Source organism: Pelophylax lessonae (assembly GCF_965119305.1).
Source record: "Pelophylax lessonae genome assembly, chromosome: 1".
NCBI classification, from domain to species: Eukaryota; Metazoa; Chordata; class Amphibia; order Anura; family Ranidae; genus Pelophylax; species Pelophylax lessonae.
In genome coordinates this window covers 366,621,915-366,738,667 of record NC_138768.1, presented here as the reverse complement: position 1 = coordinate 366,738,667, position 116,753 = coordinate 366,621,915, and the positions used below count along the sequence as shown (strand labels likewise).

Here is a 116,753-nt window from a genome sequence, read left to right as displayed (position 1 = left end):
GCAATACCTTGTATACCTATATCATATGCATATATGCAAATTTTGTGTTCCTGTTCATATGCACCCTCTCAAATGTGATCTTAAATGTGATCTTGTTACGGTTATTCCATGTTGAAGATGACTATGGTTTAATTTCTTGTATTTTGTAAAGTTTCAATAAAAATCTATTGAAAGTAAAAGTCCAAAATGGGCCCAATTAGCTATTTTCTCTCCCCAGTGTTATGTAACTCATTAGTGTTACAAGGTCTCACATGTGAATGGGGAGCAGGTGTGTTAAATTTGGTGTTATCGCTCCCATACTGGTCACTGGAACTTCAACATGGCACCTCATGGCAAAGAACTATCTAAGGATCTGTAAAAAAGAACTGTTGCTCTACATAAAGATGGCCTAGGCTATAAGAAGATTGCCAAGACCCTGAAACTGAACTGCAGCACGGTGGCCAAGACCATACAGTGGTTTTCCAGGACAGGTTCCACACAGAACAGTCTTTACCATGGTCAATCAAAGAAGATGAGTGCACATACTCAGCATCATATCCAGTGCTTGTTTTTGGGAAACAGAGTGCTGCCAGTATTGCTGCAGAGGTTGAAGGGGTGGGGGGGTCAGCCTGTCAGTGCTCAGACCATACGCCGCACACTGCATCAAATTGGTCTGCATGGCTGTCGTCCCAGAAGGAAGCCTCTTCTAAAGCACTAGAAAGCTCGCAAACAGTTTGCTGAAGACAAGCGGACTAAGGACATGGATTACTGGAACCATGTCCTGTGGTCTGATGAGACCAAGATAAACGTATTTGGTTCGGATGGTGTCAAGCGTGTGTGACGGGAACCAGGTGAGGAGTACAAAGACAAGTGTGTCTTGCTTACAGTCAAGCATGGTGGTGGTAGTGTCATGGTCTGGGGCTGCATGAGTGCTGCCGACACTGGGGAGCTACAGTTCATTGAGGAAACCATGAATGCCAACATGTACTGTGCCATACTGAAGCAAAGCAAGATCCCATTCCATCGGAGACTGGGCCGCAGGGCAGTATTCCAACATGATAACGACCCCAAACACACCTCCAAGACAACCACTGCCTTGCTAAAGAAGCTTAGGGTAAAGGTGATGGACTGGTCAAGCATGTCTCCAGACCTAAACCAGGGCCGGCCCTACTATGGGTCCCGGTGGGACCACGGGTCCCAGGCGGCACTTAGAGAGGGGCGGCCCCCGGCCGCCTCTTCTCTTCTTCCCCTATCGAAAAAAAAAAAAAAGGTCCGCGGCTGGCCCGACATGCACACTGCGCATGCGCCGCCGCCGCCACTAGGCAAAGCCCGTAAACGTTCGGCTATTTCCGGAAATAGCCAAACATGTATTAGCTTTCCCGAGCGGCGGCGGCGCATGCGCAGTGTGCATGTCAGGCCGGCCGCGGCGCCATTTTTAAATCCTAAGGCGCCCTTTAGGAACAGGTAAGTGAGACTGCACACTACCTGCCATTATACGGGGCTGCAGGCATACTACAGAAGATGCAGTGCTGCGGGCATGGTACATACCCACAGCACTGCATCTCTTGTAGTATGCCCACAGCCCCGCATTCTCTTGTACCATGTCTGTCTCCTGCACCATGCCCGCAGACCCTGCATTCTCATGCATCATGCCCGCAGACCCTGCATTCTCATGCACCATGCCCGCAGACCCTGCATTCTCATGCACCTTCACCACAGCCCTGCATTCTCATGCACCATGCCCGCAGACCCTGCATTCTCATGCACCATGCCCACAGCCCTGCATTCTCCTGTACCATGCCCGCAGACCCTGCATTCTCCTGCACCATGCCCGCAGACCCTGCATTCTCCTGTACCATGCCCGCAGCCCTGCATTCTCCTGTACCATGCCCGCAGACCCTGCATTCTCCTGTACCATGCCCGCAGACCCTGCATTCTCGTGCACCATGCCCGCAGACCCTGCATTCTCATGCACCATGCCCGCAGACCCTGCATTCTCATGCACCATGCCCACAGACCCTGCATTCTCATGCACCATGCCCACAGCCCTGCATTCTCCTGTACCATGCCCGCAGACCCTGCATTCTCCTGCACCATGCCCGCAGACCCTGCATTCTCCTGTACCATGCCCGCAGCCCTGCATTCTCCTGTACCATGCCCGCAGCCCTGCATTCTCCTGTGCCATGCCCGCAGACCCTGCATTCTCCTGTACCATGCCCGCAGAACCTGCATTCTCCTGTATTATGCCCGCAGCCCTGCATTCTCATGTATCATGTCCGCAGCCCCGCATTCTCCTGCACCATGCCCGCAGACCCGCATTCTCCTGTACCATGCCCGCAGCCCCTCATTCTCCTTTACCATGCCCACAGCCCCGCATTCTCCTGTACCATGCCCGCAGCCTTGCATTCTCCTGTACCAGGCCCGCAGCCCCGCATTCTCCTGTACCATGCCTGCAGCCCCGCATTCTTCTGTACCATGCCCGCAGCCCCGCATTCTTCTGTACCATGCCCGCAGCCCCGCATTCTTCTGTACCATGCCCGCAGCCCCGCATTCTCCTGTACCATGCTTACAGCCCTGCATTCTTCTGTACCATGCCCGCAGCACTGCATTCTCCTGTACCATGCCTACAGCCCTGCATTCTTCTGTACCATGCCCAAAGCACTGCATTCTCCTGTACCATGTCCGCCACTCTGCGTTCTTCTGTACCATGCCCACAGCCCTGCATTCTCCTGTACCATGTCCGCCAACCTGCGTTCTTCTGTACCATGCCCGCAGCCCTGCAGAGCACTGTGGCACTATAGACGGTAGAAAGCCTGGTGCGCTCATCTGCCCAGTGTCTACTGCTCTGTCCAACTCCTGCTGTCACTCCGTACACACTCACACCCCTCTGACTGCTTTCATAGTCCTATAGAATGTGGGGGCCTCTTGGAGGGCGTGAATTTTTTTCTTTTTGGGGGGGGGGGGGGCAGCATTTCATTCTCGGACCCAGGCAGCACAATGTCTTGGGCCAGCCCTGACCTAAACCCTATTGAGCAACTGTCGGGCATCCTCAAACGGGAGGTGGAGTAGCGCAAGGTCTCTGACCAGCAACGTGTGGTCATGATGGAGGAGTGGAAGAGGACCCCAGTGGCAACCTGTGAAGCTTTTTTGAACTCCATGCCCAAGAGGGTTAAGGCAGTGATGGAAAATAATGATGGCCACACAAAATATGGACACTTTGGGTCCAATTTAGACATTTTCACTTAGGGGTGTACTCACTTTTGTTGCCAACGGTTTAGACAGTAATGGCTGTGTGTTGAGTTATTTTGAGGGGACAGCAAATTTACACTGTTATACAAGCTGTATACTCACTACTTTACATTGTAGCAAAGTGTAATTTCTTCAGTGTTGTCACATGAAAAGATATAATAAAATATTTACAAAAATGTGAGGGGTGTACTCACTTTTGTGAGATACTGTATATATGTCTATGTGTTCTTGCAGTTACCTGCATTTATCTAGTACAGAAGCACAGTAGCTAAGTGGTTAGCACTAAGGTTGTCAGTTAAAATTACAACCACTGCACTACCTGCCTGGCGTTTGCATGTTCTTCCTTTGCCCGTGTGGGTCTCCTCCCACATTCCAAAGACAAGAATGTAGGTTAATTGGCTACTGTCTAAATTGGCCTTAATATATGTGAGTTAGCCCTCATTCACATTGGAGCAACTTGTCATGGAATTGCTGGCAATTGCGCTGTTCAGATCGTGTGCAATGCCGACTTTGCGGTGCCGCATCGATTTGAAAAAGTAGTTCCTGCACTACTTTTGGCAATTTGGGGAGCGACTGGCATAGACATCTGTGCATGAAGCAGCACAGATGTCTTCCAAGTCACACCCAAAGTCACACTGACATGCGACTTTGAAATCGTGCGATTTCAGATGAACTTGTTCAATTTTCAAAGCACTGTGTAGCTGTTTGTTGTTGTCTAGCTTTTTTCTAGCAGTCTAATTTGCACTGACTGCAGTGTTAAAAATGTTAATAAACAAACATTAACATGTTCAGTAAGTGCCGGTTCACACTAGGTCGCTCCAACTTAGGGAGCGACCTGTGAAGTCGCGTGCAGCGCGACTTCGGCGCGACTTGCACGGACTTCATAAAAGGAATGTCAATGCAAGTCGCCTCCAGGTCACCCCGAAGTAGTACAGGACCCTTTTTCTAACTCGGAGTGCCTTGTGTTGCTCCTATTAGAACCGGCCCTGTACTACTCAATGACCGCGACGGTGCACGACTTGCCAGGCTGACCAAGTCGCCTGACAAGTCGTATTAGTGTGAACCACCACTAACAGATTTGTGTAGAAAATTGTGTTTATTTTGCAAAACTTTAAATGTTCAAAGTATCGGCCCATATCGGCCGATACCAGTATGCAATGGCCAAAGTATCGGTATCGGCAACAAAAAACCGATATTGGCCGATCACATATATATATATATATATATATAAAGCGCTGCATACCTTTGATGGCACTATATAATTACCTGCAATAAATAATGGTGTGAATGAGCCCCAAGGCTTGGTTCACACTGATGTGATGCGGGAACCAGCGTGATTCCTGTGCAGGTTCCCGCATCGCATCAGACTCAGCAGAAATCAGCAGGCAGTTCACACTGCTCTCTCTGAACAGCTGCAGGTGGCAATGTAAAGTTAATGACACCCCCCCCCCCCCCAAATGGGTTTGCAGATCATACTATGAACTGTGGAATTGGACAGGAATTGGATTGCATGGGTCTGAACACCCATGTGATCCAATTCCAGTGTGGACCAAAAACAGGGTCCTGCAGCATTTTGGTCCAAATACAATGCGAATTCAGCCCTACAAACTGTATGGCTGAATTAAGATCGCACAGACACCGCATGGGATCTGCACAGCAGTGCTGTGCGAGTCACATGCAATGTCTGACATCCCAATAGTGTGAACCCACCTTAAAATAGAACTACAGTCAAAACTTTTTGTTTTCATTTTGGATAGAGCAAGGGAGGATTATAACCCCTGTCTTATTTTTTTTCACTATCTGTGTCCCAATCCAAAAAAAAAAAAAATCCAAAAATTTGGGTTTTCCCCAGAAAAGTAATAGAGGGGAAATCTTCCAATGGGGACACTAGTTCTGGTGACCTGGGGGTCCCCAAGTAATCCCCTTAATTGGCGGAGATTTCCCTTCACTTCCTGTCCTATAGCCAAACAGGAAGTGGGAGGAAATCCTCGCAAATTAAGGGGCTTCCTTGGGGACCCCCAGGTCACCAGAACTAGTGTCCCCATTGGAAGATTTCCGCTCTATTACTTTTCTGGGGACAACCCAAATTTTGGGATTTTTTTTTTTACCTTCACGTTCAATGATAACGGTAAACAGGACAAATAGAGAGGATGTATCTCCTTAACGGGGGGCACAGACTGCAATAAAAACTGACAGGGAGTCTAATCCCTCTCCAGTCTCTCACTCTATTCAAAACTAAAAAAAAAAAGTTTTGCCTTTAGTTAAACTTTAACCACTTGCTGACCGCTCACTGAGCTGGTACTGCGGCAAAGTGGCTCGTTATCATCCAGCGACGTAGACCGGAGGCTCGCTTCTGCTGTATTCAGACACAGCGGGAGTCGGGCCAGGGGGGGGAGAGGCGGTGATCACCGCTGATCTTCCCCGATCGTCCGGGATCGAGTTTGGAAATCCGCCCACTTGTGTAAACAAATCGGGCGGATCACAGATTACAGGATTCAGCATAGCTGAACCTGCGATCTGTGTCTGTGTCACACAATCCCCTCCCCCCACACACGTCAGTAAGCATGAGGCATACATGTAACCCCTTGGTCACCAATAAAGTTAACCCCTTCTCTGCCAGTGTCATTATTACAGTAACAGTGCATATTTATAGCACTGATTACTGTAGTAATGTCACTGGTACCCCCAAAAGTGTAAAAAATGTCAGTTAGGGGTCCGATCTGTCCGCCGCAATGTCGCAGTCCGGCAAAAAAAATCGCAGATCGCTGCCATTACTAGTAAAAAAATAAACAATAAAAATGACAAATCTTTCCCGTAGTTAGTAAACGTGATAACTTTTGCGCAAACCAATCAAAATACGCTTATTGTGATTTTTTATTTTACCAAAAATATGTAGCAGAAAAAAATTTGGCCTAAAATGTTAAAAAAATTAGATTTTTAATTTTTTTTTGGGAATGTTATATATCAGAATGTAAAAAATATAGTTTTTTTTTTTTTTTCAAAAGTGTCGGTCTTTTTTTCAAAAATTAAAAATCGCACAGGTGATCAAATACCACCAAAAGAAAGCTCTATTTGTGGGGGAAAAAAAGGACATAAATTTAATTTGGATACAGCGTTGCATGACCACGCAATAGTCCGTTAAAGTAACGCAGTGCCGAATCGCAAAATATAGCATGGTCAGGAATGGGGTAAAATCTTCCGGTCTTAAAGCGGTTAAAAATACGCTCATTGAGGATTTTTTTGTCAAAGACATGTAGCTAAATACATTTTGGCCTAAATATATGACAAAAATTGAATATATTGGATATTTTTTAACTGTCAAAGTAGAAAATGTCAATTTTTTCGCCAAATTTTCGATCTATTTTTATTAATATCGCAAAAAAATGAAAAGCGCAGAGGTGATCAAATACCACCAAAAGAAAGCTCTGTTTGTGGGGAAAACAGGACGTAAATTTTGTTTTGGTACGGTGTTGCATGACCGCGCAATTGTCAGTTAAAGTTGCGCAGTGCCCAGTTGCAAAAAGTGGCCTGGACGTTAAGCAGGAAAATCCTCCGGTGGTAAAATAGGTAAACTGGTTTAAAGCCAACTGGCTCATAAAACACTGACCATTATCTTGGTTCATTTATATCACTTCTACTTTATGTTTATATAAATGTTTTAGCTGTTTGTTTTTATTATGCCTATAACTACAGCTACGTATTATTACTATAAATCCGCTACATCATTCTTATAATTTTTTCAGGCTGCAGTTGTTTGTACCGTACTAAACTCCCTTCCATAAGAAAATGCCAGAAAGTTTCTGTGATGGAAATGATCTGCTGTTGGTTTTGCATTATTGCTTGAAACAGCTCATCGCCTGCCAACCAATCCCAGCAATTTCAGAGGTATGCGCTGTTGCTAGGTGTGGTTTTGTTAACTTCTTTATAAAAGCCAAGAGCTTGAGTCTGCAGTCTTCCACTTCCCAGCTTGTAAGCCATCAGTCACTGAAACTACCATAAGGTGGGTTTTAGGTTTACTACTTGTACTTTCTATTAACTCATTATACTCTGTGCAAAAGAAAGCTGCAGACACACCTGGGCTTATTCAATGACACAGAGCAAGGAACAAAGTGCAGTTACTTCTAATAAGAAATCAGATTGGACTTGGATCAACTAAACTCAGATTGATTGGTCTGTGACTGTGTTGTACTTTTGTCTTGTGTTTTTTTTTTTTTTTGAACATTGCATTATTTCTTGGTGCAAGGACAGAATATTTTGTGTTCGATGTCTAGTTATAGGGTGTGAGCCTTTTGTTGTAGCAGCATGTAGTTGTCTTTTCAACATATTCGTTTTGTGTATAATGGAGCACTGGAAACCGACAAATAACATGTGGTGGTGTGTCTCAGCTTAACATACTAAAGGATTTTTCTTCTTTTCCAATGAAACATTAAACAGACTTTGAGATCGCCTGCCAAGTTTCTGTTAACCCTGTACTTGCTACATTGTTGGCAGTATAATCCCATACTGTGTATGTGTGTCTCATAAAAAAAAAAAATAAGTAAATACATTATTATTTATTATATTTTAATTATTTTTTTGAGACATACATATTTGAACTATATATATATATATATATATATATATATATATATATATATATATATATATTAGTGTGTGCATGTGTTCATTGCAGGAATGTTAGTTTGCAATGTTTGGTGGGATGTTGATAAACAATTACACTTTGTTTTGTCATTCATGAGACTATGAAGTCAAGGATTATCTTCACCATATGGATTTTATGTCCGCTAAGAAATGTCTACAACAGGGGTGTGTGGGTTTTTTTTTTCCTGTAGCCTTATTCTTCCGAGATCTGTAGGCGGTGGCGCAGGGTGTGTCGTCGCACTTACTGCCTGGGGCGGCAGATGACACATGCCTTTTTCATCATTTTAAATTGACCCTTTTTCATGTATGTTCATTTGTTCTCCAGAAACACTAACCACTTTTACCTGCGCTTTCTAAGATGATGAAAGCTGACCTTTTTACTTCCCTGTAAAACTGTCGGCTTTAGTGTGATTTGTAGTTAGTGGAATCCCTTTTGTACCTGTATATGGTGTGAGCATACATTATTTCCTATTCTGTTTTGAAAACCTGGTTGCCAAAAAAAAAACTTATTTGAGGGAAAAAAAAATGCATCTATTTTTGCAGGCAAACAAATGTGCATTTTATCATTTTTATTTTTTGGGAGCCTGGAAAGCATTGCACCCATGATCAGCAGATAGTGGGTACTAATGTAGGGTTCTTGCAGACTGGGAGTAAGGCTGGCCATACACTATACAATTTTCTTCAATTTCCTTTAGATTTACCTTAAACTATGTAGTGCAAGGGCCAGCCTGATTCCATACAAATTGAAAGTGTTTAGGTTTGACCCTATATTACATGGTTTTGGTAAATCTAAAAGAAAGTTGAACAAGAAAATTGTATAGTGTATGGCCAGCCTAAGCTGTATGGCCAAGCGGTTACACATTAACCGGAAGCGTCAATTAACTACCACAGCCTCATAGCAGTTCATTGAGAACTATAAGCCGACAGCCGCAAAGGCTGCCAGACCCTGTCGTTTTCTTTTCACAGAAGTGTAAGTGATGTGAGCGGAGCCCCACTCGACCACGCAGGGCAAAAGGGCAGCTGCCCAGGGCCCTGTCAATCTTTAGGGGCCCAAAGCAGAGCTGCCCCTTAAGCCGCAAATCGGGAGCCCCATCGGCGCTGACCGCTGCATCTAGACAGCCACTTTATGTGCATAGAAGCTGGCATCCGGCCGGGCCTGGCATCGGCGCCCTGGCACTGTGCTGAATAAATCATTGCTCTCTAGCAAGGAGCGAGGAGTTGGCGGGCCCGTGAGCTCCACTGACGCTCTGGCCCCGCCCCTGTCCATGAATGGTGTGTGGCGGGGGGCCTTGAGGTAGGGAGTAGCCAGGACTGCACAGTGGAGCCGATAGCCGTATGCTCCTGTCACGCAGCGTCGCAGCCACTGATCAGAGCGGAGCTCGACCGGACCAGGTAGGTCTTTCTCCTCCCTAGGCTCCCAGGCTCCCCAATACATGAACTGGAAACCTTTTGAGATTTTCCACCAGTTTCACAGATACAAAGTATGGGGGGGGGGGGGTAATGCACATGACAGCATTTAATCCAGTTAGTAAATCCTGACCATTCTAGGCTGCAGTGGCGGCCGGTGCGTTAGGGGCGCCGCCCCCCCATCCACACGTCCGGCCCCCTAATCTACATGCGGGGCGTCGAACGCATGGAGTTCAATGGGGTTTTTTTCTTTTTTAATCCCCTGATTAGAGCCAGAGGCTCTAATAGGCTTCAGAGCAGTGTGCCCCGAACCCACCCATTGTGACAATAGCGATTCGCTATTGCTTCCTGATTGGCCGAAAGGCAAACCCCATGCCATTGGCCGAGGAGGAGACGCGGGGACAGAAGAGAAGTTGCCGCTACAGGTAAGTGCACTGGTCTCGGGGGGGGGGGGGGGTGGGGCTTGGCACGCTGTGCATTGAAAGGGGGGCGCGCTGTGGTCACTGTGCATTGAAGGCCCCTTTCACACTTTTGTGACCTCAAAGTCACGCAATTTTTTTACAGCTTTTTGCCGCAAAGCAATGCCTATTACATTTTTCTGTTTGCGCCCCAAAAAAAAATTGAGCACCAGCCGCCACTGCCAGGCTGTGTCCAGAAGGATTTATTTGAGAGCACGCTGCATGACTCTGGGCCACCACCAGACCAGACACTGCTTGATGGGCCTACTTTAGACCTGATTCACATGTATGCAGGTTGGGGGCCTACATTTTCAAAGGCACAGCATCCTATTCATTTGAATTAGCTGTAGTTGCTTTCCCGCTGAAAAAAGGTGCATGCAGCATTTTAAAATTTCAGCGGCATCATGCGACTTACCTGCAGTTCTTCACTGGCAATTTTGCTGCATTTTTAGATATGTGGGCCATGTATTTAAAAACACAGCGCATTTGCGATAACTGTGTCATGCAAACACACTGTTTTTAAATGCATGGCCCACTAAAAGTTAAGTTGGCGAGTACTGTCACAGATCTAGCTAAGGACTTGACTTGCTTGCGGACTAGTTCTTTGTTTAATATATATATATATATATATATATATATATATATATATATATATATATATATATATATATATATATATATATATATATATATATATATATATATATATATATATATATATTTATATTAATAAAAAAATTCTATGGGTTTGTTTTTTGAGATTTTGGGGTGGAGAGCTAAATTGCATGGGGGGCCCAAAAAGAGGTTTTTAAATATACCATTGAACTTTTTTGTTGTATCCATTTGACAAGTGCTGGCCATCCAGCCAGAGAGCTCTTGTGAGCTGATAACTTTCTGTGCACTCTGAAAGTTACCAGTTAGCCTGGTTCCCGAATACCTCTGGACTACAAACTCCTCCCCCTTGTTGTGGAAGAGAGGGGTTATGTAGTCCTAATCCAGTCGTGTTACTGTGACCACACTGATCAATACCGTTGTCATTCTAGGACCAGAAGTGTTACTAAACCCAGGACCCTGTATTCACTATATCTGGTCTCCCACAGTACACAGAACATGGAAATGCAATTATTTTTTTTAAATCTAAACTGCTAAGTTTTATTATCTGCATTGTATAGCAGTCTGATCATCTGGTTAAAGCTTATAGGAGGAGTTTCATTCTCCCCTGATTGTTTTATGAGGCTGCCTGACCCTCTGTTTGGATAGTGCTGATTGGTTCTGTAACTGATCACATGCACCCTCCCAAGAAAAAAAGAGCATGTGCCGAATGTCCCACGGCTCTGAGCTATCAGGAGATGGATTGGGGATTGTGGAAGAAGGGGAGGATCAGAGAAGGCCGGATCAAATGGCCTTTTACACAATGGAGGATTAATCCCATAGGTTCCACAGTGAGTATAACTAGCATGCTTTACTGCATATACACAATATTTTAGACATCATTTTTTTTTTTTTTTTTTTTTTTTTACGGTTGTGGGTTTAGTAACCCTTTTTAATGGCAGAATTGGGTTAAAACAAAGGAGGGAGGGGGGGGGGTGTAAAAAAGTGATGTGGCTACCACTTCTAATGACTAGTAAGCAGCAACACTGTTGAATATTATTCTTGGGTTAAGATATGCTTTAATAATCAAGGTAGATACTTAGAATTTTTAAAGGGCTCCAGCCTTTTGTCATATGGTAATATTTGTTCTAGAATTTGTCCCTCAAACCAGGGAACATAAGCCTTCCTCTAAGGACATTAATATGAAGCGTCAGGTGCGAAAATTAAAAATCAGCAGCTACAAAAACTGTAGCTGACTATGAAACAGATACTCCCCTGTCAAAGGATCAAGCGCTGTCCTGTCCACACGTTTTTTTTTTCTTTTTTTTTTTACTGGGTCTATGGTCCCCAGCACTGGCATATTTCCTAAATTTGCAGCTTCACAGCTGGCTGCTCACTGTGCATGCGAAAACCATGCTGCGCTTGTGAATGGTCCATTTTTGGACCTGTGATGTCTCAAGGCTGCAGGGGGGACGAACATGTCAAAACTAGGTACCCACTCCACCTAAAAAAAACATCCAAATGAGACTTTCTGGGAATATATATTAAATGCACATATATTTGCAGGAAATGGATGTGCATTCATTTATTTTTTTACCCAAAGAGCTTGGAAAGTGTTGTACCCCTGATCAGGGGTGCATGGCCAGGCTCCTGTAGACAAGCCTTGTACCTGCATAAGGGTTGACTATTTACAAGCATATCAGTGACCTCGCAGTCCATTCAGAACTACAATCTGTCAGCCACAATGGCTGATGGTAGTTGTAGTTCGTGTGTTCACAGAAAACTGTATGAATGATGTGGCCGTGTGGGCAGAGCCCCATGCATTGTCTCTATTTTCCAGTAGCGAGAGTAGGCGTAAGGAGAAGCTCCCCTGCTCACTGTCATGGGGGGGGGGGGGGGAGGAAAAAGGCTGCAGCTGCTGTCATGGGGGGGGGGGGGAGGCTGCAGCTGCTGGAACATACTCTGTTCCACCCTAGAGGTGGGTGTAACATATGTTAAAGGTGAAGACCATAAGGATTCCAGCAACCATGGGGATTCAACTAGCAGGGCAGCCAGCTGGAGAAAATGAATGCAAAGTAAAAAAGTTGGGAGCCATGCAATTGGTAGTAATAGTGCAGTTGTAGAAAGTTCCCCATTTTCTCTTTTCCTTTTTTTGACAGGAGTGGTAAGACCTCAAAGTTCAGAAAATTTGGAAATTCAAGAGCTACTTCCAGGGAAAACCACATGTTAAAATGATCAATGAGATTTGCATAAAATTTCAGCTGCCTATAGATCTGATTTTTGTGTAATGTGCAGTTATGTAAAGTAATCTTTATGTATGTGTTTTATTGAACTGCCTAACTTCAGATATTGCCCCGAGAGCATGTTTCTGTCAACTATTATAACTGCCATATACTCCCTCAATATTAGGTTTTCTAAGAAAATGTAGTTTACTGTTCTGTTTAATTGGCTCTGCTTCATTGTTGGACAACTCAAATTACACTGCTCTAAAAAATTAAAGGGAACACTTTGAAAACACATCAGATCTCAATGAGGTAAAATATAATTCTGGATATCTATACTGAGATGGACTAGATAATGTGTTAGGAATGAAAGGATACTACATTGTTTGATTTTAAAAATTATGAATCTAGAGGGCTAAATTCAGACCCCCCATAAATCAAAGTGAAAAAAATGATGCAGCAGACTAGTCCATTTTGCTGAAATTTCATTGCAGCAACTCAATGTTACTCATTAGCTTATATGGCCCCCCACGTGCTTGTACACGTCTGGGCATGCTCCTCATAAGACTGAGACAGAGCTGGACCAGGGCATCACTGAGCTCCTGAACACAGAGGTGCAACCTGGTGTCGCTGAATTGACTGAAACCTAATGTCCCAGAGGCGTTCTATTGGATTTAAGTCAAGGGGGTGTGGGGGCCCATCAATGGTATCCATTCCTTCATCCTCCAGGAACTGGTTGCATACACTCGCCACAGGAGGCTGGGCATTGTCATGCACCAGGAGGAACCCAAGACCCACTGCACCAGCATAGGGTCTGACAATAAGTCCAAGGATTTCATCTGCTACTGAATGGCAGGTGCCATGGTCTAGCCTGTAAAGGTCTGTGAGTTCCTCCATGGATATGCCTCCCCGGGCCATCACTGACACACCACCAAACTGGTCATGCTGAATGATGTTATAGGCAGCATAATGTTCTCCAGACTTTCAGGTCTGTGACGTGCTCAAGGTGAACCTGCTCTCATCTCTGAAAAACACAATAAGGACCTGCCAATTCTGGTGTTCAATGGCAAATGCCAATCAAGCTCCACGGTGCGAGGCCTTGAGCACAGGGCCCACTAGAGGACATCGGGCCCTCAGGCTAGCTTCAGGAAGTCTGTTTCTGATGGTTTTGATCAGACAGTCACAAGTGGCCTTTTGGAGGTAATTTTGTAGATGCTCTGGCAGTGCTCATCCTGTTCCTCATTACACAAATGAGCAGATACCGGTCCTGCTGATGGGTTAAGGGCCTTCTCTGGCCCTGTCCAGCTCTCCTAGAGTAACTGCCTGTCTCCTGGATTCTCCTCAATGTTCTTGAGACACTGCTGGGAGACTCTGAAAACCTGGCAATGGCACGTTTCGATGTGCCATCCTGAAGGAGTTGGACTGCCTGTGCAACCTCTATAGGGTCCAGGTGTCGCCTCATGCTACCAGTAGTGACACTGACCCTAGCCAAATGCAAAACAAGTCAAACAGTCAGAAAAGATGAGTAGAGTACTTTAGTGACCTCCACCTGTAAAACCATTCCTGTTTTGAAGGTTGCCTCATTGTTGCCCATCTAGTGCACCTGTTTCATTAACACCCCCCTCTACTTAACCAGATCAATATCCCAAGAGTTAAATGACTTGATGCTATACTCTGAAAAGTGTTCCTTTCATTTTTCTTTTGAGCAGTGTATAATGCATCACTTTCAGCACTCAAATTGCTATTCCATACCTCCTAAATTGAATTTACATGGGTTAACCAAAACCCACCCCCCCCCCTCCTTTTTCTCTTCCATTTTGCTTATTTGCTAGTCCAACCGCCATCCATTCAGTATTTTTATTGTATGCCACTAGACCCAGCACTGCTAGGGGAAGACCTGGCCATGTGAGGGACAGACGCCTATTTGAAGGAAGCATCAATATAGCAGAAATTTTTTTTTTCATGAGATTTGTACGATTTGCCTTGGACTCCTCTCTCTTCTGTCCTGGTGTCAGGGTTGACGTGAGCAATTCCACCCCCCCCCCCCCCTGTTGATTCACTGACAAAACTGCTTCAGCTACGTTTTTAGCTGGAGCTGGAAATAATTGTTCTTTTGCTGTGCAGACACACCCAATTCGGAGTTTAAAAGGTTTCTTTTTTTTTTTTTTTTTTTTTTTTTTTTTAATCTGACTTGGAGCAACTGTATACTGATTCTTTGATCAGTAAAGATTAATAACTAGTAAATTGATCTGTGGACTTTCTCCCCTGTTTAACCTCTGCATATCCCTACATTTCTTAAACAGGAATTAGTGGTTGTACAGTCTCATGGTTTTTAAAAACCTGTGTGCAGCAGCCCCCCCTAATACTTGAGCCTCCTTGCGATCCAGTGGTGTGCACACGAGCAGTGGCTTACACCCCCCCTCTCATTGGCTGAGACTGACAGTAGCACTAGCTATTGCAATCGCAGCCAGTAATCCAATATAGGCAGAACAAGGACAGGGCCAAGCTGCACTGTGTGAATGGACACAGAAGTGCCTCGGGAGCAAGCCTGCTCGGGTGCACCCATAGCAAGCTTCTTGCTATGGGGGCACTTGGCAGGAGGGAGAGTCCAAGAGTGTAAGCGGGGGACCCAAAGATCAGGGCATTTCTGTGCAGAGCAGGCAAGTATTACCGTTTTAAAAAAAAAAAAAAAAAAATCTGCCCTTAATATCGCTTTAAAGAGGTTGTAAACTTCAGACATAAAATATGAACAAAGCATATCCCTCTAGTGTGTAATTTTCTCAATCTAGAGTACGAAGTGTCATTTCTGTCTTGCCCTATGAATCCCTTTTGACAAGTGTTCCTGACACTGAGAAAAAAGGTGATGGGAGGGACCTCCATTTTGACAGCCAATGCCACCAGGGCTCACACTCCCTACCGGATAACCCGATCTCTCGATCAATGAGATCAAATGCGCTCTAGCTAAACTACAGCCATTCATCAATAACTGCGCCTCCACTCACTATGGCTCCACAATATCGCATAAGGATCCACATATACAGCATATCATATATGAAAGAAGGGACAAAAACTTGGCGGGCAGACAGTCAAAAAAATAAAATTAGGCTGTAGCACTTGCAGGAAGCCAAGATGGTGCCAATATTGATTTAGGGCTGGAATTCAGCTAAAGTGCATTTGATTGGGGTCATATTATCCAGTAAGTAGTATGTGAGCGCAGGTGGCATTGGCACTCAAGAGCACCTAAAACTAGAGGCCAATCGGCTAAGCTTTTAAGTTTTAGCTGTTAAGTGTGGGCAGTTTTGGGACTTTAAATGAGACACAAGCCAGGTAAGGCTCTGCGTCTCCAAGCCTGTGATGGAAATTAAGGGAAAGAGATTGGGACTTTAGATGAGGTGCGTGAGAACCGGCCCTAAGTAAACCATACTCACCAACCAATCTGCTAACAAACCAAATCAACCTGTCTATAGTTATAGGTTAAAAACGGGGGTTTAGTTAACACACATTTGCAAATGCATGTGTAAGCTGCAAGGCCCCTTCATGGCACCCTGTATTACTTGCAGTCCTAACACTACTAATTTATAGGTGTCTCCACAGTGGGAGCACATGCTAGCTAATGGATAGATGAGGGACAGATGGGAATGGAGGTAGCCCAAGCCTCCCCCAACCTGACCCCTGCTAAAGTCCCAATCTCTTTTCCTTTATCGGCTAAGCTTTAACCACTTGTGGACCAGAAGGTTTTACCCCCCTTAATGAGCAGGCTATTTTTTGCAATGCGGCACTGCGTTACTTTAACTGCAATGCTGTATCCAAATAAAATTTTTTTTTTTTTTTTTTTTTTTTTTCCCCCCCCCCCCCCCCCACAGAGATTTAACTTTCTGCTATAACATTCCCAATAAAAAATACATTTTGAAATAAAGTTTTTTTTATCATTTAAGGCAGATTTGTATTCTGCTATATATTTTTGGTGAAAAAAAATCCCAATAAGTGTAATATTGATTGGTTTGCACAAGTGATCACGTCTACAACCTGTGGGACTGCGACATTGTGGCCAGATTGGACCCCTGACACGTTTGGGGGGGGGGAACCAGTGACATTACTATTAGTAATCAGTGCTAAAAATATGCACGGTTACTGTAATGACACTGGCAGGGAAGGGGTTGAACCAGGGGTGATCAAAGGATTAAATGTCTCTAGGGGGTGCTTTCCAACGGGGGGGGGGGGGCGCAGGGGGCTTGCTGCAGTACCACAGACCTGTAGTCATAACTGACAGAACAGCGGTCTGCGTGTTTACAACTGTCTCAATTGGGAGCGATCATGGGTGCCTGGTGGCAATTGCAATCACTGGACGAACTGATTGACTCCCCCTGTGGCCAAACCGCGCTAGCGCACACCCCCACTAGCGGTCCCACGAAGCATGAGACAGAGCTGACCTTAGGGTGACCACTTTTCCAAACTGCCATTCAGGGACACCCCCCCCCCCCCCCGACAACTCCCCCGCCCAAAAAAAAAGATGATTTTTTATATTTTTTTTGCCAATTAGTTAAAAAACAGGTTGAGGCATATACTGCTCCACAGACCAGGAAATGCCTCACTGCCTATAATAGGCAGTGTGCAGTGCTGGCTTTCCCCCACCTTCCCCAACGGCCAGGCCCCCTGACAGTCCAGTTACCCGTGTTTACCTCCCTGGCTGTCTCTCAGAACGGGCACTCTCCCAGTACGCAATTACCGTAAACGTATCATCTAATGACCGGTTTACGCCACGCATAGTGCGCATCTGCACGTTGTAGAATACAGCTGGACGTACTAACCTCATACTACTGCTCCCTGGCAACGCGCGAATGGAGAGGAAAGAAGTTGTGGACCAATGAGTGGCGCTGCTCCGGCAGAGCAATCGGTGCCGGAGCCAATAGGAGAGAGTGGCCGGATCAGCTGTCAAGTTAGGTTGCAGAGAAGAGCAAGCAGTGGCGCAGTTAATGATACGCCTAGCGCTAAGCATCGCGGGAATTGTAGTACGTGGGTTTACGTGATTGAAGTTTCCTCAGACTGATTGAAAGGAGAAGGCAGCTTACATTGTAAGCGGCACGTGTTCTCACGGTCGGCGGACATTCCGGGACACTGCATTGTCCCGGAATGAGGGTGACCGGGACCCGGGACAGACTCTCCAAATGCGGGACTGTCCTGGGCGATCCGGGACACGTGGTCACCCTAGCTGACCTGCTGCAGTAAAACGACTGCGGCTGGTCGGCAAGTGGTTTAAGATTTATTGTAGCTCAAAGGGAAGGAAGCAACAGGAATGACACTGTGTGAAGGAAACAGATAATGGAGAGGTGATAGGGCAAATGCTGCTGCCAGGAAGATACAAGGATACTTGCTTCTCTTACCTACCGTATGATCTCCCTCTCTTCCTGACAGCCTGTGAACTTAAAGTGGAGTTCCACCCATTTTCGGAACTTTAGATCTATGTAATCCCCTTTTTAAAACGGCTTTTACCAATGGAAACTTTTTTTGCTAGTAAATACCTTAATTTCTCTAGCGCTCGTTGACAGACGTAGTCCTCGGTGATACACCACCTTCGGGTTATGTTGCCTCCACAGGAGCAGGACTAGACAGGAAATTAAAAAGCTCTGGCCACACCCTAGGGGCAGTCCCAGAGGGTATATCCTCTCTCTCTGCCTCAGCAAATCAGTTATTTCTCTTACGTCCTCCGACAGTCGCCGCCTCTTCATATTCGTCACATATGGGGTATTAGACTTTGCTCCGAAGGAGTAGCTAGGCAACAGAATATGTTAACAATAAAGCTTTAACATATCCCACCCTCAAGGGGTGGTCCCCTCAGTCAATACCCTCCTACTTCCTGCAACCATATCTAAGTTTTAATGTCTAGCTTGTCAGGAGTGGCTGGCTCTCTCTGTGCTGGGACTTTTTGTCCCAGACTCTTTCTTCTTTTTGATATTTTGTTTGAGTTTTCTCTCTACCTTTACTTAGCTGTTATTTTTGTCAGCATTAGTTAGTTCTTCGGACGAAGAGGATCATGCGGACTGGGTCTCGGGCTGATCCCCCTGGTCGCAGGTCGTGGGTCAGTGGCTTCCCAGTCTGCCATCGAGCGTTCAGCCAGGTAACGCTCCTGGCACAGTGAACGACCCATCCCTGTTCGGTGCAGGGATGATTGGTGAGGTGGCTACCTCACCGGACGCTGTGCGGTTTCTGAACCGCCATTGTGTGCGTCTTGAATTGCGACTCTCCCTGCCTCATGTGCAGCGGCTTGTTCGCCTGTGCGGGTTCCCCACGCCATGTGAGGTAAGTGTATCTATGTGGGGACCTGTCTGTCTGGGGGGGGTCTCAGTCTGGGACTGTGTAACCTGCCTTTAATCACACTGCTTGTCTCCCTATCTCTCGGCTGCATGCTGTGGGCTGCAAGGGGGGGGGGAGCTGTATGACACTGAGTATGTCAGGCTGGGCAGTGTGAGGAGCTGTGTGCTGTGGGGCATGTTTTTAATGGCATGTTGGGGCATATACAGCGATCGCTGCGGCGATCTAACATGTATCCATATAATGGGATAATATTGTGTGTGATTTTATGCACTGTGGAGCGGCGATTTCGGCGCCAAACGACGCCATTTTACCGGCGCCCGCTCCGGCCGCATGGTTTACATGCACGGCGGCCATTTTCTTGTAGCCTCCATAGGCTTACATAGAGCGCCCTGGCAGCATCACTTCCTCTCTCCTGGAAGCACCGATCGAGGCAGCAGCAGCAGCGGAGTCTCCTCAGGTTTTATCCTTCTATTCCTGTGTTCCATTGCCTGTATTCAGTCTGTATATTCCCTGTGGGGGTCTCATTGTGCCTGAGTGTGGTGCGGTGGGCTGCGCTTGCCGCGCTTGCTGTAAGGGGGCAGTTAACCCTTGGTTGTCTGGCATACAGGGGCAATGGATTCTCAGGAGGGCAAGTTTCCCACAGTATTGGTGGAAAGCCAGGGGACCGCTGTTTCCCCCCCAGGGGGGGATTTAGCCACTATTGTGGCTGGCCTTGCTGCACAGGTGCAAATGCTGGTGGCTGCTCAATCTACTAAACGGCCCAGAGTTGCTCTGTCCTCTGATTCTGAGGGTGAAGGTGATGGGGCTGTTCTGGCGGGGACCCCCCTATCGGGGTCCCGCTCCTCTCTTGATCTAGTGGGGTCTGAGGTAGAGGCTGAAGTTGAGGGGGTTGATAATTCTCCCCCTGGCTCGCCTGAAGAGCTTGCAATCATGGATGAGTTGATTGCTTCCATTAAGCAGACGCTACGTTTGCAGGACGAGGTGTGTCCCCCAGCTGCCTTGGCGGCTTATGGGACGCAGAGAAAACGCAGGACGCCGCAGGTTTTTCCCTGCAATGCTGATTTTCAGCGCGCTGTTAAGGACCAATGGCGCGATTTGCGCAAGCCTTTTGCGGTACCAAGTAAATTTAATCTGCGTTATCCTTTCTCGCCTGCCACTGATGAACGGTGGTGTGTGCCTCCGCCAGTGGATCATGCTATTGCGGTTTTGAACAAAGCCACTGCGATCCCTGCAGAGGGATCCCCTGTTTTCCGTGATGCCACGGATAGGAGACTGGAGTCTCTTGCCCGTCATACTTATTCTGTTACGGGTTCTATGCTTAAGGCTCTGTTTGCTTCTCTCATGGCGGCCCAGGCGATCGCAAGTTGGACGCAGATGCTTAGGCGCGTCCTAGTGGCCGATTCGGCCTCGGCGGCGACCCTGGATATGGTGGATCAGATCCACCAGGGTGTCATGTATCTGTGTGATGCGGACCTGGACCTGATTCCGTTGGCCGCGCGTGTGCACAGCGTGGCGGTGTTGTCTCGCCGCCTGGTTTGGTTGAAATGTTGGTCGGTGGACCAATCTTCACGTAAAACCTTAGCCAATCTGCCTTATGATGGGTCTCGCCTTTTTGGGGAGTCCCTGGATGTGTTGATTAAGGGGATTACCGGGGGTAAGAGCACTCTCTTGCCCCATTTCCCCAAGGCTAAGGGGGCTTCTGGGAAGAAGCATGCTCATTTTCGGCCCCCTCAGGGGTCCTTTCGTGCCTTTCGGCCGCACTACAAGGGCAAACCGTTCAAGGGCCAAGGCTCTCAGAAGAAGCCCTGGTCTGGGAAACAGAAGTCCGGTCAATCCGGACCTGCGGCCCATAACAGTTCGGCCTGAAGGGGCGCCCTCACCCAGTTTTGGGGTGGGGGGATGCTTGCTCGGTTTTCTTCAGCCCTGGTTGGCCCGTGTGAGGGACAGATGGGTTCTGGAAATCGTTCGATCTGGTTACAAGATCGAGTTTCTCTCTCGGCCGGAGAGCAGATTTTTTCCCTCAAATCTTCAACTGTCTCCAGAGCGCCTGCGGGATCTGCACCTGGCGGTGCGGGACCTGAGGGCTCAGGGAGTGGTGGTTCCGGTGCCTCATCGGGACAGATTTCGGGGGTTTTATTCCAATCTGTTCACCGTGCCCAGGAAGGAGGGCAAGGTTCGTCCGATTCTGGACTTGAAAGCTCTGAACCGCTCTGTGCGAGTTCGCAAGTTCCGCATGGAATCCCTGCGCTCGGTGGTGGCTGCCCTGGTTCCGGGGGAATTCATGGCCTCCATCGATTTGAAGGATGCGTACCTTCACATCCCCATATTCGAGGGTCATCAGAAGTACCTTCGATTTGCCATTGCGGAGGATCACTACCAGTTTGTGGCGTTGCCCTTTGGGCTCGCCTCGGCTCCGCGGGTCTTCACCAAGGTGCTTGCACCGGTTCTGGCATTATTGAGAGCCCAGGGCATTTCTGTCCTGGGGTATCTGGACGACATTCTGGTTCGGTCTGCGACCAGACAGGGTCTGGAGAAGGACCTGTTTGTCACAATGCAAACTCTGCAGGAGTTCGGTTGGACGATAAATGTTCCAAAGTCGACACTGAGTCCGTCGGTTCGTCTCCCCTATCTGGGAATGATACTGGACTCGGTGCAGGCGAAGGTCTTCCTGCCGGAAGACAAACTCAGGACTCTTCAGGAGGAAGTCAGGTCCCACAGGGACGTTCCACACTCGTCTCTGCGGACGGGTATGAGATGTCTGGGATTGATGGTCTCGGCCTTCGAGGCGATTCCTTTCGCGCAGTTTCACACGCGGGGTCTCCAAGCGGAGATCCTGTCCAGGTGGGACGGGCGACCTCAATCTCTGGATCTTCAGATCTCGTTGAGTCATCGCACCAGGGAAAACCTTCTGTGGTGGCTCCAGTCCCCGTTGGTGTCCGGGGGCAAGTCGTTTCGTCCGATCTCGTGGACGATAATCACCACGGATGCCAGCCTGTCGGGCTGGGGTGGTGTTCTGGGCGTTCTGTCCGCCCAGGGGACCTGGTCGGAGGGGGAGTCTTCCCTTCCGATCAACATTCTGGAATTGCGTGCGATAAGGCTCTGTCTTCATCGCTGGACGGACCGGCTGCAGGGCTGCCCGGTTCGGGTGCAGACGGACAATGCCACGGCGGTGGCCTACATCAACCACCAAGGGGGCACCAGGAGTGCCCGAGCGGCTCGAGAAGTGGCCGACATTCTGTCTTGGGCCGAGACTCATGTCCCGGCGATAACGGCGGTTCACATTCCGGGAGTGGAGAACTGGCAGGCGGACTATCTGAGTCGCCAGACCCTGGATCAGGGGGAATGGTCTCTCCACCCGGCTGTCTTCCAGATGTTGTGCGCGAAGTGGGGTCTTCCAGATGTGGACCTGTTCGCGTCTCGCCTTCACTACAAGGTGAAGAGGTTCGTGGCAAGGACGCGCGACCCTCGGGCAGACGCGTCGGACGCGTTAGTGGCCCCGTGGCATCAGTACAGGCTGATGTACGCGTTTCCACCGATTCAGTTGCTGTCCAGGTTCCTTCGCAGGTTGCACTCGGAACGCAGCACGGTGATTCTTGTGGCACCGGACTGGCCTCGCCGGTCCTGGTACGCAGACCTCGTGAATCTGGCGGTCGACGCTCCTTGGCGTCTGCCTCTTCGAGACGATCTACTGTCTCAAGGACCGATTTACCATCCTGCTTTACAGTCGCTGGCTTTGACGGCCTGGCTGTTGAGACCGAGGTCCTGAAGGAGAAGGGTCTCTCTCCAGAGGTCGTTCATACTTTGATCAACGCGAGGAAGTCTTCCTCGGGGAAGGTTTATTACCGTACTTGGAAGGCCTATTTTGCCTGGTGTGAGTCCAGGGGGTTTTCACCCCGCACGTACTTGGTTTCCCGTGTGCTGTCTTTCCTTCAGACGAGTGTCGATCAGCGTTTGGCGCTGGCTACGATTAAGGGTCAGGTGTCGGCGCTGGCCGTTCTGTTTCAACGTCCCGTGGCTTCCAACTCCTTGGTTGGCACTTTTATTCAGGGTGTGCGGCATCTGGTTCCTCCTAGGAGGGATCCTTTGCCCCCTTGGGACTTGAATCTAGTTCTATCTGTGTTACAACGTGCTCCTTTTGAACAGATCAGGGAGATCTCGTTGTCTATGTTGTCCAAAAAGGTCGCCTTTTTGGTGGCGATCACTTCGGCTCGCAGAGTGTCGGAACTGGCGGCTTTGTCCTGCAAGTCTCCGTACCTGGTTGTTCATTTGGATAAGGTGGTCTTGCGACCTAATCCTTCTTTTCTACCGAAACGAGTTTCGGAATTCCATCTTAACGAGGATATTGTTTTGCCTTCGTTGTGCACGAAGCCTAAACATCCGAAGGAGGTGAGATTGCACTCTCTGGATGTTGTTCGGGCGATAAGGGTTTACCTTAAATCGACTGAGTCTTTTCGTAAGACTGACTCCTTGTTTGTTCTTCCAGAGGGTCCTCGGAAGGGCATGGCGGCTTTCGCCTCTACCATTGCCAAATGGATCAGGCAGACCATTGAACAGGCCTATGCCTTGCAGGGGAAGGTTCCCCCTGTGCCTGTGAAGGCGCACTCTACTAGATCACTGAGTACGTCTTGGGCCTGCCGTCATGGGGCTTCTGTAGCCCAGGTGTGTGAGGCGGCGACTTGGTCGACCGTACACACTTTCACAAAATTCTACAAAGTAGATGTTCAGGCATCGGCGGATGCTTCCTTTGGCCGCAAGGTTCTTAGTGCGGCTGTTCCATAGGGTCCCTTGTTGGGGACTCCTGGCTGTTGGGATAGTTTTTTGTATCCCCTGGTTTTTTTGTCTTTTCCTGGGTTGTTGCTCCTGTTGAGCACTTATTTTTGCTGTTGCCCAGCTGGTTTCCTTCCTTTGGTAAGGTTCCTTTCTTTGATGTGGAGACTGCGTTGCCTTTCGGCGCGGATGCGTTTCCCACCCCTCATGTTTGCACTGCTTTGGGACGTCCCCATATGTGACGAATATGAAGAGGCGGCGACTGTCGGAGGACGTAAGAGAAAACGGAATTTTTGTAAAATCTTACCTGTAAAATTCCTTTCTCTGAGTCCTCCGACAGTCGCCGCCCCCGCCCCTCTTTTGGGGTTTGAATGTATACTCTACTGCTATTCCACTAAAACTGAGATATGGTTGCAGGAAGTAGGAGGGTATTGACTGAGGGGACCACCCCTTGAGGGTGGGATATGTTAAAGCTTTATTGTTAACATATTCTGTTGCCTAGCTACTCCTTCGGAGCAAAGTCTAATACCCCATATGTGACGAATATGAAGAGGCGGCGACTGTCGGAGGACTCAGAGAAAGGAATTTTACAGGTAAGATTTTACAAAAATTCAGTTTTTCTGTCTAGTTAGGAGTAAGGACCTAGATACCTTGCTGGGATCTTAGGTCCTGGCAAGAATTTTTTCTTAAAGGATTTTTTAGACAGCTTTTTTTCTCCAGTGTTCCTGTGAGATCTTCAAGCAAGAAAGCTGAACTGGGCGACGGGCTGGATGTTGAGATCCGGTGGTCACCCCAGTTCAGCCTACGAGCGCGTGCAGGCCATAGCTCCGCGCTGGGTCGGCCGCGACAAAGTCCCATTAAAGGACTGACCCCGCGAGTTAAACGTCTCGCTGAAACGCCAAAGACCATGAGTCACGGCGTCCGTATCGGTCGACAGCCCTCCCGCCCCGGTGGAGAGGGGTACTGTCAGGAGTTGGTGCCCGCCTGGTTCCGGTATGGTGAGTAGTATGTTCCCCCTTTTCCCCTGACGGGTCTTGTGGTGAACGAGGGCCCCTCTCTGTATGGTAAGATAGAGTCCCTCTCTATCCTATAACATGACACAGATCCTCCTACTTTGAGTGTGATTTTATGTGCAAAAAGCCAGGAGGCTTGGTTTGGGAGCTAACAATCTAATTGTATACATGTTAAAAAGATGTAATCTGTGGCATTCTGGGAATCTTACGGTGTTAAGAATAAGCTACCTACCAGTCAGAAGCCACGGACATGTAGACTGCCTTCCTAATCAGATCTCCAGCTATTAGCAGGCCTCCCGAATGGCCATGCGGTCCGCCAGGGCCGGTACCGCCAACCACGCCATATCCCCATGCAGAGAGAGTGTTGTGTGCCCTGCAGCACACCGCTATTCAGTACAGGCCGCCGCCATTTTTTTTGCTGGATCGCACGAGCCGCCATTTTGGCGTAGCCTCGTGTCTCCAGCATGGGGGCGGCCATGTTTGAGGTGATCCAAACACCTCGTGGAGCTTGGGGGAGGCGCCGGAAGGCGTGCAGAGGGGCGGAGCCGCCTCCTTCCTGGGCAGCCAGCCAAAAGACTTCCTGTTTGTCAAGACAGCGCTGTAACCTGTTGCAGTTAAACTCTGAGCATCAAGTGAGCCTGGGGGTCTATCTCTCTCTCTCTCTCTCTCGATCGATAGGGATCCCTAGCAGGTAACACTAAGGGGCTTTTGTGGCGCTGGGGGTCTGAAAAAAAAAAAAAAAAGTTTTTTATTTTTGAATTATATTATCCAGGAAGTGACTGGAATTATCATGGACCCTGCCACACATATTCCCCCACCTGTTTCCCTCGAGGGGGCCACGGGACCCGCCGGTGCACAGAGTATAGAGTCATTTACAGCAATTTTGGAGTCTATGGTGGCTCGGGTGGAGGCGGCCTGTCAGGGACGGGGGTCAAGGAAGCGACCCCCGCCTACCCCTATACTATCTGACACCTCTGACTCTGATTCAGAGATGGTCACTGCAGTTGCAGGTTCCTCTGCAAGGGCTGTTATCCCAGGTAAAGCCCCCTCAGACAGTGAGGAGGACGCTTCTTCTCCTGCTATAATTCAGGAAGAAGCATTGGTGGACGCACTAGTTGTGGCAGTGCAGGAAACCTTAAAACTTGAGGCTTTACCGGCAGAGGCAACTGAAACAGAGATTCCCTTTGGTACTAATAAGCCCATCAAAACGGTGAAGGTTTTTCCTGTACCTAAATGTTTCGGTAATCAGATTAAAGGAGAATGGGAGCATTCTAAACGTACCTTTTACTATTTCCAAGCGTATTGCTAGACGCTATCCGTTTGAGGAATCCATCATTAAGAAATGGACGGTACCACCAGTGGTGGATCCACCTATTTCCAGGCTGAATAAAGCCACGGTTATTCCAGTGGAGGACACTTCGTCCTTTAAGGATCCGGTGGATCGAAAGATGGAAGCAGAGTCCCGCACCATCTTCTCTCTGATAGGGTCAGCATTTAGACCAGTAATTGTTATTGGTCTAGTTTCCCAGACACTTACGGAATGGGCGAAAATGGTACGCCAAGATCTTAGGGGAAAAGATATTCCCCAGTAGACATCTGACTTGATGGAACAGATTATACAAGGGCTACAGTTTATCTGTGACGCAGCCTTGGACACTACTCCCTTATTAGGGCATGCATCTAAGTCAGCGGTGATCCTCAGACGTGTGCTGTGGTTAAAATGCTGGTCAGCTGACCTAGGTTCCAAAAAGACCTTGACTAATCTCCCTTTTCAGGGGAATCGTCTATTTGGGGCCAACCTAGATGAGATCATTAAGGATGCCACTGGGGGCAAGAGCACTTTTTTGCCACAGGCTGCTAAAGCTAAGGGACCTCGCAACAAGCGAGGACCTTTCTTTACCGCCCATAAAGGGCGCCCGGCTGGTACTAGCGGGAAAGGCAAGACTCCTCCAGGAGGGTTCAAGAAGGGCTGGTCGGACAAGCAAAGGACCAACCCAGCCAAACCCGAAGCAAAGGAGTACACAGCCTGAAGGTGCGCCCCCACCCGGTTTCAGGGTGGGGGGACATTTTCACCGGTATTCAGGACATTAGATCGAGCATCAACCACTACTACCGGTGCGATTCTTCCCTTCCAACATTAAGTACTACAGGAAGCGGTAGTTACCGTTCCCTGAATAGATCTTTTCCTTTACCTTTTCCTAAGATTAGTCCCGATACCTCACAGGAATCGGATCTGGTTGACCAGATAGGCCAAGTAGCCTCTAGTCGGGTGACTTCGGTCCCTGAGGTTCAACCAGAAAAGATCACCTTTCCTGATAACTATCAGGTATCTGATAAATGTGTGGGAACAGAAAACGACCAGACTTTCTCGGATGGTCGGGGCCAGATACCTCTAGGGACGCCTGGTTCAGATTCTATCAGCGCCAGTGGTCCTAGAAATTCTAGGCTGGCCTCCTCAAGCCGGCCTGGCCGACTTGGACATGTTAGTCGTAGACGTTCCGTGGGAACTTCGTCTCAGGGAGTGTCTGTGGTCTCAAGGACCAATTTACCATCATGCTTTACAGTCGCTGGGTTTAATGGCCTGGCCATTGAGACCCAAGTACTGAAGGACAGAGGTTTGTCTACTTCAGTCATTCCTACCCTTATTAAAGCAAGGAAAGCGACTTCCAGCAAAGTCTATTATCACACATGGAAGACTTATATTGCGTGGTGCGAATCTTTAGGATTTCCTCCACGTACCTATTCGGTGACTCGAATATTGGCCTTTTTGCAACAAGGGGTTGAGCAGAAGCTAGCCTTGAGCACCATCAAGGGTCAAGTTTCAGCATTAGCAATCTTCTTTCAGAAGCCTTTAGCTACCAAATCCTTGGTGCGGAATTTCATCCAGAGGGTGCGGCACCTGGCTCCTCCAGTCCGCGCGCCCTTACCGCCCTGGGATCTTAATTTGGTTTTGTCGGTTCTACAGAAACCTCCCTTTGAAAACATCAGGGAGATTCCCTTGCTTACTTTATCCCAGAAGGTGGCCTTCTTGGTGGCTATTACTTCTGCTCGCAGGGTGTCAGAACTGGCTGCATTATCATGCCAGTCCCCATACCTAGTGATTCATAGGGATAAGGTAGTACTTCATCCTAAGCCATCTTTTCTTCCTAAGGTGGTTTCAGATTTTCATCTGAATGAAGATATTGTACTACCTTCCTTGTGTCCTCAGCCCAAGCATCATCGGGAACATGCGTTGCATTCCTTAGATGTGGTTCGGGCAATCGGGGTATACCTGAAAGCTACGGAATCTTTCCGTAAGACGGATTCACTTTTTGTGATCACGGATGGCCCCAGAAAGGGTTTGCCTGCATCTGCCGCGACCATTGCCAAATGGATTAGACAAACGGTGGTACAGGCTTATTCTATTAAGGGTCAGAGTCCTCCGTTCCCTGTTAGGGCGCACTCCACTCGAGCGCTCAGTACTTCCTGGGCCTTTCGCCATCAGGCGTCAGTGGTCCAGGTATGTAAGGCGGCCACCTGGTCGTCGGTACATACCTTTACAAAATTCTATAAAATTGATGTGACGGCATCGGCGGATGCCTCATTTGGCCGCAAGGTTTTGCAGGCCGCAATTTGAGGAGACCGGTGGTCTACCTCGAGGGTTTTTTTCTGTTTGAAAAAAAAAAAAAAAATTTTTCTCTTTTTTTTTGTTGAGTCTCATCATTAAGGATGAGCATTGTAAACTTCTAGTTGGCACCGGTTGGACCTTCTAGATTGGGATTTGATTTCATCTTCCCACCCCTCAGTTGTGATACTGCTCTGGGACGTCCCGAAGGTGGTGTATCACCGAGGACTACGTCTGTCAATGAGCGCTAGAGAAAAATGGATTTTTGTAAAATCTTACCGTAAAATCCTTTTCTCTTAGCTCATTGACAGACGTAGTCCCCGCCCCTCTGTTTTTTGAGTTGGGTTAAAATCTCTAAAGACTGCTTTTTCACATAACTGATTTGCTGAGGCAGAGAGAGAGGATATACCCTCTGGGACTGCCCCTAGGGTGTGGCCAGAGCTTTTTAATTTCCTGTCTAGTCCTGCTCCTGTGGAGGCAACATAACCCGAAGGTGGTGTATCACCGAGGACTACGTCTGTCAATGAGCTAAGAGAAAAGGATTTTACGGTAAGATTTTACAAAAATCCATTTTTCTGCTTTATTCCTCCTCTCCTCACTTCCGGGTCCGATCGGCGATGACGTCATTCGGCGATTCACAGTGTGTGCTGGGATGTATTCCATTCCAGAAATCTCGCAGTATTACCCAGGAGCTGATCTGTACTGTGTGTATTCAGGCTGTGACCTGCCCCGCCTCTGCCCCGCTCCGCCTCCTCTCAGTGAGTTGTACTGTATGCATTGTATTCAGGACGTGCTCTCATGCTCTGCCCCGCCTCCTCCTCCTCTGCGGGGCGGAGGCGGGGCAGAGAACGGCCTGAATACCATGCATACAGTACTCACTGAGAGGGGGCAGGCACGGCTCAGTACAGCTCAGCTCCTGGGTAATACTGCGAGATTTCTGGAATGGAATTCATCCCAGCACACACTGCGAATCGCCGAATGACGTCATCGCCGATCAGACCCGGAAGTGAGGAGAGGAGGAATAAAGCAGAAATTAAGGTATTTACTAACAAAAAAAAAGTTCCATTGGTAAAAGCCGTTTTAAAGGGGATTACATACATCTATGTAATCCAACCTATTAAAAATGGGTGGAACTCCGCTTTTAAGCACTGTAAAGCTTTTGTCAGCCTTCCTCTCTAACTGAGCCAAGACTAACCATACTTAATGTAAACGTTTTTAGGTAGGTAAAAGGGAGTTTTTTTTTTTTTGTTTTTTTTTGGGGAGTGTAAAACCAAGGAGGGTTTTCAATAAGGAGATGACTGTTCTGGAATTCAACAAAAAGCAGCCCCCATCAAGAAGAATCTGGAGCAATGGTGAAGGCAATTTACAACACACACTAATTTTGGCCGCAAAATGAATGTGGAAACTGTTATGGATAAAGTTCTGGTTTAGGTTTGATTCTAGCAGGCCTGTAGATTTTATACTGGAAATTAGTTTTTTGGAAGAAGCCTGGGAGGTTGATTTACCAAAACTGGCTAGTGCAAAACTGGTGCAGCTGTGCATGGTAGCCAATCATCTTTAAACTTTAGCTTATTAAGTTTAAACTTTGGCACAAAAAATCCTGAAAGCTGATTGGCTTCTATGCAAAGCTGCACCAGATTTTGCATTCCAGTTTTAGCAAATCTGCCGCAAATCAGTTTCTGCCTGCTAACAGCCACTGCAATATTAAAACATTGGGTGGAGATGGCCTCTTATTTGCAACTTACTAAAAATAGGTTTTTAGCATAACCACAGAAGATCAGGATGAATTTTAGGATAGGTCTGAAACAGTGTGACGTGCTTGGAATGCTCCTGAAATCTTTTCTCTAAACCCATTTAATAACCAAGAATTGTTTATGGTTTGATTACTACCCCTGTGAAGGAGGCTTAAAGATCTTGATCCCAGTGGTGGCTCTCACCTTGAAAATCTCTTGCCCCATGACACCCTGGGTTCAGACACTTCTGACTGTAACAATGCAGATCCCAAACTGACACAGTAAGCAAATATGTATGTTTTACAATTAGACCAATGTAAAGTATTGGCAAATTTCCGTTTTAGTACAATGAAAAGAATTGCGGGTATAGAATATCGCTGAGAACGCAACTTGTAACCTGAATAAGGCATATGACCACAGGTAAGGGAAGGAGAATGACCAGTTTAGGATCTGACTACTCCCTTTTGCCCATGGTGCCACAACCCAAGAATAAACACAAATATTTATAAGTGCTATATAGATTTACAAACTAGAAGACACTGGTCTCTAAAACAGAGCTGTTCTGCCCTAGGTATAAGTATAATTGGGAGGTATTTTTGAGGTATAATTTGACAGGTAACTCTCCTCCCTTAACACATTGAGGCAGGCGCTAGGTTTTTTTTTTAACCTGACACACTAGTCTAACTAGGCAAAGGGGTTATAAACAAGCATACAACAATGTTTCGGCTAGGCTGAGCATAGAATTGCAGAGTAGATGAGGAGTCCTTCCGATTAATGGGAGATGGAGGAAAAATAAGATGGCTACTGGGGGCTGTCTCTCAGACCTCATGCTCTAGTCTACTAGAATGATGGGAAGCTACGGTGGCTTTCAAGCAACAATCAATAATCTATAGAACTAGAAGTATACAAAAGAGCCACTAGATGGCAATATTACAATTTACTTTACAAACCATTAGCGCATTGAACAGTTAACAAAAGAACAGAAGAAGAATTTGCTGAAAGGCGTGACGAGCCATTTCTTGAAGATGTAGTACCCAATGCCCTTGTAGTCAGGGGAATGAAGCAAGAGGAGTCCTTTTGTTGCGGGTGTTCTGTCTTCAGCTAGCTCAAATAAGGGCCCAGCACAGCTCCTGTATGCTACTCTAACATCCAGATTTGAAACAGGATGGTCTCCTTTAAATGGGCTTTAATGAGAGAAGTAAAGGTCTGCATGCAGTGTTTATTGGGGTGCAAATATGGTGAGGTTCTGCCTCTCTCCAATCCGAACCACACCAGGCTTGTAGGAATGGCGAGAAGGTTCTCAAGCAGGCTCCTGCAGATGCAGTGATCAGGAAGAGTGGTAGTTGACTGAACACAGTGATCCAGCCCAATCTGTGTTGTGGATAAGTGGCCCCCTGATTGGCAGATGTGGCTCCACACTCTTGTTGGAGGCTCCACTTGTTGCCTAGGCCACAGCACACTCATTCCTCCCACTGTCCCTGTCACTGCTTCCTGATGAAGGCCAAGGACCCAAGAGTGATCCTGTCCTGCACAGGGGTCTGTGTGGCCTGTGTCAAGATCTTTGCTCAATTCAAGTCTTCAGGATGTGACAACATAGAGTCCAGGCTGAGCACTAGAGGGAACAGCCTCGCTGTAGCAATTGCTGCAGAGTGTCTCCTGATAATGCAGGCAAATTTAGCCAGCTCCTGGCTATACAAAGGACTAGCCCACTCCTAGCGTAGGATGCTAGGCAAATTGCTCACTGCTTCTGTAGTCAGGGAAACGGTGATTGTTTGCTCTCGTCTGTAGGGGTTTTTTTTAAGGTAACTGGGAAAGTGCTAAATAGTCTAGAGCCCTGGAGAGCTGCTGCTTAGTAGTGGCAAGAATGAGAACCTGAATCAAGGAGCTGGCTATGGGACTTCACCTTATGGGATCTGGTCTAGAGAAGGATGGTCTCCTTCCCTGGGGTGTGCCTGGAGAAAGCTGTGCAGCTATCCTGGAGACTTGAGTACTGACTCTAAAGGCCCGTACACACGATAAGCAAATCGGAAGTATAATTTCGTCTGCCACAACGATCTGTCGATTTTCAGATCAATAGTAGGGTGCTTTTGACAGCTGATTACAAATTTTTGTATAACAAAAACTGGATGTGCAGGCTATAAAGATTGTCTGTGAACACAGTACAATTTTCGTTAATTAGTACAGTTTTAGTCCGAAAAAAATGGTAAGAGCAAGACTACACATGCTCAGAAATGAAAGAATACAAGAAGGCAATTCCACACATTAACTTGCTTCTGAAGTTGAATTCTGTCGTACAAGAATTTTCGTATGAAAGTAACCTCTTCGCTTTCAATAGACTAGCATGCAACGAAAATTTGTCCAATAATCTGTGTGTATGGCTTAAGTTGTGATGCCTGGTGACTGTGCTTTCAGGATGTAAGTGCCAGGGGTAGCTTTGGACTCGTATGCTCTTTTGCTGTCTTTGATCCAGTTTGGGACATTCTCTATTCCCTGTTTCTGGGACAATGGTTTTCACATAAAAAAAATTAAGGGAAATCCTCCCAAAAATGACAGGCAGATCGGATAGCCCATGTGAAAGGGGCCCTAAAAGTATCCTGTTTCTATTGCTTCCTTTTGCGTGAAATCCCTGGTGTTCCTGACAGTACCTCTTGATTTCCTATTAAAAACTGACCACGCTAAGCAGGAGAACACAACGTGGTCAGTTCTCTAGCTATGCTGGGAACTCAGCCTGCTCTTCAATGATCAGGCTTGTCCAACGCTCCCGCTGCACAGCTTATCACTGGGAAGCTGTGTGCTGCTCTTATACAGCTGAGAAGAGAGGGAATGTGATCACTTCTAAAAAAAGAAAAAAAAAAAAACACCTTAGAGTACCTTCCCACTCCCCCCCTAAGGTTTGTGTGTTTTTTTGTTTTATCTATACACAAATGTTTTTGCCTTTCATTTAAATTTTAAGCGAAGTGTCAGTTCACACTATGGAGATCCGACTTCGGGGGTGACTAGTGAAGTCGCCGTGCACCGTGACTTGCACGGACTTCACATAATGGAAGTCAATGCAAGTCGCTTCGACTTCGGTCAAAAGAACGGTTCCCATAGCACTGAATGGACCGCGACTTGTCAGGCAGCCAAGTCGCGGTAGTGTGAACCGGGACTAAATGGGTTGTTTTTTTTTTTTTTTTTTTGTTTTTTTTACATGGACTTTATCCAGTTGATCCCGAGATTAGGCTGTTTATGTAAAAAGGCTACCGATAGGGTGGCTTGGAAGCCTAAACAGTTGGGACTTGCTAGCAAGCTACATTTTCACAGAAAGTGTTTGTTTTTACTTTTTGACTTTCTAGAACCCTGGATGTACTCATTTTTGCCATGCGTTTTCTGAGGTTAAAGTGCACTCTGGACAGCCTGAATAGTCCAGCTTTATTTTATATTGCAGATTTTATTGGAGAAACTTAATTTAATTTATATTTTTTCTTTTTATAGGCACTGCATGCAAAATGGCTTTCATGCAACAATTCCTTGCTCAGGCTAATTTTCTAGAAGGTGGAACTGACCCAGTGGCTGTAAGTTAACTTTGGAATTTTGTCATTTAGCTGATTTTAAGTTTGTATTGCAGAGGTACAAGCGATAAGACGTTTCTTTCTGCTGTCTATTACTTATCTTATCCACCACATACATTTTTAAGGATACTAGGTACAATAGAGTTGTAAAAGCTGGTGTGAAGTGGCTCCTTCCAAATACTGTACATTTCTAGTTTATTTACTTTTAGGCTATTGCCCCAGATGAGGCATTTTGAACATATGTTTTCACTCTGCTTGTTTGGGAAACAATGGTCATCCACTGCATGATTCCTAAACTGGAGGCAGCCATTTGCTTGCTTTTATCCAGCCCCTGGGGGCACCATTTTCTTCCACTAAGGCTCCATGTACACGGGACGTTGTAAATGGCCGTTTAGGAGCAGTTGGGCGTTTTTTCAGAAGCCCCTGAACCCACCTACATGTTATCTTATCTGTCCATGTACACAGGGTCGTTTACAGTCATTTGCAGGCAGTTGAGTTCAGGGATGTTTTTTGGAATGCTATTTGCGTTCAAACGTGTGTTTCTCGGCTTTAGAAACGCGGCCGAACGTGACCGAACGCGATGAATGTACGTTCAGCCACGTTATACGTTTTTTTTTCTTCCATTCAAAATCAATGGTTCCCTATGGGAGCCTATTGATTTGAATGGAAGTCGCACCGCAAGTCGGATCAGGATGATCAGACTTGGGGCGCGACTTGCACTGTGAAAATCTTGAGGGGGAACTCCATGCCAAAAATGGGAAACTGCGTGGGGGTCCCCCCCAGGTTCCAAACCAGGCCCTTCGGGTCTGATATGGAATTTGAGGGTAGCCCCACGCTGAAAAATTGGCGTGGGGTCCCCCCAAAATCCATACCAGACCCTTATCCGAGCATGCAGCCCGGTAGGGCAGGTAGGGGGAGGGGACGAGTGAGCGGCCCCACCCCCCCCTGGACCATACCAGCTCACATGCCCTCAACATTGGGGGGGGTGTTGGTGCTTTGGAGCAGGGGAGCTCTGCACCCCCTACCCCAAAGCACCTTGCCCCCATGTTGATGAGGACAAGGGCCTCATCCCCCACAACCCTGGCCGGTGGTTGTGGGGTCTGCGGGCAGGGGGCTCATCGGAATCTGGAAGCCCCCTTTAACAAGGGGCCCCCCAGATCCTGGACCCCCTCCTTATGTGAATGGGTATGGGGTACACTGTACCCCTACCCATTCACCCCATAAAAGGCAGTGTATGTAAAGAACAGGAGACGTTTTGGAAAGTTTTTTTTTTTTTTTTTTTTTTTTTAAATCTTCATTTCATCTGTTCTCTGCTCTGGTCTTCTCCCTCTTCTGGTCTTCTGCTGTTTTGCCCTCTTCATCTTTCTTTCTTCTTTCTTTCTTTCTTCTTTCTTTCTTTCTTTCTTCTTTTTTTTTTTTTTTTTTTTTTTTTCTTCTTTTGCCGGTCTCTGCAGCTTGTTATATAGCCATTGTGGGCGTGGCCCCCAATGACATTATCGGGAGGCCCCACCCCCCTTGTGGCACAGATCTCGTCAGGGGTTAACTGTGGCTAGCCGGTTCTGGTACACAGTGTGGGATGTGCTTTTACTGGGGGAAAGTATTGATCCATGTTCCAGCTTTTCAGGATCAATACCTTCCCTAGTGACAGAACGTCAATCTGCTTTGTTTACATAGGAAGTTTGCCGTTCTGGCCCTCTGCCTTATCGGCGGGTCCCGACGGACATTGAGTCTGCGGTACTCGCAGATCAGCTCGGTAGGTTATACGGTCGGCAAGCGGTTAATGGAGGGCACAGACTGCAATGAAAACTGACCAGTGTTCTAATCCTAATTCCTCTCCACTCAATAAACTAAGTATTGCCTCTAGTTATACTTTAACTAAAGTGACAGGCACCCATCATTCTTTACATCCAAAAGACACCACTCAGAAGATGAACATGCCTGGGACCTTTCCAAGTAAGTGGGTTTAGGACATGAACAAAGTAGTTGGTGAGTTAAAGATCAGTATTTAGTGATACCTATTGGAGTGCTTTTTTTTTTTCAGCATTATACCCGATTTAACATGAGCTGATTCTTCCCACTGATATACCCGATCTGTGTCATTGACTCCATATTGAAGCTTTTGGATCAGCATAACAATCAGGCCTTTTCAGAAGACTAGGTTGGCTCCATATTTCCTTTACTGTAGTACTATAATACTAGAGCAAATGGTATGGTTCTCGAAGGGTCACCACATCTGATACAATCTATGTACAATACACTTTAGATGCACCAAAATTAGGCAATATAAAGGCCTTCCTAAACCCATTTAGATCTGTCAGGTAGACCACCCTTGCACTGCATAGTTTTTGGTAGCTCTAAAGGAGATTATATGATCCGATTGTGAATGTAGGTGGTAAGTCTAAGACTAGACAAAGCTCCAGGTAGATATTAAGTGATTCCAAAGCTTTTTATTTCAGAAATGCTGGATAGCAGAATGGCTTCCTCACTCCTGTAAATATTCATAGTGATGGAAATGCATTTATTATGCTACCATGTGCTTCAAATAAAGTTTGCAGAATGACTTTGGGTGTGGCATCTACCACAGGCATAATCAAGGCTGCTTATCTTGGCAAAGATAATCTTGTATTTTAGCAAGTTTTTGCTTGATTTTTCCAGTGAAATGGGTGTTTGCAGCCAGTGTGATTTGTTGGGAGGCATTTGGCCAAGTTATTAACATTTTGAATAAGGGAAATCCGTTAAAGCTCAACTCCAAAGCTGATCCAAAAGTCAAAAATTAATGCAGCAATGGTACGTTAAAAAACCTGAATTTGATGTGGTACCAGCCTCTTGCAAACCCCACAATACAGCAGCCTTTGAAAGGAAGGGTCAGGACTGGGAGCCGTATAGGTGTGCTACATGAAAACATGTTCAGGTATATGCAAATAGAGCAGAGATGACTTTATTGGTTTGTTGCTTTCACTGTCAGCTAGCAGGTTCTAGGTGGCAACAAAACCACTGCATACTAGAACAGTCATTCACCAGACTGTGCTTTGTGGTAGGGCTGTATCTCATGGCAGGATGGAGGAAAAATGGAAATCCTTTGAAAGGTAAAATTGCTCTCATATTTTCTGTGTATATGGCGGTTTGCTTGGAATTTAGCTAGAAATAATTAGCAGAAACATGGTTCGTGATGACTAAACGGAATACATTTTTGACCAGTATGTGTTTATTTTTTTTTCTAAGGTATTGGTGTGGTAATTTACACTTTCCCCTTTGTGGAGGTGAGAAATAAGGGGTGTGTCACGCACCTGGTAGAGGCCAAGCTGAAGAGGGCTTCCCTTTTCACCTTCTCTCAAATACCCCCTGGAGTTAGTGGCAGGATATAGCTGGATGAGGAGTAACCTAGGTGCCTGCAGCAGGGTATACACACAGTGGGTGGTCAGATGAGTCTGGATACTACTGCTGTGGATGCTTAATCTGGAACTGGTGCAGAATGCTGACATCCAGATGGAGCAAAAACTCAGATGCAAGAATCCAAGCCATAGACAAGATGAGCCAGAGTTGGCAACATCTAGGTAGCAGAGGTACCAATTTGGAAGGTGGGGTCAGGAGCCAAACCGGGTCAATATCCATCAGCAGAAGTAAAAAAAAAGAGGATGACGACACACGTCAAGGTCTGCAGAGGAAATTGGGAGGGGAGCTGCATAAAAAAAAAAATGCATGAGGTTGCAGGTCTAGTGTTTAGTTACAGAAGCTGACAACCACTTGGCAATTAGTTCTGCTGTATTGTAGTCAAATGTTGGACCAGCACATTGACTCATGCAAATGCACGCAAACACACAGCTTTAACTTTACACACTAGGTCATGAGGTGCATTACTTTGGCCATGACCAAACACTCTATACTCCTGACATGGTGTTGATGTAACGCATTATCCTTGGAGGGGGCAAATATCTGGGGTGCCCCTTATTTTAAAAGGGAGCTTCAAGAGTCTGCTATAAAAATGGCATCAGATTTCTTTTAAAAATTCAACTAGATACTTCTCTCAGCCCCCACAGTTAATAAATTTTGTATCCTTTTGACCCTCCCTTAAATTTTGTATCCTTTTGACCCTCCCTTAAATTTTGTATCCTTTTGACCCTCCCTTCTAGATTGTAAGTTCTAATGAGCAGGGCCTTCTGATTCCTCCTGTATTGTAACTGTACAATTGTATGCCCTAATGTTGTAAAGCGCTGTACAAACTGTTGGTGCAATATAAATCCATAATAGTAATCCAGGTATGTAGCATGTGGGAGCTTGGGCAGGCAAACTGACAATTTGGCTGGTTTGAAAATGGCAAACAGGTTCACCTCAACTCTTTAGTGCTTTGACAATCTTGCTATGATCGTCTAGAGCAGAGGTGTCAAACTGGCAGCTCTCCAGCTTTTGGAGAATTACAAGTCCCATCATGCCTCTGCCTGTGGGAGTCATGCTTGTAACTGTCAGCATTGCAATGCCTCATGGAACTTGTAGTTCCGCAACAGCTGGAGGGCAACCAGTTTGACACCTGTGGTCTAGAGTTTAAAAAAAAAAAAAACTATTCAGGCTTAGAGGGACCTAGCATTAAACACTTAATCCATCAACTCCTCTCCACACAGTCATTACCTTTTATTAATCGCTTGTCACACATTCCCCTTTGTATAAAAAAAAGGGGGAAGGAGTGGCAAGTGATTAGAAAAAGGTAATGACTGTGTGGAGAGGAGTTGGTGTTTAATGCCAGGTCCTCTAAGCCTGTATAGGAAGCGATAAAACTTGAAATGTTTTAACACTTAAAAGCGGGGCTCTTCAAACCGTCTTGAACTGTACTCTCTATTAATTTAGATAAGCATGGGGCAAAATGTTGCTATATAAATCCTGAATAATCCTATTTATGAAAGATAACTTTCATGTGATCACAATGCAAGGTCCTCTTACTTTGTAGGTGGAAAATGCTGGACCATCACTACATGCAACATCTGGATTCAATCCTGCAACAGATGCTGCTAATCTTGATAAAGCAATAAAAGCTAAAGGTAAGAAATAAATATTAACAAACATTCTCTATAGCTTTAGTGACCTAGCTAACCTGTAATGGAAGTATGTCACATGTTGTGCATGTAGCAGGTTTTCCAGGCATTGGGCCTGATGTGGGTCTGCCATGGTTACTGGTAACACCTTCAGCCCATTTAAGCTGAATACGCAAGTGTGAGAGTGGAGATAATGACCATTCTGGCATCTTTAGTTTGTTTTTTGTTTATTTGATAATGGGGATGGGAGAAGGGAATGAGTGGGATAATCCTCTGGCTCAACTAGGTACAAATGGGACACTTTGCAGGAAAAAATGCCTTTCAGCACTGCCTTGACGCCGGCTGCATGCTGACCAACGATTGCTTGCGCTTGAAAAAAACACTGACTTGCGGTACTTCTTAAACTTGACTTCTGACACTCCGGTTAGCTCAAAAGTCCCGGACTGCACTGAGACTTGACTCCTGATGCTCTGATTAGCTCAAAAGTCCTTCCTGACTGAGGTAGCCTCTTGAGAGTTGCAGCAGCACAAGCAGTTGCAACACTGTACACTGCACTCTGTACACTTTAGCCTTTCAGGGCCCAACGGCTGGTGCCACTTCTGTACTTCAGGGTCCTCTCTAGGTACCCCATCTACACTTTCTCCTGCACTGGCTAGCTAGCTCCTGGATCCCTCTGACCTTCACCGAGTGGTCCCCTCTCTAGGCAGACCCCTAGGGGCAGTTTGCAATACTCACGAACTGGGAATGCTTTCCTGAAACTGGACAGCTCTGCTGGTCCTCAGCACACCGGATCCTCTCTACAGCTCAGCTCTGTGTCAGCTCAGGCAAGCCGTCTGGGACACCGGATCTGCTGACAGGAGGAGAGACAGCCATACTCTCCCTCCTGGGGCTCTGTTTCCCGCCAAAGACGCTGCGTCGTGCGCTTCCCTCAAACTTGTACCCACTCCCAGAATGCTGTATGGCAGAATCTGCCTTTCTGGGTTAGATACAGGCCTGAGTGCACCATTGGCTGGGTTTCCTACACTGCCCAATGAGAACCCTCTCATGGAGCACAGTGGAGAGACTCCCCAGTCTCAACAGCTACACCTGGGAGACATGACAGCCCAGCTGAAAATCATGGCCCTGCTGTTAGGCAGCCAGGGCCTACTATACTTTACCTAGCACCTACTCTGTAGGGTGTTACATCCAGATCGCTGTATCCTTTAGAAACCCTCAACAGGAATACCCTATCCTCGTCTGCTGAATTTCTGGCACTGAGAGAATTAATGTCTGTCTTCTGTGAAGCTGCAACTGACAGACTCTCCCTCTCTGCCCTCTTCAGTTTTTTTTTTTATTTTTTTTTTTTTTCCATCGGGTACAATACATGTAACACTTTCTCTGAATGGGGGAGCATCAGATGATTCACAAAATTCTCTCGAGTCAGATTGTTAGAGGGCAGGTCCCCGTTGTGATCTTGTTCACTGTAGCTTTTAGAGAAGTCTTGGTGCAATTACCCTCAAAGTGCTACAAGTTCCCCTCCCTCCCTGTGCTGAAGCTTTATTTTTTTTCTATAAACTTCAGCTTTAATATGTAAGGGTCTCTATAACTAGATATAAATGAAGCCCTTGCCTGAAATAAAAAAAAATATAAGTGTTACAATAAATGACTATATAAATACAATGTGCAAATAAACAAGTCAATATTCCATGATTAAAGGTGCATCAGTGCTTCAAAAATCCATAAAGGTGCATAGATGTGCTAAAAATATAAGGTGCTGAGGTGCTTGAAAACCCAGCCAGTGCAGGGTGCTCCACTCCCCTCCTGTGTCCCCACTCACCGTAAATATTGGACCCCATGGCTGTTTCCATCTGGGGTCTGAACAGCCGAATAGTATTATGTATGCCACTAATCCACCTTGCAGATATAGCTCTCTATTGCTCACCAGTTGCAAGATCTTTAAGAGGCTCAAACACAAAAGGGCTGCCATTGTGAAGTATGTAAACCATTTTATTGCACAAAGTAGAACTACTTACAAGATCAAAGACAAATTCCGTCTAAGAAAGGTACAGTTCTTCTGGGAACGCTGTATGCATTCCACGGAGGACAGGAAGTGACCTCAATGGTTTCAGCGTAACTGGAAATGCATCAACGTGTTTTGCCCCACCTTCCAGGGCATCATCAAAGGACGTTACTTCCAGAACGCAAGCTGGTTAAATATATACACCTTGAACCACCCACCAATTACCATTGGCTGTAGGGGATGGACAAGACTCAGCCTACTATAGTGAGAGAGTCGCTGCCTGTTTACAAATAGGACCATAAAATTGTCATCCATAGAAGGATTCTATTTAAAAAAGGCACATATAGATAGAATTAGTCCATAATTATTATATCTTGTGAGAATAAGAATACAAAATAAAGAGAACTAAAGTGTGGAAAAAAATATGAATAAATAAAAATCAAGCAAAAAATAGAAAATCGATAAATTGGGAAAAAAAAAATTAAAATTAAAAAAAGTTTAGCTATTTAAATATGTAAATATACATAGAAAAAGATGGGGGGGGGGGGGGGGGGAGAGAATAAGAATTAAATAAAATTTAAAATACTAACTGAATCCAGAACAATAAAATGTATACTATAAAATCAATGGAACCTCAGACAAATATGCATATATGTACTCCGCATAGGTTAAAAAAAAAAAAAATTGGATAGATGAGTTTTCAAGTACCTTGTATATATTTTTAGCACATCTATGCACCTTTATGGATTTTTGAAGCACTAATGCAACTTTTAATCGTGGAATATTGAATTGTTTGCACATTATTGTATTCATTATATAGTCATTAATTATATATTCATTAATTATCATAACACTTTTATATTTTATTTCAGGCAAGCGCTGTCATGTTTATATTTGAGTCTACGCAGTACGCAGTGAACAGCAGCTGCCCATGAGCTTTTCACTTATTAGCACTTGATAGTTGGTTGCACAACAATTTTTGTATAGGTCAGGTTTATTTATGCAAGCGCTGTTTTACCAAAATCTGGTCTGTCTAGTTACAGGATTATTTAACCCCCTGCATGACAACTGTTAGTTCTGGAAGCATCCAGAGTTTAACAAGGTTCTCTCATGACTCCATTGTCTTGTCTTAAATGAAGACTCCATCCCTTCATCCCAGCTGACACACAAAGCCAGATTTTCATATTTCATAGAACTAGGGAAATTATGTGGTGATGTGTAAGCTGTCTTAACTATTCCTCATTTGACTACATTAGAGCAAGTCTGGGCTAGAACCAACTACTTTACGTACAGTCAAAGCGTGTTTGGCTGTATTTCTCGGAGTGCAGTTCGTTCTGCACTCCTGTGACCTGTTTTCCAGCATCGGTTGACCTCAGTGCTAGGGCAAGATTGCGACAGTCGGGATCCATCTACATGGACCAGAACCTGGCTCAGCTTCTCTGTGAGCCACAGAGCCTGGGCCAGCTGCTCTCACCCCCTCCATAGCCCAGTGCTCCAGTGAGCAGGGGGGGGGGCAGGGGCCTACAACCAAGACTGAGTTACCAGCTTTCTGCTTATGGAATTCTGAGAACTGAGCAAGCAGCGCAGCGGTCTTTGATAAATGTCTTGGATCCTATGGGGGACAGATGTAGCATCAATCTGATGCTGCATTCACCTAGGCAAATATGATTTTGAAAACCAAAAATCGAACTTCTAAATTGGCTTCTACTCACCTTCTAACTTCAATACGAACTACCCTGTGAAATGAAGATGCATATACTTGCCTACTCTCAGAGCACTTTGGTCCGGTCATTTGATCTGCCCAGTGGCCAACTTCAGGGGACAGAGTGCAAAAAATGAATAGAATGCCCAGGCATCCATGTGATCTACAGCCTTACTATGGTGCATACCTTGTCAGCTGTTGCCTCTTACCCTAAGCTTGCTGCTGGGAGAAGATTACTTGATCCTACTGGAGCACCCTAACAGGTAACTGTAGGCATCTTTCTTCTACACAGTGGTTGGTACAGGTGTTAAAGCGGTGGGAGCAGTTTTAGTGTTCCTAAACCCTGGACTCTGCATTCACTAGATCTGGTCTCCCACGGCATACAGAACATGGAAATGCAATTTTAGTAAATATAAAACTGCTAAATACCTTTTTCTCATCAGCAGTCTTGTGACTTCTGTCAGCATTAAAACCTGTCCTACAAGCTTTAACCAGACACTGACCGACATACGAGGCTGCATGACCCCTGGCCCTCTGGACAGATTGGCCCTGTGCTGATCATATGCACCCTCTGGAAAAAAAGAATCTGCACATGCTCACTTTGGTGTGTATATTGCTAGAGTGCCCCTGAAGCTCCGTACTGTCAGGAGATGGGACTGGGCAATGTAGAAGGATCAGAGGGGATCAAACATCCTTTTTACACACTGCAGGATTAACCCTTTATATAGCTACATAGTTAGTGAGGTTGAAAAAAAGACATCAGTCCATCCATTAGTTTCCACAGTGAATGACAAGCCTGCTTTATTGCATATACAAACTGATTTTACTGTTGGTTTAGTAACCCTTTAAGCTGGGCTGTAGCCTGCACTTCTCCTATAATTTGAACTTTGATTATTAGGAGTTATTCTTAGCCAAGCATGGCAATGGACTATAAACTGTGCAAAGGACAAAAACGGAAGGGAATAAAATATCTGAAACCTTTAGGCGGAGTATAGTGTGGCGTGTTGGCTTTTTTTTTTTTATCTTCCAAACTGGTGGACTAACTGATTTCTGCAATCTCATCACCACCAAGGTGGCTGGACAAATCCTCTGCTGTGCTATTGTAGTCTGACATCTGTACTCCTCTAAACTGTCAGAGCAGCAGCAGTAGCTGATTGGAAGTTTTACAGCAGTCTAATGTGAAAGAAGCTGATCTACCAATCATCCTATGTTGGACAGGGTGGGCCACACACAGATCAAAATTTGGCTTTCGATTCATGTGCACCAAGCTTTAGAGGAAGCAGGTTATATCACTAAACATCTATTCTTGCTGCTTTTTTAAATCTGGAGAAGCGAGGGGAAATCCGCTAGAATAGGACAGACTACAATAAACATCTGATGTTCCAGACCGTCCCCACGCTACCCAAAACTTAAAAGTAATATGCCTGAATCTTGGTGCCAACCATTCTGGTCATGTGTATTCATTATCTTTTCTTTTTGCAGAGAAAAACTTATTGAATATTTTCATTTGTTTTTTTTTTTTTTTGTTGCCCCAGGGGTGGATGAAGGCACCATCATTGATATCCTGACTAAAAGAACCACCTGTGAACGCCAGCAAATCAAAGCTGCTTATCAACAACAAACGGGAAAGGTAGCTAGAAGAAACAGGAATCACAATTTCATGGTTCATGATAAAATTACAGAATATTGGATATGACCGGAAAAAAATATCCTCAAGTGACAATTGTCACTAGTACCCCCATAATTGTGTAACACTGTTTATAAACTATTCTATATTAAAGACCTAATCTGGCTCTGGCTTTTTATATTGAGCCTATATGCTGGGTTATAGTTTCGTTGGAGTCTGAAGTTCTCAAATCGGTTGATGGTTGTCGAATATAGTTTATATACCATATGGACTATGGAGACATGGCATCAAATATAGATGGCTGATTGTTCACTATAATATGAACATGTAACATGACTGTAATACTCAAGTAAAAATGGAATATATGAGAGCCAGTGAACGGCAGGAATTTACCGCTTGAAGCTCCTCGCTGCTGCAATGTTTAACACACTAAAGAATAATTCAAGCCAGCTGATGTCGTCCTGAGCTGAGCTAATACTCAAGAGGTCTGGTCATGTTTGATGTAATTTAAAAATGATACAGCTGGTCATCTGTTCTATAATGGGAGTTATAGATGCATTTTGAACATAGGATTGTCAGTGCCATGCTATTGACCTTAACTTCACCTTTTTATTTAAATGGTGTTAACATATTAAATTAAATGTCTTAGAGTTTAGATGATGCGTTGAAAAAAGCACTCTCGAGCCACTTGGAGGAAGTTGTTTTGGCATTGATGAAAACCCCAGCCCAGTATGATGCACATTGCCTGAAGAATGCCGTCAAGGTAAGGAAATTAAACAAATGGAGCCCATTTTACTAATTTATATTAAACATCTTGGCACCACAGCTCAGAATGTATTTGAGAAAATGCATCAAACTTGAATTAAGGCTGTATTGATGATCTACCTAATCCTGCCTTCACCTATATGGTGTCTGTCAACATAGCCTATAAAACCTACAAAAAATCTATCCTGTATAGACGCCGGAAAAAGAAGACGGAAAAAGGAGGCTATTATGTTGCCAGTGGCGGAGGGATACTGTCTGTTTATAAAAATATTTTAAATGTTACTTTATTCACAATGGAAACATTTCTTTAATAAATACACCACCACCAAAAATATCCCGGAAAGGAAAAAATGCCAAACTCTCACGAAAGACCCTAATCACAAAACAAAAATACCGTCCAGGTGCTAGAGATAATGCCACACTGGAGGATTTCCACCGGCAAATATGCCGTATCATAACAATTTATAGTAAATGTTGAATTTCACTGGACCTCTGAATGCTCGAGCTGTGAGAGCAACTGACTGAATAAAGGTTAAGTACTCTGGCTTATTCACTGCGGCAATTGCCTTTTAAATCACAGGATATTCCTGACTATGTGGTCATCCAAAAGGTAAGCAAGACTGCAGTATGTCCCCTTTAAAAGGTTTTTAGTGCTTTTTTTTTTTTTTTTTTTTTCTCCCCCCCCGATTTATGTGAGTTTTGGTCATTTGCACTGATGTGGGTTTGGCATTTTTTCCTGCCTGGGATATTTTTGATGGTTGTGTATTAAAGAAATGTTTCTATTGTGAACAATAAAGTAAATTTAAAATACCTTTTTTACAAACTATCACTCTGCCACTTTTTGTCAACATAATAGCTTCCTTTTTCCTGTTTCTATACAGGATAGATATTTTGTGATTGGAGACATGCATGTAGCATACCAATGTGTTCATGCTGGATGGGCAGTCTAAAGCCTCGTACACACGCACCGATTGTTGGCTGTAAATTTTCGGCCAACGTCCGATCGGCCGATTGTCCGCTTGTTGGTATGATGCTTCAGACAACTGACTGCGACTTTTCGGCCGAACAAAATCTGGTGTGCATGCTATAAAATTTTTGTTGGCCGTCAGCAGAACAGCCGATTGTTCCTCAGTCAGTACAGATTTCGGCAGACAAAAATGTGGTGATCAAGACTTGGCATGCTCAGAGAAGAAAAAACACATGAAAAGTAGACCAGAACATGACGTCACTTCTGCAGTTGGTTGTTGTTGGCCGACAAAATTTGTGTGCAGTCTAGAGCACATTTCAACCAACACAACAACACTGGACAAAAGACGGCCGATCGGTCGGCCAACAATCGGTGTGTGTGTGTGTGTGTGTGTACGAGGCTTAATTCAAATGTTTTGTGAACATCTAACTTGAAAAAATCTGTATTCTTAAAAGTTGCTTACTACTCTGCCTTTTTTAGATGCAAACAAAACTGCATTAAACTCATATTAAATGCATGGCAGAAGCATGCATTATAAACCAGTATGGTGTAAAAGGGCTCTTACAGTATCCATTTCCTTTGTTCTTATGAGCTTTTCACACTTTGTAGACTGCTCCGGAGTGTGTTTTGTGTTTTTTTTTTTTTTTTTTTTTTTTTAATACACATTAAATTTAAACTCCACTTTTTGTTGAGGGGGGGGACCTTCCCCCTCTAGGTGATCTATGTAGATTTATAACAACCTTTATTGCCAATTCCTACACTTCAGGGGGAAAAAAAATCCCTGTTTCAGTGCCTATGTGGGAAAGTGAATCTAATGGGAATGGTTTCATAATTCTCAAGGAGCTTGTGCACCTGCAGAGCACAAATGAGGAAATCTGCTGGGCCTGCATCCCTTTAGACGTGTTCTTATTGGGCGTATCTCCCCAAATATTCTTTTTTGTTCCAGGGGATGCCTGAAATCTGACTTGAATCTTAGTGCAAACTTCTGGGAAAATCAGAGAGCCAATTGCACAAGTAGGAAATTGTTTCTGGGGGGGGGGGGGGGGGGCGTTCAGTACACGTGTTATGTACAGAACACCTCCAGGTTGTAATATTGCATTGCATATTCAGAAAATTACATTATGGGAAAAAAAAGAAAATGACAGTGGCTGCAGATGAAAAGGAAGGATCATTTAATGACATTCAATAACAATATGACTTGTGTCCCAATTGTATACACATTGTATTTTTTTTTTTATTTGCTATTTTTTTTTTTTTTTTTCCCCCCCCATGAAAGGAGTTGCCCTTTAAGGATAGCTAGTGGAAACCTTTGGTTAGTCTTGTTCATCTACTGCAAATCAGTCAGCCCTAAACTTTGTATCTTTTTCAGTTCATGAGTATATGAACAAAAGGTTCAACATTGTTCTCCATTTATAATTTTTTTTTTTTTTCCTTCTCCTTAGGGACTTGGAACAGATGAAAGTACTTTAATTGAAATTCTAGTATCACGGAACAACCAAGAGCTCAGAGAAATTAATAAGGTTTACAAAGAAGGTAGGAGAAGGTATTTTAGTAAACACACTGAATTGCGGAAATTGAGTTTTCTTTTTTTTTTTAAGTACATGCTGTTGCTTTGATCTGTCCGTATGATCTAAAACATTGCAGATCAATTCCATTCAAAGGTGATATGTTTACCTTTTGCATGGCAGGATGCAAACAATCAAATGTAGTCATCTCTCGGGCATTATGGAGGCTCTAGAAGTGAGATGCACACTAGAGCATAGCAGTTGGCAGAACTGGAGTTCAGTTCTGCCAACTGTTATGGCCACAAAGGCAAGATGGTGTGGTCCATACCTGGGAAATCTATAATGTGAGATTTCAGCTGCAAGAAATGGACACCTTTTTCATGGTTTTGTGCAAGGGATTGGTAATGAGTGAGCATCTGAAATTTTGCCAGCCAAAACTCCCAAGCTTTTGCCTGACTTTAATTTTATATTTTCTGGTGTGCATTTTTTCCATTAGAACACATGTTACAAGAATAGTGTGCTTACTATAAAGTACAGGATTTTGGTATCCAATTACCAAGCTAAAGCCTTATGTTGTATTTTAGGATTTATTGATTTTACAAGAAACCTGTGGAATTTGGTATCTAATCTGGATATAATTTGTTTAGGGGAAAAGGCTCCAAACCAAAACTACATTTGCGAAGTTAATTTACAAAAAAGTTCCATGTAAACCACTTGGTGGCAATTTGATTCCTCATTGGCTATCAATCCAAATATAGTCTAGGGCTCATTTGGGGCATTGCTGGACACTTGCATTAGGCATATTTAAAGCACGATTGAACTCTTAGTTAAAATATGCTAAATACATTCTGTGTGTGCGTCAAAGCAAAGGTATGCAAAGCCCTTCAGTTTCTGTAGAAATTAGCCACAGCCAGAGTAATAAAGCCTGTCTCTTTCCAGGATGTGGAAAAAGACCCTTAACCTCTGTGTGGAAGTTTCAGATTCACGGAAGAGGTTAATGCACCTTTTTGGGTCAGATTGACAGCTCTGCAATGTTCCAGTTCTGACACAGCAGGGGCTAGGTTGAACCTCCTGCAGATAGACCAGTGCTTCCAAACAAAGGGTCCTTTCCTGTGGCTGCTTTTTAACCACTTAAGCCCCGGAAGATTTTACCCCCATTCCGACCAGGGGGTATTTTACGACTCGGCACTGCGTGACTTTAACTGACAATTGTGCGGTCATGCAATGTGGTACCCAAACGAAATTTACGTCCTTTTTTTCCCACAAACAGAGCTTTCTTTTGGTGGTATTTGATCACCTCTGCGCTTTTTATTTTTTGCGATATTAATAAAAAAAGAGCGAAAATTTTGCAAAAAAATGACATTTTCAACTTTGTCTTTTAAAAAATATCCAATATACTCAATTTATGTTTTTTATTTTGGCCAAAATATATTTAGCTACATGTCTTTGACAAAAAAAATTCAATGAGCGTATTTTTATTGGTTTGCGCAAAAGTTATAGCGTCTACAAACTATGGTGTAAATACAGAAATTTACGCAGCTTTAATTTTTGACTGCCTATCTCATTTCATGAAGTGCTAAAATGGCAGGGCAGTACAAAACCCCCCCAAACTACCACTTTTTGGAAAGTAGACATCCTAAGGAATGTTCTGAGAGGCATGTTGAGCTCATTGAATATTTCATTTTTTTGTCACAGGTGTTTGAAAAATGACTAAAAATTTTTTTTTTTTTTTACACAAAGTTGTCATTGAAATGATATATTGCTCACACATGCCATGGGTATATGTGTAATTACACCCCAAAATATATTCTGCTGCTTCTCCTGAGTACAGGGATACCACATATGTGGGACTTTTTGGGAGCCTAGCTGTGTACGGGACCACAAAAACAAATCCCCACCATCAGAATTTCAAAGGGCGTACATTTTTCATTGCATTTTCTCACTACCTCTAACGGTTTAGGAGGCCCTGAAATGTCAAGATACCACAAAACCCCCCCAAATGACCCCATTTTGGAAAGTAGACACCCCAAGCTGTTTGCTAAAAGGCATGGTGAGTCCATGGAATATTTTATATTTTACCACAAGTTTTGGGAATATTACTATTTTTTTTTTATTTTTTTTTTTTTACACAACGTTGTCACTAAAAGATAAAATTCTCACACATGACATGGGTATATGTGGAATTACACCCCAAAATACATTCTGCCACTTCTCCTGAGTATGGGGATGCCCCATGTGTGAGACTTTTTGGGAGCCTAGCTGTGTACAGGACCGCGAAAACCAATCAACACTCCCAGGTTTTCTAATGGCGTAAATTGTGCATGTCACCTCTGCACTACCTGTCACAGTTTCGGAGGCCCTAAAATTCCAAGATAGCACAAACCCCCCCCAAATGACCCCATTTTGGAAAGTAGACACCCCAAGCTATTTGCTGAGAGGCATGGTGAGTCCATGGAATATTTTATATTCTGCCACAAGTTCCGGGAAATACATATATATATATATATATATATATATATTTTTTTTTTTTTTTTTTCACAAAGTTGTCAGTAAATGAAATATTGCTCACACATGCCATGGGTATATGTGAAATGACACCCCAAAATACATTCTGCTGCTTCTCCTGAGTACAGGGATACCCCATGTGTGAGACTTTTTTGCAGTCTAGCCGAGTACAGGTCCCCGAAAACCAGTCCCCGCTTTCAGGCTTTCCAAGGGCGTAAATTGTTGATTTCACTCCTGACTACCTATCACAGTTTCGGAGGCCCTAAAATTCCAAGATAGCACAAAACCCCCCCAAATGACCCCATTTTGGAAAGTAGACACCCCAAGCTATTTGCTGAGAGGCATGGTGAGTCCATGGAATATTTTATATTTTGCCACAAGTTCCGGGAAATATATATATATATATATATATATATATATATATATATATATATATATATATATATATATATATATATATATATATATATATATATATATATATATATATATATATATATATATATATATATATATATATATATATATATATATATATATATATATATATATATATATATATATATATATATATATATATATATATATATATATATATATATATATATATATAATTTTTTTTTTTTTTTTTTTTTTTTTTTTTTTTTTTTTACACAAAGTTGTCAGTAAATGATATATTGCTCACACATGCCATGGGTATATGTGAACTGACACCCCAAAATACATTCTGCTGCTTCTCCTGAGTATAGGGATACCCCATGTGTGAGACTTTTTTGCAGTCTAGCCGAGTACAGGACCCCGAAAACCAATCATCGCCTTCAGGCTTTCCAAGGGCGTAAATTGTTGATTTCACTCCTGACTACCTATCACAGTTTTGGAGGCCATGAAATGCCAAGACAGCACAACCCCCCCCCAAATGACCCCTTTTCGGAAAGTAGACACCCTGAGCTATTTGCAGAGAGGCTTGTTGAGTGTTTTGCAGATCTCACTTTTTGTCACAAAGTTTTGGAAATTGAAAAAAGAGGAAAAAAAATGCATTTTCCTGTTTTTTCTTCATTTTCCAAAAAAAATTAGAGCTGCAAAATACTCACCATGCCTCTCAGCAAATAGATTGGAGTGTCTACTTTGCAAAATGGGGTCATTTGGGGGGGGTTTGTGCAATCTTGGCTTTTTATGGACTTCAAAACTGTGATAGGTAGTAAGGAGTGAGATCAACAATTTACGCCCTTAGAAAGCCTAAAGGTGCGCATTGGTTTTCCGGGTCCTGTACGCGGCTAGACTGGCAAAAAGTCTCACACATGGGGTATCATTGTACTCAGGAGAAGCAGCAGAATGTATTTTGGGGTGTCATTTCACATATACCCATGGCCTGTGTGAGCAATATATCATTTACTGACAACTTTGTGTAAAAAAATAAAAAAAAATAAAAAAAATTTTTTTCCTCAACTTGTGGCAAAATATAAACTATTCCATGGACTCACCATACTTCTCAGCCAGTAGCTTGGAGTGTCTACTTTGCAAAATGGGGTCATTTGGGGGGGTTTTGTGCCATCTTGAAATTTCAGGGCCTCTGAAACTGTGACAGGTAGTCAGGGGTAAAATCAGCAATTTACGCCATTAGAAAACCTGAAGATGTGGATTGGTTTTCGGAGGCGCGTACACAGCTAGGCTCCCAAAAAGTCTCACACATGTGGTATCCCTGTACTCAGGAGAAGCAAAAGAATGTATTTTGGGGTGTCATTTCACATATTCCCATGGCATGCATGAGCAATATATCATTTAGTGACAACTTTCTGTAAAAAAACAACAAAAAAAAAAAAATAATAATTTTCCCGAAACTTGTGGCAAAATATAAAATACTCCATGGACTCACCATGCCTCTCAGAAAAAAGCTTTGGGTGTCTACTTTTCAAAAAGGGGTCATTAGGGGGGTGTTTGAACAGTTCCGGCATTTTATACTCAATCTTATCCACACATCACCCACTCTTCTAACCACTTGAAAACCAAGCCTTTTCTGTGCCTTTTTGTTTACATGAAAAAATATTTTTTTTTTACTAGAAAATTACTTTGAACCCCCAAACATTATATATTTTTTTAAAGCAGAGGCCCTATAGAATAAAATGGTGGATGTTGCAAATTTTTTTGTCACACGGTATTTGCGCACAGATTTTCCAAACGCAATTTTTGCGAAAAAAATACATTTTTTTTTAATTTATTGCACAAATACACTATATAATTCCAATTTTTTTGGTAAAATTTAAAAGATGATCTTATGCCGAGTTCATAGACACCTAACATGACATGCTTTAAAAATTGCGCATGCCTGCGCAGCGACAAAAACGTATGTACATTTTTGAAAACCTTTAAAAGTCTCTACAGGTTACCACTTTAGACTTACAGAGGAGGTCTACTGCAAGAATTACTGCACTCGATCTGGCGATCGCGGCGATACCTCACATGCATGCTGCAATTGTGGTTTACATATGACACTAGACCACCGCTTGCGTGCGCCATTGCGCGCAAGCACCGGGGGTAAGGGGGGGGGCTCAATTTTTTTTTTTTTTTTTTTTTTTTTTTTTGCTTTTTTATGTTATTTTGACACCTTTCCTTTAATTTTTTTTTTTTAAATCATTTTTATTGTTATCATAGTGAATTTAAATATCCCCTATGATAGCAATCTGTAGTGACAGGTACTCTTTTTAAAAAATATTGGGGTCTTTTAGACTCTAGATCTCTCCTCTGACCTTAACGCATCTGACCACACCAAAATTGGTGTGATAAAATACTTTCCCAATTTCCCAATGGCCCTGTTTATTTCTGGCGAAACAGAAGTCATAAAATGCTCGTAGCCTCCGGCATCTTAGGCCATAGAGATGATTGGAGCCATTCTCATCTCCAATTAGCTCTATGGTTAGATAATTGAACCACCGGCTGCACTCTCGGGTTAACCGGTGGGACAGGAGAGCCAGAGAAAAACCATGGAAGGCTGCGGAAGGCGGCGGTGGGGGGGGGGGAGGCCCCTCCCACTGCATGTAAAAGCAGTCTAGCGGCCAATTACCTGCTAGAATTGCTTTTACATGTAAGCCGACCGCTGGCTGTAAAAAACGATACCAAGATGATGCCTAAATCTGCAGGCATCATCCTGGTATAACCACTCAAAGTCCAGCAACGTACCAGTACATTGCTGGTCCTTGTTTGGCATATAGGTTTTTTTTTTTTTTCATGCAGCCTGTGGGCTGAACGGAAAAAAAGAGAACCTATCAGAAATCAGCACAGGAATAATGCGTAGTATTACTCATCATTAACCGCCCAAACAACCACCCACTGAATTTAATGATGGGTATACACGACACTATCCACGTATACCAAAATAGGATTTTAACTGCAGTGCTGAAATCAGAAAATCACCACAGCTGCTATCAGCAAAGGTATCCATATATGCTGAGCGCAAACGCTGTTTGTGTCAGAATATATAAAATCAATGCGTGGTAGCCGACGAGGGACCTGCAAGAGAAACGGGTCACAAAAGAATGAAAAAACAAACAAAGGACATTGAAAAAAAGTATAGTAGGAAGGAGTAGAAGGACATATAAAATGACTGACAACAACAGTTTTTGGATTTTCATCATTAACCGCCCAAACAACCACCCACTGAATTTAATGATGGGTATACACGGCGCTATCCACGTATACCAAAATAGGATTTTAACTGCAGTGCTGAAATCAGAAAATCACCACAGCTGCTATCAGCAAAGGTATCCATATATGCTGAGCGCAAACGCTGTTTGTGTCAGAATATATAAAATCAATGCGTGGTAGCCGACGAGGGACCTGCAAGAGAAACGGGTCACAAAAGAATGAAAAAACAAACAAAGGACATTGAAAAAAAGTATAGTAGGAAGGAGTAGAAGGACATATAAAATTACTGACACCACAACAGTTTTTGGATCCTTTTATTTTTCTTTCTAACTGTTCCTTTACTTCTTGATTTGGGAGGGACTGCGATCATCTGCGATCTTCTCTTCCAGCTTGGGTCTCTCAAAATGTCGATGGACATCCAACATCCTTCGAGACCCTGTGTTTATGTGCCCTACACTGTGTCGTGCTGTACCCTACGCTAATAATCCACTAGTGTATGGTAGCGCTCGAAACATTCCCCGATGCAGAGACCAGGTTGGTCAGGACATTTGGGACAATAATAACGGGTGTCACGCCTAAATCCGCGCTTGCTACAGACACGACATCTTCTTTGGGGCCATCTTTGGGTAGGGGTACTCGGGAGGACATGTGAAAAATGCCTCTCATGCAGCCGGCTCACTGCATCTGGAAGGGGAAGTTGGGCAGGCATGCCTCCTGGGTACAGGTAGGCAAGGATGATCTCTTCCTGGAATTCCCGGAAAGATCCAGTTCGTCCTGACGCCCTGTATAGGACAAAGGCGTTCAGCATAGCCAATTGGTATAGGTAAACAGACACTTTTTTGTACCAGCGTCTGGCTTTACGGGCAACTAAATACGGCGCCAAAAGCTGGTCGTTAAGGTCCACCCCTCCCATGTTAAGGTTATATTCGTGGACACAGAGGGGTTTCTCCACAACGCCAGTTGCCGTAGGAATTTGGATCGTCGTGTCTGGGTGAAGGGAGGACAGAACATAAACATCCCGTGTATCCTTCCACTTCACCGCAAGTAATTTGTCCGTTTTCAAGCAGGCTCTCGCCCCCCGACTAAGACGGGAATCTACAAGCCGTTGGGGGAAGCCCCGGCGATTAGGTCGCACGGTGCCACATGCGCCAATTTGTAAATCAAGAAGGTGACTAAATAGTGGCACGCTTGTATAAAAGTTGTCCACGTACAAATGGTACCCCTTTCCGGATAAGGGTGACACCAAGTCCCAAACGATCTTACCGCTGCTCCCTATGTAGTCTGGGCAGTTGGGGGGCTCCACACAGCTATCTTTTCCCTCATAGACCCGGAAACTAACTGTATAGCCTGTGGCCCTGTCACACAATTTATACAGTTTGACCCCGTACTTGGCACGCTTGCTGGGGAGGTACTGTTTCATAGCAAGGCGGCCAGTAAATTTAATCAGGGACTCGTCAACGCAGACAACTTGTTCGGGGGTAAACAAGGCTGCAAACCGCTGATTGAAGTGGTCTATGAGGGGCCGAATTTTGTGGAGCCGATCGTATGCAGGGTCTCCCCGAGGACGACAGAGTTCATTGTCGCTGAAATGCATAAATCGCAGAATTTGCTCGTATCTCGTCCTGGACATAGAGGCAGAGTACATGCGCATATGGTGAACTGGGCTAGTGGACCAATATAGCCGCAATTCACTCTGTTTAGTTATGCCCATGTGGAGGGAAAGGCCCAGAAAGATCTTAAATTCGGAAACCGTTATAGGTTTCCAGCCGAATTGTCTGGCAAGGTGTGAATTTGGGTTGGCGGCGATGACTGTTGTGCATACAAATTTGATTGATCCACAATAGATCTGTAAAGATCTTCCGTGAAGAACAGCTCAAAAAAGTTCAGGGGCGTAAAACCAGCTGTCTCCACGTGGATTCCAGGTTGGGCGGTGAATGGGGGAAGTACTGGCGCTGTAGTATCGGTGGGTTGCCAATTAGGAAATGCCAGCGCATCAGGGAGGGCACTATGGGCTCTACGGGCCTGTCTTCGAATACGCGGTGGCTGCGGGCCACTACTTGTGCTAGCCACCGCACCAGCTTCAACTGCACTTAGGGGACTCGCCACGTCACCAGGTCTTACTGCAGTGCTGGTTGTACTAGGTCCAGGTTGTACTAGGCCGCTGGCGCTTGCCAGGTCGCCAGAAGGATGAGCGGCACTAGTACCCACACTCTGCTCCATACGAGCACCCTGCGATTCCTGCATCACAACAACTTCAGAATGGGGTCGGGTACGCCTGGGTCTAACAGGGACCCATCTGTCGTCGGAGCTATCTGTCAGGGAGCCGCTGCCGTCATCAGGTTCATATACTGACACTAATTCGGTCATTGTAGCTTCCCCTTCGCTATCAGATGACTCGGTCAGCATATAACTGAGAAGCTCTTCATCCCTGTACGAACGTTTGGTCATTTTGGCAACTAAATTTACTCGTACAGTGATGCGACTCACAGGTAATAAAAGCACCTGGTTGTCGAAGACTATTTCAAGCGCTACAAAAAAAACTGCTAATGCTAGCAGGGATCAGGCCTGACTCTGCTAACACAGAGGTTTTGTGTCTTGTGTTTTTTTGCAAGTGACAGTAATCTATTGATTACTACACTTGCCTGGGTGAAAGGGTTAAACGCAGGTGCTGGCCGGAATCAGTACTGATCGTGCAAACACCGTGTTTTGGGAACCCTAAACTATGGGGGCGCTAGTATAGTTCTGATCAGATCAGATATTGATCTGTTCAAACACTATACTAGAAATGGAAGTGTAGGTGCGTGCGTGCGTGCGTGTGTGGCAATCAAGGGGTTACTTCTAAACTATGCGCTGGGGATCTGGGGGGGGTGGCGGGGACCCTAAACCTCCTTTGGGAAAGAAACTAGCTAGCTAGCGCAACCTCAAGTCACAATGACACCAATACAAAATACAGTAAAAACAGTATATTATGTGTGTATTAGTGCTAATGTGACAGAGGGTGTAGGGGTTAACGGGATGTGATCAGGGGGGGATCAGGGGTTTAAATCTTTATTGGAAGGGACTGGCGGGTATCCTAAGGATAAAAGGAACGGTGGCAAGCGCTAAACCTGGTCACGTCACACTTATACGGGTATATAGAAAATGCTATATACTGTATACAGTGTGCGTTGTGGCAGGGGGTGTAGGGGTGATCAGGAGGGGATCAGGGGATTAAATCTTTATTGGGCGGGTGGGGGGGACCCTAAACCTGCTTGGGACACAAACTTAGTCGCCTGCGCTAATTCTGATCACAATGACACTAATACAAAAATACAAAAACACAGTATATTACGTTTGTATTAGTGCTGATGTGACAGAGGGTGTAGGGGTTAACTAGCGGTGATCAGGGGGGGATCAGGTGGGATCAGGGGCTTAAATCTTTATTAGGGGGGGGTGGCGGGTAATTCAAGTGGAAAAAGGGGGGTCGCAAGCGCTAGACCTGACCACAAATCACACTTATACGGGTATATAGCAAAATGCTATATACTGTATACGGTGTGTGTTATGGCAGGGGGTGTAGGGGTGATCAGGGGGGGGTCAGGGGCTTAAATCTTTATTGGGCGGGTGGCGGGGACCCTAAACCTTCTTGGGACAGAAACTTAGTCGCCTGCGCTAATTCTGATCACAATGACACTAATACAAAAATACAATAACACCATATATTGCGTTTGTATTAGTGCTGATGTGACAGAGGGTGTAGGGGTTAACGGCGGTGATCAGGGGGGGTTCAGGGGGGATCAGTGGGTTAAATCTTTATTAGGGGGGGGTGGGGGGTAATTTGAGTGGAAAAGGGGGGGTCGCAAGGGCTACACCTGTTCACAAATCACACTTATACAGGTATATAGGTATATGCTATATGCTGTATATAGTGTGTGTTGTGTCAGGTGCTGTAGGGGTTAATTGGGGGGGCGATCGGGGGTGAAATGTGCCTATCTAACTGTGTGTGGGTGTGCTTGGTGCAGTACTCACAGTAAGATGTGCTCTCCTCTCACGCTGGATCCAAAAAGACCGTTGTGGGGGGAGGGCACATCTCCTCTAAGCCTGTGTTTACATTTCACAGGCTTAGAGGATGATCTGATTGGGCAGGACCGATCAACAGGTCCAGACCAAAAATGATTGGCCTGGACCTGATGACTGATCGGTTCTGAACCCAATCGAGTCATCATCGGCGGCGGGGACGCGCGGGAGCGCGCACAGGGCCGGCAAATTGTGCTGACGTAGGCCTACGTCAGTTTGCCTGGCCGGGGCTGAGTGCCGACGTAGATCGTCGTGCGCCGGTCGTAAAGTGGTTAAAGAAAACAAACTGTAAAAGTCCATTCACAGGCCATTTTGTTGGCATTGCACAAATGAATGGCTTGCCAATGCCCATGACTGAACAAAAGACACATACTGAGTTTTTACCTTTTTTTGTTTTTTTTTTGGCATCCCATTACAATGCAGTGTGTTCTGTAATGCAGCGCATATACACTGGCGGTGTTACTTTAGTGTATTTGGTTGCATTGTAAATGAGCCTTAAGACTTGGCACACTTTTTTTTTTTTTTTTTTTGTGATGCACCGGAATTAATTTAGCTTTAATCAATTGCAACTGATAAAAACAGAGAACAAATATAAAATATTCAAAATACATACATTTAAAACCTAATTTGGCAGAAAATTACATATCCAAGCATATTTGGAAAGATAGACAGTAGTATGGATCACATAGGTCCTACATGTTTCGCTGAGGTATGAATCCTCATAAAGTGGCTTCCTCAGGGACCAGATGTAATCACGTTACTGAGGCTTCCTCAGGGACCAGATGTAATCACGTTACTGATTCTAAATAGTAGAACATAAAATTTATTTATTTATACCTGACCAGTTGGTATTTGTGGCGCTTTGTGTTGGTATGACAAAAAGGGCCTTTGCTCGTCGCATACATGACCATCTTTACTACATTGACACTGGCATAACATACACCCCCATTTGCAAACATGTGGGTCTCAACCAGTTTTGACCCTTACACTATCCAATTTTCAGCATTTGAAACCGTTAGGCGGAATCCTCTTGGTGGCAATTTTAACAATTCCATTCTAAAATGTGAAGCTAAGTAGATTTATCAATTACACAATTTCCTGGTCTGAATATGGCCCTATCTTTCAAGCCTTTTCTGGAATGAGCTGGTCTGTTCCCTTTCTTGCCTCCCGCTTTTTTTTTTTTTTTTTTTTTTTTTTTTTTTTTTTTTTACGCTCAGGTACCATCCATGTATGTATTAATACATGCCCTAGTTTTTAGTCAATTTAATATACCAATTGTAGTTTTTTTTTTTTTTTTTTTTTTTATGTGTTCTAGCAACGTGTGCTGTCCTGCACCATTCCGTGTTGGGTTCAGGATTGCTTTTTTAGTTGTTATAAGATCTGCATACATTTAAGATATCATGATGATTATGACATTCTCCTCCCCCATGGTGCAACTCTCTGCACTAGCCAGCGCGACCTCCTCTGCCAGTGTGCACTCGGGCGCCAAGCTGGGGTTGGGTGAGCAAATCCCTCTGTCTCCCCTTGTTCCCCGAGTCCGCGCCCTTTCTGTGGGCGGATGTATGTATATTCCTCCCAGCATCCGACCGCTGTCCTGTGGTTCACGCTGGTTGTGATATCCAAGATCACGCCTGCACCGGAAGGGACATTTGGAGGCCAGTTTAGGGCCGCGTCCCTTTCGGTGGGATTGGCCTACTTATAGGTCCTGGACATGGCTCCCCCTGCATGCTGGGCCAGGGGACAGTAAGGTCTCGCTTAATGCTGGGCAACATTATTTACAATATTGGTGAGTTATATAGGTTTTGTCGTGGCTTACTGTACCCACCATACCTTATGTTTATCAGATAAGCTTATGGTATGCTAACATTCTGTTGAGGGTACCCTTACATTCACATGCACATTGGCTGGGGCTTCTTCTGTACCTTTTGGATACTAGAGACTCTGCACTTATTTCTTTAGGGGACACGCTACCTTGCGGTTGGTGTGTTTCCTTATGCTCTTTTCTGTTCTCATGCATTACCTCTCTATGCAGCTGCTTTCTTGTGGGGGGGGGGGGGGGGGTTACACTGCCTTGCTGTTGGTAGCTTTGTCTCCTCATGCTTTCTATCACTCTTCTATCAATCACTTCTTATTTCCTTTCACCTCTTGGCTCTTGGTGAGGTTAACTTGTAGGCTACTCAACTGATGTTTGGTCCTCTTATCTGGGTGATGCCAAGCATGCCTGTCTTTTTATAACAAGAGAAACCCCACCACCTTTTGGCTTGAGTGCTATGAAATATTCTAATATAGCTTTTTAAATACAGCATTCACTGATTGGGGGACCAAACAGGATGCCCCATTTTTTTTTCTTCTCCCCCTGTTTATGTCCTTCATTTTGTAGGCTATTTTCTGTCACCCCCATGGATCCATTTGCTCCTCCTGCAGGCTGTAGCCCAGTCCAGTGCCCACCAATTTTGTGGGGGACCCTGGTCTCTGCCAAACTTGTTCTGGCGATTACCGGGTTAGCATCCAGGCTGTGCTTTTTCACCATGGGCCATCGTCCCTTTAAGCAGATGTCATATTTTGTTTGAAACAGTAAGCACATGTGGATTTATATGTAGGAACATGGGTTGCAATATGTGGGGGTCGGATTTATTGTATTCAACAGGTTCTGTGTGTGCATATGACTTTCCTGCACCTTCTGTCTCTATAATAAATGTATTTTATGTTCTACTATTTAGAATCAGTAATGTGATTACATCTATCTGGTCCCTGAGGAAGCCACTGAGGATTCATACCTCGGCAAAACATGTAGGACCTATGTGATCCATACTACTGTCTATCTTTCAAACTATGCTTGGATATGTAATTTTCTGCCAAATTATGTTTTAAATGTATGTATTTGGATTTTGAATAAAATTATTTTTATACTTTTTTACTCGCAACAATTTCACATACTCAACAATTTCACAGACCATATCCTAGCCCTTGAAAATCCCAACTTTTTAGTGAGGTGGAGGTCTGGTATTCTCCCAGCCCTTCTGTCTGGTTGAATGCCAAGATTACCCCTAACTAATTTCATATTTTTTCTCTATCTATATTTTTTCTCTATCTATGACCCAGGGATGTGGCTTTGAATGGTTTGGCAATGTGAGTCAACATTTTCTCTTTTCATGCCTACATGATAAAAACAAATCTTTAACCAGCCATAATTGATCAAGTTGAAAGGCTGTATGAAGTATGCTGCATGATTGCATGGCAAGGAATCCTACACTGGTTTTTAACTGGGGAGCCATTATGAGTTTTAGTAGTACAATTAGGCTTTTACCCCCGCCAATTGCTAAATATTGCAAAATCTTTTCTTGGGTGCCAACTGTCCCTTCCATGACATGGATGATAGATTGGGTAATCTATGGCAACAACCCTCTAAATATCGAAAGGTGTGCAAATGGGTAGAGTAAATTGACTCGCAGGACTAGCTTCTGCATGTTGTGGTATTTAAATTGGGGCACAGCTGGTTGCATCATTAAGGTTTTCTCTTTTCCCATCAGAGTTTAAGAAGGAACTTGCAAAAGATGTCGCTTCTGACACATCTGGAGACTTCCAAAAAGCCCTTCTAGCACTCATTAAGGTATTGAAATCATGCAGATTATGCTAACCAGATTTCATTGCTTTTGTATGTACAAATTAAAAAGGTATGCGGATATTCTATTTGTTTTTTAACACCAATCTGTGCTTTAAGTCAATTACACGTGATCATGATAGGATTGTCATGCAAAATTGATGATTAAAGAGACTTTTGTTCTAGTGTTCCTGATGGAGCCAAAATTGCACTCAACATTCTAGTGAAAGCTCAGACAGTTGTAGGCAGGTGCTGTTAACCTTTCTGCCTGTGGGTGGCTCTGTGCCGTTATGTGGGAAGGAATCCAACCCTTAAGAATTCCATACAGTGCCTCGACTAGAAGTGGTTTGATTGGACACTGAATTTTCGCAACTTCATGGCCATTTTGGTTGAAAGAATTTCTTAAATAAGCAAACGCACGTCAGCTGAGGCACCACCTCAGTGAAGGCCCATGCGAAAACAGAGGTGTTCGGTAGTCCTGATTTTTGCAAAAAAATTGCCCCCCCCCCCTCAAATAATGGGCTTAACTGTACACCGAGGCCAATGGCTTCGCCCACATTTGTGGTCATCAGAGCTGGACAGTTTAATGGAGGTATCAAAATTCTGCATGTGTGGTCTTTTCCACTTTTTCAGATGTGACCCTGTGCTTGCTTTTTATTCAGGCCCTTTGGGGACTTTTTCAGGCCCTTTGGGGACACTGATGCCAACAATGGGACATAACTCCCACCTGCTGACACCATTGAGGGGGCAGAATTCCTTCAAGGACACCAACAATGGTGCCTTTTTGACCATCATATTGGGGCATGATTACTCCCAATGACCTCAACAATGGGGCACTATTCCTTCCACTAATACCAAAGATGAGGCAATGTTTGTTTCCATTGTTGGGACCTTTTCTACTGCTAATGGTCAGTCCGGCACTCAAAGTCTGAAGGACCGTAGACTGGCCCTTTTTTGTTTTACAGGGTTAGGAGACCCCCTGCTATAGGGGAGCTAAGGTCAATTGGGCAGAATGCTTGTAAAAATAACTTGCCAATGGTTTTTCTGCATCCAGTGCAGTGTGAACTTTAATGGAATGATCACAATCTGATTAGAAGTGTAGAAAAAAAAAAGCTGTTAGGTGTTCAAACATATATAGTGATATGCACAGGGGAAAATAGTGTACAGTATATACTGTTTAAGGAAAACTGTTCCTATTGTTTAATACAAGTGGTTCCATGCATTAAATGAAGTTTTAACACTTCCTTTCTAGGGTGAACGCAATGAGAGTGCAGCTGTGAATGATGAGCAGGCTGACAACGATGCCAGGGTAATAAAGTGACCACTGCTTTCTTCTCCGCCTTCGCCTTCTCCTCCTTCTCCTTCTGGCCACTTATGTATATTTAATTTTTAGCATGTACAGTATATCTGATTTGCTGAGGTCTTTTTTAATCTGCAGGCTCTTTATGAAGCAGGAGAAAAACGCAAAGGAACCGATACAAGTGTTTTTACAAACATTCTCACTTCAAGGAGCTTTCCCCAGCTTCACAAAGGTAAAGGCCAAAACTAGAATTCTTTCAGTGAATACACATGGGAGTTGTGATTGTAAGGGTTACCAGTAGATTCTGAAATGCAGGAGGTACAGCTGCCTTGGATGCAACTGTATACAGCAGGGATGGGGGGCTCTGCCATTCTGACTATATGGCTGACAGGAGTAGTGACAACTGCATTAACACTCAGCCAAGGGCTTGCAGTAAAGCCGGGAGGATTTCACCACATGATTTCACCACATGATTCACATACACTGAACAAAACTATAAATGCAACACTTTTGTGTTTGCCCCATTTTTCATGAGCTGAACTCAAAGATCTAAGACCTTTTCTAATGTACACAAAAGGCATATTTCTCTCAAATATTCACAAATCTGTCTAAATTGTCTGTCTACTTAAGCCCCGTACAGTACTGATCGTCGGCCGAACGATCGGCCGTCTTTTGTCCAGGGCTGTCGTGTCTGTTGAAAACTGCAAGACTGCACACGAATTTTGTCGGCCAACAGCCGACTGCAGAAGTGATGTCATGTGATGGTTAACTTTTTTCTTGTGTTTTTTTTCTTTTCTAAGCATGCCCAGTCTTGCTAATCTGCAGTCTGTCGGCAGAAATCTGTACTGACTGGCGAACAATCGGCCGTTCTGGTGCCGGCCAACAAACATTTTAAAGTCTGCACGACAGATTCTGTTTGGCCGAAAATGCGCTGTCGGAAGCATCATACTAACAAGCCTACAATCGGCCGATCGGTCGGCGGCCGAATATTTACGGCCGACAATCGGTACGTGTACGAGGCTTTAGTGAGCACTTCTCTGCCTAGATAATCCATCCACCTCACAGGTGTGGCATATTAAGATTCTGATTAGACAGCATGATTGTTGCACAGATGTGCCTTAGGCTGGCCAAAAAAAAAGGCCACTCTAAAAATGTGCAGTTTTATCACACAGCACAGTGCCACAGATGTTGCAAGTTTTGAGGGAGCGTGCAATTGGCAATGCTGACTGTAGGAATGTCCACGAGAGCTGTTGCCCATGAATTAAATGTTTTCTCTACCATAAGCCATCTCCAAAGGGGTTTCAGTGAATTTGGCAGTAGATCCAATGGGCCTCCACACCACAGACCACATGTAATGACACCAGCCCATGACCTCCACATCCAGCATCTTCACCTCCCAAGATCGTCTGAGAACAGCCACCCGGACAGCTGCTGCAACATTTGGTTTGCATAACCAAAGAATTTCTGAACAAACCGTCAAAGGGAAGCTCATCGGGGTCTGACTACAGTTTGTCGTCGTAACTGACTTGAGTGGGCAAATGCTCATATTTGATGGGGTCTGGCACTTTGTAGAGGTGTTCCCTTCACGGATGAATCATGGTTTTTGTGTACAGGGAAGATGGCAGACTGCTTGTATGGTGTTGTGTGGATGAGTGGTTTGCTGATGTCAACGTTTATGGATGGAGAGCCCATGGTGGTAGTGGTGTTATGGTATGGGCAGGCGTATGTTAAGGACAATGAACACGGGTGCATTTTTATTGATGACATTTTGAATGCACAGAGATACTGTGATGAGATCCTGAGGCCCATTGTTGTGCATTCATCCACAACCATCTTGTGCATAATGCACGGCCCTTGTTGCAAGGATCTGTATACAATTCCTGGAAGCATCCCAGTTCTTGCATGGCCAGCATACTCGCTGAACATGTTACCCATTAAGCATGTTTGGAATGCTCTGGCTCGGCATATGACAGCCTGTTCAGGTCCTGCCAATATCCAGCAACTTCGCACAGCCATCGAAGGAGTGGACCAACATTCCCACAGGTCACAATCAACAACCTGATCAACTCTATGCAAAGGAAATGTGTTGCACTGTGTGAAGCAAATGGGTCACACCAGATACTGACTGGTTTTTGGACCCCCCAATACAGTAAAACTGCAGAGTGGCCTTTTATTGTAGCCAGCCTAAGGCAATAATCATGCTGTCTATTCAGCATCTTGATATGCCACACCTGTGAGGTGGATGGATTATCTTGGCAGAGAAGTGCTCACGAACACAAATTTAGATTTGAAAAGATTTGAGGGAAATCAACCTTTTGTGTAGTTAGTAAGTCTTTATCTTCGAGTTTCGCTCATGAAAAATGGGGGCAAAAACAAGTGTTGCGTTAATTTATTTTTTTTTCAGTGTGTGTATAAAATGCTCACCCAGCCTGCGACCTCTCATAGATTAATATCGGATTTTAATTCACTCCTCTCTGCCACAGGGGTCTCCCACCATGCACAGCCTCAGTTCTTGTGATTTTAATCCACTCCTAAATCCTCCTATTGACAAGTGGCTGACTGCTGGGGGTAGGATTCCCTAAGTTTGCATATAATTGAGAGGGGTGGGCTCAGTTTGTCATCTTTGCCCTGGGTGCTGATTAACCTTCTCTCGGCACTGCTGAAATTACTTTGTGATCAATCTAGATTTTCAGAATTGCATTTCATATACAGATTTAAAGGCTCTCCCTCTATTACGCTATGTATTTTGGAGTAATTGGCAATCTGTGTAAACTAAATAGATTTGCATGGAGAGAGGTATAAAGTGTAAAGCCAGCCACACACAGATCAAAATGTTGGTTCAGAAAGAACCAGCCAAATTTTAATCCATGTATTGGCACTGTGTTTGTATAGAAGTCAATCTACCAATTTACTTCTGTACAACCACCCTATCTTGTTTTTTTTTTCTGCTTGATCAGTGCTGCAGGCTTTAGCCAGAAATGCTGATCAGTGTAGTCTGACCCGCATGGTTTAAAGACTCATCTATGGACTGCTTTGGGCAAATAAAACAGTACAGCCTGTTTATACAGCTAGAAGATGGTTTGTCTGTGTGGTGTGTTTTTTTTTTTTTTTTTTTTTCTTCAAGATCATACTGTATACCCTAGGGCATACAAGATAAATCTAAGGTTGTTCATGGTCTTGGAGTCCTTTTCTGCTGATGTGACTGCCAAGTAGGAATGAGGCTAATGTCATCGTCAAGCTACCAATAATGCACCTCCTTGGCCTTTGCACTTGGGGTCAGATGGCTTAGAATGGCAAATATTGGGGGGGGGGGGGGGGGGCTTGTCGCTCTTCCCATTCTATAAAAAGGCAGGGTTCCCAGAAGCCATATTTACAATGTGCTTAGCCCTGATAGGGAAGGCAAAGGTGCACAATGCCGTTGATTATAATACACAGGAACAGATTAGTGTAGAACTTGTAGGTAATGGTTTCCTAAAGCAGATGTAAACCATTCATTGAATGTACTGTAGGTAGCAAAATACAGCATTTTGGGGAATTTGGAGGGTGGGTGGAGGCAAGAATGTTTTTCCATGTTGAAGTGATATTAAAGGCGACTCATACTTGCCTGCTCAATCCTCTTGAGTACCCTGCTAGTATGTCTGACCCCTCCCTTTCCAGCACTCTCTCTAGCATGCCACTTGCTGACAGTGTGACTCGGCCCTGTTATTTTTGTAAGTGGGTTTGACAGCAGCGGGAGTTGAGAAGCTGCACAAGTGTGGGTTTTTTTTCCCTTCATGCAGAGAATGCATTAGGGTAAAAAGCCTTCAGAACATGAGTGCTGCTGTTTTGTCCTGTCTCATTGATAACCAGTTGAATGGGTTATAGAAAATATACCATTTTCAATCTTATGTGCATGTTTATTTACCAACCTGTCCACATTTCACCTATGCTCAAACACCTGTTCCCAGAGCATTAGGTTCATTTTCTAGCCCCAGGTTCCAGTACAAGTTGTTCTGCAATCCTGTTTCTCCATTTACTGACTTGGCTTGTATCTGAGAATGCTTGTTGTCCACCGCCCTGATGCATTGCTCGTCCATGTTTCTCATGTTGTCAACTGTGCACCATGCTCTGATTCTATTCCTGGTCAACTGCCATCTGCCCAGGTCTGTTTAGGGCTAACACCACCTCCAATGTGCAGATACAATTTATTTTTTTGATTTTGTGATCTGGACTTCATAAACCATTTTTAACCCATTGAAGACTTTACTATCTCTGCTCTCATCTACTATCTCTGCTCTCATCTGCAAGATGTTATCTTTGTAGCGGGTTCAATCACCTCTGCCAGGAAATTGGTGTTTTATGTAAAAGGATTTCCTAAATTTTAAAAGCAGTTATGGTAATAGTAGGAAAATGTGGTGTTTTGGTGCACACTCCCTTACTGCACAGGTAGGCAGCAATATGCTGCAAACAAAGGACAGCTTTGCCTGCTTCAACATCAAGTTTCTGCTGCCATAGTCCTACTGTGGAAATTCTGGTATCTATGGCTGTAGGTTTTTCCTCTGTAGTTATGCCTCCAAAGAGGGATCCAGTCATCATCAGGAAATGAGGCAAAGAGTTTATTTGCACCTCATCCTTGGAGTGAGTCATTTTGGGCTTATTTAGATCTCCCAGATTTTTTCTTTGTATCAGAGGGGTGACACCTCCCACTTTTCTTTTTTTTTTTTTGGTCAAATGTTTATGGTGTTCGGCATTAATGAACATGACCGCTTCCAGCTTTCCATAATTGCAGAGGAAGCAGTGGGTGATGGCACCCACTGCATGTATATCACAGTAGTCACTCGGTCTAATCATTTACAGGACCAGGCAGGGATTGCAGGGTTTTTTCATTCCTTAAATCTTAAATATATGGCCACTTGGCAGGATCTGGCTGTGTTGTGGTGTGTTTTTTTGCGAGTTGGCAAACATCGTGTGTGTGTGTGTGTTCCCCCCACCCCCCCCCCCCATTTTTAAATTTAGCACACTTTGTGCTTGGAACGTAATTTATTGCTGCTAAAATTAGTACTTTGTTTCTAAAGGACTATCATTCTAAAATAGCACTGACCGACTTGCATATTTTTATGGTCTTCTGCTAGAATATAAAAATATATTTGTCTGATGTAATCAATGACAATTGGTGCCAATTCTTAGCTAAAAGTGAAAATGGCCCAGTTGGCACAATTCATTTGACCATAATGCCCTAGTACATGAACGCTATAGAGATGGGCATCAACTCAGAACACCAAACTTTTCCTCTCCAATGTTATGGTATTAAACAGTTTGGAGAGAACTTGGCATTTTTTAAAATTGAAAATTCAGCATGCATCGAAACCTGTTTTGCCCTAGGAATAAAAGGCTGTTCATTTGCTGCATTAAAGTTGGCCTTAAACTATTGGGATAAACTACACATAATAAAATGATTGTGGCCATCTGCATTTATTAAGGTCTTAAGAGCCAGAATATGGGATCACTGCTCCTTGTTGTGATTTTTGGGGTAAAGGATCTAGTCAAGTCAGTTTTCCTTGACCGTTGGTTTCTATGGTATCCCAACACCAATCTAGAATGATTCCTTTGGCATTGGGAAACCTAATATAACGAGAAAAATGGTGCTAACCAAAAAGACCTGCGCAAAGGATATATTTGACAACAGGGACTTCTAAATATATTAGTGAAATAAATAAAATTCTAAATTATAAATTGTAAATTGGTTCCGGGAATTACTTCCACACTGCGAGCTGCAAGCTGAACGTGAAAACGTGAAAAATTGATAGCAAAAGTGAAAATTGCGCTCAGCAATAGATTCTTGAAAAAGTGCTATTAGTGCATCAGTGCATATGTGATAAATCACAAACTGATGGTAAACAAATACAATAGTATATAAATAAATAATGACAATAATTAGGCTAAAAAGTCCTTAAAGTGCTCTGTGCAAACTGTGCAACTCTAAGTCTTCAGCAATCTTGGATTAGATGGGAACCTCCACCACAAACACCTCCACCCAGTGGTCAGATAATATACTCCTTACCAGAATGCGATGACCCCTTAATTACAGGGGGTCAAACACGGCATTTCACTCCACACTGGCTCAAGGTTATCCTCATCGCTGTTACCACCTCAAAGGGATTTATGCCCAATTGCTTTGACAAGGTTCCGGATCTCCGGACATCATAGTACAAAGAAGGATAAAGGAAACTCCAATAGTGCATTACCGTTGGTACTGGGTTTAATAGAAATTATATTGCACTTGCATCATAGCGGTGTTTCAGCGCTTGTAGTATAAAGTATACAGCTGGTCTGGTGGATGGGACGCCGCTCGCGCTCCACGCCTCACCTCATCGGAACTCTACGGTCTCACGCTCCCGACGCACGTTTCGTCAGCCGCGCTGACGTCATCAGGGGGATCCTCCTGATGACGTCAGCGCGGCTGACGAAACGTGCGGGAGCGTGAGACCGTAGAGTTACGGTGAGGTGAAGCGTGGAGCGCGAGCAGCGTCCCATCCACCAGACCAGCTGTATACTTTATACTACAAGCGCTGAAACACCGCTATGATGTAAGTGCAATATAATTTCTATTAAACCCAGTACCAACGGTAATGCACTATTGGAGTTTCCTTTATCTTTCTTTGTACTATGATGTCCGGAGATCCGGAACCTTGTCAAAGCAATTGGGCATAAATCCTTTGAGGTGGTAACAGCGATGAGGATAACCTTGAGCCAGTGTGGAGTGAAATGCCGTGTTTGACCCCCTGTAATTAAGGGGTCATCGCATTCTGGTAAGGAGTATATTATCTGACCACTGGGTGGAGGTGTTTTTGTGGTGGAGGTTCCCATCTAATCCAAGATTGCTGAAGACTAATGCCCCGTACACACGTGCAGATTATCTGAAGACTTTTGTCTGCAGACTTACCAAAACCATATAATGAGGTCAAACCTAAACATTTTCAATTTGTATGCAATCCGGCAGGCCCTTGCACTACATAGAAAAGGTAAATCTGAAGACAAAAGTCTTCAGATAATCTGCACGTGTGTACGGGGCTTTAGAGTTGCACAGTTTGCACAGAGCACTTTAAGGACTTTTTAGCCTAATTATTGTCATTTATATACTATTGTATTTGTTTACCATTAGTTTGTGATTTATCACATATGCACTAATAGCACTTTTTCAAGAATCTATTGCTGAGCGCAATTTTCACTTTTGCTATCAATTGGGAAACCTAAAGCTTGGTATATTAAACCGATGTGCAATGTACTAGGGAGCTGGATCTGTGGCACAGCCTTGTATACCGAGTAAAGGTTTAAGGAATGTTCTGTTGGCTTGTATCATATGGCGTCTGTCCTAAACTACAGTATTACTCATCACTTCAGGTTAAATAGTCGCTTAATATAGAGCTTTTTAGTTGAATGAATGCTGTATATATCATGGAACATTTTTTTTTTCTTTTGGGTGTGGGTTAAACTGAAACCTTGAAGATGTAGTGACTATCACGGGATTGTGATATTGGTGCAGTATCTAGTCTGCAGATCTCGCTCATGTTTCTGTTTTCCTTTAGTTTTCTCCAGGTATCTTGCATACAGCAAAAATGATATGACCAAGGCTATAGATCTTGAGCTGAAGGGAGACATTGAAAGCACTCTAATATCCCTTGGTAAGTGATTTCTATCATGATACAAATGTTATGTATAAATACTGTATGCGCTATGAGCAGACAATAGAAGTAGCACTGTTCGATTTAAACCTATTGGAAACCTGGGTATTTTAGGCAGTATTAAACCCCCAACTAAAAATATAACCTTGTGTCTTGTTGCTGTGCTCAGGCTTGCCATGTATATGTGACACAACCCCACCTTGGTAGCCAGAGTTTGGCGGTTTCTCACCCATGTTTAAGCCTCCTACACAGCGGTTTCAGTTAATGACTGTTTCAATATACATCTGAAATTGATCATGCCGCCTGAGTGGTATAACTGGTTTATCAGACACCTGACTCTAATCCTACAAAAAATAATTATATATATTTAGAATTTTTCAGCATTTCTTCACATCTGCCTAAAACGTTTGCACAGTACTGTGTATGTATATATTCTGTTCTTATGTATATTTTTTTGTTTTAAGTGGTGTTTGGAATTGCACAGATTTTGTGTGCTTTGGATTTAACTGCATCAAAAGTGAACTTAGTCTAATTGCCACTGAGCTCAAAATGACAGTTAATCCAAGACCATAAACCGTTCTGGAAACCTCTGCATACATTGATTGCATGTGTTCATACCAACGAATTTATTTTTTATGGATTTCTAACTATTGAATCATCATTTTGCAGTGAAGGTTGCATCATGCAAACCGGCTTATTTTGCTGAAAGATTCTTCTTGTCAATGAAGGTATGTTTGATCACTGCTGACTAAATACCAAATTAACAAGCCCTGATGTCCTAATGTGCTCCAACCTTAAGTGGCCATCCCCACCTTTTTGTTAGCTTCACAGCACTCGGCACTGAAAAGGTGTAGATCCCATCTTCCATACCTATGGGAAAGTTGAAGTGTCAGCCCAAAACGAAGGTCCTCATTGGAGATTTCAAAACATTGTTTCAGTATGCTTTTTCTGTAATACCATTTTAGTAAATTGTAATTACCTGGTTATCCTGCCACCAGTAGCTTCCGCATTCCCACTGGCGACACTTTGCAGGCTGATCTTCCCTCTGCTGCTGTGTATGCCAGTCTTCTACCCAGACTGAAGGTTGTAATGTCAACAGGTCACCTGATACACCAGGCCAGCCCACAGACCAGGGCCCTGAAGTGGTGAACAAGAGGTCACGTGCCCTGATAAAAGCGAAATATGACGTTATCTGGCTTGTAATAGTTATTTAGGGATGGATTACTTTGTGTTATTCTGCCCAACATGAATGGCGTTGGGGATATGAGTTTACTGAGGCTGTGTAAAGCGTGTTCTGGAAAAACATTGCTGGGGGTTCCTTAAGTTGCTAGTTGTCTGACTTTCTAATTTGACACAACAACTGTACACTTTACTTGTGAAGCCTCTATCCTCACTTGTTTCATTATTGCTCAGGGTTTTAACTTTATGTAAGCCAGGGGACATGACAGCCAGGTGACAAGCATTTTCAGAAGCGGGCAGCCTAGGTTTCTCTGTTCAGGTTTTAGTGCACATTCATGCTGGGTTCACACTTCTGTGAAATTCATTCCGCATCCAATTTGCATGAGTCCTGTGCATCTTCCGATCTGTTTCAGGTCCAAATTTAGCCAAAAATTCGTACCAAAATCAGACCTGAAACTGAACAGGGACACACCAGACCCCCTGCTGTGAGCTGCTCTGCACAGAGGTGTGAACCTAGAAAAAAAATTGTGCAAATTAGATCTGGCTTCAACATACCATTGACATTTCCTTGTGAGGTCAAGCTTCACAGGTGTGCTGGTATGCAGGTTTTTATAAAAAGCTTGCTGGGTTTGGAGTTCCCAGGGGTTATAGAAAAAGTGATAGATAAGGTATTCCTGGTATCAATTTAGGGAGAGGCACTTTAAAAGGATTGTCTAGGCGTTGCCATATTGCTTGGCATATAAAAGGTATCCACTTTGTAAATGTGTTTATGGCATTCTTTAGCGATATTTTTTTAGCGATATTTTTTTTTTTCTCCTTTAATTTTAGGGATCTGGAACCAGGCATAAAGACTTAATTAGGCTTTTGGTATCTCGAAATGAAATTGACCTAAAAGAGATCAAATATCATTATAGGAGGCTGTATGGAAAATCACTGCGCCAGGCTATTAAGGTTGGTATAGGTTTGCTTTCAAGAGTGATTGAAATTATTTTAGGATCCTGTGTGTTTAAATAAAAAAAAAAAAAAAAAAAAAAAAGGCGGGTGCCTAGCTACAAAGTGTCGATCTTGCACTATAACCCTTGATTTGTATATCACGGATTGTGCTTCCTTTTCTGCATACTTCCTGCAACTTCTAGGAATTACTACAGAGGCAATATTACTCCAAGTGTATTTAACTACCAGCTGAAGTTGGAAATAGAAGCGTTGGAAGACTGCTGTATACAGACTTGTCAGTAAGATCTTGGACCGATGGTTAAGCCCTTGTTTAAAATCTTTGGAAGATTTACACATCCTTGATTTTGTCCTCGTACAAAACTAAGCTGAAGCATTTTCTCCAAGAACTTTAAGTAGTAATTACCTTGACAAGCATATGCTGCCATGAAGTGTTCAGCGTCTGCTAAAGAGGATGCCCCTGAGATTTTGCGTTCCCTGCGCAAGGCTTTTGGGCTATTGCATAACTGTAATTCACATATTCTTTGAATTCTGGGTCACCATTTGTATATAAGCTCAGGTTTAGGTCTTGAGTCCATTTTGGGTACCGCATGACTTTTTTTTTTTTTTTTTGTCATGTTTACGCGCATCTGCAGAGAAGCGACATGGCAGCGTGTGGGCAGGGCTCACCGCACCCAGAGGGTGCTTGCTGGTGTCCTCAAAAGGCAGGCTGAGGGGGGTCTAACATAGGGATGATTTTAAGGCCCCACTTCAACTTCAAAGCAAGGCTTCACTACAAGTATACAATTTTCTCCTTGTGATCTGTAGCCTGATTTCTGTACTCTTTACTTGACACCTGCCGAGTCAGGCAACAAATTATCCTCACAATAGGTGGACTTCTGTTGGCCTTTGTGGCCATCAGGATCAGACTCCTCTGATGCTTGGGCCTTGAACATTATGTCCAGAGGCTATAAACTGGAGCTTAAGCTTCTACTTCATAAACAAAGATGGCACACAGGAAGTTAATGCTATCTGGATATGAGTAGTAGGCATGGAATCCTGATATGCAAGGAGATTATTTTGTAAGTCCAAATGGTATTTTATCAACAAGTGAGATTGAAATCCTTAACAGTAGTACAATACCAAGCTCCGGTACAGTAAGATGTAGAGGGCCAATGTCCGGTGGGCAGGATGGAAATTCCACTGTGATGTGCAGCAACCAGGCTGGAACCCGCCAGCGCTCCATGTGACGTCACTGCGACACAAAAGCAGAAGTGCTGGCTTGGCGAGGGATGCCAATCAAACCAGCCTGGAACGCAAAGGGAAGTGCTGCTATGATGCGTTTTGTGTGCATTCGCTTTGACAAGTCATGGGATTGTCTGCAAAAGCAATATTTAAAGCCCGGTGGAGATGGGGGTGGGGAGTGGGCAGAGAAAATTACAAACCGACTCCCCGCCCACATTTTTATGAGATAGATGGATAGATGTATAGCTGTTACCGACAATCTCGTGACTTGACGTGAACTCATCCCGGGAACACTTCCTGTGCATTCCAGGCTGGTTTGATTGACATCCCTCTCTTTTCCGGCGCTTCTGCGTCGCAGTGATTTGACATGGGGTTTCCGACTTGGCTCCCGAGCATCTGCAGCTTCGTGTCAGCGGCTGGTTGCTACACGCCACATGGGACTTTTTCCATCCCCACTGGACTCGGTGGACATTGGCCCTTTATGTACCGACTTTGTAGCTTACTACTTTGAATTATTTTAATCTCACTTGTTAACCATAAAATACCATCTAGACTTCCAATCGACTCCTTACATATCTTGAAGATTCCATGTCTAACCATATCCAGATAGTGCTGTCTTAACTTCCTGTCTAGCTTTGTTAGAGTGTACCAATTTTGGCTAATGCATCAGCTTGGTCCTTGGACAGTAAACGGGGTGATTCTCCATAGGGCTTAGTACTTGGGACACCTTGTGCCTCCTCCTTCGAGCATCTTCTTGCTCAGCGGGTATCATGCTTGGCCTTGGCAACAGGAGTTGTAGTATAAACTAGACCATGAGGAATCCAAAAGCCCTCTGTGGCCTCTGGTTCTGCATTCATTTATCCATGTTCATCTCCCATGTTTACGTAGAAAACGCTGGCATTGAATGATTTTAGTGATGTATGCAAGTATGTATATTGGATTATAATATGTAAAACTTTTGTTTGTCTTTGCAATATTAATTGAATTTCACTTAATACACAATCTCTTAAATTTTACAGGAAGAAAAACTGAAAGGAGACTATGAAACCATTATGCTGAGCCTTTGTGGCCCTGATGTCTAGAAAGCATTTCAGGTTCCAAAATCCGTAGAAGACTGCAGTAGATTGTTACACTGGTTAGCTGGAAGTACTGCATTTTTATATTTACTATGGAATAGGATTTCAATGACCAAAAAAAAAATGCAAATCACTATAAGCCTAAATCATGTATGTAATAAAATGGTTTTGTGTATATAGTGTCCCATTTCTCTGCACATTTTTTTTTTTTTTATACTTTCATTCAATCAGTTGGGTAAGGGTGTAATACACTAAATACATACTAGACCAGGGTACTTTATGAAATAGGCAATGTCTGCCTCTCAGATAAGTTCCCAATGACCCCATTGTTCCAGCTATCTGTAAGGGGGTAATTCTTCCCAATGATAAGGGTAAGGAGCAATCTTCCCACTGTCACACTAATGTGTCATCATGAGTTGTAGATTTTATTTTTTTTTTTTTTTTTTAGCAGGGGTTCCCTGAGACCAGAAATTTTATTTTAAGGGTTTCTCAGAGTTGAAAAGGTTGAGAGGTTGTACTAGATTCTTATTTTCTTTCCCCAGGAAAAAAAACGGAGGGTCTGGTATGCATTTAAAAGGAACCTACATTAAAAGACCCCCCTCATATTGCAATCCTTTTAAAGGCATGTAGTATAGCTGGCCAGGGAACCATACAAGACTTCTCTGGCAAATGTTGTTGTAAGCATGTTTAGGACAAGGGCTTCTAACCCCACCACCTCCACATCCTGCCTAATGGACAAAGGGGCATATTGGAATCCAAAAGCCTCCTTTAAAAAAAGTGCCTGAATAGCTCCCTTTTTACCCCATCAGCATAGCACTGATTTAAAGTCCTTCACATCCCACCACCCATGAATGCATGTGTGGTGGAAAAGAGGGTGGTCTTTAATGTCCATAGGATGCCAAGGTTTCCGTGGTGTGCTCCCAACAGTGACCGAGCATCAGTCTTAAGTATTGACAGCATTATGATCATGTGACCACAGGGCCAACTAGTACAGTGGTCAGTCCTTTCCCTGTACCTAAAGAACCAGTTAAAGAAATGCCAGGGTGGGAAGGGGGTTAGGAAAACAAATATTTTAAATCCATTGTCAGTTTGGTTATGAAGCACTGTAGATCTCAATCATGTTGGAATGACTCCATGGACCCGCTGCAACCAAAACTGGGTCGATGTCCTTCCACTGCATTTTTATAAATGTGAATAATTAATTCAGTCTGACAGCTGGTTTGTATAAATGTGAATAATTAATTAAGTCTGACAGCTGGTTTGTATAAATGTGATTAATTCAGTCTGACAGCTGGTTTGTAAACAAAGAGGTGGGGGGCTGATGACCAAATGTGGCCAATGCTCATAATCTGGGCTGCTAACATGGGTGCATTTGTGTGCAGTTCACGCAGCCCCTGAGTGTGTGTGTGGGGGGTGGGGCACTGCACCCATGGTTAAGCCATGTATCAGGTGCTACAGGGGTGCCTGTCATGAAGTACATACCAGGGGTGCACAGATATAATAATGCAGCGCTGGTAGATGATAGCAAAAATAAGTACAAAATAGCCAATGAAGTACTACTAATGAATAATACACAAATTAAAGTGCATCAGAATGTAGTTATATGAATAAAAACATCAATAGTGCATAAAAATGTTGCCTAGAGATGCCTAAATGTTGAGGAGAGAGAGCCTCGCAGTTCGCCTGGCGGTCGGTTCATGGCGAATTTTGCTTGTTTGCTACCCGCCGAATTTGCGAACACATGGCGTTGTTCGCGGTGGCCATATTAGTTTACATTGGGGAGAGCTTTTGACCCATGACACAGCCGTCCGGTGAATGGGACAGCCAATAAAAAATTTCAGCACATGGACATGACCCCTACCCTATAAATAGACCTGAGCTGTCGGCCATTTCACATCCTGCTTTTTGCCAGCGTAAGGAGAGGTCTGCTGTGTTCATGAGGGAGAGATTGCCAGACACACAGCTCTGTGAAGATTCACAAAAGTCCTTTTCAGGGCTAGTATTTTGGTATAGGTCTACTAGTATCTTGTCAGGTTAGGGACAGGTATCCAGTCTGTGCTTTAGGAGCAGTTAGAGATCGGCAGCAGTCACATAAATCGCTCTGTTAATGTTTACAAAAGTGGTTTAAAGGGCTGCAAATTTTTTTGGTATTGCTGTGCAGTGCACTAAAGGGGGGGGGGGGGGGGTGGTAATCCACAGTATAATATACTTTGTAGAAAGCATATTATAGTGGATTAGAAATATAACTCCGTGCTTATGGGTATGTAGTGAAAATAAATATGTAGGCTGCTGCCTCCCTTAGATATAGTCAAAGACTATACGAAAGCGTATGAAAATGGGTGAGGTAATAGGCGCTGTCTACTAAAATAAATATGATGAAGATGATATGTAAAAATATATAGTGTAAATGGTGATGACTTTATGTGTAAAATAATACGTGATAAAAAGCATCACATAATGTAGGAAATGTATAGTATAAATGGTGGTGTGTAACAAGAAATTTATAAAACTATATAAATATTGTATCCAATAATCGATAAAATATTCAATAAAGTGACATTTTGCATAAGGTGCCTGTTAAGTGACCTGTGCACATAAATGATGATAAATATATTAAAGTGACCAGGTGCTAGTAAATGGGCAAATGACTTTTATTCAGTAAACCAAAATTAAAGTGACAGGGTAATGGTCCAAAAAGGTGACTTAAGTGGCTTAAAAATCCAACCAGTGTATAAAGTGACAGGATAATGATCCAAAAAGGTAACTAAAAAGTCCAACAGGTGGATAAAGTGACACAAATCTTCGTGTGAAATATACACACTGATAGTGGCCCTGTGGTGGGTAGTAAGGTGAGGTGCTCCGTGACCCCTATGGTAGGTATCCCACTCACCAGAAATACCCACCCAACACAGGGGTATAGAGTGGGTATAGGAATATGGTTGTTGGTCCCTCAGATGGATCCTGGTTTCTTCTGTTGGTCCTATAGTGGATATACTGGAAGGTCCCTGTAGGGGTTCCGGGGTGTACAGGGGTTCCTAAAAGAGGATGGCCAGGGTCCTGTGGGGTCCATATGTAAAGGGTAGTGGTTACAATGGTCCAGGAAGCAGTCAACCAGTCTCAGCGCGACAAGTAGTATACAGATAGGCCATGTAGGGTAAGAAAAGGGCACATAGTGTGACTCTGTGTAACAAGGAGTTTATTTGGAATATAGATAAATGAGTACTCGCATGAAAGCCGTACAAACAAGCGGTATACAGATCGTTGGAACGCAGTGCGTTCCACGCCAGTGCTGGAACCGGAAGTGATGCTTCCTCTTTTAGGAACCCCTGTACACCCCGGAACCCTACAGGGACCTTCTGGTATATCCACTATAGGACCAACAGAAGGAACCAGAATCCATCTGAGGGACCACCAACCATATTCCTATACCCCTGTGTGGGGTGGGCATTTCTGGTGAGTGGGCTACCTACCATAGGGGTCACGGAGCACCTCACCTTACTACCCACCACGGGGCCACTATCAGTGTGTACTGTATATTTCAGACGAAGATTCATGTCACTTTATCCACCTGTTGGTGACTAAAAAGTCCATTTTGGATCATTATCCTGTCACTTTATCCACTGGTTGGATTTTTAAGCCACTTAGGCTGGCCATGCATGATTCAATTTTCTTACAATTTTCTTGAAATTTACCTTCAAGTATGTAGTACAAAGGCCTGCCTAATTGGATACAAGTGAATGTGTTTAGCTTTTGACCTCACATTATGTGGTTTGTGGTAGATCTAACAGAAAATTGTACAACAAAAGTTGAACATGTATGGCCAGCCTTAGTAAACTTTTTGGACCATTACCCTGTCACTTAGTCACTTTAAATTTGGTTTACTGAGTATAAGTAATTTGCCGATTTACTAGCACTTGGTCACTTTAATATATTATTTATGTGTATTTATCATTTATGTGCACAGGTCACTCAACAGGCACCTTATGCACAATGTCACTTTATTGAATATTTTGATTATTGGATATAATATTTATTTATATAGTTTTGTATATTTCTTGTTACACACCACCATTATTTATACTATATAGTTCTATATTTTACACATTAATTCATCACTATTAACACTATATTTTTTTACATACTATCATCTTCATCATATTTATTTTAGTAGACAGTGCCTATTCCCTCACCCATATTCATATCATAGTGGATTAGTAGTATTATTGTGAACTGTGCAGCATTGTGACAGGTGTGGTGACTGAGCGTTGCTGCAGCAATACTACAAACAGTACTTTTTACAAGTGCATTTGTGTCCTGCAACAATATTGCCTCTTTTGCTGAGTTAGGTCTGATACACACAGTGCCAAACTCACTGGCCAATTTATTGAACAACTGGTGTGATAGACCAGTGGCCCCACAATACCACATATTGAAGTGGGGTGTTATTTAACAGTATAATTTTCTAAGAGTGTATTTTAGTCCTGCAAAAATTTGGCCTCTTGCTGTGTAAACTGTGCTACACACAGTGACAACAGTTACTGGCCAATTATTTGTAGAAGTGGCAGATAGGGAGGAGAGGCAGGCAGAACTTGCATTGCACAAGAGGTACAAAGCAGACTGCAAATGTCAGGAGCGAGCCATCAACCAACTACAGTCACATCTGGCGCTCCCAGGATGCCGGCACATGGCTCTGCAGTGTGGGCTTTTTTTTAATGTGTCCGTTGCCGACAAAAGTGTTGCCATTTGCAGTCAACGCATAAGTCGCGTTAAGCCCAACACTCACCTAGGGACAACCGCCTTAAGAAGGCACCTGAAATCCCATCACCGAGCCCAGTGGGAGCAACATCATCAGAACCCACAAAGCCACACTCCAGGCTCTCACCGTCCAGCCTCTTCTCCTTCTCCTCTCTCCTCACATTTGTCCTCCACTCCACCTTCCATGATGCCGTCGTCACGTTGTTCTGTAAAAAGGCAGGCTTCTGTGGCTCAAATGTTGGAGCATAAAAAAAGGTGTCCGACTACATTGGGTTAATGGCCGATGTGGACTCTGAGGAGTGATGAACCCCTGGACTACTGGGTGGGTAGGCTTGACCTCTGGCTAGAGCTTGCACAATTTGCAATGGAACTGTTGGCTTGCCCCCCGTCCAGTGTCCTGTCCGAAAGGACGTTCAGCGCAGCATGGGGGATCGTGACCGATAAGCGCACTCGCCTAGCTCATGACAGTGTAAACTACCACACATTTATAAAAATTGAGGCATGGATCTCTGAGGAATTCAACATGTGAACAGTAGTAAGGATTAAAGGCTAGCGCTGAGGATTATAATTATACTTATAATTATACTGATACCACTGTATAGTGGGCTGCTGCTGGTATAAAAGGTGATGTACCTTCATAAAGTGTATAGTGCAAAAGTATACCTGCGCTGCTACCAAAACAAACTAATAAATAAATCTCAATAATTATTGTGTATAAATAGTCTGTGTAAAGTGCTAGTGCTCAACTTGAAATACACAATCCTATATCTTAAATACCAATCAATATAAAAATATACATAAATACAAATTTTTTTACGTGAAATAAATAAATGTGAATAAAAATCCTTCAATTAACGACGTGCTGAAATAGTGACAGTCTTTGTGCAAAGTATAAGTCCAAAGTGCTGCGTGCTCATAAAACAAGTGCCGGTGCTCTCTCTACATGGGTAGGTGCTCCCCTCCTGGACCCCTACTCACCAGAAGCCAAATAATACACCGCCTTCAAAAAATATCCTTAGGTGGGACGAGCCTTATTGGACCATCAACTCAATGGCTTTACTGTAGATCACATCATCCAGGTGTTTGCTCAAAAAAAGGAAAGAGATGCTGGCATCGTGAAGTATGTAACTACTTTATTCGATGCACACAATACAAGATACACTTACAATATGGCAAAGGTTCAAACGCCTAAAAGTCATCCCACGGGTTGCCAATCCAAACGACTGTACTTACTCCCCGTGTCCCCGTAACTCGGAAGGTGGATGTATTCCGGCGTAGTGCGTACTCGGACGGACAGCTTGACGCGTTTCGCTCCTCACAGAGCGTTATCAAAAGCTTTTGATAACGCTCTGTGTGAGGAGCGAAACGCGTCAAGCTGTCCGTCCGAGTACGCACTACGCCGGAATACATCCACCTTCCGAGTTACGGGGACACGGGGAGTAAGTACAGTCGTTTGGATTGGCAACCCGTGGGATGACTTTTAGGCGTTTGAACCTTTGCCATATTGTAAGTGTATCTTGTATTGTGTGCATCGAATAAAGTAGTTACATACTTCACGATGCCAGCATCTCTTTCCTTTTTTTGAGCAAACACCTGGATGATGTGATCTACAGTAAAGCCATTGAGTTGATGGTCCAATAAGGCTCGTCCCACCTAAGGATATTTTTTGAAGGCGGTGTATTATTTGGCTTCTGGTGAGTAGGGGTCCAGGAGGGGAGCACCTACCGATGTGAACAGTAGACCATGTTTCATTGAAATTCCTCATGCCAGGCCACAATTATCCGCCAGACCGCCATCCACCCACAGCAATTCCTGATCCTTAGTTTTGCTACATACAGTGGCATAAAAGGCATTTCAGGTCCATTGAATGGCAAATATTTGGAGCCTATACAGGCGGACATTTAATTCTGTATACTGTGTGAATGCCTAATGTACCTCTAGCCATCAAATACTATGTTCTTTGCTGTCAGTTAAACCCAATTTGGCCAAATTTTGGGGCCTATACAGGCCGACACTTCTGTATCCTGTGAATGCCTAATGTACCTCCAGCCATCAAATACTACGTTCTTTGCTGTCAGTTAAACCCATGTGAGCTAATTTTTGGGGCCTATACAGGCGGACACTTCTGTATCCTGTGAATGCCTAATGTACCTCAAGCCATCAAATACTACGTTCTTTGCTGTCAGTTAAACCCATGTGAGCTAATTTTTGGAGCCAATACTGGCCGACACTTCTGTATACTGTGTGAATGCCTAATGTACCTCCAGCCATCAAATACACTACGTTCTTTGCTGTCAGTAAAACCCATATGGGCTCATTTTTGGGGCCTATACAGGCGGACACTTCTGTATCCTGTGAATGCCTAATGTACCTCCAGCCATCAAATACACTGTGTTCTTTGCTGTCAATTAAACCCATGTGAGTTAATTTTTGGGGCCTATACAGGCCAACACTTCTGTATACTGTGTGAATGCCTAATGTACTTCCAGCCATCAAATACTACATTCTTTGCTGTCAGTTAAACCCATGTGAGCAAATTTTTGGAGTCTATACAGGCCGACACTTACTTCTGTATACTGTGTGAATGCCTAATGTACCTCTAGCCATCAAATACACTACGTTCTTAGCTGTCAGTTAAACCTATGTGGGCCAATTTTTGGGGCCTATACAGGCCGACACTTCTTTATCCTGTGAATGGCTAATGTACCTCTAGCCATCAAATACTATGTTCTTAGCTGTCAGGTAAACCCATGTGGGCTAATTTTTAGGGCCTATACTGGCCGACACTTACTTCTGTATCCTGTGAATGCCTAATGTACCTTCAGCCACAGAATACTACGTTCTTGGCTGTCAGGTAAACCCATGTGGGCTAATTTTTGGGGCCAATACTGTCCGACACTTCTGTATCCTGTGAATGCCTAATGTACCTTCAGCCACAGAATACTATGTTTTTAGCTGTCAGGTAAAAGCATGTGGGCTAATTTTTGGGGCCTGGAATGGCTGACACTTCTTTATCCTGCGAATGCCTAACTTTTCAGACTGGAATTGAAAATAAATGGGTCTGTAAAGGTTCCGCCAAATTGTGGAATGGATGCGGACCCATTTTACAGATGTGTGAATGGACCCTATATGTATTAGGCATGTATTTACCGGCTTCTGTTAGTTCTGGCTGATTTATGAAAAAAAAAATATATATTTTTTTTGCTGTAAAAAAAAAAAAATTTAGGGCAACTTTTCCAATTGCGATACTTCTGTTATGACATTGTCCATGTGCTGGGACTATTTGTGAACAGCTAGTACGTCTTTTGTGGCTGCAAATATAACCTAAAGGTTTTTAAAGTTTGCCACCCATTAAAGTCAATGGGACCCGCCGCAAACTTGTGGTTCACTGACTTTTGAGAAAATTTGTGGCTAACGTTCGCGAACCGCCCCGGCCGATGTTCGTCCATCTCTACTTCTGAATTCTTACAACTTGTACAAGTGTCTTTATTTTAATCGAATGCTGTAGGTATTCGTACACCTAATTAAAATGGTTCTGGGGGCGTGTCTGGATGTCGGTCATGCTGGACACACTTTAGGGGAGCTCCTGCCTGCCGGAGTGAAATCCGTAGCCATCCTCACCCACAGACCCCTTATCGACTGGAAAATACCACCATTTGAACACCAACATTGCGGGGATTCGGCCGATACCCTCATCTACCAGATTTCGGCATCCCCGCATTGAGGCCTACTCGAGGCACTGAAGCCTCCACGCTAGCCGCGTCCGGATGCCGCGGGATCAGGAGACCGCCGGCCGGGGCACGGTAGGACACAAACTCACCCCCTTCCAGCCCAGGGCTACTCACCCTACCCACAGGCTCTCTGCCCGGCCGCCTTAACCCGTCCGGATAGCCTGCATCTTTGGGCCTCTTCACCCGGCCCCAGACGCCATCTTCCCTAGGCCGGCCTGTATAACTTCCAGGCACCCACCGCAGCCTTGCTCCGGGGGGTCGATTTGTGAGCGGGGTAGAGCCCCAGTACTACAACAGATACCCTCCCCAGAGGCCCCGGGATCCATCAGACTTTCCTTCAGAGTGCAGAGGCCTCCATCCCTCTCCCTGGCCGCCATATTGCCAAAGTCTCTGGGCCTGCAGGTGGCTCCTATACCCCTTCTGGGGCTTCCCTGCCATCAACAACGGGTCCCCCAGCCCTTTGCCACTCCAGGGGGGCTATCGAGGGACTACTGGCCAGTCGATGCACAGCAGAACAACACCACTCATACCCTACTTGGAGCTGCGGCCTAGCCTAGAAGCCTCTGCACCTACTTACACTGCCTAACAACCAAGCCCACTAGGCAGACAAGGATTGCTAAAAACGTGGCCCTACTGGGCACCTTAATGACCGCACCGTAAGCGACCCCTGCCGCTTCGTGGGACAAACCGCCTCCGTTGTGGGAGCAAAACTCAAGGGTCCAAAATGGCAAAGGTGGGCAGAAGTGCCCCAGCCTCCAGGACACCCGCCAAGCCCTCCAGCACCCAGCTCAGCTGCAACATTCCAGAGCTGTTCCATTCCCAGCTATCAGACCGTGAGGTATCACAGGCCTCATCCCCACGCTTGCCTGGAAGTGAGTCTGACGCAGCCATGGGCAGCGAGGGGACGGCTCTTCCACATCTGCTAGTAGCCCTTCCGAGCCTCCTAGACCTCCAGAGAATAGCACTGGACATCAAAAGCGACATTAAGAATACCTTCATGGCAGCCATCGCTGACCTGAAAGCGGATGTCCAGGCTGTCGCGGCAAGACTTGATGGCGTGGAGCAGACAAAAAAACCTACACTCAGAAGCCATTAGGCAGGTACAACATACCTACGACTCCCAACTCGCCCGCCTGCTTGACATGCAAAGACACCTGGAAGACATAGACAACAGGTGACGGCAACATAACATCCGAGTCCGGGGGATTCCTGAGACTGTGGAGAATGAGGCCATCCAGCCCACACTATGTGCCATATTCAATGACCTCCTCGATAGGCCCCCTGCCTCCCCGGTGGAGATGGAAAGGGCACACAAGGCCCTGCGTCAAAAACCCTGTGACACGGAGCCCCGAAGAGACATTGGCTGTTGCCTGGTCAATTTCCCCTTGAAAGAGGACATTATGGGGAGAGCTAGGGAAAGAGGCCGTATACTCTTCAATGATTCGGAAGTAAAACTTTTGAAGGATCTTTCTCAACGAACTCTTCAGAATAGGAGGGCCCTCCGTCCCTTGCTGGACGTGCTTAGGGTGCATGGGATTACATACCGCTGGAAATTTCCCTTCTCACTGTCCGCCACCTCCAGGGGGCGTACTGCTGTCCTGCGCACACCAGATGACCTTCGGCTTTCTGCGCTGAACTTGATCTCCCCCCGGTGGATCTTCCGGAGTGGTACTTCTTCTACTTTACGGCGGAGCCCTGGAGACTGGTATCGCACTCTCCCTCGCCAAAAGCACAAAGACACCGCTCCAGGCATAGGAAACCAGATCCAGCTTCAACATCCTCCCGCCCTCCACGCAGGGAACTGGACAGGGGGAGCCCTGCTCACTCGCAGGGCCATGCCTAAGACCCCCCGTGAAGTTTGCATGATCCACGGCATTACACAAAGACTCCCCCCAGCCTGCCTCTTGAACCCAAGGTCTACCCCCCCTCCCCTTGTACAACAACCCTCACCCTCCTGTCTCCTACCATGGCAGATCCCTTCGTGTTTTGTCTTCAGTTATCAAAGAAGACCGCTTACTGGTGACATGACAGGGGGGAAGGACTGTAGACTCAGAAGGACCAGTCGACACCTGAATGCCTGCAGACTCGGATACCTGCATCTTGCTTCAACCCTTTTTTTTTATTTCCTTCCCGGCCTTGTCATACAGAACTTTCTCTAAACAGGTCTCTCCGTATCCTGAAGTGCCCTTTGAAGACAAGAATCCCTGAGCCCAGCTGGACACGGCGGGGACTAGCTTCGCAGAAGGAAACTTTGCCTGATCTCGGGGGGGTGGGGTGAGTTGGAGTACGGGGTAATGCCACTCCATGTATTCCTTACATACGGTACACACACTGGGCCTCCGCCTCCTTGGGGCATGCTCCTGCTGGACGTGCCGTGGAGACGCCAACGCCGGCTGTTATTTTTGCATTGGATCTGATGCTTTTGTCCTCCTCTCCCCTCCCCCCCATCACCCCTCTCCTCCCCCCTCTTCTCCCTCCCTGCCCCCTCCCCCTTCTTCTCCCCCTTCCCCCTCCCCCTTCCCCTCTTCCCCTCTCCCCCCCTTCCTCTCTCCCCACTTCCTCTCTTCCCCCTCCCTCTCTCCCCTTCCACCCCTTATCCTCGCTCTCTTCCCTCTTCTTCCCTTCCCCCCTCACCCTCCCTTTCCCTCACCCCTCCTCCCTATCCCGCCCTTCCCATCTTGCCCCCTATCCACGCCCCCCTCCCCCGTTTCTCCCTTCTCCCCTCTCTCCCCGCTTCGTTTTCTTCACGCAGGGGTCTTTGTTGCCACTATGCAAAACTGTTTAGCACTAACTGATGTTGTTTTCTTTCCAACTGGAGCCTCATTTGGGCGGGCCACCCCCGCATAGCGCGATGGCCCTAGGGGGGGGGGGTCATGCAGAACCGTACGCCCTCTACAAGTTAGATCACTTCTAGAGTTTTTTCTGGCCTAGCACATGATCATATGTTGACTGAATGTTAATTTTGCTTGTTATTGCACTATTTGCTGTTCCCCACACCATCCTAGTTAAAACCAAGCCTATTTTCCCACGAACCTGCGGCTGTCACGTTCTACCGGTTCGTTCTCTCATCCCCCCTGTAGCGTTTCTGACACAGAGTGCTGACATTCCAAAAATCCCCCCCCCCCCTCTTGCTTTTCCTTATTTTTTATTTATTTTTTCTACCCTTTCGGTGGTTTAGGAGATCTTATACCACCTCTGGTTGACTTCCCACTCCCTTCTTCCTAATTCTACGGCTGTTGTCTTCTTTCTCCCTGCTTTCTCACACTTACCCCGCTTACCTCCCCTTTCACATCCCTTGAGGGTCACCGCCTGTGCGCCACACAGCGATACATCTCTGTGAGCGGTGCGCGCCCCCCCCCCTCCCTCCCTCCTGCAGCGGTCCTACCTTGCACATTGGGTCTCTAAACCTGGAGACTGTAAATGACCATGCCATGCCGTGGAGTTGCGCTGCGTGTCTCTCAATGCCAAGGGCCTTAATCTGCCCGAGAAGCGTTCGCAGGTCCTGGCGACTCTATCCAAGCACAAAATAAAATAAACAGTGATGCACCAGATGCAAAAATATATAACATATAAAGTGAATCAAAAGCAATAGCCATGCTTAATCGGTGATATGTGCTATACAATCCATAAGAGAGTGTCCATAAAAGTGTCCATCAAATAGGGGGCGTGGCGTACGGCGCAGCGGATGGCAGCATAGCTCCGGAGCTCCGCTCGGCCACCCGGGACTACAGCCTCCAACGACCGGACCGATAGGCACATCCACCGCCAGGTTTCTACCACAGTGCCCCGCTGCCTCCCCTGATGGCTAAGGGGAAGAACAAGACCCACCAGTACCCCAGGATGGACGGTTTTCTCATCTCTGGAGCGGCGGGCCTCTCCCAACATGGCGCCGGCCAGCTCCAGCAGCGTCAGCAGCGTGGTGGGGGATCTCAGAGAGGCGCTTCACCTCAACTCAGGCAAGTGGCAAACCCCGATAGTGGGAACTCATCGGGCTCCTCCACCCCACCGTCTCCCTCAGCACGTAGCCCGGCCAAGCAGAAGCAGCGGAGAGGCTCTCCTCCCCCCGATTTCTCCTCTTTTGAGCAGATGGACAGTATGGCGGCCCCTCCTCCCTCAGCAGCACAGGCTCCTCCAGCCACTGACCCCTTTGCAGCCTTCCCAGTAGGGGATCACCCTATCTCGGCCACGCTCCTAAAGGACATGATGCGCTCCCTCTGGTCATCCCTGCATGCAGATATGGTGCAGGGACTGACCCAGACGAGACATGAGGTACATCAACTAGGGGAAAGGCTGGATATCGTTGAGACATCCATGGACAAGTGTTCACTATCCCTCAACACTCTTGTAGCAGCCCACAATTCTCATACTGAGGACATATCATGGCTCAAGGATAAAGTCGCAGACCTTGAAGACAGGTCGCGACGTAACAACTTGAAGCTGAGAGGGGTGCCTGAAACCGTGCTACCCCAAAACCTAGAGGCTGTGGCTAAGAATCTCTTCACTGCACTAGTGCCCTCCCTGTCAGCATCTGACTTAACAATTGACAGGATACACAGGATCCCTAAGCCCGGCTTCATTGCTAAAGAGCTACCACGTGATGTGCTTCTCAGGGTCCATTTTTTTCATGCGAAGGACCGCATACTCATGGCATCGAGGCAACTCCAGGTTATGCCCGGAGACTACCCCCAGGTGCAAATACTCCCAGACCTGTCCAGGCACACCCTCCAAAAACGCAGAAACTTAGCCACTGTCACGAAGGCCCTCAGGAACCACCACATACCCCACAAGTGGAAGCACCCAGCTCATCTATGTATCACGCATAATGGCTCTACGGTTACTATTTCTACTGTTGAAGAAGGGACGGCCCTCCTGAGACGCTGGGGGATCCTTGCTGATGCTTCTCCATCTGGAGCGATTTCGTCCTCCCCACCACTTATGCCTCTAATGGGAGACTGGCAAATTGCCTCAAGAAAGAGGTCCAACTCTGGCCAGAGGTCCAATGGCGGTGAACGTGTTCCATCGCAACATTCACCACAGTCCCAGGCCTAGGATGTGATATTCACATATGGCCCCTCGTTGTTTGTTGCAAGCGATGCTTGCTTTTGGACTTTTTTTTAAGTTACCTTTACCCTGTTTGGCGCCCTGCGCTACTTTTGCACTACCTATCCTTCCTACCTCTTGTTCTGATGTGCTGACCAATCAAGTCCTTGCTCGCCCTGTGGAACTGTCATGCAACTCTGATCACCTCGTTGGATGTTTGTTGTTTGTTGCTCTCGACCAGTACTATCGGACCCAACTCGCAGATCCACCATGACGATCAAATTCCTGTCCTTAAATGTTAACGGACTGAACCACCCGGTTAAGCGGTACTCCTTGTGGACTGAACTGAACAACAGCCGAGCGGATATTGCGTCCATCCAGGAGACGCACTTTAAGGCCTCCCAGCAACCGAGGTTTTCTCATAAGAACTTCCCTCACATTTTTTTCGCCAGTGCCCCGGAGAAGAAGCGTGGAGTATTGATAGCGATCAAGACAACGGTGGCCTTCTCCCTAAAAGAGACACTCAGCGATCCAGATGGTCGCTACTTAATTCTCAAAGGTGACTTCAATGGCATGCCCATGACTTTGGTAGCGGTGTATGCCCCGAACAGTCACCAATTACGTTTCCTCCGTAGACTGCTCCATCGAATCTCTACGGATCTCTATGGTAACCTAGTATTGTTTGGGGATTTTAACGCTGTGGTTGACCCTGGGCTCGACACTTCGGTGCCTGCCCGAGGCCGACAACTTTCATTACACTCCTTGTTGCACAAGGAGCTGCTGTACGATGTCTGGAGGTGTCAGCATGGTTCGGAACGGGACTACTCCCACTACTCCTCCAGACACCGTTCGTATTCTCGTATAGACCTGTTCTTGACTGGCCTCCCTCTCCTGGGAAAGGTCTCCTCCTCTTCCATTAGAAACATAACTTGGTCTGACCATGCGGCTGTGGAGATGGTTGTGGAGGAGAGCGGTCCCGGGGAGCGGACGTCGGTGTGGCGTTGTGACGCCAAGGTGTTTCAGGACCCCTCCACTGGCAGAGAGGTCACGAAACGTTTGCATGAATTCTTTGAGTTCAACTCTTCCTCGGTGTCTGACCCGTGGATACTCTGGGGGGCGCACAAGGCCTTTATGCGAGGGATTTGCATACAGCAAACAGCCAGGACCCGTAAGGCCTACAACCAGAAACTGAATGCCCTGCTGGCCGACATCCAGAAACTGGAGGCAGCCCACAAGAGTAACCCCACCCCCGCTGTAGCCAATGATCTGGCCCACAAGAGGGAATCCCTTCGATCCCACTTGATGGAACGGTACGACCGGCACCTTAAGACCCTAAACCTTAAATATTATGCACAAGCAAATAGAGCGGGTAAGTTTTTAGCAGCACGGGTTAAGCAAAAACGGGCGTCTGCGCGAATCTCCCATCTGACGCACCACCTGACGAAGGCCAAGCTCACCCACCCTAAAGACATTGCAAACGAGTTCGCCACTTTTTACGGCTCGCTCTACAATCTCGCTCAGGATCCCTCCATTATTCAACCGTCCCCTGAGACTATTGGCCTTTTCCTGGATAGGCTGTCCTTACCCTCACTGACCGCAGCCCAGGTTGGGTCCCTCTCCTCTCCGTTTTCTAGCGCAGAGGTTTCCAAGGCAATTCGTTCCCTTCCACAGGGCAAATCCCCGGGACCGGATGGACTGTGTAACGAGTACTACAAACTTTACACTGACACCCTGAGCCCGTTCCTTACTGACGTGTTTAACCTGGCGGCGCAGAGGTCTGCCTTCCCTCAAGAAATGCTTAGTGCCTATATTACGACGATACCCAAACCAGGAAAGGACCCCAGTCTTCCTGCTAACTACAGGCCTATCTCCCTATTGAATAGTGATATCAAGATATATGCCAAGGTCCTTGCTGCGCGCCTGCAGCCCATCCTCCCCCATTTGATTCACAAGGATCAGATGGGATTTATGCCAGGCAGGCAGACCTCTGATGCCACTAGGCGTATCATTAACTTGGTGCACCTGGCAAGCAGTACTCGAACGCCTTCTCTGCTCCTCACTTTGGATGCGGAGAAGGCGTTCGATAGGGTCAACTGGCTCTATATGCGGATGGCGCTGGAGCGTTTTGGCTTCTCTGGGGGGATACTCTCTGCCCTGTTGGCACTATACTCCTGTCCTTCGGCACGGGTCCTCGCCTCGGGCGTTGCCTCGACCCCGTTCGCCATTTCCAATGGCACCCGCCAGGGTTGTCCTCTCTCACCGGCAATTTTCAATTTAATGATTGAGCCCCTGGCGGAGGCCATTCGGTCTGACGGTGGGGTGGAGGGACTGCGCCTGGGTGATGATGTGCACAAGGTCAACCTCTTCGCGGATGACATTGTTGTTATCTTGACGAACCCATCCAAATCGCTCCCGGCGGTGCACCGCATATTGCTGTCATTTGGGGCTATTTCCTATCACAAGGTCAACACCTCAAAATCCCAGGCGTTGAACATAGGTGTTGGGCGACAGGTGGTGTCTCGCTTAAAATCCCAGTGCCCTTACCCCTGGACTAACGACAGTATCCCATACCTAGGCCTTCTAATCACTCCTAGCATTTCTAAACTTGTCCCCTCAAATCTTGACCCCCTTCTTAGGAAACTTCACCACACACTGACCAACATGGCAAAAGTCGAGTTGTCCTGGTGTGGTAGGATGGCAGCATACAAAATGATGGTACTACCCCAGATACTCTATCTGTTTAGGGCCCTGCCTGTTCCCTTCCCGAAAAGATACCTGGATGCTCTGGCCCGTGGACTGCGGGAGTTTATTTGGTGCGGGAAGCGGGCCAGAGTCTCCACGTCTATACTGTCGCTTCCTAGAACTCGGGGTGGCGTCAAACTGCCTGACCTCCATACCTATTATTGGTCCACCAGACTCGATCAATTGAGAGCCTGGTTCTCCCCCAGCGTAGACTCCGTATGGTCGTCCATGGAATGTCTTCTATCGCCGACCAGGGACCTTCGGCTGCTTCTCCTGGGGGACCTCTGGATCCCCTGGTCTCTCCCGGACCTTCCTCCGACTCTCCAGGTATCCTTGATGGCCTGGCGTAGATTGGGGGCCACCCAGGGGAGGCAGAGCGAAGACTTTCCCCATCATTCCTCCTCTCTGCCCTTGAGTCTCTTGGCGGCACACCTCCCCACCCTCCAAATCTCCATGTTGCAGAAGCTGGGAATCGCGGATCTCTCCCACTTCTTTGACAGGGACGCGCTCATACCCCCACTGTCTATGTTGAGTAGGTTCCGGGTTCCACCTTCCCTCTTCCTCAGCATTCTACAAATTCATAGTTTCCTCAAACAGCACCCCCTTACTACAGGCCAGATTCCCCTCCGAGCTTGGACCTATTACCATTCTCCCAAAAAAGCCGTGAAGGGTATATCGTTGTTCTACGACCTCCTAATGAGCACGTCTGATTCGCCCAAAACTCAGTCAATGCTAAAATGGGAGAGGGACCTGGACCTTCAATTTACTCCGGACCAGTGGTCTCACGCCCTCTCATCCACCTATCGCTACTCCCACTGTATGTCACACTGGGAAATGACTTTGAAAATTACGAACAGGTGGTATTATACACCTGATCGACTAGCGAAAATTTTTCCTACGCTCCCTGATTTATGTTGGAGGAACTGTGGCTATAGGGGGACTCTTGCTCACATTCTCTGGGACTGCCCGTCTCTGATTAGCTACTGGAACAGGGTGTTCAAATGTATAGCTGACTGTACAGGAATTTTCAAACCCCCAAGGAAGGAGTAAGCACTACTTAATATAGGTCTGTATGAGTACCCAGTATGCTACAGACAAATGATTCTGCATGTTCTCTTGACATCTAGGGTGCTGATCTTACGCCGTTGGCGGTCTCTAGAGATACCTAGCTTTACGGAGGTGGTCAGAGTTGTAAACGACAATTACATTATGGAAACATCCCTGGCACTTAACTCCTTATCATACCCGAAGTTCCAGGATGCCTGGCTTCATTGGCAATATCCCCACTGATACAACAATCCCTGAGAGCGACATGGGGAGGGGAGAGGTGGTGCTTCTGCGGCAATATGTTCCCACTGGGAGCCGCTGGGGCGCTGCCTTCCCCCTTACCGTCACGTATCTCTGTCATTCTGTTTATGCCTGAGGCAGACGGGGGGAGTGGCTATAGTGCTTTAACATAGAGCCTTGTTATATTGCCCTAATGTTCTTGTATCTTGGGTCCGACCACTGGGTTACAGCTGTCATGGTGGTACTGAGTTGTATGGCTTGTTAATTAATTGCTTGGTTAAAGTTTTAAATGTTCATGTACGTTGTTTATGTCACCACGGTCAGAACGTCCCTTTCCCCCCCCTTTTTTTTTTTTTCCCCTTCTCCTTCCCCCCCCTTCCATCCCTCTTATGTCATATGCAGAAACTACATGGTGCATTGTCTTCACTGATTTCTTGTTAACCGTCTGCTTCATATGTACCTTCATGCTTCGTTTCGTGTATGTTGTAAATTTCAATAAAAAATATTATTAAAAAAAAAAAAAAAAAAAAAGTGTCCATCAAATAATTCATGTGTCCAAAGTGTTTCAAAAAATCCAAAAACCACCACAAGATGTGAATCCCTTCACCAGGTGAATTGGTCTATCACCTCAGCTTAAGACCCAAACGGGTCAGCAACAGCATAAATCTGTGATGGGGACACAGGCTAGGAGTCTCTTGCCAGTCTCTCGCTTCCGGATACGAATTAGGACATATGCAGGGGGACAAATAAAAAGACGATCTAATGCTCTCTGTAAATTCTCATAATGTTTATTAAACGTATAGTGGCTGTGCTCACTTTTTTTTATTCTTTGATTTTTTGATTGTGAGGTGTGGACACAATTTAGTGTATGCTGCCGGATCACCTATATATTTAAAAAATTAATTTTGCACGTTAAGAATTTTTGTTGTGCAAAAAAACTTTTTTGCACTTTATTACATTTGTCTGGTTTTTCACTAATCACTGTTGTGTTGCGCTGATAGCTTCTATTTTTATTCTATCCAAACACAAAGCCATTTCCTCCTATTCCAAGAAACGCACTTCAGATTCGACAAAATCCCCCACTTTAAAAACAAAGCCTACCCCATTGCCCACCATGCTACAAACAGCGAAGCGAAATCCAAGGGAGTGTCCATGTTGATTGCTCACACCTCCCCTTTCCAACTCACTGACAAACTGGTGGACCCAGAGGGTCGATACCTATTCCTTAAGGGCACATTTGCGTATAAGCTCATAACAATAGCCAATGTATACTGCCCGAATGAGCACCAAGTGTGCTTCGTTCGTAAGGTAGTCGACCTACTGCACTCCTTCCAGTCAGGGATTCTCATCCTTGGAGGAGATTTTAATGTTCCCTTAAATCCCTTAGTAGACACTTCTTCAGGCACTTCCTCCCTACCCTACAGAGCTATTCGCCAAATAAATCTGCAATTGCGCTCCCTGACTCTACATGATACATGGCGGACCCTTCACCCTGGAGATAGGGATTACACGTGTTTCTCCCACCCCCACAACAGGTACTCTAGGATAGACTGCCTCTTTCTGCTGCAGAGAGACCTTGTTTCCCTCACGAAGGCTACCATTGAGCCTATGTTCCTATCGGATCACTGCCCGATCACCCTTACCCTCCACTTCTCAGAGAGATTGACATCGTCCAAAACTTGGAGGTTGAAAATCCTTCCCTCTTGAAAGACCCAGTGGAAGCGAAGAAGCTGGGAACCGACCTATCCAACTTCTTTCGGAAAAACGCCGCGCCGGGCATGAATCCTGTCGCTATATGGGAGGCACATAAATGTGTTATCCGGGGGTCCCTCATTGAAATACCCACACGTTCCTTAGCAGCAGGGACCCTCGTGGACCTTATCCGGATAAGCACCATGCTCCTAGAAGAACTGGGCAAACGCACCAGGCAGAGACTCCTACTCGGTCAACGGCTGTTCTATGAACAGGGGAACAAAAGTGGCCGCGTGCTGGCCCGTGTGGTGCAGCCTGCCTGAACCCCAAACCACATACACCAACTGCGAAGCCACGACGACAGGTTACTCTCGCGAAACAACGAGATTGCACGCTGATTTGAAATGTATTACCGAGAATTGTACAACCTTCGCCCCACCGGACCTGACGTACCCTGTGAGCTAGCCCACAGCACTTGCATTCAACAGTTCTTAGTGCGTTTCAGCCCATCGGCAGTCTTGGCGTCACAAGCGAGAGACCTGGAGCGGCCCTTCACTGAAGAGGAACTGGCTCAGGCCATTAAGCACTCAAAACCGGGTAAATGTCCCGGCCCCGACGGGCTGTCGCTCCAATATTACAAATGCTTTCAAACGCTCCTGACGCCGAGGCTCCTTGGGGTGATGAACCCTATCCTGTCTTCCCCGTCCCTACCCACTAGCTTTTTAGAGGCCCATGTCACAGTAATCCCAAAGTAGGGTAAAGACGTCACGCGAGCCGAAAACTACAGGCCGATATCTCTGCTTAACATCAACGTTAAACTATATGCGAAAATCATAGCGAGCAGACTCCTCCCCCTTATTCCCTCCCTAGTGAGCCTGGACCAGGTAGGCTTTGTCCCCGGGAAAGAGGCCCGGGACAACACGATTAAGGCCCTAAACTGTGGAGGGGAGGCGGGGCTTCTTCCGTTCCCTAGATGCCGAGAAGGCATTTAACAGGGTGGACTGGCGCTACATGACCGAGGTACTGTGGGCTTTGGGACTACCCCCCCCCCTGCATGCTCGCCAGCATCCTAGCGCTATACTCCAATCCCTCTGCCTGAGTGCGGGTAAATGGTCACCTGTCGGAGGCCTTCAGCATCGGGAATGGGACGCGACAGGGGTGTCCCCTCTCGCCCCTTAACTACATTCTGACCCTCGAGCCCCTACTTAACAGACTCCGCTCCAACACTAACATTAGGGGAATTACCATACATGGAAGAGAATAAAAGGTGGCGGCCTTTGCCGACGACCTCCTGCTGTTCCTCTCCCACCCACACATTACCCTGCCCAACCTACTGAGTGACCTTGAACGTTTTGGTTCGCTATCTAATTTGAAGATGAATTATACAAAATCCCATGCACTTAACATAACACTACCTCCCGCAGTCCAAACAGCCTGTCAAACAAACTTTCCTTTTGTCTGGAGATCTGAAACTATTACCTACCTAGGCATCCAAATTCCCCGACATCTACATAGACTGTTCGATCTTAACTTTAAACCCCTCTTGACTACAATCCAGGCCGACCTGCGGAAGTGGATGGGACTTTCCCTGTCCTGGTTGGGACGCTTCGCTCTCATGAAAATGAACGTGCTACCAAGGGTACTATACTTCCTGCAAACAATTCCGATCTCACTACCGTGCTCTTATTTTTTCCGAATATAGGAGGGCCTGTTCTGACTTTGTCTGGAAGCAGTCCCAACCTTGCCTTGGGTTTTCTAAACGTACTCTCCCGAAACTTAAGGAGGGGACCGGACTGCCAGATTTGCACGGATACTACTTGGCTTGCCATATGGCTAGGATAGTGGACTGGAGACTCCATTCTGGCTCTAAGGCGTGGGTGATGCTGGAATCTCACATGTCCGACACCGTCCTTGGCGATCTGCCCTGGCTTATGCCGCAGCATCACCCTCCCCGGACCCGGACTCACCCTCTCATTAACGCCACCCTGACCTGCTTTCGCGTGGCCTGCAGGAAAGCCTCGCTATCATCACTACATGGACCCCTTACCCCTGTCCGCAACAATCCTGCCTTCCCTCCGGGTCTGTCTAGCTCTTTCCTGCGGGAAGAACTCCTAAATGAAAGTTCGAAGTGCGCTCCTTCCTACAGAGAAGAAGGCTACTTTCTTTGCCGCAACTAGCTGCCAGGTCTCTCACGCGTTCTTTCCCATCCTGGTCATATAGACAGCTACACCACTTCCTTACCTCTCCACCCATGGCGGGCCAATGGACTAGAGAGCTTTCCCCATTTGAGGCTTTATGTACCAGACGGACACCACAATCCCACACTATATCGTACATTTTTGCGATCCTGAGGATGAGGTTACGGCCCGCAAGACTTGGGTATCTGACTTACAGATTTCCCTCACTGATGAGGACTGGGAAACCGTCAATGAATGCATACACAAGAGTTCCCTTAACACCTCTGTCCAGGAAAATGCATACAAAATACGGAGCAGGTGGTATAGGACCCCTACACTTCTCCACAGGTTTTATCCCAGCTGCTCCAAACTCTGCTGGCGGTGCAATCAAGAGGATGGGTCTCTATTACACATATGGTGGAGCTGTTGCCTCCTTCAGCCTTTCTGGAAGATGGTCCATGAGATCATCTGCTGAGTCACCTCCTACACCCTGGACTTCACACTGGCCCAATACTTACTTCACCATATGTCCCTGCCCAAGCGCCACTACCTTAAGTCCTTAGCTATGCATATGGTTAACGCGGCCAGGATGTGTATTCCCATACATTGGAAATCTACGCACGTTCCAACTCCAGCGGAATGGTTCTCTAGAATTAATAAACCGAAAGAGATGGAAGAACTAATTCTTACATCCCAGGATAGAATACACAAATTTCATGCCACTTGGTTGTGCTGGTCTGCTTTTAAATCCTCACTGCCATACGCGGAGGTGATGGGGACTGTCCCGCTTGAATAGGTTGGAACGATCCGCATGGTTGATGGGTCCGGGTGCCCCGGGGGGGGGGGGGGGGGGGGCTGGGGCTGGGGCATGCACCTGGCGCATCTCCCCCCACACCTTTCCCCTATGACTTTCTCTGATCCTTCTGGACCTTCCCCCCATCCTTTTCACCACCCAGCCCTCTCCTTCCCCCCCCCCTTTTTTTTCTCTTCTTTTTCTCTCTTTCTTTCTTTCTTGTTCTTCTTTTTCCCTTGCCCTGCTGGTTCTGACTGTGATCGACCCCATGGGCGGGTCGGGCTGCTCCACCCCTATATAAGCATGGCTATCAGTACTGTGATTGTTGCTCATACGGACACTATATGTGTCCCATGCTCTGGACATTTATACTTGACTTGTCAGTGTACAACATGTTGCTGTTACTTATTTGTAAAAAATAAAATAAAAAAACCTTTGTGTTATATTTTCATTCGCTCATTAGAGCAAATGTTTGTAAACTCCCTTTTTCTTACTCTTTAATAAACTATTTTGATGGGAAAAAAATGGTTCTATCATGGGCATACACTATGAGCCTTTTTTATTTCATGGCATTCATTTATAGACTCCATTCTTGCATTTTTATAATGCTTTTTATCATGTTAATATAATAAACGTATGTTTTTATAAATTTGTGTTTATTTTTAGATGGTTCAGTTGCCCTTAAGGTCCCGCTACTCAGGTAAACCCACTTTTTTTTTGTATTTTATTTCATGGGATCATGTGGAGAACCTTCTCCCAGATATTTCAAGAGGTTATCCAGCAGCTTCAAATTTGTATAACATACGCAGCCAATCAGCTGTGCCAGTTCTCCCCCAACGGGAGGTATCTGGTATATGGTATGCCAAGGCGGTCACCACTGCACTGCTTTATTTGAACATTGGAGGTTTGCCTGCTTCTGGGGGGATTCCATCAGATTGGTTCCATCTATCCCAGAGGAACCCATTTGATATCTTCACTACAAGCCTATTTGACCCACCCTAACCGGGGGTCATGAGGTTCTGGTAAGCAGACATCCTCTTCCTTTTGGTGCACGCGGTGAACATTTCTTTCCAGCTTCTTTGATTCATTCTCTGTTGTTGGTCTGTAAATTTCAACCTTGGACATATATAACCTGCATTTGTTGGACTTTCTATCATATAGAACTCTTCAGCAATTGCGTTTATTTGTTGGCGCTGTACTTCTTACTTATATTTTTAACATACGTGGAGGAGACTTTTGAAACATGAAATCATCCCAGCATCCTAGTCTAACACTAGAGTTTTGAGGCTATCGATTATTATCCATAAGCACTGATGACCTGACGAATGTAAGCTCTATTGGGTCATATCCATCCGGAAGCCTCCCAATTTATCATATCCATTGGTGGTGGCAGCACACATTGCACTGGAAGATACGTTGCACTTCAGTGATTTTTTTTTCCACAGACTTTTATCTTCATGGACCTCATTTATTGATATGTTTTGCATTTTTATGCACATTTATTAGCATTACATTTTTGGCCATTTTGCACATATTCTTGTTGCACCTTAGTGGATTTAGTACAGTGATTTATTATGGACTTTCGTTATTGATATATAGCACTTTTTTTCATTCAGCAATATTTTTATGCACTTTTGATGTTTTTATTCATATAAATGTATTCTGGTGCACTTTAATGTGTGTTTATTATTCATTTAGTGGTACTTCATTGGCTATTTTGCACTTTTTTTGCTATTATCTACCAGAGCTACATTATATCTGTGTACTGTTACGAATCGTCATTCGTTTTTGCTAGCTGCAGGTGGATGTTAGCAGCACGGTATTTATTTCTTTACATAGTGCCCAGGGGTGGACTGAGCATTCGGTGATCTGTGGAGGGGCCACATAAGAGGTTCCTGTTGATGCAGCAGCACTGAGAGGAGGAGGGACTAGCTGGGATGAGAGGGATGGTTAAGCCAGGTGGGCGAGAGCAGCCAGTTCTGGCCACTTCCCCTGAGGGGTTCTACACAAGGAAGCACCCTGCCTAACTGTCCCCCCTCTAATCAGCGGAGGGTGGGGGAAGGTCCACAGTCCACATCCCCCGCCATGGAGGGGACAGCAAGTTTATGACCAGAGAGGTGGTAGTGTATGAAGCAGCAGCCTGCCTTGTGTGCAGATCAGTGACTTGCAGCAGCTTGGTGTGTGCTTTATTTTAGAACAGGTTTAGCGTGACAGTGACTTCTCATGCAAAGGTGCTCTAACCTATATAGAACACTGATCTCTATACACTGAGTGCTGTTGGCTATTTATAGAAGCACCCCTCTCCCTGCACATACTACCCACTGCCATATATACCAAACTGTACATTCCCTATTTAATTGTACCACATTCTGCACTATACAAGTCATCCCAGACTCTAGCCACACCCAACAGTTAGTGCAATTTAAACCATGCCCACTGCGGCAAGCTTTGCACAGTGTGCTCTCTGCCTCCACCTACATTGCAGTACCCAGCAGGAAGAGAAAAGGTACAGTGCTGCTGGGTGTTTTTTTTTTTTTTTTTTTTACACGGCATGTTTAGAATACCAAGAAAGTACTATCCCTCTGAAAAGCTATCCAGATTGCTTTTCCGAGGCATTGGACAGGCAGTGAAGAGGCAATATGTTGTGCTGTAACTGGAAAAAATGTTGGGAACTGATCTAGAGGAACCTTTCTCTCTGTTCCTAATGCAGCAGTTGAATGCCTGCGAGAGCAAGAGGAGGAGGAAAAGTGGGGGGGGGGGGGGAATGCAGAGATCGGTTCCTCCATATGTAGCCGCTCCTCCTTTGCAGTTTCTTTCTGCAGGGTTCCCCCTCCCCTCTTCCACCACCTGCTGCAGGGTATCTGTCATGATGAAGCCTTTTCTGAATAGTCTGTTCACTGACTCTGTCCATTCACAACTAAAACATCCTAAACTGTATTTACTATGCTTCAGTTTGTGAATTTAATGGGAAGCCTCTGTTCAGAGCTATTCCTGTCCACTAATTTGGTGCAGCTGAAGCTGCAGAGATGTAGTTTGAAGACTGTCCTCAATGTCCTCAATCTCCCTTCTACCTCAAAGATGAAACAGAGGTCTGTTTAGACCCCTGATATGTCACCACCCCCCCCCCCCCCCCAGCATGGCTCCAAAAAAAAAAACAATAAGGAAAAACTACACCAGTGGCAGAACGATCAGGGTTACAAAAGTTGCACTTGTGCCTGGGCCCTGGCGTTCTGTATCTGTTACCCTACAGTTCACGCAAGTTTGTGGGTTACCCACTGGCAGTGTTGGGGTAGTTACTCAAAAAATGTAACTAGTTACTAGTTACTTCTGTAAATTGTAATGAGATTACTTTACTAGTTACTGCATGTGAAAAGTAACTTCACTACTTATTACTTTACTTTACTCTTTCGTAATAGACCGTGTAGAAGAAGAAGATACATGGACAAACATTACTCTTAGCACATCACACATGGGTCTTCAATTATGAGGCCGAGTGCTCATTCCTGTGAACATTAGCTGTATTTGATGCTTTCAGCCACTAAATGTTGTAAGAGTCCTTCAACTGGAATGAACTTCTGTGCCAGACACTCTTCGGTACACATATAATAATTTCTATCTGCCAGTCAAAGAAGGCCTAATAAATTTAATGAAAACATGTGTTGCTGCTGAACCTACCTAAAAAAAAATAATTTTTTCTTAAACTGAAATGAATCAGACTGGAAAGCTACTGTTGTATACAACCTTATTGTAGTCTTTAAAGCCCAACTTCAAAAAAATTCAAAAATTCACCCTTGCAGTGCAAGGACAGAGGATTAATCTCCTTGCACCAGCAGTCTCCTACCAGCAGTGCCACCATTCCCCTGCAGCTGTTCTGTAGGATTGGACTGCCTCCAGTTGCACTGCAATCTCCGCAGCATACCATACAAAGTTAATGTCCCTGTTTTATACATGATAAGGCTGAGGCCACAGGCCAGAGCTTCAGGCAGAAGAGGACAGCTGTGGAGCTAGCCAGAGTGAGGAATCCGGTAAGTGAAGCAGACTCTTTTGCAATCCTCTTAAGAAAAATTAGTTAACCATGGCTGAGCATCCTTCCATCTAGGAACAAGGGGCTGTCGCGACGCTTACCTAGTAGGGACAGACTCTTGCTCTGTGTGTGTGCTAAAAAATCGCCCACGGCTCCTGTGATGGGAGAGGAGAATCACTCCGCTGAAGAGGAGGGCAGAGCCGCAGAGCATAGGCTAGGCAGGCAGTTGGCGGTCCGACCGGCGCCCAGCCGGAACTTCATGTGCAGTGCAGCAGTTCATGATGCGACGCGGCGCTTCTTCATGTATACCTACGCGCCCGAAAATGGAGAAAAAGTTCGCCTCCTAGGAAACTTATTTAAGGTAAAGCCCCTGGGAATAAAGCTGCCCTGATGATTGTATGATCGCACGGCTTGAGTAACGCAGGAAAGCGCGTTACTCAAGCCGTGTAAAGTAAATTAGTTACCAATTTTACCAATGTAACTCGTTACATTACTACGTTACCAAAAAAAGTAACGTGTAATCCGTTACATTGTAACTCGTTACCCCCAACACTGCCCACTGGCTGCTCTTATTCTCTGGGAAGTCCTATGTCTAGATCTTTCCACAGGGAATTTTGGGTTGCCTGTCCTATTATGTGGACTTACTGTATTTTTGTGCCAACAGGGGGTTCTAGTTTCATTCTGAATAACAAATTTATAGAAATAAAAGACCATCCTAGTGATGGTGTCAGCTTGCAGACAGAGCTGATAAAACCTATTGGGATTAAAGGAACACTGTCTTGAAAATACTGTATAAACTGATACTGCTGAGTTTTTACTTCTGAAAATTAGCTGTCTTTGACTTAAATACTTTTGGAGTTGCTTACCTGGAAAATGGATTTACCTCAACCTTCATTTTATGATTTTTTTTTTTTTTTTTTTTATACCTTGAGCTAGGTCAGTTCTTCAAAGCTATTGAAGCCATGCCCAGACTGACAACTAGTATTTTCAAAAGAAGGCCAAGAATGGTAGCCCTATGTTGTAATGACAGATGTTCCTGACCCCACCAAGCGATACTTGGCAGTGAAATATTCTTTTTGCGCAAACTGATACCTTAATGATGAGTTCAGTTTGGTTGTAAATGGTATTTTAGTGTTAATATAATTTGCAATTAATGTGTTTTCAATAAGCCTAACAAATTCTTGTTATATAATGCCTTATAACTGTTTTATTCATATGGTTTTCTGGGGAAGAGTGATCAAAAGAACTTGTGATCCACTTCTGGAAAAAAAAAAGAGGAAACCAGCCTTATCTGCTTTCTGTTCATAATCTGTTTGCCTCTGGCTACATACACTGGCAAACGCACAAACAAATCTTATGTTTTTCCTATTACCCTTCCAAATTTTTCCAGCACTGCATTTGGTTCACAACGAACATTGAAAAACAAAAAGGAAAGTATATCCATGAAAAGCTGATCTGAACAGTTAATGCCAATTTCACATTATCTATGCTTTTTGTACACTCGCTTATTAAGCTTGCTGGCTTTTCCACAGTCTTGTGACCCTGGCCTACTATTCCATTTGTTTAAAAAAGTTGTTTCAGGAGCTTAAAGAAAACCCCATGCCGAAAGAAAAATAGACTTGCTGTAGACCTCTTTCCGGGAAAAAAAATAGACTTGCTGTAGATCTCTTTCTGGGAAAAAAAAAACACAAAACAGTAGCTTTGCGCAGATAATTATTACTTGTACAACACACTGGTTCTATTTCTCTCTCTTCCCCCAATACCATTCAGTGGAAGAAAGGTTAGGAAATGGATTGACGCCCAGTGGGTATAAAAAAAAAAAAAATCACATTTTGTTGCTTTGCAGGGCAATCTAAAACATCCAAGTGAAAAATATAACCCAAACCTGTCTGGAAAAAAAAAAAGAAACATCTAAAAACAGAATCACTGAGTTGGAGAAAGGATCCCCCTCCTAAAAATGACTTGTAGACTCAATCAGGTGTAGCTAATCCCCTTCTCGATGGCACACCATTTGACACCCTGATAGTGCATCTGAAGAAAACAATTAACTATGGGTGGCAAGGCACTGTCAAAAGATCTCTGGAATAAAGTTGTGGACAGGCACAAGTCAGGAGATGGATAAAAAAAAAAGACAAAAGCTTTAGCAATGCCTAGAAGCACAGTGAAGTCTACTATAAGGAAGTGGAACCCTCCTTGGATCAGGACTTCACTCAAAACTGAATGAAAGAGCCAATAGGAAACTGATCAGAGGCTAATAAGAGGCCTACAGCAACTCTGAAGCAGTTTCAGGAGTTTATGACAGTGTTCATTGTGTGCATGTGACAACAATATCACAAATTCTTCACAAATGTGGCTTGTATGGGAGGGTTACAAGAAAAAAGGCATTCATGATAGGCCACATGCAGTCATAACTGAGCTTTGCCAAAACACACCTTAAAGATTCTGAGGCCCCATGGAAAAAGGTTTTATGGTCCGATGTGACTAAAATTGAATTATTTGGCCTCAACACCAAACAATATGTCTGGCAGAAATCCAGTACAACTCACCATCCAATTAACAGCATTCCTACAGTAAAGCATTGGGATGGTAATATCCTGTAATGGGAGTGTTTCTCTGCAGCAGGGACTGGAGCACTTGTCAGGATAGAAGGAAAAATAGATGGGGCAAAATACCGTCAAATTCTTGAGGACAATCCTGACAAAACCTGACATGCTGGTGTTATCTTTTACTTGGATGTTATCAGTTGCACTGAGTAAACACAGCTGTATAAAACAAAAACGGTGTCTTCATTTCAGGCTGCAAAGCAACAAAATGTGATATCCAGTATACATTTTTTGGGGCTCATTCACATGGACACAAAGGGCTCTACACTGACAAAACTCATAGGCTACCAATCTGTCTCTGTACATATGTAACTGTTCGGATGTGCCTACAGCCACAGCGTCTGTCAGCCTGTCATTGATTTGCCAAGGCTAATGACCACTGTTGTAAGCAAACCTCGGACACAGAAATACCCTGTATTCTGATGGTGTGCGGCCCTTTGTGAATGAGTCTTTATTTGACACTGGCACTTACATGCAAGCCTTTCAGTAGCTCCAATGTTAGAGTGAAATTACATTACTCCTCAAGCTAAGGGCTGAATAGCACTTTTGTGCTGCAGAAATGTGCAGGTTGTTGCAATGCATGTTAATGCATAGTACATGAGTTGTGTGTTACTGTTCCATTTATTTTGAATGGTACCTAATGCATTAGGGCAACACAGCTACTACACACAAGTGTTGTACAGCACCACAATGCTACCACCTGAACATTGGGGGAAGGAGCTATAGTTTACAGCTCCAGGTACTAACAAACTGATGATCCAGTGACAAGGGCCATGTGGTGCTGGACTGTGACTGCTCCTACTGAGTCTTTGGTTACTTGGCCATCCCTAAATACCAGTGCTATTGTGAGTCTGCTGCTAAAGTTTTATTGCTGCTTGGATTCTCTGGAAGATCTCCTCTGTAGTTTTGTGCCTGGGTTATCTGGCATTTTGTCTTTGTTCAGCAATAAACAGTAAAAATACCCTTCAACTGCAGCCTGATTTTAACGGGATGGGTAAGGAGGACCAGTAATAATGGCAGCTGCTCCCTCGGAAGTCATCACTACATTTGCTGTGAGATTGGCAGATGACCTCATCATTTCTAGAATCGCCTGTGACAAGACCACTGGACACAGTACAGTTTTTTGCCAACTGAGGTTGGCATTCAGTAGGGTTGTAGTGAATGGACACTCTCCCTATATACTTTATGTCTAAAGGAAACCTATAATCATATTTACAGGCCTCTATTGGTGTCCTCCTTTTTAAAATGCAGTTGGCTGTCCTTGGCCTCAATATTTTCAGATGTTTCAAGTATGCAGACAGTGATGTCTGAATTTCTAATCGGTATGCATGTTCCAGATCAGTGACTCCGAAACCACTGAAGCCATTGGATCATTATAACATCCTATCATTTATCATCATATAACATGTCCAAATTAAAAGAACTGCCGTGTCTTTGAGATGTAGTAAATAAAAATGAAATATTTACTGTATTTTATCATAACGTGTATATTTTATTATTTTAAGTTCTGTACTCCTTTAAGACTATTTATACCATACATTGTTTTTGGAGAGGGCGGAAAGAGACTGCAATTGGTAGCAGATTTAAGAAACATTTTTATTTTTAGGTTTAAGCTTTGGTCAAATATGGGAAAAATATTCAAAACACAACATAGCTTTTTTTTTTTTTTTTTTTTAACAAACGTGCTTAAAATCAAAAGTTTGAATAGGGAATAATTAGCACAGTTTAATAGGACAAAACAAGCAAAAAATGCACTAGCATTTAATTCCTGATAAAGCAGCAGAGCTCTTCCACAACTGTAACCTAGAGTGTTTCTTCGCATCTACCCCATTTTTTTTTTTTTCATATACAGTGCCTTGCAAAAGTATTCGGTCCCCTTGAACTTTGCGACCTTTTGCCACATTTCAGGCTTCAAACATAAAGATATAAAACTGTAATTTTTTGTGAAGAATCAAAAATAAGTGGCACACAATCATGAAGTGGAACGAAATTTATTGGATATTTCAAACTTTTTTAACAAATAAAAAACTGAAAAATTGGGCGTGCAAAATTATTCAGCCCCTTTACTTTCAGTGCAGCAAACTCTCTCCAGGAGTTCAGTGAGGATCTCTGAATGATCCAATGTTGACCTAAATGACTAATGATGATAAATAGAATCCACCTGTGTGTAATCAAGTCTCCGTATAAATGCACCTGTGCTGTGATAGTCTCAGAGGTCCGTTTAAAGCGCAGAGAGCATCATGAAGAACAAGGAACACACCAGGCAGGTCCGAGATATTGTTGTGGAGAAGTTTAAAGCCGGATTTGGATACATAAAGATTTCCCAAGCTTTAAACATCCCAAGGAGCACTGTGCAAGCGATAATATTGAAATGGAAGGAGTATCAGACCACTGCAAATCTACGAAGACCTGGCCGTCCCTCTAGACTTTCAGCTCATACAAGGAGAAGACTGATCAGAGATGCAGCCTAGAGGCCCATGATCACTCTGGATGAACTGCAGAGATCTACAGCTGAGGTGGGAGACTCTGTCCATAGGACAACAATCAGTCGTATACTGCACAAATCTGGCCTTTATGGAAGAGTGGCAAGAAGAAAGCCATTTCTTAAAGATATCCATAAAAAGTGTTTAAAGTTTGCCACAAGCCACCTGGGAGACACACCAAACATGTGGAAGAAGGTGCTCTGGTCAGATGAAACCAAAATCAAACTTTTTGGCAACAATGCAAAACGTTATGGTTGGCGTAAAAGCAACACAGCTCATTACCCTGAACACACCATCCCCACTGTCAAACATGGTGGTGGCAGCATCATGGTTTGGGCCTGCTTTTCTTCAGCAGGGACAGGGGAGATGGTTAAAATTGATGGGAAGATGTATGGAGCCAAATACAGGACCATTCTGGAAGAAAACCTGATGGAGTCTGCAAAAGACCTGAGACTGGGACGGAGATTTGTCTTCCAACAAGACAATGATCCAAAACATAAAACAAAATCTACAATGGAATGGTTCACAAATAAACATATCCAGGTGTTAGAATGTCAAAGTCCAGACCTGAATCCAATCGAGAATCTGTGGAAAAAACTGAAAACTGCTGTTCACAAACGCTCTCCATCCAACCTCACTGAGCTCGAGCTGCTTTGCAAGGAGGAATGGGCAAAAATTTCAGTCTCTCGATGTGCAAAACTGATAGAGACATACCCCAAGCGACTTACAGCTGTAATCGCAGCAAAATGTGGCGCTACAAAGTATTAACTTAAGGGGGCTGAATAATTTTGCACGCCCAATTTTTCAGTTTTTTATTTGTTAAAAAAGTTTGAAATATCCAATAAATTTTGTTCCACTTCATGATTGTGTCCCACTTGTTGATTCTTCACAAAAAATTACAGTTTTATATCTTTATGTTTGAAGCCTGAAATGTGGCAAAAGGTCGCAAAGTTCAAGGGGGCCGAATACTTTCGCAAGGCACTGTAAATAATTTTTTACTTTTTCTGTCTGAGTATAGATCTGTATCTATAAATAGGCTTACTGTTGACTGACTCAATGCCCTGCTGGATGTCTGTTCCATGAATCAACTACTCTAAAATAATACTCTGCATTTAGATTTGAATTTTCCTACATATTGAAAATACTGCCCTCCTGAACTTTATTCACCCCCTTGTTGTGTTTCTTTCTTTCTTCAAGACTACATATTATGCTCCTGAAATTTCTCCTGATTATTTTCATCCCCCAATCCTTTTGCCATTTTTGTTGCCTATCTGTGGACTTGTTCAATCTCATCACTCTAGCCTACCTCCTGAAAACAAAGCTTATGCCCAAGTGTGGGGACTTTTTCTGTTGTAGAATGTAGATCACTCAAAAGATTTGCCAACAGAAAAGGAAAATGTGGAAAATGCAAGTCAGGCAAATGATGTCCACTGTCACTAATTGTTTTCCTAATGTAGGAGCTGAATGAGGTCAGGGCTTTTTTTTTGTCACCTCCCTCTCCCCACCCACCCCTACACCGAGCCTGAGATTATAATAAACTACTGCTAACTGAAATGCCACTCAGTAATTTGCTAATACTGTATTACCTGTAATGTATTTTGTACAGGCAGTTAGGGCAGAGATAGGTCAACTCTGCCCTCTTGTGGTCAGGTACTGGCTAAATGAAGGTGACATTTAGAACTTGAGGACTGCCTCTGACAGCTATGTCCCAGTGGTGGATAGAAGGAAATCCTAAGCATCTGTCTAAGGCCCCTTTCATCCATCCGTTGACGGATGAAAAACAGACATCAATGTATCTCTATGGAAAAACGTATGACAACGGATGATCATCAGTTAACATCCGTTATCATCCGCTTCCGTCAATGTCCATTTTTTGGAACGGATGAATGCCCTATTTTTCATCCGTCAAAAAAACGGATCGGACGAAAAACGGATGACGACGGATGAAAAACGGATGAAAACGGATGACAACAGATGAAAAACGGATGACAACGGATGAAAAACGGATGACAACGGATAACAACGGATGAAAAACAGATGACAACGGATGAAAAACAGATAAGGCCCCTTTCACACATACGGTCCGTTCAGTTCATCAGTTCAGTCATGTCAAAATGTATCAGTTTTCCATCCGTTTTTCATCCATTTTTCATCCGTTTTTCATCCGTTGTCATCCATCTTTCATCCGTTGTCATCCATCTTTCATCTGTTGTCATCTGTTTTTCATCCGAAAAATAGGGCATTCATCCGTTCAAAAAAACGGACATTGACGGAAGCGGATGAAAAAGGATGTTAAGGCCTCTTTCACATGGATCCGTGTTGCTCAGCGGGGATCGATCCGATCGATGAGCGGCGGATGACAGCTCCGTCTCCGCTTGCAGAGCGGAGAGGGAGGTGTCTCAGCCCCCGCTGCCCTCTATGGGGGATCGGATGAGAGCGGACCGCCTGTCCGCTCTCATCCGATCCGATCCGATTACTGAACGGATGGAAAAATAGGGTTTCCATCCGTCCAGATTTCACGGACAGGATCGGATGCGGATGGCAGCGGAGGTGTCTCCGCTGACATCTGCTGCCCCATAGAGCTGCATGGAGGATCCGATCAGATCCGCCTAAAAAACTGACAGGCGGATCTGATCGGACCGCCCGTGTGAAAGAGCCCTAACTGATGATCATCCGTTGTCATCCGTTTTTACATAGAGATACATTGATGTCCGTTTTTCATCCATCAACGGATGAATGAAAAAACGGAGAAACGGACAGCATGTGTGAAAGGGGCCTAACAACTGACCACAAAACGGATGAAAAACGGATAACAACTGACGAAAAACGGATGACAACTGATGAAAAATGGATGAAAAACTGATACATTTTGACGTGACTGAACTGATGAACTGAACGGACCGTATGTGTGAAAGGGGCCTTATGCAAGAAGTCTAGTGACCTCCAGTCAGGCTGACAGCCTGTTTATAGAGTTTGTTAATTGCATTACAGAAAGCACTGAAAAAAAATGATGTGAGCCTAGGGACATTAATTGACTTAACTGCTTATATACTTTAATCCCATTTTTCAAATGAAGTGACTATCAACAAGTAGTTAAAATTAACAAATAAACACTGTTGCATTGTGTTACTGCATAAGTATTCTATGCATTGCATTAACAGACGGCACTGGGCAGAAAAATGGAATTGCACTGTGCTGCACACAGGTTCATTTGCACCTACTGTACTTTTTAGTAGAGTGTAATTTTAAAGAAATTGCACAAACTACTAAACATTGTGATATCATGGAGTACAGCCAACATTGCCACAACCTAGATGTTTGAAGTGGGCCTTAAGGTGGTTGTAAACCAACTTTAATGACTTTTACCTATAGGTAAGCCTATATTAAGGCTTACTGTGCTGTAAATATCTCCTATACTTGCACCATTTAGGAGATATTTACAGTGCATGCAGCCGATGACGTCATCAGTGCATGTGCTCTGAAGAAACGGCCACCGTGCCTTTTTTTCAGAGCCCTGTGCAGTGACTGGCGGCTCCTGCGCAGGAGTGACGTTACGCGGCTCCGGCCAGTAATACAGCCGTAATCCGCAGACCCGGAAGGAAGACGGGTGAAGATGGATGCCGCCGGCAGTCGGGACAATGCGGGCTTTGTTGCAGGTAAGTGTCACATAATGTTCTAGTATGCGATGCACACTAGCACATTATGCATTTACTTTGCGGGGAAAAATAAAGAAAAAAAAAGTTAAGAGTTTACTTCCTCTTTAATAAGCCATGTAAACACACACACCACCACCACTTATTTCTGATCTGTAAACCATTATTTAATCTGCCAATTTCCACCTGCCACAATTCAAACTCAAGAAATAGCCTACTTTATGTCCCCCCCCCCCTTGCACAATCAGGAATGGATAGGTGTGAAGTAAGTCAAAATATTGTATTGTTAGGTACTAAAAGCATCACTTTGACAATACTTTTTCCTTCCCTACCTATATACTGAAAAAAAATTAACAGATGTCTATAGAATGTGTTCACTTTACTGTAGCTCATAGCAAAACAGTGGACTCCACTAATCCCACTGTCCGGTGTCTGGTGCATGCCATGCTGAGGCTGAGCCTCGCTCAGAGCCCAGCAACACAATCCCTCCGCCTCCACCGCCCACTGTATATCCTTCACCCACTGTACATCCCAAAAGGAGGATGAAGAAGGAGGTAGGCTAGGTCTGTCCCACCTCCTCCCCATGTCTCCCTGTGCCCTCCCACAACCCTCGCATGCAATCTGTGCCAGCTTACAACCCCTACGTGCAGCCAATCTGTGTCCTGTGCCGGCCCACAACCCCTGCGTGCAGCCAATCTGTGCCTGGAAAGGGGATGTTGGCGGGAGATTTCAAAGCAGCCAGTGCTCCTGTCCTGATGTCTCCCTGAGCCTCTGAAGATAATGCAGCCTTGACTGAGTGAACTATCCTCTCTCTCTCTCTTCCTTCCATGTGCCACAGTCTTCCTGCCTTCCATGTACCATAGTGATCCTTCCTGTCATCAATGTGCCATAGTGATTCTTCTTAAGGCCTCATGGACACAGGGCATTTTTACAGCTGCTTTTAGGAGTGTCAGAGCTGTAAACAGACCAGCTCTCAGCTAATCTATCTCTATGCACCCACCCGACACAAATTTCCAGCTGCTTTTATTTCCTGAGTCGGAGAGCTTGTCAGAAGTTATCATGCTGATAACAGAGGAACGGAGCAGCAGAAAGACACGGGACTTATGGCTTTGGATAAAGATAAGTAAACACTACAGATATATGTGTCCAGGTCAGATTTTATTAATGAGGTTTACATCCACTTTAACAAAAAGTATACAATGTGTACATTAAGCACACTGCAACAGATCACCTACATGTAAATTGACCCTTTATTTTAGTCAGTAAAATGATGTTATCAAGTAAAATTCCATGTAGCAAGAGACAGCTTTTAAAAGAAAAGCATGTGTATGAGATACCAGTTTATTCTATAGAAATAGTAAATAAAATCTACAGTTGCTAAATAAAGATGTTTGTTAGTTAATCTTCAGGAACTGATGTAATCAGAAGCACCCTTTGCACATGTTCCTTCTTTTTATAATTTTACGTTGGCCAGTGCTGTAGAAATTACTGAGCACTCACAATGGCTTATAATATTGTAGCAATGTTTCCAGGCCTGTGGCCTGAGGTGGGTCTGCCATAGTTACCAGTTACCTCTCCAGCCCATGTGAGCTGCGGCTCTGGGTGTGAGAACTGACACATTGACAACTCCGGCATCTTTGTTTGGTTATTTTATTGTAGTTTTAGGGGATGGGAGAAGGGAATGAGTGGGATACTCCTTTGGCTCAACTAAGTACAACTTGGGACTTTATAGCAAAAATGCCCGTTAGCACTGTCTTGACACCAGCCGGCGCTAGCCAACGCTTACTGGTGCTTTGAACACACTGTATCTCTGAAAGCTGTGCTGGAACTCCGACTTAAGTCCAAAAGATTCAGGACTGTAGAACATTGAACGTCTGAAACTGCTTGCACTGCAAAGTCATTGACTACTCCCTCCAGCCTTGCATTGGCTTGAAGTAGCTTGCTGTAGATTATTGTATGGCTGCAACTCCAAACTGATGCACTACACACTGTGCACTAACTCTTCAGGGCCCAAACTACAGGTACCCCCTTTATCACTTCAGGGTCCTCTGACCAGGCACCCCCTTTACAGCTAGCTGATACTTGGATCCTAGAACCTTCTCCGGAGTGGTCCCCTCTATTACTAGGCAGACCCCCAGGGGCAATCCTCAGTACTCACGACCTGTGTAGGCTTTCCTGGGACTGGACCCCTCTCGCTCAACGCTGGTTCTCGGCACACCGGATCCCCTTCAGCTCAACTCAGCACTCTCTGGATTCTCAGGCAACACTCGAGACATCCGCTTCCTCTCACAGGAGGAGAGACAGCCGTACTCTCCCTCCTGGGACTCTGCTTCCCACCAAAGACCATGAGTCACGCACGCCCCCCCAGACTTACCCACTCCCAGAATCCTTTACAGCAGAATCTGCCTTCTGGGGTAGTTACAAGCCTGAATGTGTCCCTGATTGGGTTTCCTCCCCTGCCCTATGAGAAGCCTCTTACAGAGCCAGTGGGGAGACTCCCCTCTCAGCAGACACACCTGGAAAGCCATGACACTCTAACCAAAAAGCAATTATGGCCCTGCTGTTAGGCAGACAAGGCCCACTGTGCATTTACCTAGCACCTACCTGTAGGGTGCTACAATATAATTATACAGGATTTATGTAGCGCCAACAGTTTGTGCAGCACTTTACAGCATGAGGGCAGACAGTACAGTTACAATACAATTCAATACTGGAGGAATCAGAGGGCCCTGCTCATTAGAGATTGTATTGATTTTAATTTTGAGGCGCTATGTGGTTTAGTGATACTTAATTATGGTGCATATAACATAAAAACATATAAATCTGTTAAACTTGTGCAGTTAATCATCACATTTTTCAAATATATACTGTGAAGTTCAATGCAATAAAAATATGTTAACACATATTGCTAGACGATTAAAAATGAAAAAAAAATTGTGTCCAATAGATACAGATTGGTGTCTTCCACACCCCGTGCTTAAATGTGCTCTATATTCTCCTTTCACACGTGCTCCTTAGTGATGCTCCTCCACCTTAATATAAGGGGGCCACTCACCAGACAGATCCGGTGTTCCGTGAGAAAAACCTACCCGTGAGAAATGCCTACCCTCGTCAATTCCGGTGCACCTACGTCATGCACGGAGGGTATAAATTGATCACGGCAGTGTGTGTAACGCGGCGGTTACATTAAAACAGCTCGACTGAAATATGAGTCATCTCCGCTCCTGTCCCTGGCACTTCGCTGATCTTGGCTAGTAAATATAAAAGCGGCGGCGGGTGTATGAAAAGATAAATCACGGAGCCGAGAGCCGCTTTTATATTTACTAGCCAAGATGACTCATATTGCAGCCGAGCTGTTTTAATGTAACCGCCGCGTTACACACACTGCCGTGATCATTTCATACCCTCCGTACATGCTCACTAGTCAGCTCCTCAGCTGTTCCATTACGTATCCGGGGCTGTGAGCATGCGCACTGCTACGCTGCTCAGCTGTTCCTGACAGGAAGTGACGAGGGTAGGCATTTCTCACGGGGTAGGTAATTCTCATGGAACAACGGGCCACCAGGACCCTCACAGCTTGGTATATATAATTGGTCTCAACTTGTAACTCCCATCTTCAAGGCCACTCTCCTCAATCAAAAATGGTCATAACCTTAGCAAATGGATATGTTTTTCTTTGGGTGTTGAATAAAGCTCCAGATTATCAGAATTCCCAAAATAAAACATAGGACATATGATCGTGCAATACGTTTATTCAAATTTATTTTTCCACATAAAAAAAAGATAAAACCACTCACATTTAAATGTGCCTAAAAGCGACACCACTGGTTAATGTTTAAGTGTGTGCAGTAAGCAGCGCCGTCCGCACTCTGGACAGGGGTGCGTGTCATCTGCGTTCCATCTAAACCGGAAGTTGCAAAGCTGGAAATATGGCCACTGCAGACCTCAATGTATTTCACCGGAAGGTGTCACCAGGAAGTCATGACTAACGTTAAGGTTCAGATAGCTGCCAGCAACCTGTTCAGATCTAGGACAGTCCTTCAACTGTCGTGGCTGGACTTTGCAGCGAGCAGTACTAACATTTTTAGGTAGTATGCATCAAGGGACGAATGCCAGGAATGCAGACTGCTTGCATTGCTGGCATTTGCCCCTGGGGTTGCGACATTGACGTAGGTGTGCGCTGCCTATTGCATTAGGGTGTGCACCCCAAAGCTCAAACACACATGCTTTTCTCTGCACTGGTTAGTGAATGAATGGGAAGTGTTCTGTGCTGAGCTGCTTCCTGTTCATTCACAAACTGAAGCATAGTAAACACCCTTTCCCCCGCTCTCCAACCTAAAACATCCCCTGCAGCAGCTGAGAGAAGATGAGGGAAGCCAGCAGCACTGCAGGTGGGGGGGGGGGGCAAAATGGGATGGGGGGCGCCCCAGGCAGTAGGGGGAGTCGGGCACAATGCGGAGTGATAATGGGGTACCCAATAACACCTGGTATAGGGAGAAGTTTAGATGAAACTTATGTACCTGAATCAAGACCTATTCTTGTCATACAATGCACGCTACTCATGAGGCAGGGGCTACAGAGTTGATGAGACTGGCTTCACACTGTGGTAGCACCATGTAAGCTGCATGTTGCTTTACCACAATGTGCAGCAACACTCAATTTTTTTAAATGGAACCCCAATGCACCTAGCCAGCGAAATTCAATGAAGTGTGTTCTTGCAACAATATAGGGCACATATATGAACTATCTGTGTTTTGTGGTCTGTGGAATAAAATGGTGCATGTCCAGATTTATGTGTGTTTTGTTGGACTGGCAGCCCATGAAAATCAATAAAATGCCTTAACAAAACACATTAACACATGAAATACTGAATGTGAACATGCATGTGGCATCATGCTGCGGCACACTGGAGAGATGTAAAAGGTGCTTTAATCATATTGGCAGATAAAAGATCTGACAAAGTAAAAAATTAATCCTTACAATATTGTTATATGTACAATGTATGCGTATTGTAAAATGAAAATAGGGTACTAAAAGATGACATATAAATAGTTACACACAGGGATTTTTTTCAGCTGGAACTTTGTGGAACTCAGTTCCGCTACCTCTGGCTCAGAACCTCTGCAACCTTCTCAGTCTATGGGTGACATCACTCCCCATTAATTTCACAGCCGTTGTCACCTGTGTCCTCTTCAGAGCTATAGGTTAGTGTTAGATTGTGGATGTCTGCAGATGCAGAGATTTAAGTGTTAGGTCCCTTTCACACATTCCGGTCCATCGGCGGACTCTGTTTATCTCAGCGGTGGATCGATCCGCCGATCCCCCGCTGAGCAGGCGGATGGCAGCTGTGTCTTCGTGCTGTGTGCGGAGACAGAGCTGTCAGGTCCCGCTGTTCTCTATGGGGGAATCGGATGGAAATGGACCTTCTCTCATCCGATCCCATCTGATCTGATCCACTGGACGGATGGAAAATAGGGTTTCCATCCATCCGGATTTGACGGACAAGATCGGATGTCAGCGGACATGTCTCTACTGACATCCGATGCCCCATAGAGATGCATGGGGCATCCGTTCAGATCTGCAAAAAAAACGGACAGGCGGATCTGAAGTTCTGAACGGTCCGCCTGTGTGACAGGGGCTTTAGGGTGGACTTACAGTACACTTTAAGTTTATGTCATATTTAAATCCAATAACTAGAAATGAAATATTCAGAATTTATATTAGGATACATGATGCTTCTGTTCACATCTTGCAGCAGGACTCACCTCAGGAAGATTTGTATAGATTATTTTACAATGAGTTGCCATTAACATAACAGACATTATGTATATTTTAGTAGGCGAGCAGACAGAATCTTCCTGCCCTCTCTAGAATTCTAATCATTTTTGTGCAGTTTGTCTCTGGAACATGTCACTGCTTGATTTGCAAATACCAATGTTTTGTATTTAGGGCGTGCTCATTCTTCTATAGGGAGTGTTGTCTACACTGCAATTCAACATACAGAAAGTTTTTTCCTGCTCTTATGGTGTTAAGAAAACGTGCGATGATATACAGGTGCATCTCATAAAATTAGAATATCATCAAAAAGTTATTTTATTTCAGTAATTCAATTCAAAAAGTGAAACTCATACTTTATATAGATGCGTTACACACGGAGTGATATATTTCAAAGATTTCTTACTTTTAAATTTGATGAATATGGTTCACATTAGAATATTACATAAGACCAATAAAAAAAGGATTTTTAATACAGAAATGTTGGCTTACTGAAAAGTATGTCCATGTACAGTATTGTATGCACTTGCAAGTCCCCCCTCCTCAAGAAGGAACATGTACAGTCATGCCAATGAACATCTAAATGATTCAGAGAAGGATTGGGAGAAAGTGCTGTGGTCAGAAGAGATCCAAAATTTTGCTCTTTGGCATTAACCACTTGCCGACTGCTCACATGGAGCGTACTGCGGCAAAGTGGCTCGATTCCGTCCAGCGATGTAGACCTACGTCGCTGGACTCCTCCCCTTGTGGGCGGCGTGCGCACGCCGCCGGAGGCTCGCTCCCGCTGTATTCGGACACAGCGGGAGTCAGGCCAGGGGAGGAGAGGCGGTGATCACTGCCGCTCTTCCCCGATCGCCGGGGATCGAGTGAGGAAATCCGCCCGCTTGTGTAAACAAAGCAGGCGGATCTCCTCTGTGACAGGCAGTCACACATTACAGGATTCAGCATAGCTAAACCTGCGATCTGTGCCTGTGTCACACAGTCCCCCCCCCCCCCCCACACACACGTCAGTAAGCACCAGGCATACATTTAACCCCTTGATCACCAATAAAGTTAACCCCTTCCCTGCCAGTGTCATTATTACAGTAACATGCATATTTATAGCACTGATTACTGTAGTAATGTCACTGGTCCCTCCAAGTGTCAAAAATGTCAGTCAAGGGTCCAATCTGTCCGCCGCAATGTCGCAGTCCCGCAAAAAAAAAAATCGCAGACACCCAGTCGGTGGTGTCCGGATTCCGTCACACTCGTTAAAAAAAAAAAAAAAAAAAAATGACATAAATCTTTCCCGTAGTTAGTAGCTGCAATAACTTTTGCGCAAACCAATCAAAATACGCTTATTGCGATTTTTTTTTACCAAACATATGTAGCAGAAAACAAATTGGCCTAAAATGTTAAAAAAGTTTGATTTTTACATTTATTTTTGGGGGGAATTTCACATAAAAAAATGTGAAAAATATTGTTATTTTTTCAAAATTGTCGCTATTTTTTTGTTTATAGCGCAAAAAGTAAAATTTGCACAGGTGATCAAATACCACCAAAAGAAAGCTCTGTTTGTGGGGAAAGAAAAGACATAAATTTAATTTGGATACAGCATTGCACGACCGTGCAAATGTCCGTTAAAGTAATGCAGTGCCGAATCGCAAAATATGGCCTGGTCAGAAATGGGGTAAAATCTTCCGGTCTTAAA

General features: G+C 44.9%; 1 protein-coding gene across 1 annotated transcript; it reads left to right on the top strand.

Moving 5' to 3' along the window:
- Positions 1–7,158: 7,158 nt before the first annotated feature.
- LOC309564266 (annexin A1-like) lies at positions 7,159–74,408 on the top strand. Its single transcript, XM_082268889.1, has 13 exons — positions 7,159–7,228; positions 33,451–33,530; positions 38,467–38,557; positions 43,788–43,882; positions 44,529–44,642; positions 47,054–47,144; positions 60,847–60,926; positions 62,170–62,226; positions 62,356–62,449; positions 69,783–69,878; positions 70,548–70,606; positions 71,886–72,008; positions 74,252–74,408. The coding sequence occupies exons 2-13, from the start codon at positions 33,465–33,467 to the stop codon at positions 74,312–74,314; spliced, it is 1,029 nt and encodes a 342-aa protein (XP_082125015.1). The 5' UTR covers positions 7,159–7,228; positions 33,451–33,464; the 3' UTR covers positions 74,315–74,408.
- Positions 74,409–116,753: the final 42,345 nt, after the last annotated feature.

What these genes read in the sequence shown, in the direction of transcription:
- LOC309564266 (XM_082268889.1), top strand. Translation starts at nt 33,465, where the DNA reads ATGGCTTTCATGCAACAATTCCTTGCTCAGGCTAATTTTCTAGAAGGT. An exon ending in TAATAAGGTTTACAAAGAAG is followed by an intron (nt 47,145 to 60,846) that starts GTAGGAGAAGGT and finishes TTTTCCCATCAG; the next exon opens with AGTTTAAGAAGGAACTTGCA. An exon ending in CACTGCGCCAGGCTATTAAG is followed by an intron (nt 72,009 to 74,251) that starts GTTGGTATAGGT and finishes TAAATTTTACAG; the next exon opens with GAAGAAAAACTGAAAGGAGA.